We start from the raw sequence: 121,896 nt of genomic DNA, 5'->3' as shown, positions 1-121,896 counted from the left end.
GAACAGTCTTCAGAGAGGACAAATATAGAGATACAAAGAGATAGAAAACTTTCTTATAGAGAAGAACCCTGTTAATCTATTGCAGCCAAAAATCAAGAGTCCAGTAGCCCTATTCCAACTGGCAATTTTTAACAGAATAACAGAGTTGGAAGGGACCTTGGAGGTCTTCTAGTTCAACCCCCAGCTCAAGCAGGAAACCACATACCATTTCAATCAAGTGGTTGTCCAGTCTTTTCTTAAAAACCTCCAGTGTTGGAGCACCCAGAACTTTTGGAAGCAAGCTGTTCCACTGATTAATTGTTCTGTCAGGAAAGTTCTCCTTAGTTCTCTCCTTGATTAGTTTCCATCCATTGCTTCTTTTCCTGCCTTTTGGTGCTCTGGAAAATAAGTTGGCTCCCTCTTCTTTGTGGCAGCCCTTTAGATATTGGAACATTGTTATCAACTCATCCCCAGTCCTTTGTCAGAATAATAATTCGGGGTTCCAGCTTGAACCGGGACTGTGCAAGAATGAATAAAAATGAGGTCCAGACAGCTGTGAGGAAAGAAGAAATACTTATTTCTAAAAGCAAAAAGTTTGCTTTGCTGCAGAGAAATGGAGTACATCAGCAGATTTTTATAGGGAGAGCTTGTCCAGGGTGTGGAAGTATCTACATCAGACATGTCAAACACAAGGCCCGGGGGCCAGATCCGGCCCGCAAAGTGGTTTCATGTGGCCCGCGAAGCCATCCTGGAAACAGTGAGGGAATGGCCCCCACAGCCTTGGCCCTGGCCCAGAGACCCTCCTCCTGCCAGAGACCCTCAGATCTGTCTCACTCCTGCCCAGGCCCCCATAGGCACCCTTGATGCGAACGATGTAGAGCTGGCCACGCCCACCCAGTAGGCCATACACACTCTAGCCACGCCCACCCAGTAGGCCACACCCACCCAGGCCATACCCACCCAGCCCCTTGAGGGCAACCGCAATGCTGATGCGGCCCTCAATGAAATTGAGTTTGACACCCCTGTTCTATGGTGACACTTGAGGGGTGTGCTTATGTGTGTGTGTGAAAGAGAGAGAGAGAGAGAGAGAGACAGACAGAGAGAATGCAATTCCGCTGGGAGACCTAATTTAATTGACTGTTAATTATGAACAGCAGTCTGCAGGAGTATAACCAGTGCTTTTTTTGTAAAAGAAAAAGGTGCCGGAACTCACACATGTCATATAACCCGCCTTGCCTACCCTACAAGGTTCCATCCAAAAAAGGTGCCGGAACTCCGTTCTGAGCGTTCTATGAGAAAAAAAGCCCTGAGTATAACTCTTTTCATTCCCCACCATCCAGTCAGAGCTGAAGAAGCTTCTTGGATGAGAAGTGAAACATCTTCAAAGAAAACCAAAGTCCAGTTGCCTCATGAAAAAGCATCTTTGGGATAACACTGTGTTGCAGATGTTATTCTTTGATAGGTCTGGGTAAATTATTTTGGAGTTTGAGGAAGTTTGAGTAAAGGATTTCCCCCTATTTGCTATTTTTACTTGATTAATTTAGTTTCAGCATGACTGTCAATTATCTAGTGGAGACACTGATTCTCAGACCATTGTGGATTGTGATAATGTTTTAAGGGAAGATGGAAACAATATAAAGAATAACATACCATATATTTGGATATAAAATTTCTCACACCTTCTTTTCATTAGATTAGACATATCCAGTTCCTGCTACCATTATTCTTATGTTTTAGCCTCCAGTCCCCTAATCATTTTGTTGCCCTTTTCTGCGTTCTTCTCTGTACTCTTTATTAAAAGGCATTGACTTTCATGAGCATGCTAGCCATTCTGAGGAAATGACTTGGAGCTCATGAAAGCTATCTTTTAATAAAAGTTGTCAGTCTGATAGAGCTAATTAGTAAGCTGTGGAAGCTAAATAGTGTTATCCCATACTAATACAGGTAGTCCTCTACTTACAACCATTTATTTATTTATTTATTTATTTATTTATTTATTTATTTATTTATTTATTTATTTATTTATTTATTTATTTATTTATTTTAATCCCATTTATATCCCGCCCTTCTCCGAAGACTCAGGGCGGCTTACAGTCTAAGCACAAACCAATGTGCTTAGCAATAGCCTTCATTCTATGTATATGCCTGCTTATTAGGGCTTTCGCCCCCCCCCAAGTGGCATTATTACAAAGTCAGCTTATTGCCCCCAACAATCTGGGTCCTTTAGTGACTGAAATTATGACAGTGCTGGAAAAAGTAACTTACAACTGGATTTTGCAATTGCAATTGTTGCAGTGGTAGAAGGGCATGGAAAGTGCTGATCCGTGGAGGGCTGAGGATCAGACACCACTGAATAGGTGTAGCCTTAGTAAGACCACACCTGGAATACTGCATCCACTTTTGGTCATCACATTACAAAAAAGATGTTGAGACTTTGAAAAAAAGTGCAAAGAGCAGCTAAGATGATTTAAAGCCTGGCGACTAAAACAGATGGACAGTTGCAGGATTTGGATTTGGCTAGTCTAGAGAAAAGGAGTAGGGGGACATGATAGCAGTATTCCAGTATTTGAGCGTCTGCCACAGAGAAAAGGCGGGGGGGGGAGGGTGTCAACCTATTTCCAAAGCACCGGAGGGCAGGACAAGAAAAAATGGATGGAAACTAATCAAGGAGAGAATCAATTAAGGAGAAACTTCCTAAAAGTGAGGACAATTAACTAGTGAAACAGCTTGCCATCAGATGATGTAGGTGCTTCATCACTGGTGGTTTTTAAGAAGAGATTGGACAGTCACTTGTCTGAAATGATACAGGGTCTTCTGCTTGAGCAGGGGGTTGAGCTAGAAGACCTATTGCTTGATTGAATGGCTGATGATGCCTCCACTAACCGGGAAGAAGACGACAATTGGCAGAAATATACCGTGTTTCCCCTAAAGTAAGACCTACCCTGAAAATAAGCCGTAACTTGATTTTTGGGGGTGGGCCTAATATAAGCCCTACCCCAAAAATAAGCCCTAGTTTGGGGGTGAGGCGCATGCCTAAAAATCAAGCTGAGGTGGGTTGGAGCTTAACATTGCATCCAGGCCTCCCTCGCCAGCCCACTTCTTCTGCAGCCGAAGGAGCAGCTTCATTTTGCATCTGAGAAAGGAGCTCTGGCCTGCATTTTGCAGTCAGAGGCCTTTCCGGAAAGCCACTGCAGCCGAGAACCGAGCTATGGATTCAATCTGTAGCTCAATTCTTGGCTGCAAAGGCCTTCTGGAAAGGCCTCTGATGTCAAAATGCAGGCCCAAGCTCCATTCTCAGCTGCAGAATGAAGCTGCTCCTTCAGCCATAGAAGAAGTGGAGCGGCTGGATGGGGCTGTCGGTGCCTCCAATGTGAGAGGAAAAGACATTCCCCCCCCAAATAAGACATGGTGCCCCTTTTGGAGGCAAAAAAAAAAAGACTAGGTCTTATTCTGGGGGAAACACAGTAGCACAAGAGCAGGAACCATGTTCAAACATTAAACTGACCACAGAGTTGGTTTGGTCTAGTGCAGGGGTAGGCAACCTTGGCTCTTTGATGACTCGTGGACTTCAACTCCCAGGATTCCTGAGCCAGCCATGCTGAGGGGAAAGGGAGAGGTTTCCAAGCTGAGCCATGCTGGCTCAGGAATTCTGGGAGCTGAAGTCCACGAGTCATCAAAGAGCTGAGGTTGCCTACCCCGGGTCTAGTGGCTAAAGCACTTGGTTAGAAAGTTGGAGATTGTGAGTTTGAGTCCTGCCTTGGCCATGAAAGCCGGCTGGTTGACCTTGGGCCAATCACTCTCTCCAGTCCGACCCACCTCACAGGGCTGTTGTGGTGGGAAAAACAGGAGGAGGAAGTTGTTTTTGGATATATTTGTGGCCTTGAATTATTTGTAAAAATAATAAAGACAGGATATAAATACATATAAATAAATAAATAACCATATTGCTTGTCAATTGGAAAAATAGAAAGATGGAAAGAAAGCCATCATGGAGTATCCTGCAGAAAGGCATTTAGAAAAATTAATGCAGGTTATCAATGCTCCCAATCTTTATAAACTCCAGGCAGTTGACAGGTTTTATTATTTATTTATTGTGTATGCCGTCCATCTCTGTGTCCAGTGAGATTAAAATAGCAATAAGGAAAATATGATTAAAAATTGTATAACAAAAATTATTAACAAGGTGTATGGAATAATAAAAAAATGCAGATACACAAACATTTATAAAGTAAGCTCTGGTTTCACAGTCAGTCCCAAGACCTTTCCAGGAAACCAAGTTTTTATTAACTTCTGGACAGCCATACATCAGACTGGCTGGAAGCTGAAATGGTAAACCGGACAAGGCATGCAGTTGTGAGGTCCTACACAACTTGCAGTTCAAAATTCAGATTATTGGTCAACTTTCCTCAAAAACAGCCTTCTTAAATGTTTGCAAATTCCTTTCTGCCCAGAATCTTACACAAGAGGCTTTTTTGAGCAATCTGCAGGTCTAAAGTACAATAAAAGGGTTTCCTTTATGTCACAACCACTGCTGTTTAATTGGAAATGACTTGCTGAAAAGAAGACTAAAAGCCCTCTTTTTTACCTCAACTTGTTTATTAATTAACAACATCATTATTACAAATACAATACAATGGATGTAAAGCAACCTACATCTTACACGTGGATAACAATCTTTGGCACATGAAAAATAAATACACTAAGTTGATAGACGTGTGCATCATAACCAATAATCATAAGCTCAATGCATGTGTGTGCCCGACAGTGCCAGCTATTTCACTGATCAAGATTCAGTACATCTATGGACATATGTGCTCACTTGCTCTGTGGCTTGGTTCATAAACACCCTTTTTCTGGATTTGCAGAAAGAAAAACAATTGTAATGCTGTAATTACGATAAAATCAGTAAATGAGAACTAAACAGCAGTTAAACACATGCAAAAAGGATAAAACAATATATACAGTCATGTATTTGCACTCTCAATGGAAGTCATATATAATACACCAATTATAAAACCAAAACCTACCATTTTTCATTAACATGTATTGAACACAAACTAACCAAAGGAGCTAAACCAAAGAAAAATAACATCCCTCAAACAAAACACCAAATGGAAGTGAAAACTAAGCAGACTTTCAATGTAGGAAAAATACTATTATTAGGACTTTAACTAGCATGAATGATGATGCATGAATGCAAGTCTTACAACACACTTAACCTGACTACTGAATTAACCTGTTTTCTGGATTCTGACAATACATTTGAGCCATAAACTAGCTAAAAAAGACTCGTGTTCGTGGTATTTTGGGTGATCTGTAAGAGTGAAAGTTGTTGATTATCCAAGGAACAAATCACACAACAGTCACAACTGGCAGGGCAGCCACTATTATATAAACCACCAACAAATTCCATTTGGTTCTCTACACTGGTGATATTACCAAGGCTGGTAACAAAACATCTGCAGGAAAACAACCCACGCTTAGGGAAACCAAGAAAACTCAGCACAGCTTTACCACCTTGATTTAATGGATTATACAATAAGAGACTGAAAAAAGTGGATTTGTAAGAAGTCATCAGTGCTAAATTCTATGTGCAATTATAATTATATAATTATTGTATAATTGTAATAGCTACATGCTATTATTCTATGTTCTAAACACTTTTCTTCCCTTGTAAGTTTGGTCAAACAAGCAGAAAAAGATCATATTCTCTAAACACAAGAGCTGCAATGGGAACACTAGACATCGTTTGCATTAACTCTTCCAAAAACAGAGATCCTTTGTGAATAACTTGAGTCCTTTTCAGTGATGGTAGCAAAGGTGGAAAAATAAATTCCTCAGTTTGTTCCTCACTGGATTTTTCTTTTTGTGCTCTCGGAACAACGAATGAGAATCAAATCTTTACTGGGTCTTGGAGGAATTGCGGGCTTCGGTTCATCATTCTCATTTGTTTCCTCTATAAAATAAAATGGAGGGGAGAGGAAAACAGCCTTGAGATGATACAGCAAAACCTGTTACATCATTCCAAACTGACTTCCTGATTTGTGGTGGAGAAAAGCAAGACTTCCTTTCTTTCAGATCTGGCAGCTGTAATGGTGCAACCCTGAGGTCATTAAAGAATTAATATTCATAGGCTTAATTTGCCACAACATTAGATATGCCCATCATGTCAGGACAAATATTCCATGCAAATATTCCATGTGAAGACATTTGTATCAATAAAAAGTGAGGAAAGGACCTGCTTAGCCAGAATTAAATGTTTAAGTTAGTGTTTGTCAGTCTTGGCAACTTGAAGATGAGTGGACTTCAAATCCCAGAATACCCCAGCCGGTGATTTTTGCCCAATGCCCAGTGTCACTGTGTTTGAGTAGGGCATGTCATATTAAAGACATAATCAAGAAGAAATAATCAAAACTCAAGAGAAACCAAATTTACAAAGGCTTAGAGCAGTGTTTGTCAACTTTGTCAACTTGAAAATGGGTGGACTTTAAGTTCCAGAGTTCCCCAGCCAGCTATGCTGGCTGGTGAATTCTGGGAGTTGAAGTCCATCCATCTTCAAGATGACAAGGTTGAGAAACACTGGCTTAAGTGGTCAGAGAAGGTTGTTTTGTGCCTTGCTATCTTTTCATATTTCACCAAATTAGGGATTTTGGAAGAGCGTTTTTCTGCAGCTCCCCATACTTACCGATAGTGTTGGGTTTGCCCATTAATTTGTTCTTCAGCTTTTTGCTTTGCATGTATTTGACGCTGTTCCGCCTATACGTCTCCTGGCTGATCTGCCTGCGACTTTGCTTGTGGATGCTCTTGATATTGCTGATGCTAGACCTGCCCAGTCATCCGAAGGAAAGGAAAATCATCAGTGGAATTATAAGCACATGAATAACATAACGAGAATCTGCTAAGCCAGGTTTTCTCCAACTTGGCATATTCCTTGTGTATGGACTAAAATTCTCGTTGTTTCCAATCAGGGTGATTCCCATATATTTTCCTATAAAATCCCCATAGTTCCCTAGTTGTGATTTGATTTGGATCTTGCAATGAGCAAAATGTTGGATTCCATGACTTCTCCTTTCCATTTTTTTTTTTGATTATGGAATTTCATACAATCGGCTAATTTCCCAATTTTAAAAATCTCATCTTTTCTTTGTCCTGAAAAGTAATGAAGAAATCCACACTTATCTGAGCCCCTGATTCAGATATTAGACTTGGTAAGTGCTCGACAATGTCTACTAATGACCAAAGGCTAAAGCAAACTAAATCTTGATTTATATTTACATCTAGGGGCTCCAAATTGATTCTAAAGAAAACTGTTGATTTTATTCCCCACAACAACCCAAAATCACCCAGTGAGTTTCCAAGGCTGAGGATGGACTTGAAGTTTGGTTTCACCAGTCTTAATCCAACACTTCAAAACAAAGCAACATCCAGGGAGCCCAACTCTACCTTCGAGGTGGTGCTGTTTTATTCCTCAGCTGGTTGTTCTCAGTCATGTTTTCCTCTCCTGCTTTCTGCAGATACATTGAAGGATAGTAGCCTGTGCTCTCTTCCTTCCTAAGGTTTAAGAAGACCATTTTATCGACACAGTAAAATAAACAAGCAGAGATAGTTTGAACCATGGTTGCACTCCATAGCAAGATCCTGCTAAAAAAGTGTTCCAATATCTCAGGGTCTGCCACAGAGAAGAGGGAGTCAAGCTATTCTCCAAAGCACCTGAAAGCAGGACAAGAAGCAATGGATGGAAACTAGTCAAGGAGAGAAGCAACCTAGAACTAAGGAGAAACTTCCTGACAGTTAGAACAACTAACCAGTGGAACAACCTATCTCCAGAAGTGGTGAATGCTCCACCACTGGAAGTTTTTAAGAAGAGACTGGACAGCCATTTGTCTGAAATGGTATAGGGTTTCCTGCCTTAGCAAGGGGTTGGACTAGATGACCTCCAAGGTTCCTTCCAAATTATTATTATTAAGATGAAATCTACATAAATACTGATGATGTTACCTAGTTGGGTCGTAAAACGTCTGGAAGCAAAGAACCAAGCTCAGAGAGCACCAAGGACCTCACAGTTCAACCCTGAAGTACACATATTCTTTTCTATTGGTACACAATGCTGAACAGAATAAGACCATGTCACGCTCCAGGGCTATCTCCCACGCACTGATTTATTTAGCTCTCAACCTAATAACATATTGCAATACATAGATGCTCAGCAGATGGCTGCCAGCTGAAACTTCCTCTTTTTAACACCTGTCACTTCAGATTGTTGACGGCCTCTTTGGGGGTCTATCTGGGTATTCTGTGTTGACTGAGATTTGCCTTTTAAGCACCACACTGAAGGTGCAATAATATGTGGACATTGGACAATTGGAGTTCTGTCTCCATGTGTTGTCAATGGCATGGAAATCTACCACAGGATCAGCAATTGCCCTGCAAAATTTCTGTCAAGGTTTTTTCCCAGTTTACCTCAGAATTAGCCTAGAACTTCTGCCTGCAAGTTATGCCTGTGCCTCTGAATTATGACTAAAGATGAAAGACTATGCATGAGTTTCACCCTGAAGCACTCCAACCACATTCACAAATGACTTCACATATGGGAGAGAGAAAGAACTTGAAAAAAGAGAAACCAAACTGGAGATAATTGATTTTGGCAGATTCATCCGTGCAGACAAGGGCTTCTCAGATCTTAATATCATTAGGCTGGATTTAGGTCTATGGAGCATCTCAACCAGGTCATGGTTGTCCCAAAGGTGCTTTTTCCAAAAGGGAACTGGACTTTCTTGGGGGGGGGGGGGTTTCTTCAAAAATGTTTTGCTTTTCATCCAAGAAACTCCTTCAGTTCTTCAGAAGTGAAATATTTTCAAAGAAAAAAAAAGTCCAGTTGCCTTTTGGAAAAAGCACCTTTGGGACGATTAGGCTGGATTTGCACAACTTTAATTTGGGTAGTTCAAGGCCGATTTTAGACCGAAAACCAACCCCCAAAATTGCTCCAAAATTGAATAGAATGGGCTAGTTTCATAGCATCCTGTCAGACCACCACAGGATGGAGGCTCGGTTGTGAAGACATCTCAACAAACAGTAAGTGGGGCCACCTTTGCCCAACAGGAAAGCCGGCATTGATGAGTGCCATTCCCACATTCAGGTGCAGGAACCTTCAATGAGGTGTCCTCCAAGCTCGGCAACTAGATTCTCTAGTCAGAAATCTGAAATTTGTCCCAGTGCATTTGCAGGGGAACAATTTGTGAAAAGTTCAAGGACAGAACATCTCCATTGCTTCCTCTGAAAAGAGTCAGGGCTGAAGCCTTACCTGACTACCCACCAACCATCAAGCAGTTTATGGATAACTTCTATGGTTTCTCCTTCCTTCAGGGAAATCTCGTCTTCCTGAGCAGCTGTGTAACCTTTTCGGACAACATGGAGTTCACCTTGCAAGAAGAGAGTTTATTTGATTGATTGATCAAATTTATACGGCCGCCCATCTCACAAGAAGTGATTCTGAATTGAAACTGATATCAAGTGCCCAAAAACATTTAACTGCTTTCATTCATGTTTTAAATCTTGATTTCACTCAGCTACCCATTTTACAGATTGGACTGTGGAGGGTGAAAACAGCTTATGCATCCAAAGTGTGAAAGGCAAAAGAGGGACAAACTCAAGTTGGAGATGAAACAAATTCTGAGGGACAATAAACGCTTTAGACAAATTTAAATCATATTTTTATATTTCATTTAAATTAGCTTCAACCAGCAACCTCTTTTAAATGTCTTTTTATAATGATGAATATTTTATCAGTTAATGAGGCATTTTAATGGGAAAATAGGCTAAACAATAATACTGTATATGTTTTTAAAACACAGTAGATTCCCTTTAGTGAGCAGGAAGGAAGTCATTAATGGCAACTTTTATTTTACAAAAATGTATGATTTTATGTTAAGGAAACTGCAATATTTACAGTAAGTTACTGCTGATTAATAAGTCATGCAGCTGAAGTAGAATGAGACTTTGCAAAGCCATCCTAGTTTGCCTTTATATCAATTGATCATATTTATTTTAATTTTTACTCAATATTTATTAATAATTTGATATTTTCATTGCTTATTGATCACTGAAACACACATACTGTACTGCTTGTTTAGTGTGTATTGATCATTAATAAATATGGCAGTAAATTTTGCAGATATAGTACTCTATTATTTATTTATTTCACATACATTATGTTACGTTAGGTATAATATACATAAACTATGCTTTTAGAAGCATAGTTGATGGCATACCTCCCTTTTTCCCCTGTCACAACCACACCCTTGGGATGGAGACACTCCCCTTTGTCTAAACCAGGGGTAGGTAACCTTGGCTCTTTTATGACTCGTGGACTTCAACTCCCAGAATTCCTCAGCCAGGCACTCTGGCTGAAGAATTCTGGGAGTTGAAGTCCACGAGTCATAAAAGGGCCAAGTTTGAAGACCCCTGTTCTAGAGCTAAACTGGGGCCTTGCTCAGCATGGTCCTTAGACTGATGACAACCTCAAATCTAACAGTAAAGTTCATTCACCTGCATAGTTGGGCTCCTGTTCTTCAGCTTCATCTGGACTATCCATTGGTTCTAGGTAAGCAGCTGGTACCCAACCTCGTTTATTCTTTTGCTGACAAAACCACCATCCTGAAATGAATAACCATGATAGAAAAAGAAGGGGTTTTTTTACTGAGTAAAATCCCCAGTCCACCGCAAGATGGAAAAAAAAATACAACCCAGCTTCTTTCTTACCACTTTCACTCTTCTCCACCACATCTACCATGTCTCCCACTTTCATGCCCATCTCAGTGCTAGAGTTCTTCTCATAGTCAGCAATCACACGGTAGGTCTGTAGGATGATCGGGCTTGTGATGTCTACAAAAAAAAAGGAGACACCGATGAAATTAGAAGACCAGAGGACCCAACTGGAGCCAACATTTAACAGAACTGGGTTAGCCAAGAGCTATTAAAAGAGGACGGGGATGATCTTTGATTTGTGTCCACCTGAACAGATTCACCTCTTTCCTCTCCGTCTCTTTTTTTTCCTTGGCACGGTTATCTTTTCAAGTTGTAAACCTGAGAGCAGGGACAATCTTTTTGCAAGGAGAAATCTCAGTTTATGTATTTAGTTTATTCACTACATTATATGTTGCTTTGTAGCCACTTCAATTTAAAAAGGGATTCTAAGCAGCTAATAGGAGCAGCATACATACGGTATGAAGAGGTTATTTTCAGAAACAAAGAGATAATTTCCAGAGTTAGTAAAATAAGAGATTTCAAGTCTAGAAGCTGGACTTGAGCGCTGAAAGCTTTCATTTTTAAAAGTTTTTCCCAATGCCATTCTTCTTTAAATGCATGTTTCTAGTCCTCATGATAAACTATGAATTAAAGCTTCCTGAAAGTAATAATAAAAGCCTGCAGGAAGGGCAGTGAAGAGATAGGAAGAGCCCATTGGAACAGATCAAAGACCTATCTAATCCAGTATTCTGTTTTGCCTCACAGTGGGCACCCTGATGGCTGAGGGAACCCAGATTTAGTGCAGAAACATCCCAGCACCCCTTCATTCTCAATACAGATGCAACCAACTCAGGAACCAATGCAAAAGATGACAGAAATGGTTCCTTTTGACACTCCCATTGACTTACCTGTTGCAATCTTCTTTGAATCTTTTGGCATCAGGAATGCTTCTGGTTTCTTGGGGCTGCAGGGAGTAAGGACAAGACTTGTTACTATCTCAGGCCTCACCGATTAGCCACCAATGTAAATGAAATAGCCCTTAGCAAACCACTGGACTCTTTCCTTATTTCTAGGCTGGGCCTCTGATCCTGATGAAGGTGTAGTGAGATTGATCAAATTCTATGCTTTAGTCCAGGGAGTTTCAAACAGAGTCCCATAGAATTTTGAGGGGTTTTGAGAACTTGATGGGGTTTTGTGAGACATTAAGTGGGGGAACATTCATTTAAATGCATCCAAGGATGTTCATTGCAATGTTTTTTAAGATACAGTGGAAAGGCTGGGGCTGGTCAACTGACATACAAAAGCCCCATCCCTGTAGGGCAATGTTGTGGACTTCAACAAGCAGAATTCCCCAGCCAGCATTGAGCGTTGACTTCAGAACAGGCTGTTTATTGTTATTAATAAAAATAACTGAGTATCCCAGGGAAGTCTACCCATGTGGTGGCTAACAGCTGACATTGACTTTATGAGCATATAATCAAGAAAACAACTAAAGATTTGTACCAGGGGAAGCTCCCTGGCTGCTAAGCCATCATTCCATTTGCATTAAAAATCACATTGCAAGCAGTATGGTACGATCTGTCATAAACTTTCAATAAGATTCTTTCTCAAAGACTTGAAACCACAGTCAATGGCTGCAGCAGTAGCTCAAGAAAGGAAAAAGTGATAAGTTCTAAACAAAATGCAAAACTTAGAATTGCAGATGGGTAGTTCCACAAGAGGGACGCGGTGGCTCAGTGGGTTAGGACGCTGAGCTTGTCGATCAGAAGGTCGGCAGTTTGGCGGGTCGAATCCCGAGTGCCGCGTAACAGAGTGAGCGCCTGTTACTCGTCCCAGCTTCTGCCAACCTAGCAGTTCGAAAGCACGTAAAAATGCAAGTAGAAAAATAGGGACCACTCCGGTGGGAAGGTAACAGCGTTCCGTGCGCCTTTGGCGTCTAGTCATGCCGGCCACATGACCACAGAGAGGTCCTCGGACAAGCGCTGGCTCTTTGGCTTTGAAACAGAGATGAGCACCAGCCCCTAGAGTCGGAAACAACTAGCACGCATGTGCGGGGGAACCTTTACCTTTACCTTTAGTTCCACAACACTACTGTTTCCCCCTACTTGCCAGTCACTTTGCACCAAAGGGAAAGACAAGGAAAAACCTCCAAGCTCCCTAATTGCTGGCTAAGAAAAGGGGAAACAGCAGGACACTTGTGCATTTTGTTCTTTATCAACTGAGCATCCAACTGATAAAGTGCAAATTCCAAGTGGGCTGAAAGTTTCAATCTTTTGATTATATTTGGAGAGGAATTTGGAGGTGTGAAGGGGCGAAATACAGAGACATATTATAAGGCTTTCATTTTTCTCCTCAAGTCCCCCTGCCCCAAACACTTCCTGATTTCACTGTTTTGGATTGTGGCCCTCAACACCCCATGAGTGCTCATGGTGCAGCTTCTCAAAGTAATAAAAGTAGATTCACCTACAGGAGAAGGAATGAGGCAAGAGTGTCTTCATTTACAGAAATAATTTGCCAACAAGCTCTGCAGAGTTACACTCTTGCATCACGGACAAACAAAAAAATGTGGATGGATTTTTTTTGTTTCATTTTTGCAATTCCATCTTCACCACAGGATTTCCCAAAATAAATGTCCTCAGACTCTGAGATTGCAAAGCCCTGGACCATTTCATGTGGCACTTACCACCACTAAGGGTTAATTAGATGATACATAAAATAAAAACTCTTTGGGCAAGGCTATGTTCCAACTGTGTTTCTGCAATAAATAACTTTTAGGGAATTTCCTTCCTTGTTATCCTCCTTATCTCCTCTAGCAATTTTCCTATCTAAATCTGCAGAGGTTGCATTATGCAGAAAAACTATCTGGTAACACACAGGGTAAATGTGGATGCGATAATGTCAATGCCAGGCTCAAGATAAGAACAAACCCATTTCCTATTGCAGTTCTTCTAGTTTCCATTTAAATCTATACCTGTGGTCATACATTGTGTGGTTTTGTTTGATTTGGGTTTAGTGTATTGCATGAATTCAGTCATTTCATTTTGCATATATACAGTACATGCATCTGGGATTAAGCCACGATTGTGAGCCACTGTGAATGGTTTACCATATTTATCAAGCAACTATGCTTGATTTTATAAGCATTGGTTGCACAAAACATGGATGTCCCAATATGCATCTTCCAGAGCCTGGCCAATACTCACTGATTTGCAGTAGATGGGTTCAAATCATCTGGTCTGACTTTGAAGAAGTTTAAGATAAGCACACAACGGGAGATCTTGCGCGGAAGATTGATCAAGGCAGAGAAGTACTCGGACAGAGTATTTTGCCGGTTTTCAGTGGCGCGTTGGCTGTCAATCCACTTTGGGGCTAGACAGAGAAAGGAAGCAAACACATCTTATCTCAGATGAGTCTATTTACCCATCTGCTCCAGAACAGTCAACTCTAAACTGGTGTACTTCCCCAAAACCCAAGGCAGAGATTTTGCTCCACATTCTCACATCCTGGACATTTCTTTCTCTTCTGTGTGTTTTGAGCTTCCAGCAAGAGAAAAGGAAGGAAAGAAAATTAAAGGAAAGAGAATCAATTAAGCCCTGAGTCACCTTTCACAAATTGCCATAATCACATTCTACAATGCAGATTATGAGTTGAGTGAAATAGAAGACTTTTGAGGACATTGGTTAGACCTGCCCCAACTTGGTCCTTTAGTTAAGAAAGACCCTCAACTCCATTTGTAGTGAAATATATACTTTTACTAAAAGTCGATTACAGCATAGCAAAACCAGAACTGAAGTTCGCACACCAAATCTCTAACTTTAATTTTTCCCTACCTAGACTCTTCCCATTGCTGGTTCCCCTCATCGTCCAATCAATTTTGAAAGAGGTTCAACCATAGTTTCATTCCATACAGCATTAACTTTGTGAACTCTCAGGCTTCCTCCTTCTGTTATACATTCAGGATGGACAGTATTTAATATTTTATTGATATGTATATGTAGGATGGGACATGGTGGCTCAGTGGGTTAGGACGCTGAGCTTGTCGATCAAAAGGTCGGCAGTTTGGCGGGTCAAATCCCGAGTGCCGCGTAACAGAGTGAGCGCCTGTTACTCGTCCCAGCTTCTGCCAACCTAGCAGTTCGAAAGCACGTAAAAATGCAAGTAGAAAAATAGGGACCACTACGGTGGGAAGGTAACAGCGTTCCGTGCGCCTTTGGCCTCTAGTCATGCCGGCCACATGACCACGGAGACGTCCTCGGACAAGCGCTGGCTCTTCGGCTTTGAAACGGAGATGAGCACCGGCCCCTAGAGTCAGAAACGACTGGCACACATGTGTGGGGGAACCTTTACCTTTTTATATGTAGGATTGTGGATCTATACATATGTTGTTTATAGTATGTTTTAGGTGTGTGTCATGTATGTGTTTGGGAACGGGCAATTAAATTTTATTTTTGATGTGTGCCGTTGTGCTCACAGTAAAAAAAAAGACAACAAATCTTATCTTATCTTATCTTATCATCTTATCTTATCTTATCTTATCTTATCTTATCTTATCTTATCTTATCTTATCTTATCTTATCTTATCTTATCTACCTTGAGGACTTGTCTCTGAGAGGCAGGCTTCTTCCCATCAACTTCATCAGTTTCACTTTCCCCCAAGCATTCATCTGTTTCACTTTCCCCTTCCTGTCCAGCTCCCTCCCCCCCCCCCATAGTTCATGGCAGACTGACAGCTGGCGAATGGGGAGTTCAAGCGCATGATGGCAGCTCTGACAACATTCCTAAGTCTGAGTTCTCTGTGCAATAAATGCAGCTTGTTTGACTTGGACTTAGCCTTGTATATGAATTCCAGTTCTGGCTTTTATGAATGTTTATGATGTAAGAAGTTGTGTGAACCCAACCAAATGTGGTTAATCAACAAGCCACAGTTAAGTAATGGCTTAGAATGCTAGTTGGAAACAGGTCTCAATCAATGCGCTAAGGCAGCACTTCCCAACAGTCTGTTCCTGCCAAGAGAGGCAAAGAAAGCAGGAGAAATATGAAGGAGCTCTCATAACTGCTGTCCTTCTATAAGAGAATGGGCTCAACACAAGGCAGTTTCAAGGCTGCATGCTTGCAAGTATGGGCCCTATCTTCAGAAACCACCTGTCATCAGTACTGGCCATGTTTGGCTGCTTGTCAGTCATCAGCCTCTGGCCCATAATACAAGTTTTCCAAGTTAACCTCTACATATCATGTTAGGTTAGTGTGCAAAAACCCAGAACTTGCATACATATGTAGTAATTCGATCATTCCTTTCCCAAAATTAGTGTAAATCTGGGCACAACATGAAAATATCGAAACCTTCAGTTTAAGGAAGCTGGAAAACCTTGGGGAAAGATTTCTTTTGAACCTATCATGGTCTCAGTTCCACTTTAATAAAACTCCAGACATCTGGTGGTTGGAGGAAGAGTTGGCTTTTAAGATAGAATTTCAGTCAGTCTAGGTCTATAATCCAGTAATGACAACAATAATTTGTTCATTAAAATGTTAGCTTATGTGTAAGCAAGTGGGGGAATTTTCAGAGATCGGTCCTATTCAGCATGAAACCGTTTAACTTTTCCCATCCATTTACTGTTGTTATTTTCATGAAATGCTGCTAGTTCTTGTTTTTTAAAAAAAGCTTCAGGGCCTAAGAAAACTTAGGAAAGCCCAACCAGTGACACAAACCAGGCAATCTGATGCTTCCTCATGAATGCAACACCTGGTGTGCCTTCTGTAGCTTTATGAATTTCTCTCTGGTTACAATTACAGAAAATCAGTGTCATAATTTCTATTGTGAAGCAGGAATCAAACCAAAATAGCAATGTTCTAAAATAAGGTTAATATACTGATATATATACTGTATAAAACAACCCCCTCCCACAAGGTCGATGGAAAATTGAAGGAAACCACCCCAGCAAAGTGATGTGACCTCTCCCATTACAGATATTGTTCCAGTCTGGTGAATGTGGCCTCCCATTTTCTGTGCTGTCCAATAAACCTTGAGGAACCTCAAATTCTTGTGCATGTCTTTAAACATACAATGGGGCTTTGGGATTCTGCTAGCTAGCTGGACTGTTACAGCAACAACACAAGTACTGCCCAAATATCTTGATGGCATCTGGCATGTGTATGAAAGAATTTTGCCTGTGTTTGGTTTGCATATAGCTCCTCTTCTATATTGGGACCAATACTAATAGAAGGGAATATATGTAGCTCAGGGTTGAACTGTGGAATCCTTGGTGCTCACTGAACATGGCTGTTTTCTTGTAGACAGTGTCAAAGAAGACACAGTCATCCAGGCCAAAAAATATCTAAAAAGATTAAAAGTTAAAGTTGCCCTGATTTAACCTTTTTAGTTATTTTCTTGCAGACATTTTCATTACTGAATTAGGTAACAACTTCAGTGCTAGATTGGGGCAAGATTAGAAGAAACCTTAGGCCAAGAGGGGAACTAAGTTTGATGTGTTGCAAATCTCCTTCTTTGTTAGGTTTGATCTATAAAACCTGGCTTATATGGAAAACAAGCCACAGTCTGAGTTTTATATCGTATTACAAGAGCTGTGGAGTTTTATATCATTAGGAGATGTGGTGGCACAGTGGTTAGAATGCAGTATTGCAGACTAACTCTGCTCACTGCCAGCATTTCGATCATGACCGGCTCAGGGTTGACTCAACTTTCCATCCTTCTGAGGTCATTAAAATGAGGACCCAGCTTGTTGGAGGCAATATGCTATTTTTAAACTGCTCAGAGAGTGCTGTAAAGCACTATGAAGGGGTATATAAGTCTAAGTATTATTGCCATTGCTATATTGTAATTACATGTCTTTCTGGTTTGTTCAGCTAATTATAGAAATAGAAGAAGCTATGCAGTAGAAAAATGAACAATATGGACCAGTAGGTAGTTTTGTGTTATATAAACTTAGCTGATTTCATTTTATCCAGAAGCAGAGAACCTGTAGCCCTTAAGCTACAATTCCCAGCAACCCTCACCAGAAGCAATTCTGGTTGCAGCTAGAGGGCAACTTCACAATGGCCACAGGTTGCCTTTGCCCTAGGCCAGGGGTCGGCAACCTTAAACACTCAAAGAGCCACTTGGACCCGTTTCCCAGAGGAAAAAAACACTGGGAGCCGCAAAACGTGTGTGTGCACGCGCACACATGCGAGGGGGGAAGCTTGATTGAAGAGTTTAATTAAAAAGAAATAGAGGCTGCTGTGCATGAGTGGCTTCACACTGTTCTTGGACAAGCTGACACACATTCTTATTGGGCTGGCTCTCCTGCCCTGCTTATTGTCAGCTTCTTGGAGATCAGCGTGAGGCCACTCTCTTTTTTACACACACACACACACACACACACACACACACACACACACACACACGCAGAGAGAGAGAGAGAGAGAGAGAGAGAGAGAGAGAGAGAGAGAGAGAGAGAGAGAGAGAGAGAGAGGAAGCGCAAGTGCCTCTCTCTGTCTCTCTCTCTGCAAACGGCAGAGGACTGGGAGCCGCAGGAGAAGGCTGAAAGAGCCGCATGCGGCTCCAGAGCCATGGGTTCCCAACCTGTGCCCTAGGCAATCAGGAAGCCAGTTGAAATGGTCCATCCATAGATGCTTCATACGGGTGCCAAAAACAGTCAAGGGTGGGACAAGGAAAACATATTTGAAAACAGCAGGTGGAACTAACCCATGCCAACTTCAACTTTATGCAGTTTCATCACAACTAACTGCAGCTACAATTAGGTTAATTACCTGCCAAGTGTGGGATTATCCTGCTCTCTGTGTTGATTTCCCCAGATTCAATTGGAAACATTTCCTTCAAATCTTTCTAGCAAGAGAAAAGAACAAAAGATCAGTTTCAGAATCTAACTGAAAGTCTAGGTCAATTCACCATTAAGCATTATCTAATAGAACTGAAGAAAGTGGCTTTTTCTTCTCCATTGCTTTGATACCAGGAGTGGTTGGGGAAGGGAAGGAGTCCTGACTACTAAATTTCTACCAGCTGCATAGTTGTAGAAAATTTTCTGGAAATTTAGTTGGCAACTTCCTGTGGGTTACTGCCTAAAAGGCTAAGGGTGCTCATTTTTCATAATTTAGTCATAATCTATAGTGATCCAAGACTGCTTCTGTAAATGAAGAGTGCTAGATATCGGCTTCTGACTGGGAAATGCTTTCCTTGCCCCATTAGAAGTATAAAAACCAGTTAGTAAGTTAGCCCCAGAAAGTCCCCCCAGCTCATGCTTCAAAGCTAATGATCATAGTAACAGATGCTTGATGAGCATCATCCATTCCACCACCAAACATTCCTTTTTTTTTTAGAAAATTTTATTAAATATACATTTAAAAACAAAAGTGGATTAGTCCTTATTGCCTACTCTTTCCCTTGGGTGATCCACTGCCCACGGATTTAGAAACCAATATTCCTTGTTTTAAAAATATAAACAGCAACCCTTCATTCTACTGATATAGAAATTGTAGCTTGTAAATAACATGGTGCCTCAGTATTTATGCAGATAATATGCTTAAATCAGAACAAAACAGGGACAATGATTTGCCCAGGATAGATTCAGACCTTTTGGGGGGTAAATAGTGGTGTGGTCAGTTCTACAGTTAAGGAGCAGCAAGAAGGATTTAGAAGACTAACTAAGCTGTATATGACACATGGACTACATGGACCATCTTTGGAAGCATGCTGACCTCTAGAAGTGCAAGGAATGCTTTCTCCCTGCGAACCAACTACTTTCTATCCATGAGAGGGGATGAGGCTGGGTTCTCACAACCCAAAAAACTACTGCTGCCATGTTCACCAAATGTGCCCTGCCCATTGTATATCATAGAGATCAACAGAAATTATTTACTTGAAAAGCTCTGTAACAACAAAACTCACTGTAATTTAGAAAATAACTGTCTGCATATGCCTGGGGAATTCTTGTCCCTTTTCCCAAGGTCTAACATCTGGTTCTCTCAGAACATGGAGAAACTACACATAAACGTTCAGTTTAGTCTACATTAGTCTACATTGTGGGAAGTCTTACATCAAAATATATTTCATTCTTTATACATTCTTACTCTTCCCTCAGACATTATCAATGGACTGAGAATCAGTGTCTCCACTAGATAATTTATAGCCAAGCTGAAATTAAGTTAATCAAGTAAAAATAGCAAATAGGGGGAAATCTTTCTCAATCCCCCCCCAAATAAGTTACCCAGATCTAATCCACATATCAAAAGAGAAGGTCTATAAACACAAATACTAATTAAAACGGTCTCCCAGAGGATCTGCATGTTCGCAAAAATAAATATCATAGATGGCATGTACCTACACGCACACCCACATCCCTCAAGTGTCATCCTAGAATCATTACCTAGGACCGTGGTGGCGAACCTATGGCACGCATGCCACAGGTGGCACGCAGAGCCCTCTCTGTGGACACGCATGCCCTCGCCCCAGTCCTAGGCCTTCAGCTGGGTTTTATAAAACCTTTTCGCTTTAGGCCTTCGCTGCCGTGTGGGGGAAAAAAAGGTTCAATCAATCAATCAATTTCAACTTCTCGCGGGGAGAAAAAGATCTCGCAAAGTTGGAATTGATTGAACTTTTTAGTCCCACCCAGTCTGCCATTACCATCACAGCCACGCCCAGCCAATGGGCCATGCCCAGCCAATGGGCTACGCCCACCCAATGGGCCACACCCAGCCAATGGGCCATGCCCACTCGGCACCCAACGATACATAAGTGGGTTTTGAGTTGCAGTTTGGGCACTCGATCTCCAAAAGGTTCGCCACCACTAACCTATAAAACAATCTCGCTGTATACCATTTCTCTGTAGCTGCCCCCAAAGCAAATCTCTTTGCTCTTGGGAATAAATATTTCTCCTTTCTTCACAGCTGTCTGGATTTCATTTTTATTTATTCCTGCACAACCCTGGCTCAAGTTGGACCCCCAAATTATTCTTCTGACAGCATTTTGTGCCAACTCTGCCTGACAGCCCTGGATTGATCTTCCTTTCCTAGGAAAGGGAACCAGAAACAGGGCTATCGTAGGAAAAGAAAGGGAGTTGAAACATACAGAATTAAAAAGGCTCTCTTTCTTGAACTCCTGAGTCAAAGAAAGTACCTTCCTAATGCTTTCAGACAAGCACGTACACACTCAGAAACTAAAAAAAAACCCTGTGCTGCACAAAGAAAAATAGTATTAACCAATTGCTTCTTTGTGGGTTTCCTCCACTTTCACAACATGGGAAAGCTTCATGATTTCATAATCCAGAAAGTATAAAAATGCCAACCAGCTGCATTTAAAAAACAAAACAAAAACACAAGACCAATCTTGATGTGGGAACTATCCACAGGAGAAACAGTCCCTTGACTGCCAGAAGTTGCTCTCAGTTGAGCTTACCAGCAAATGTCTAGGTTAAGCTTAAAAGCTTCCTTATTCATTTCTACTTTGGGAAGCCAAATATGATGGAACTAAATTGAGGTGGCCTTGAGGATTCTGCCAGAGTTTATGCTCACTTCTCACCATTCAGTCCTCAGATTTTTCCCCCACATGGCTCTAGGTATAATGGCTGGTCACACAGTCAGCCAGATGTTTAGACTGGATTTGGCATTTTTGTCCACCTATCAAATACTTCCAAAGAAAATGAGATACATAATGTTGTTTAATAATAAATAATACTTATGTATGGGGAAATCTACAATTAGATTCACAGTTTAAAACTGGTGGAAACTTAATTTGAGTCATTATTATTTTCACAACCTTCCCCCAAATCTAATCTAATAATAAAACATTCAGATCCAATCCATACTTACATGGAACTCATAGATCTCCGTGAACTTCCGATACACAACTTTTTCTGTCAGATCTTGCCATTTCACCAGAAACATATAAACCTGAATAAAGCACAGCATTTAAAATCAACAATGATTTCCAACTATTTTCTTTTTCATTTTCTTTGCCTTACTGATCATTCATTCATGTTCCGGAATATGAAAATATTGTTTTATATTCTAGGTGTATACTGTCTTACTTAAAGAACAGGTAACTTCTTTAAGACAATACATTGTAATTGAGTTCTGGCTTGATTTCAGCAAACCTTTGTCATGGCATTCTGATTAGAAAGCTAGTTATCTGTGGGTTTGACTAGGGGGAGGACTATAAAGTACACACTGGCTCTACAATCATGCTCAAAACAGCACAGGATAGAAAATTGCCCTCCACACAGTGGTGGGATTCAGCCAGTTCGCACCACTTCAGCAGAACCAGTAGCTAATTTTTTATTGCCCAGGCTCAGAATGGACTTCCGGAAGCGGCAATCCACACAGAGAACTGGTTGTTCACATATTTGAATCCCACCACTGCCTCCACAGTATCAAAGGTTTTCCTACTTCTTGGGAAAAATCACCTGGATTTGACCAGCTCTTATGATATGGATAACATTGAACCGAATTCTGCAGTTACCCTCTATAAATGAGGCAAAACACCATCACTGAATTGTGACCCAGCGCATAGTGACAGAGTGTCAAAACTTGGTCTATAATGGAGATTTTGCTGATTTCCTGGCTGCGATAAATGAAGTAAAAAAATATATTTGTAACTTAGATATATGTTTGTAATCTTAAGATTTCATATGTTATATTCTATGTTTTGTATTTTACTCTTGTATTTCTTTTCACTGAAATATGATGTGAATGTGCCATATGGTAAATAAATTATACTCAAAGGGGCACATCAATAGTTCCTCATCAGACCAGAGTGGGGTTTGAATATTGACAACTGAATAGTGAGCGGGATCACAAAGTTTAGTCCTAGACCTCGTTCTCTTAATTTTTAATTAATAATTTGAGAACAGGTTGGAGGTAATTCTTTTATCCCATTTGCAGAAGATGTTTGCAGTTTGCAGACAATCTTATTTGGATGGGCCAACTAAAATATTTATTTAGCTGCCCATCTTATGTCAAACTCTGAGAGGCTCCCAATCAACAATTAAAATAATATCAATAATAAAAACAGTACCCCATTAAATCCATTAAAACCATAATTATTAAAAACCTGGCACCAAAGTTAAACTTCCACCATACAGTCCCTCATTACATCCTCTCATCTATCTCATTCTAACCTAGGGCTGGGGGGGCGAAGCTAAGTCTCGGTGCTTTTTGGAAGGCTAGGAGGGTAGAAGACAGAAATAAAATGCAACGGTATCTTGGTAAGTTTGAGAAGTGGGCTGGAAATAACAGCATATATTCAGCATTAATCCTCAACCTCAGTTCTCTTGTCCACATTTGAAAGAAGAATCCAAGAAGCTCATTGGTACAAAGAGCAACATGGATTCTCAAAAAGACTGAACTCTCAATCTGAGGATGATATGGCAGCATTTTTTAAAACTCATTTTTCATCTTCCCAATGTGCAAGGCACTCTTTCTGATACCTAGAGTGCTAGCATCTCTCTCCCCACCAATTAATGGCCTTCAATGACAAGAAGGCAGATGTTGAATGTTTAGGGAATAGAGCACTTGGCAATGGAACTGAAAAGTATGGGTTTCTTTGTGGGATGTAGGATTTGTAGGATTCAGCTGGAGGCCATCTGATTTCCCAATCTGGAAGTTGGACTTGGTATCCTATCCAGCTGTGCACAGAACTCCCTTTAACTTTCCACACTGAGTGATCCATTTTCTCATTTTGTGCATTACATTGAAATGCAAGCTAACCAAGAGAGATAAGTTAACATACGTTAAGCCACCAAGGCATCTACTTAAAGTTAAAAACTAACCAAATTCAGTGCAACTGCTGGGTCTACAGCTGGCCAAATTAAGTCTGATTTAAGTCTGTTTTTCTCAGAATCTTTGAAAAATTCATTCCTTTCACTATGTCCTATTCTGCTCCCCTGAACTCTCATTGTCGCAAAGACCTGCATTATAGGGGAAGATGAGATGGCAGTATTGTCTGTGCTGATGTTTAGACTCCTAGTTCTCTCCCTTCTGTAACTGCCAAAGCTGGGGATTAAATCAGGGACCTTTTAATAGTGGTATGCATGCTTAATCTCCAAATGGAGTCAGTTCCCCAGGACATTTTAAATAAGTTCAATCGCTTTTCTCAGCTATTAAAGAAGTCCATCAGTTTGTTCTACTCCCAGCCTCTCCAGAAGTCAGATTCAGCTTCTTAAATCAGGCTGTCAGTCTCCAAGTACTTACATAATGCTGGCTGGGGAAAAATCGCTTCTCAAATCCCAGCAACTCGATATGCCTGATGTAGATGATTGATTCACCCATCTCTGCTGCTGGGAACTGGCAGGTCCTTTGTATTCGTGGTAGGAATGGCCCGCCTTGCGCTTTTCTGGTGAGCTCTTGTGCCGCTCTGACTTCAGCTTTTATATACCACAAAAGGGGAAGTCCGATTTTCCCGCATTGCTGGCCCAGGATTTTGTTTTCGATTTCCTTCCTTCTCTGTGTTTTCATTCGCTTTTTTTGCTGGGCGTTGATTTCAGTTCGGTTGCACCTTTGGGGATCTAGGCCTCATCTCAGTCGTACAAACTGGTTTGGACTGCAAAACCTTTCATGTCTCAGCATCAGACTCTCGCAGGATCACTTACTCCAGTCAGTGTCAGCCTGACCAGTAAGATCTGCCAGGAGAAACAGCTACAAACCTCACACTTTGTGGAGGTTCAGGTGCTGAGGTGAAGAGGTACAACGTTTCTACCCCAACATGGAACACCTGCACTATAGAGATTAGATCAGCTCCCGTTTTGCTGATTTTGCAGATGTTTTGAAAGACCGGGCCAATTCAGAGAAACTTTCTGCGCTCCAGTGTCATCTTTTTAAAAAAAAGTCTTGTATTTTTATTGTACTGGGCGTATTTAAATGGTATTGTCTTTTCCTACATAACCTGTTAATAGTTGTTTTGCAGGAGCACAGAGATATGTCAAATAAATAAACAGAACACCTGACTCTACCTAGTGTTCAAATCTGGAAGATGCTGAGTGTGATATCATAGCTCCGCCTCTTTTGTATTTGTGTCAACATTCCATGCACCTGCAAAAGGGGCGGGGCTTCAGTCCCAGTGACACATCCGACATCTTCCTGATTTTGCTATCTCCCTGATGAGGCCCATGTGTTAGTACATAAGGGAAGTGATAATATATTAATAGCAGTCATAATATTTTGAAAAAGCACAAAAACAAAACGATGCCTCACTGTCATGTGTGATTCCTGGACTTCCCAATCCTAGCTTAAGCCTTCATATGAGCACTGCCAGAAGAAGGAGCAAGTGCAGCACGTAGCATATATAGTAGCCATTATGGCTTTTTTGACCACATCCTGCGGATCTTCTCACAATGTTCTGATTATTTGGTTATGTGCCATCAATGTTATTTTCAACTTGCACTACTGGAAGGGGAATATGGTTTAGGGAATGCTGTCTTGGATTAAATAGACTTGCAGTAGGTATCTCTCAGTGAGCTGCAGAAAATTTATGTCCTTGGCTTTGGGGCTGATTGACAGATTGATTTGCAATAGCTGCCCATTTCACATAAGGGATCCTCGGCAGCAATTAACCTATGACCCTAACTAGGGGTATCCAACTTTGGCAACTTTAAGACTTGTGGACTTCAACTCCCAGAATTCCCCAGCCAGCCATGCAAGTCTTAAAAGTTGCCGAGATTGGACTTCCCTGTCCTAAACCCGTTTTTGCAGCCTTTTGCTTTAGATAGGATGCATTTGATTTTTTGATTATTTTGTTGTTTTCAATTGGATGTTAACTACCCAGAGTTGCACTACCCACTGTCCAGTGGACAGCGATACAAAATGAATGGATGGCTGGATAAATGTCAGCCCTTGAAGATAGAACACATCAGGAAACAGACATCGGAACTCTTTATTTTATTCTTATACAGTAGAATACAACCACAGAATTTTGGAAGCATGACAGTGATTTTCTTCCTCTAGTAAAGAGTGACCATCTTTTAAAGGAAGTTAAGGTGGAGTCAGTTTAAGCTTCTTCCTAACATCCTCTTCTGTTGCCAGCTTGCTTTGTTGTCTATAATAAGTGAAATGCAACCTCTAGCAATTGCACTGCCAACTATGGGCAATATTTGCTTAGGCTTTCCACATCCAAAAGGTAAGAATATTAAAAAACATTTAATCTCCCCAACATTCCCTTCTAAGGAAAACCCAGCCTGATGACTCAGGAACATCATTACATCACTGGATTGTCCTTTGTTGCTCTAAAAGAAAATGCCACCCTAATTGCTAAAAAATTCACCGCTAGTTTTATATTTTGGTGGACCCTTGCCACGGGTTTCGATCATTGTGATGACTGAGGAGGGCTTTTTAAAAATTCTCAGCTTTGGGTTGATGATTTATTGTGTCCAACTGAGAGTGTTAGAGATCAGTGTTCTTTGTTTAAGAATCCTAAGAGGAGGATCAATAAAAGCAATTTCAGGTTGGGATATTAGCCGTAATTACCCTAGTCTGGTTTCTTGTACAAATAGGACATTACAAGCTGCTTATACAGGAGGTTCTCATTTAGTGACCACAACTAGGACCAACAACTCAGTTATTAAGCTAAACAGTCATTAAGTGAAACTGCAACAGCATTTATGAACTTACTTCAACTTTCTTTTGTGCTTTGCAGATCTGTTAAGGTCCCAGATTGCTTTTTCAATACTGTTGTGTCACTAAATGAGGACTTTCTGTTCTAACACACCACCCACGTTCTGATTTATTAAGATGTAACCAGTAGTTTATAATGTAAACTCTTGTATTAACTTGTCGCAAGAGGGGGAAAAATAAAAAGGAAGGTGTGTTACAAGTTGGAGCAGTTCCATGAATCATGGCTTTCTGATTAGATTTACTTAGGGTGAAATAAAGCTGAGCCTGAGCAGCCTTCAATTAAAATGGCCAATGTAGAAAAATGCTAGGAGTTACAAGTTCAGGATTTGAAAAGCTGCAGATTTTCATGGCTGGATAAAGGGAAAGATGCTAAATTTAATGTACGGTAAGTTTCAATATAAAACTAATTTTGCTCCTCTGTGATTTTTCCTGTTCACAGAACCAGTGAAACAAACCTGAAAGATGCTTGCCACATTGAACAAAACCAGAATTCTTGGCTTGTTGAGAAGGAGTTTACGTAAGTCCGCTGTAACAAAGAAAGATCATGGATGGCCAGAATCCTAAACCAGGAATGGCAACAGCAGAACTTCCAAGTGATTTGGATGACATCATCAACCATTTAGCCACCAGGTTTGTTAGTGAAGGAAGGTGACAGATGCAGCACTGCAGAGAAATGTTGTTTCTCCACTCCTCCATGCTAAAACCAGCCTTGAAAAAAAAGATATCACACAGCGGCTGCCTGCTCCCCATATAGCTTTTACAGAGCAATTTTGCTTATAGGCCTTTAAAAGCCTAGACCAGTGGTAGGCAACCTTGCCTCTTTTGTGTGTTGGCTCAGGAATTCTGGGAGTTGAAGTCCATGAGTCATAAAAGAGCCGAGGTTGCCTACCCCTAGCCTAGACTGATGGTTCTCAACCTTTTCTTCCACATGGACACCCTTTAAATACCTTTTGTGGCCACAGGTCATGGCTGCGGACCCCCGAGACTTAAGTCAAAATTTAAATTATAACATTTCTTCAAACCTTCATGGATGTCCTGTGATGACATTGCAGCCCCCACCCCCCACCCCGCCCAGGGGCCCTTAGAGACCATAGGTTGAGAACTACTGGTCTAGAGTGTTAGTAACCTGTTATAGTACATAATTTAATTCATCACTCATACCTTGTGTTTTTAAAATAATTCACTGCTCTGGTGTTATACTTTGATACATATTTTATACGTTGCTTCTGTGAATTTTATGTTATGCTGCATTTTGCTATGCTATACAAAATCCAATAATAATAATAATAATAATAATAATAATAATAATAATAATAATAATAATAATAATAATAATAATAATAATAATAATAATAAAGTTGGAAGGGACCTTGGAGGTCATCTAGTCCAACCCCCTGCTCAGGCAGGAAACCTTATACCATTTCAGGCTTCCTCCATTACCAAAACCATTTATCAGAAACACTGTACAGTATAGGTAGATTCTAGAGAAAACATTTTAAGTCAATTTCTCTGTGGTGATTGATTAGGTAATGGGTTTGTGAGTCATTACCCAAGAAAAATGACTTTTGCCCATTTGGGGGTAATTTACCCAGGTTTTAGGAAGCCCTGTGTAAAATGCTGACCTCATTCTACTTTCTAGTACAGCATCAAACTCTGCATGAGTTTTAAGATCCATTTCACAGCATAAGCCTGTATATTAAGATCACATGAAGTGTTAGTACTACTTTACACTGCCCTGGTGAGACCAGACTTGGGATACTGCATCAAGTTTTGTATCACCCTGATACAAAAAAGATGTGGAGATTCTAGAAAAAGTGCAGAGAATGATTAGGGGACTGGAGGTTAAAACATATGAAGAACGGTTGCAGGAACTGAGAATGTCTGGTCTAAAGAAGAGAAGGTCTAAGGGTGACTTGATAGCAGTGTTCGAATATTTGAAGGGCTTTCACAGAGAAGAGAGGGTTGACCTCTTTCCCAAAGCACCTGAAGGCAAGGCAAGAAGTAACAGATGGAAGATTAACATAGAGATCCAATTTATGATTAAAGAGAAATTCCCTATCAGTGAGAACAATTTATCAGTGGAAGGACTTTCCTCCAGAAGTTGTGGGTGCTCCAACACTGGAGATCTTTAAGAAGAAATTGGACAACCATTTGTTTGAAACGGTGTAGGATTTTCTACTTGAGCAAAGGGTTGGACTAGAAGACTTACAAGGTCTCTTCCAACTCTGTTATACTAGCAGTGTTACACTTCTGCTTGTCTACTTTTCTTGTATTTGGGTTCTACACATCCCCAAATAGACAAGCCGGTGGACAGGATTCCACAAAACGTCAGATGCCTACGTGCCTGCAGAAGTTCTCCTTTTGATGACCTAGGTGTGGTTAGTGTAATAGGATGAATAAATTATTGCACCACAACCGAGAAACTATTGTTACATAGGGTTATGCATACGACAAGGCCGGGCTACTTGCTCTGAATCAAGCTTCTATGGAAATGGTTGCGTAAAGCAGCCTTCCATCAGGTGATGAGACTGATCTGTGTTACACACAAGCAAGAATTCAAGAGATGATGGCTGCAGTGTCCTCCTTATTGGTCTGCATGTTACCAACTCAAACTGCTGTCACTATCCCACACTTATATTTATGACTCGTATTTATGACAATTGCAGTGTCCAGGGGACATGTGATCCCCTTTTGTGACCTTCTGACAAGCAGTCAACGGGGTAGCTGGATTCACTTAACAACTGCATTGATTCACTTAACAGCTGTGGCAAGGAAGTTCATAAAATGGGGCAAATTTTACTTTAAAAATGTCTCAGGGGTCAATTGTGGTCATAAGTCGAGGACTACCTGCATATGAGAACAGCTGTACTGTATGGGATTCTCATAGGATCAGACAGCAAGAAAATCAGTTCAAAAATAGCTTTCTCTCTTTCTCACTCTTGCTTCTGAATAGCCTTCATGTCTTTTTGAAATCCTCCATTGTGATTCCCACCAACGCCTGGCTTTAAAAGTGAAACCGAGCAAAGGAAAAACTTTTTAGCCAGGCCTTCTTGGTATAATTCTGGAAAGGGGCTGCTAACAAAACTTTAAAAACGTTATCTTCTTGTGCTTCATATTTTTTTATTAGACACACAAGAAAAAAATAAAAAGCTCTGTCCGACCACAAAGGATATACATACAAAACATTTTTAGAAACAATGTGACTTGCCAAATACATGTGGGAGGAAATTCTAGGTTTAATTAACACACAGCCTCTCAGTAGGCCCGGTGTGAGAGCAGAAAGAGATAAAAGATCTATTTTGGCTCAACTAAAGAGGAAGAAGTCAAAATGAAATGCTCGAGGCAAGAAAATGCTTGCTAGCCTGGGCAATAAGAAAAGCAGCCATGTTGCTTTACATTTTAGCTACAGATAGTCCTTGATTTAGTCATTGTTTAGTGACCATTCAGTTACAACAGCACTGAACAAAGTGACTTATGACCGTTCCTTGCACTTATGACCACTGAGGCATCCCCATAATCATCTGATCAAAATTGGGGTGCTTGGCAACTGGCATGTATTTACAATAATTGCAGCATCCCAGGATCCTGGGATCGCCATTTCAAACCTTCCCAGCCAACTTCTGACAAGCAGTCAGTGGGGGAAACCAGATCTGCTTAATGTCTGAATAATCTGCTTAACAACTGCAGGGATTCGGTTAACTGTAACAAAGAGGTTATAAAATCAGGCACTACTCACTTAATTGCCTTGCTTAGCAATGGAAATTCTGGCCCCAGTTGTGGTTGTTAAGTCAAGGACTACCTACGTATATAATAAATGCTCCAATTGCAAGGAATAAACTGAAAACAGCATTGCGCTATACAGCATCACCCATAAGGACTAGGAACCGAGTGGTCTGCGTTGTGGCCCCATGACACTTCTTCATGGTAGAAGTTTCAAAAGTCTTTGAAGATCTGACTGTTTGCCTCTGCGTTGTGGTAGGGTGGGTGTTAAGCCCATCAGGTGCATTTTTTGTTGTTGTTATATTGTATGTTTTTTTTTCTGAACATGCATGGTTCTTTTTTCCATGTTAATGTGGATTTTTCCTTAATTTTTAAAATGGAAGCTGCCTAGGATGAGCTGGAGTCAGACAGCCTCTAAATTTAATTAAGTCACACTGCTACAGGTGAAACTTGAAAAATTAGAATATCGTGCAAAAGTTCATTTATTTCAGTAATGCAACTTAAAAGGGGAAACTAATATATGAGATACTCATTACATGCAAAGTAAGATAGTTCAAGCCGTGATTTGTCATAATTGTGATGATTATGGCGTACAGCTCATGAAAACCCCAAATCCACAATCTCAGAAAATTAGAATATTGCACAATCAATAAAACAAGGAGTGTACATAGAACAATATCGGACCTCTGAAAAGTATAAGCATGCATATGTACTCAGTACTTGGTTTGGGCCCCTTTTGCAGCAATTACTGCCTCAATGCGGCGTGGCATGGAAGCTATCAGCCTGTGGCACTGCTGAGGTGTTAAGGAAGACCAGGATGCTTCAATAGCGGCCTTCAGCTCTTCTGCATTGTTCGGTCTCATGTCTCTCATCTTTCTCTTGGGGTTCTCTATGGGGTTCAGGTCAGGCGAGTTTGCTGGCCAATCAAGCACAGTAATCCCACAGTCATTGAACCAGGTTTTGGTGCTTTTGGCAGTGTGGGCAGGTGCCAAGTCCTGCTGGAAAATGAAGTCAGCATCCCCATAAAGCTCGTCTGCGGAAGGAAGCATGAAGTGCTCCAAAATCTCCTGGTAGATGGCTGCGTTGACCCTGGACTTAATGAAGCACAGTGGACCAACCCCAGCAGATGACATGGCTCCCCAAATCAACACAGACTGTGGAAACTTCACACTGGACTTCAAGCATCTTGCAGTGTGCGCCTCTCCATTCTTCCTCCAGACTCTGGGTCTTTGGTTTCCAAATGAGATGCAAAAGTTTCTTTCATCAGAAAAGAGGACTTTGGACCACTGAGCAACAGACCAGGTCTGTTTTTCTTTAGCCCAGGTAAGACGCTTCCGACGTTGTTTGTTGTTCAGGAGCGGCCTGACAAGAGGAATACGACATTTGAAGCCCATGTCCAGGATCCATCTGCGTGTGGTGGCTCTTGATGCACTGACTGCAGCCTCAGTCCACTCCTTGTGAAAGTCCCCAACACTTTTGAATGGCCTTTTCCTGACAATCCTCTCCAGGCTGCGGTCATCCCTGCTGCTTGTGCACCTTTTTCTTCCACACTTTTCCCTTCCACATAACTTTCTATTAATGTGCTTTCGGCACTTTGGGAACATCCAACTTCTTTTGCAATTACCTTTTGAGGCTTTCCCTCCTTATGGAGGGTGTCAATGATGGTTTTCTGCACAACTGTCAGGTGAGCAGTCTTCCCCATGATTGTGATTCCTACTGAACCAGACTGAGAGACCATTTAAAGGCTCAGGAACCCTTTGCAGGCGTTACTGCTTAATTAGCTGATTAGGGTGGGACACTTTGAGCCTAGAATATTGCACCTTGTCACAATATTCTAGTTTACTGAGATTGTGGATTTGGGGTTTTCATGAGCTGTAAGCCATAATCATCACAATTATGACAAATCACAGCTTGAACTATCTTGCTTTGCATGTAATGAGTCTATCTCATATATTAGTTTCCCCTTTTAAGTTGCGTTACTGAAATAAATGAACTTTTGCACAATATTCTAATTTTTCGAGTTTCACCTGTATATCAAAGTTCATTCATTACAACATGCTGATCCAGGTGAGAGTGTTTGGGTAAGAATAAAAGGAGAGAAACAAAAAACAGTATTTGCTATGGGACTGTTTAATAGAACACCTGGAAGTGTGGAGGACATGGATGAGGAATGAGACACACTTCCTGGGTCCTAATAAATGACACTGTTTAATCAAAAGAACACAGAGTGCACCAACCCTGTTGAATTAAACCAGCCAAGCTGATTGAGCTAGACCAGGGGTCTTCAAACCTGGCCCTTTCATGACTTGTGGATTTCAACTCCCAGAATTCCTCAGCCAGTGTGCCTGGCTAAGGAATTTTGGGATTTTAAGTCCACAAGTCATAAAAGGGCCAGGTTTGAAGACCCCTGAGCTAGACAAACAGGTCCCATGTCATATAGGGCTTTATAAATCATAACCAGCACCTTGAATTGCTCCTAGAAGCAAACTGTCAATCAGTGTAGCTGGTGAAGCAAGGGTAAAATATAGAGGCATGTCCTCATCACCCACACTGCTTCATGCTGGACCAGTTGACGTTTGTGCGTATCTGAGCCCCGGTGGCACAGTAGTTAAAATGCAGCATTACAGGCAAACTCTGCCCACTGCCAGGAGTTCAATCCTGACCAGCTCAAGGTTGACTCAGGCTTCCATCCTCCCAAGGTTGGTAAAATGAGGACCCAGACTGTTGAGGGCAATATGCTGACATTGTATGCTGCTCTGAGAGTGCTGTAAAGTACTGTTGGAGGGGTATATAAGTCTAAGTGTTATTGCTATCTGTGATGGCCTCAGGGCCAGGCTTCAAGATGCAGGTGAATCAATCTCATTGGGTACTTGCATCCATTGATTCAACAGCCACTGAATCCAGTACGATACCTTTTCAAGCTCCTCTTCAGCCAGCACTGATTCTTCTTTAGCCAACACAAGTGCCAAGAAATGGGGCAAAGTTCCCTATCCTGAAAATTCTGCAGCCCAGCAAAGTTAAGTGTCTCATGAGCAAGCAGCAAGATGCCAATTCTACAAGCAAGCCCAGTGTCTCCTTACTGGCAGTAGCTGAGAAGGGAAAGCCTCCCCTGGGTGAATCTGTGGGATGGAGGGCAGGACAAGTCACAACCACTGGCCTTACTATCCCCGTAAGCAGCCCTACCTCAAGCTTGATATGGATCCCACCCTCATAATCTTTATATGTTCAAATGAAACTGCAGCTCAGGAAACCATTTTTATTTATTTATTAAAAACATATGAGTTGAGAGATATATCATAGGAAAAAATTATTTCAAATATACAGATACTATTATCCAATTAGCCATTAAGGAGAAAGAGAAATTAAAATTGGACAAATTTCAACTCCCTCCCTCCTAGTTTAAATTAACCTGAACTATGGTGGACATCCTTCTTCAAGGAAAAAAAGGCAAAATGTATCTACGGGCTATTCACCTAGGAGGCAGATTTATTTGCTAATCCCTGCTGATTTTTATTAGCAAAAACAAAAAACTAACAATTGTTCGGCCTTTTTTCTCAATTAGGGCTGGGACTGAAGATCTCTCTGTTTTGTAACAATTCCCAAGACCTTTGACCCAAGTAGAGATAGGAAGGAAGGAAGGAAGGAAGGAAGGAAGGAAGGAAGGAAGGAAGGAAGGAAGGGTGGGTTGGGTTATGATAGGATGTCCCAAAGGTACTTTTCAAAAGGCTTTTGGACTTCGTTTTTTCTTTGAAAATGTTTCATTTCTCATCCAAAAAGCTTCTTCAGATGACAAGCAAAACTTTTTCAAAAACCACCAGTTGCCTTTTGAAAAGCATCTCTGGGACAACCATGACCTGGATGATCATTGAGAATCTCCACAGACATTAGAATAGGACAGACAGAAGGTACTTCTCTTATACAATTATATTACACAGGCCAGAGTCATCCCAACAAACTCTTCACAAGCCTTGATGTTTTTGCTTTTGATTGGAGATCGAGGAGAAAAAAAACAAAATGGCAGAGATTCAAGTTAAATAAACTGCTACTAGAAGCCCTGTGGAAAATAATGGCTATTTTTGCATACTGTACATATTTCTTTCAGTTTTAACTTGGTTTTGTTAGGTATCTCCAGCCCTCCAGACATGGACTCCAACACCCATCAGCCCCCGCCAGCAAAGCCAATGGGCAGAGAGGATGTCATCCAAAACATACAGAGGACATTAGGTGGGGGAAGATTGCTCTAAAGATTCAGGAGGACTATAAGTCAAAGCAAGTGACCCAAGGACAAAAGGAGCACAACTTAAAAAGACAGTAAGAGGGACTCTGCCAAGTTAAGTGATCTACACACGGTAGTTACAGGACCAATATAAATGGAAGTCAGATCATAGAGTCTGCATTCAACGCAACAGTCGGGGGTCCATCTCCCACCTAGAAAAGTATCTGAATACCACCCACCACTCTGCTTCGGTTATGACTGTCCTTCACCCTAATGCAAGTCAGGTCTACCACGTTGGATCTGGCTCTTGCTTTATTTGAGCGTGTTCTTCAGTCTGTAATGAATCTGTGGAGACAAAGAGTATTTGGCTGCTTTTAGACAATACTAAGCACACTGAAGAGCAAGAGACATGGAGATGTTATATTCTGTTTCTCCAAAGGGCTGTAAGCTTCCCTGATGCTAATACTGTTATTTTGCTAAACTCCGAAAGAGTAGCTTAAAATAAAGGAAAAAAGCAGCAAATGGGACATGATTCACAAAACACACTGAACCTAAGACAGATTACAATTTAAGAATGGGATACCAGCCAACCCATATATTAATATTTGTTCATTGATTCATAATTAGAAAAGCTAGCAAGATTCTTTACAAAGAATATAAAACGGATTTAACTTTATTTTTAGCTTCATGGACATGACATACTTATCCAAATAGCAAGTGCTTTCTTCTCATTAGATCACAGATCCTTACCTTCCTCCACAGATACTTGTACTATTTGGTCCGTTTCAACTGGCTCTAGAAGAAAATACACACAGATATTTGTATTAATTCTATATTGGTAGCAACTTTTATCAACAGGCCTTGTCAATGACTGTAGCCTTCGAATGACTGTTTCTACTCTACACAGAAGTCTCTAAAGCCTCTTTTATAAGACAAGACTCAAGAGCATCTAAAACTACGTCATTCTATTTCTACCACAATACTGCAGTGGAGGGTTTTGTTATCTACTCCCAACATAATAATAATAATCACATGAAACTTGAAATGTAATGAGCACAAGCTTCCTTAGAAATCATGCTGATAATTATTAAGCCATGAATTTAATTGTAATGTTTACCTTGTACCACTGGCTCAGGAGCTGGCACGGTGACTGCTGGGACTTCTGCTTCTGTTTTTTCGGTAATTTCTAGAACAAACAGGATAAAAATTAAATTTTTATCAAGCAACGCCCCTGAGAAATACCTGAGGGTTATTCGTAAAGATGCAGCATTATTTAGTTTTAGTGTGCAAACTGTTAAAATATTTTGGCAGTTAGATAGGAAAAACACAGAACAATGATGCTGTCTGTATAAAAAATTGAGTTTATAAAAATCACTTCCCTTTTCTGCCATAACATTTTTGAATACATCTGGACCACCTAAAATTTAGAAGCCAATTTGGAAAGGATTAGAGATTTCACTAAAATAAAATAATATGTAGGGTTGCACTGTAGATAATGATGCAGCCAAGCCAAAATGAAAAGCAAGTAGAATTGTTGAGAAATTTATCCTTCAGCATATTGCTGACCTGCTATGTGACGTATTGTGTTGTATCCAGGCAATGATGGATTATTTTTAAAATGGATAAAACAGCAGAAAAGACCTCTAAACTGACCATAGAAATGACAGAAATGCATAGCTGTTTGTACATTGCCCAGAGTCACTTTTAGTGAGACGGGTTAATGCAATTAATAAAATGGTTATAAAGATTTATTTTGTTAATGAATTACTTACGGTTGTTCATTACAAGTCCGGGGAATGGTCTGTTGGAAAACAATGCAATACTTCAATACGCAGAAATAATTTATTTAATTCAAACTTCCACTGATGACTTCCAGGAAAGATTTTAAGTGTCTGATTTTTAGAACCAATATAAGCCCTCTTAAGCTTCAAAAACCGTGTGATTTTCTTCTTCTATGTTACTTTAATGCAGGCTTCCTCAACCTGATGCCCTCCAAATATGTCTGACTGTAACTTATACCCAGCCACCAATCAGCGTGTGGGAATAGTGGTTAGTGTGTTGGACTAGGAATGTGGAGACCCAGGTTCATATCTCTGCTCCGACATAAAATACCCTGGGTGACTTTTAGCCTAACATACCTTACAAGGTTGTTGCAAGTATAAAATTGAAGGGGGATAATGTAGACGGCCTTGAGCTCCTGGAGGAAAGGCGGGATATAAATGCAACAAATAGTTCAATTAATGGAATCTAGAAGCTTCAACTGTGCTGTACCAATTCTATAATTCCTAAACCATTCAGCAAGTCCAATAAGAAATATTCAACGTAAAAAATACACAACTGTAGTTTTGTATTTTCACACCGTTCAAACTAATAAATATATTTCCTGCTTTATTGAATTCTGTTTAATTCTTCCACTTTTAGCATATTTCTTTCAATACCTAATACTTTACCCATATTTACCCTTTTTTTTGTTTAAACTATACTTGAATGCCTGATCGCAAGCATTCCAAAATTCTATTTCTGTCTCTACCCAGGACAAATCTCAAGGAACAAAATACTTATCTCTGCTACTGAAAATATCTCCTCAAATCAGTTGTCCTTTGTCTTAAATGGGGATGAGAGAAGAAGCTGTCACCCAAATTCTTACTATATTCTCTTCAAGATGGGTTATAAAAAGCCTGATAACTATAAAACATTTTAACCATTATACCAAAGAGTTGAACTTCCAATTCTGTACTACTTAAAGTAGTAAGAAATTACAGGCAGTTCTCAACCTATGACCACAATTGGGACTGGAATTTCCATTGCTAAGCAATTTTCAGTTGTGCCCAATTTTATGACCCTTTTTGCACCGGTCACGAGCTAAACACTGTAGTTGTTAAATGAATCATATGGTCATTAAGAGAATCTGGTTCCCCCCTCCCCCCATTGACTTTGCTTATCAGAAGCCTTCTGGGAAGGGTTAAAAATGGCGATGACGTGACCCTGGGACATTGCAATTGTCCTAAATACGTGCCAAGCAGTAGTTGTAGGTCACTTTTTTCAGTGCCATTATAACCTCAAATGTTCACTCAATGAATGGTTGTAAGTTGAGGACTACCTGTAATGCCTAAGAATGTGAACTCCCAGAGAAGAGAGTCCTACAGGTCAGAGGCAGAAACAGAATGTTCCATCTCCAGGTCAAGCCTCAATATAGAGAACTTTCCCGCCTGAACTTTCAACACTGCTTAGATCTGTTTGACCATGGGCCAATTGCCAATGCAGTCACCACATCCTCTTTTAAGAGTGCGGTAGAAGCCTGTGGTACCAAATGCAATCAAGGCTAGAAGAAGACAAGATGGGCTCTCTTAACATCCTGCCTGGCACTGAAGAGAGGGCTGGCTTTTCCCAGCTCTGAGGGTGCTGTGGGTCCAAACCCAACACCCAGATCTGCAACAGTTTCTTTCAACATACAACTAAATTATGTCGGTTACACTAAGTACTGTACTGCTGAAAGTCACGTACCTAATGACAGTAAATTTAATAAACTCTGCGGAATCCAGAATCTTCCTCATGGAACTGATTTCAAGATAGCTGGGAGCTTTAAAAGACACACCAGGGGGCATTCCATCCACCACCACACAGCCAGGGTTGACAGTGATTTTTCGGTATGGGACTTTCACAGGGTATCCCATACCAATGGCTTCCCCTACAGAAGAGAAAAGGGAGCTTAACAAAGATGGCAAGTAAACGAATCTGGCTTCAGAGGTACAGGGGGTCCTCAACTCATGACCAACAATTGAGCCCAGAATTTATGCTGCTAAGTGAGAAATTTGTTAAGTGAGTCTTGCCCCATTTTACAACTTGCCTTGCCACGTTTGTTAAATGAATCACTGCAGTTGTTAAATTTAGTAACATGGGTTATTGAGTGGATCTGGCTTCCCCATTGATTTTGCTTGTCGGGTTGCAAAAGATGGTCACATGATCCTGGTACACTGCAACTGTCATAAGTATGAACCAGTTGTCAAGCATCCAAATGAAAATCATGTGATCATGTGGACGCTGCAACGGTCATAAGTGTGAAAAATGGTCATAAGTCGTTTTTTTTAGTGCCATTTTAACTTGAAACGGTCACTAAATATATTGTTGTAAGTGGAGGACTACTTGTACTTCTTGAAATACTTGTACATATTCCTTGGGAACAAGATGATAAAAATGCACGAAGAGTAAACAACGTATTTGGAATATAACTGCATAGTAGTTATGAGAAAGAACAATATTGTGAGAAAAAACTTCAAATGACTATTTTTACATAACAAGGAACCTAATATTCCTTTAATTACATACTTTGTTCATTCAAGGTAGTAATAGTGTGGCTTTTTTTTTTTAAAAAAAAAACCCCTCACATGACCTATTAATAATTTTTTTAAAAAAATTAAATCCTGATCAGATCATCACGCACACATTGTTTCTATCGTAACAGTCAAAGAGATGTTTTTATGTTTTCGTACTTCAGGATCAGGAAATGAAAGCAAGAACTTCTGTCTATTTGCTTCTCAGCAATTATTATTTTTGTTCAGAGGAACAGTTGCTTTTAAAAATGTACTTATCACAGCTCATATTAGGAAAGATCAGAATCTTTTAAATTATGTACACTTCGTGTCAAACGACACTCTAGCTTAATTATACATTGTACTTCGAAGGATTTTCTTCTCCTGTGCCAAATAGGACTGTCGGATGGAAGTCCTGTTCCATTTGGAATGGCCAATGGCTGCAAGGGAAATGTCTCCCCAGCTTTGGCATATCCTCCCAAAAGTGCTTTTTGCCTGGTCTATTCCTTTTTATTCCCCAAAGCTTTAATCTTCATTTTTTCTTTGCACTGTGATAATATTTCTGCTGGAGATTGGTGGCTGTGTTCTTTGATTGCTGTTCTGTACAAGTTGGGTTAGGGTTTCTTTTCAGAGCTAAGAAAACTTAGCTACAGTCTTAAAAATTACTTTGATACTGGTGCTTCAGCTCTACTTCTGTTTTCCAAAGGGTTAAAAGTTGTTGTTGTTTAGTTGCGAAGTCGTGTCCGACCCATCGCGACCCCATGGACAACGTTCCTCCAGGCCTTCCTGTCCTCTACCATCTTCTGGAGTCCATTTAAGCTCACGCCTACTGCTTCAGTGACTCCATCCAGCCACCTCATTCTCTGTCGTCCCCTTCTTCTCTTGGTTAAAAGTAACCAAGCTAATAATAAAGCAAATTGGGACGGGGAAATCATTGCAAAAGAGAGCAAGAACCCTGAGCTGCCACAGTAGCAGCAGGTGCTTCCTGGTGGGTAGCTCTGGCTCTGTAGGTGGGATTCAACGTGGGGGTGAGACAGCAGCAAGTGCAGTTGAAATGTGTGGGCAGTGAACTAGAAGGCAGCTGGCGGTGAGCATCAGTTTTGTGGAGGAAAGGGAGGAGTGTTTAAAAACTAAATGTTAGAATTTCTCACGTAGCAGCTTAGAAGAAAATCATGCTACCACTGCATAGTTCCTCATAAGATGCAAGCAAGCAATCCTGAATGCCTCACTCTAGCCAACATTTCATCTGTGGTTTCATTGCCACCCTCCATTTTATCCGTGGGTTCAAGCACAGACCCGTCTGCCATTTTGTGCAGTGATTTTGATAAGAAATACACCTGATCCCACCACATAAATCCGCCTAGCTGTCCCTAAAACCGATTGCTTTTGTAAGTAGGAGAGGCTGGCTAAAGGAAACTATTCTTTGCCACAGAGCATATGTTTTTCCGTTCATGTGGACATAGATCCACAGCTGCTTAAAACAAAACACAGGAATTAAGGGCTTGTTTGTTTATACATTTCCCCACTTCGAAAACGGAGAAAGATTGTGTTGCTGTTTCAGCTGCCCTGAGTAGCACAACAATGGATTCAAAGGCTGAGAAGGCTAGAAGGCAATTATTTTGACTTTTCTGTAGAGGAAATGCACAAACCAAATTTTCGACTGAAGAGATCGTTCACTTGCTCTCTCAGCTGCCGGGCCTTCTCTACTTTGGAGGTTCTCTCATCGTCATCTGCAAAATGTAAAGATGCAATCGCTGTATTTGTATGGGTTTTTCTTTAATGACTTTTAAAGATTTAAGACAACATAATGATCAGTCCAAGGGGAACTATTTGAGATTGCTCTATTTTCTGGTAGTGGATGATGCTTTAATCCTGGCCTAGGTGATTTGCTCTTTGGGGCTTGAAGAAATGGAGAGAAGGAAGACCAGAAACACAGAATGTATTCTCTTCACTGCTAAATTGGCAGATATCCTACTGTTTTGCACTGGAAATCAGAGCAAACTGGGTAAGCTTAAGCCTGAGGTGTCCTTATAACGAACAAAACTGCCCTCAATAGGAAAAGCAAAAAAAACATCTCAATCCTAATTTCCAACCAGTGCCTGACATCGTACATATACCAATACCCAAAACAAAAACAAAACAAAAGCGAAAATCATTTGTCCCATGTCTCTCCTTCTCCTAAAGTTTGCTTACAGACAGAACGTTCCAATGGGCATTGAACTGGGCATCTAAGCAGAAGCAATTATTACTCTCACCGTTCCCTGCACCATTTTTTCATCTTTTGCACCCTGCAAAAGACAAATAAAATAAAATAAAAAATAGAAGCACACCACTCTTAATTCGCCACACCAGGCCTTTCTTTTCACCTTTTCCACCCGGCCACGCCCAAAGCAGAAGTGGCTCACCGTCTTTGCTGTCACTTTTTCGGATCCAGCTTCTGCCGTGAATGTTCCCTGTGCAAGGCAGCTTTCTAACCCCGCACATGTAGGGAACGTTTGCTGGGAGAACGTGGGTTCAAAAAAGGAGTCAGCAAAGGTAGTGTAAACCTTTGTAACCTAGCACAGGCTTCAGTCACATAGAGGAAATATTTGTGGAAGAAGGTGGGTCTGAAAAGGAAACAGCAATGGTGGTGAACCTCTTCTGCTTTTGGCTGCAGCTGGGTGCAAAATGGAAAAGATTAGTGTGGGGAATGGGAAGAGAAGACAGATGAGTGGAGGAATGCTTGCTACGGCGGGCTCAGGAGTGAACAAATGCTTCCTTCTTGCCTGCTGGTGGGGGACTGGGGCTGGGTTAAGACAACTGAGTGAATGAATCCTCGCCGGCACTTGCTGGGGAATGGCAAGTGCGTTTCAGGGACTGCTTGCCCAACTGCAAGTCAGGATGCAAGAAAATGGGGGGGGGGGAGTAGGCAGCTGGGGAGTTGGGGCTGTTGTGATTCAGGGTCAGCCTGTGGGTTCGGCAGTTGGGTCGGACGACTCAGAGGAGGAGGGGGGTGTTGAAGAGCTTGCTGATGAGAGCCCTCAGCCAGGGCCCCTCCCACCTGGTCACAACGGAGACCCAGCTGTGTGAGCCTGACAGCGTGGATGATGACCCACAGCTGGCCCTGTTCAAGGACGCCCGACGCAGGAGGCAGTCAATCAGGAGTAAACAGAGGAAGGCAATGGGGCACCTCGGAAGGAGGCAGACAGAAGCCATGCCCTGAACTGTATAAAAGGGGAATGCGTGGGAGGGCTGGTTTGCTGAAGGCAACCGCTTGAATAGTTCCTGTTTCATGGTTCGTGTCTTGTTTTGCTCCGTTTTATGTTAATAAATTTGGCAGGCTTAGTTCCAGCCTCTTGCCGTTTGTAAAGGGGTTGTCCCTGCCTTTTCTGCAGGGCCGGTAGCAGGCTGGTACAGAACAGGGGCATCAAATTTTAATCACATGACCATGGGGCACTGCAATGGCTGTAACTTCAGCCATGTGTTGTAAGTCTGTTTTTTTTAGTACTAGGTAAACTGTTGCTAGCAGCTGATTCTACTGAGTGACCACTGGTTAGCCCAAAGCACATATGAGCCTATTTTACATCCAAAGGAAAATAAATGTTCTAAATACCATTCATTGCCCTTACCTCTTTTTAAAAAGGTGATGGTGCTTTTGAGCTTGAACAAAAAATGTAAACTGAATTTTACAAAGTGTTGCTCAACAGCTTGTAAAACCTCAGAATGAAAGAAAGCGGGCAGGGTACCTGGTATTGTCACTTGGATGATGTTCAGGTCTTCTACTCCAGCAGCTGTGTTCACCACTGGGTCAGGCACATTTACAGCATTTATCACAGTATTACATAAGCTGGTTCTTCCTTGGAAAAGATGTAGAGGCAAAACATTAGCTCAAAACCTTTCAAATAAACCCCATTCTCGTTTTTAATAAAGAAAATGCACAGTGAAAATTTAAAGAAGAAACCAGCGAGAGAGACCGATTATGCAAGAATTAGACTGCATTAGATTAAAGCTGACAGCTGTAACTCGAACCAGATCAAAACTTGCTTCCTACTACAAAAGGGCAAAAGTGCTGCAAAGATCTGCAGCTTTTGAATTTTAAAAGCACTAAAAAGGAAATACAGACCAGCACACAGAATGGCAGCTAGAGAACTGGATAAATAAATTAATGAAGCAAAATGTCAGTAAACCACAGCTGGTGTTGTAGCTATTTTCTTGTAGCTGCAGATCCACTTTGAATCAAGAATCCGACTGAAATGCTACTGGTTGGCTCAGATGTGCAGTGCCCACTGCCAGTTTTTGTGCTCGTCTACTGAAATCTGGTTTTGTACGGACAGAACACCATGATACATAGGAAATGGAGATATTACTTAATGAATGTATTCTTTTTATTGTGGGAGCTCAGTATCCAATATGGAGGCCACTCACATGATATAGAAGTAGTCCTCATTTAATAACCATTCATTCAGTGACCATTCGAAGTTACAGCAGTGCTGAATAAATGATAGTTATGTCCCAAAGTCACACAATCAAAATTCAGGTGCTTGGCAGCCCACCTGCATTTACAAATCCAGTGACACTCCTCCTATCTTTGCCCTTTTGGTTGCCTTTGCACTGTGCCATCTCCATGGTCCTGGGCTCTGCTGGACCTGCCACCTCCCAGATGACCTTTGCCATCCTCTCCCTACCGCCGCTAATGAGGCACGCCCAGCCTGGCTTTTCAAGAGGCAACTGCTGGCCACGCCAAGCCATGTGTCCAAATCATGTGCAGCTTCCCAAAGCTTCATGAGAAAGGTACATGCGATTCAGACAACACGGGGCCTTGGGAAGAAGGCCGCATACAGGCAGCAGCTACCTTGGCAGAGATGGAGAGACAGTGGATGGGGGAGTTGGATGCAGTCCCTTACCTTACTGAGAGTCACGGTTGGGAGAGACCAAACTGGGAAAGACTTAGATTGGGGTGATTCCTTGCCTAACAATTGGTAGGATTTGGTTAATGATGACAACAGGGACTGCAGGGACTGTTCTTACTAAGTGATGCATTCACGTGACATCACGCTTTGACTAATCACTTAGCAACAGAAATTCTGGTCCCAATTATCACTGTAACCTGAGCCCTACCTGAGACTGAAAACAGATTGGCCCAAAGTCTCAAGCAAATTCTGTGGTCAGATAGGGACTCTTCCAAAAACCACAGATTTATTTGTGTCACTCTTTAAAAACATCCAATTCCTGAGAAGAAACAACATAGCTGTGAACTTATGGTGCAAGAGAATTACCGCCAAAGCAGAAGAAGTGAAACTCACTTTGAGGACTTGGAATAGCAGTAGCATTTTCTTTAATTGCTGCCTCAAACATTTCAGGCCTGCCGAGAAACACATTTAAGATTTGGCATAAATAAATAAAGAAGCAAAATCAACAAGCAAGGATAAAGAAATTAGCTCAATGCAAGCGTCACAAGGGTAGAATATTAAATGTGATTACAGGGTCGCAAGAATAATTATTGCCTCAACACATTAATTCCTGTTTCCTTTTCAAACCCTGTCCCAGTCACAGAGGCTCAGAGATGCCAGGTAACCCTTCAGCCAAAGATTAAAGCAAAGGGAACACTTCAGTTGCTCTATGGCAGGGGTAGGCAACCTTGGCTCTTTTATGACTCATGGACTTCAACTCCCAGAATTCCTGAGCCAGCTGGCTCAGGAATTCTGGGAGTTGAAGTCCATGAGTCATATAAGAGCCAAGGTTGCCTATCCTTGTTCTATGGGCATCCTAAACAGAGAATTTCACTGTAATCTCAGGCAAATGCTATACACAGAGGCCCTTTTTGTGGACTTTCAAAAACAGAAATTGAATTCCTACAGCAAGAAGTAACTAAAAAGGAAAAAACCTCCCCAAAGGGGGGGGGGGCTAAAAATAAAGATGGATTAGACAAAAATTTCCATGTCATCTAATTTGAAGCCCATCAACAGTGTTGGAACTCCCCCAACTAAAGCCCTACAGACAACTGTATTATGGAATGGAATCCAACACATTTGGAACCATTAGGATGTGGAAGAGTGCACAATGCCAATATTTTATTTCATTTTAATGAAACTCAGTTTTCCCTGGAGCCACACCATTTCTGAATTCATAAAATTATGAAAATTGCATGATTCCATAAAGAAGGGAGAAATGGGGGGTGGGGACTGCCTACTTTCCTTTGCATTAAAGAAGCACAAGCTGCTTTTGATTTTTGAATGGATTTAAGAGCATCCATTAGAATACTATAGCGATACCATGTTGAATTCATTTCTCCAATTCAATAGACTTTGAGGATCTCTCAGCTTATATAGATCCAAACCCTCCCAGTTAAAAGCCGCTTTCCTGGTTCTCATTTAATGCTATCACCCCAGAATGAAAGTGTGGATTACCCGTTCAATGCCTGGTTTTGTTTCATCCTCATTCTTCTGGGCAACTACAGAAGGGCTGGATAAATGTTACATGGAAAAACAGTGAGCAGGTGTTCAGTCTAGCTGGGTTCAGAAATGCGATGTGGTTTCACTAAATATGGCCTAAATTCTAATGAACTCAATACTATTTTGTTAAGAGTCGGGCAAGACATTCAAGGGAAAATATGAGACTGGAGTGAGGGTGGCCACCCTATGATTCCCAGATGACTCATAGCTTAATTTTTAAAATCCTTCTATTAAATTTTTTCAGATATTGGTCAAGAGAATTTGGCACCTCCCCCAAAATCCTAATGGGTGAAAAGAAGGAAGAAGAGGAGGAGGAGGAGAATTAAGGGGATTTATTTTATTGGATTTTGAGGCCATCGAACTCTCAAAAGGCTCTGGGTGGCTTACAGAAATTCAAAAGAATACCTAATTTAAAAGGACCATGATTGCCTAGACAAAACCACCTAAATAATATCCAGGAAAACAATTGGCAGGGGCTCCTCAAACATCCTCTACCCCAGGCCTGGAAACAAAATCTCAATGAAGTTTCAGAATATCCAATTGGCTGCAAGAATGGCCAGAGGGTGGTTCTAGTCACCATCAGCATCCAACAGACTACAATATCAGTAATGTGATTCTCAATCCTCCCTTTTTACAACCGTGTAACCCCTTAATTCAGGGTAGAGTCGGGGCAACTGGTTGGAGCTGAGCATTTACTGGCGCCCTTCTTAACACCACATGGAGTTTGCAGCAGATGTTTCTTCTTTGTGGGTCTGCCGCTACCTGAGACTGAACTCTCCACCTTCAGAGTGGGAGGCGACCATGCCACTCAGTCAGTTTAGTATATTGCTGCTTATATTTAGTATGTATTAACTGGAGAAAAAAATCATTAATGATATTCTATTTGGCACCTTACATTTAAATAATTCATTTATAGAGAAATCAAAGCAATTAAAGTCTCTTTATTTTACTAGTTTACTCAGGAGGTTCGTACCTGAAGCTTGTTTGGAAAGCTATAAATAAAATAGAATTTATTCAAACTACCATGTATCTTCAGATGATCTAATGTCATAAAGAGACAGCCACACTTTAAGAGGAATTTTGTCATATTCTATCATTTAGTTTCCTCATATCTGTGTAGCCTGGATAGCGATAAAGCTCTTTTCCAATGTTTCAAAAGGTAAGTCTGCCAATTATTTCTAATAAAAAACAAGGAAGTAAATGTTCACCTACTTATCCTTTCTTCTTTTGAGGAGTATAATTTAATGCTATTTGGTTATTTGGACACTTCTGCTCTCTTAGGAAGGTCCAGGTTTCAACCCTTTATATATTAAAACACAACTGTTTAAGGAATCCTGTAATTGACTACTCGGAATCCCAGCTTTATTTAAGTTTTATAGAAAGGCCACTCACGTGGTACGCATACATCTGGCTTACTTTTTAATGATAAATTTTATCTTAGCTTTGTTTCGGAGGATTTTTTCCAATCTTGGAATGCCAAAAGTGGATGGGCGACGGAATGGCACTCCCTCAGGAAGGCCTTCAACATAAAAATCTTCAGGATAAGATTCAAACAGCGCAAAAGGAACTTTAACAGGTTCTGTCAGTCCAAGAGCTTCCCCTAGAATAAAGTGATATGTGTGAGTGATTTGTTTTTCATTTAATAGGTTTTCGACGTCTGTTTGGTAGGTTTGAGCCACAATGGGTGAATCAAAGAATGTTTCATGAAGCAATTTCAGAACTCTTTCAGCTAACAGCAGAATAATAATGCTTGAATTAAAGATATGATTCATCCATCACAAATATTTCTATTCCAATATCAAAGTACTGTGTTTCCCCAAGAATAAGGGTCTTATATTAATTTTTGCTCCAAAAGACCCATTAGGGCTTATTTTCAGGTGATGTCTCATTGTAGAGGAGGCGACTAGTGCGCGGGGACCAATGGTGTTCGGCAGCAACTGCAGACTGCCGGCCCCTTGGCCAGCGCACTTTGGGGCTGTGCAGCCCGCACAGCGCAGATGAGTCCAAGCGTTGCAACCACCAGGCTGAACATCCAAGCAGCCAGGTAGTAACCTGCTCACCCCATCCCGTGTGTCTTTGCTTGCCCGTGTCTGCGATGGGGCAGGTGGCCGCACTGCGGGCCGTATCGTGTGCCTCCCCCCCATATGCCTCTGTTTGTTTCTGGTGCTGCAACGAGGCAAGGCAGGTAGTGGGGCAGGGGTGGAGCCACATCACAAGGCGAGGCAGGTGGTGCCACACCATGGCCCCTGCATGCTCGGCCTCTGCCATCCAATCTTGTCCTCCAGCTCCGCTGCATATGTGGGGTGAGCGTCCTTCCCACCGCCCCACCCAGGATGGCCCCGGAGAATGAGAAGGGTGGGTAGCTCCCGTCCCCAAGAGGCAGCCGGGACTCCCCTTCCCATTTCATCCTGCCCAAGCCCAGCCCAGGAACTGCCCCACATGCGCTGCACCCTCGACACCTCGGAGCTCTGCAGCCAGGCTACCCCCACCCTGCCATCTTCCTTACCTCACCTCGTCTTGCAGCGGGCAGCACCAGCACCAGCAGCCCTGTCCAGCAGGAGCCCTGCCACCCTTCAGCCCCACCCCCCAACCCAAGAAGCCCAGCCTCAGCAAGGAGAGTGAGCCCAGCACCCCTGAGATACCATACAACAATCTACATTTATTCAGATATAGACATGTCACCTTCTTCTGGAACATCGTCATAACTCTCCAAACCCCGAATTCTGCTCTGAATTTCTTGCGACTCCATTTCCTGTAGAACCATTGGCCCCAATCTCTCAGATCCAGCAACTGAGCTCTCCTTAAATGAGCACTTCTTGTTCATGTGGCCTGCTGGCAGTGCATTGGTAACACAGCTGTCAGTGATTTTATCCTATGAATTCTTCACCCAAGCGACAACCTCAAGCAGGCTAGGTTTCACAAAGTTTCCATGCTGATTTCCCTCCATTCTATTTTCAATGTAGTCACTGATTTCCATGTGCAAATGGTCCTTGAATGGCCTGTTTACTGCAATATCAAGAGTCTGGAGATAGGCAGCCATTCCTGTGGGAATCATTATCTGATCTATTCTTCTTTCTGCAAGGAAGTTCTTCATGTCTTTAGCATGGTGAGTGCTGGCTGAATCGCAAACTAGCAGACCTCTTTGGCCACCTCGCAAAACAAATGGCAGCATTAAATCGACCCACTTCCTTATAACTGCTTGTGTGCACCAGGCCTTTTCGGTTTCAAGAACATAAATGCCTGAAACACGTTCAAGCTTATCTTTCTTGCCCTTAATGATGATTAGAGGTGGGGCTTTCTTTCCATCCAGAGGAATTGCTAAAATACAGGTAACACGTGCACTTTCGTAACCAGTGCAGGGAATGTAGATTGATGAGGCACCCCTCTGATCAACTGTCACTTGAGATCCTTGGCCCATAAACATTGCAGTTTCATCCATAGTAATCATGTTGGAATGTTGGTATTTAGAAAAGTCGATGCCATCAACAAAGGACTTGAATGCAAGTGCACATAAGTTCAGTATCTTCCAGCTTGAACAGTGCTGTCGATCTTAGAGACAGTTCATATCGCTGAAGGAAGCCATCCAGCCAGTGTTGTGATGCTTTGAAATCTGGGGATATTTCAAACTGTGGTGCCATTGCTTGAATATCAGCCCTGCGTACAACCAAAGCCTTTGCTCTCCGGTCAGCAATCCATTCACAGATGTCTTCCAGTTCAGGAAATAATGGTTGCTGACCTGATCCACACTTGCGCTTCTTAGCATTTCCCTCGTCCACCTGTTGACTAAGGTTATCGTACGCTGCTCGTCATTTTTGGACCAGAGATCCAACTTCTCTTTGCAAAAAGCTGTAAGATTCTTCCCGCAAGAATCCTCCATGGTTCCTTTCTTGAACTTGATGGAATAGCTGTTTCTTTTTGCACTCATCTTGTCTAGGGGTCAAAATGTTATTCCCTCTAAATCTACCATTAAATCAGGGGTGGCCTGGCTGTGAGGTCCCGAGGTGCGCAGGTGTGGGCCCGTGGGGCAGCTCTGGGGCTGGGATCGGGCAGGGCGGACAGGGGAGTCCCAGCTGCCTCTTGGATGGGTGCTTCCCACCCTTCCTTTTCGCCGGGGCCATCGCAGGTGGGGTGGTGGGTAGGAGGCTCATCCCGCATGTGTGGCAGAGCTGGAGAACAACATTGGGCAGCAGGGGCTGAGGCGCATGGTGCCACCCCACCCCTCAGTGTGGCACCACCTCCCCGGCCTGGTAGTGTGATACCACCTGTTCTTTTGCCTGCGGCACTAATAACATGCACAGGCACGGGGGGAGGCATATGATCATCGCGGCTGTGGGCAAGCAAAGACAAATTAATTTAATTTAATTTATTAATATTTCTATACCGCCCTTCTCCCGAAGGACTCAGGGCAGTGTACAGGGCAAGAATAAAACACAGAAATTTACAAAAACTAAAAGATAATTAAATGCATGCCCGATTAAAATACAATTGATACATAGTAAAAAGCCCCGATAAAAATAATAAAAAACCCCACCAATCCCCCCTCAGGCCAGGCCGGCTTGCTCGAACAAGTATGTTTTCAGATCGCGGCGAAAGGAGCGCAGATCGGGCGCCGTCCGGAGCTCAACCGGTAACTGGTTCCATAGCTCCGGGGTGCCCACAGAGAAGGATCTCCCCCTGGGGGCCACCAGTCGGCACTCTCTGACCGGTGGCACCCTGAGGAGGCCCTCTCTGTGGGAACGCACAGGGCGCAGGGAGCTTGATGCCGGCAGCAGATGTTCCCTGAGGTACTCCGGCCCCATGCCATGGAGGGCTTTAAACACCATTACTAGCACCTTGAATCTCACCCGGAAGACAACTGGCAACCAATGCAGCTCACGGAGCAGAGGTGTAACATGGGAGTATCGGGAGACTCCCAACACAACTCTCGCGGCTGCATTCTGTACCAGTTGGAGCCTCCGGGTGGTCCTCAAGGGAAGCCCCATGTAGAGAGCGTTGCAGTAGTCTAGACGAGAGGTCACGAGCGCGTGAGTGACCGTGCATAAATCATCCCGGCTTAGATAGGGCCGCAACTGGCGCACCAGGCGAACCTGGGCGAAAGCCCCCCTAGTCACAGCCACCATGTGATCTTCCAAGGTGAGCCGCGAATCTAGGAGGACTCCCAAGTTGCGAGCCCTATCTACGGGGGGTAATAATTCACCCCCCATAGAAAGAGATGGAATATCCGAATAAACCCGGGATGAAGGTATGCAAAGCCACTCGGTCTTGTCGGGGTTGAGTTGAAGTCTGTTCCTCCCCATCCAGACCCGAACCGCCTCCAGGCAACGGGACATCACGTTGAGGGCATCACTGGGGTGGTTTGGGGTAGAAAGAAAAAGCTGGGTATCATCAGCGTACTGATGATACCCAACTCCAAAGCCACGAATGATCTCACCCAGCAGTTTCATATAGATGTTGAACAGGAGAGGCGAGAGGACCGACCCCTGAGGAACTCCACAAACGAGAGACCTCGCGGTCGACCTCTGCCCTCCTGTCAACACCGACTGCGAGCGTCCCTGGAGATAGGAGGAGAACCACTGTAAAACCGTGCCTCCCACTCCCAATCCCCTGAGACGCCGCAGCAGGATACCATGGTCGATGGTATCGAAAGCCGCTGAGAGGTCTAATAGGACTAGAACAGAGGAATGACCCCTGTCCCGAGCCCTCCAGAGATCATTCACCAGCGCGACCAATGCCGTCTCCGTGCTGTGCCCGGGCCTGAAACCCGATTGGTACGGGTCTAGATAATCCGCTTCATCCAGGACCAAAGGGAGCTGATGCGCCACCACACTCTCAACAACCTTCGCAAGAAAGCGAAGGTTGGAGACCGGACGAAAGTTGTTCAATACAGCTGGGTCCAAGGCAGGCTTCTTGAGGAGGGGCCTCACCACCGCCTCTTTCAAGACAGCAGGGAAGCTACCCTCACTCAAAGAAGCTGATATAACTGCCTGGAACCAGCTGCGTGTCCTCTCCCGGGCTGCATAAACCAGCCAGGAAGGGCACGGGTCCAATAAACATGTGGTGGAGCTCAGTCTCCCCATAATCCTGTCCAGGATATTGCAACGGACATACCAAATACGTCTGTCTGGCTGATGATCTTAACTGAGGCTTATTTTTGAGATAGGGCTTATATTACAAGCATCCTGAAAAAATCATGCTAGGGCTTATTTTCTGGTTGGGTCTTATTTTCGGAGAAACACGGTAGGCACACTGCACAGAAGATAGGCAAAATATATTTACTTTTTTAAACTGCAGCTATCATTTTGAAATAAGACAATTTGTAGCAATAGGCATTTTTGGAATTGTTTTTTTTTAATTTCAGAAGATTGGTTGTGTTACCCTATTATTAAAGAATCAATCTTCTGAATGGATTATACTGCATGGACCCTTATATCACACTAAATTTAGGAAGTTTTAAAGTGCTGCATCACAAACTGTTGTAGTGTTTCTGCATCATGTTGCAGCATATAGGCTCCATTTCAGGACTGAGCCATTTAAGTATAATGTTTTGGTCTTTTCCCCCTTTCCTTTTTTTCCTGTTCATTTTTGTTTTTTCCTTCTATTTATTCTATTCCTTCTATTTAACAGGGACGCGGTGGCTCAGTGGGTTAGGACGCTGAGCTTGTTGATCAGAAGGTCGGCAGTTTGGCGGGTCGAATCCCGAGTGCCGCGTAACAGTGAGCGCCTGTTACTCGTCCCAGCTTCTGCCAACCTAGCAGTTCGAAAGCACGTAAAAATGCAAGTAGAAAAATAGGGACCACTACGGTGGGAAGGTAACAGCGTTCCGTGCGCCTTTGGCATCTAGTCATGACGGCCACATGACCATGGAGACGTTCTCGGACAAGCGCTGGCTCTTTGGCTTTGAAACGGAGATGAGCACCGGCCCCTAGAGTCGGAAACGACTAGCATGCATGTGCGGGGGAACCTTTACCTTTACCTTATCTATTTATTTAAGTAAATAAAATATTTAAAAAGTAATGTTTTAAGTAGTAATGTTTTCAGTAGTAAATATAAGTTGAAAGGCATGATTTGCAGAGTATTATCTAATGAGAGTTCTTATCTGCAATGTGAAGTGACATAGCCAAATATACAGATTTGATTCTTTGAGAATCAGGCTGCAGAAATATGATTGTATTAACCATTGTGTGGTTAGACTAGATCGAATAAGAGACAGAGCATTCTTAGCAATAGAGAACTCCCTCCACAGGGAATATTTGGGGCTTGTTCAATTTTATTTTCTACATCATTAAGTCCATTTTATTTAGGAAAACATTTCAGAAAATGGGAATTCAATTACATACCTAGTTGATGCTTTACTGAATTTAGTTATTTTCCCAATAAAATTTTCTGAAGTGTTAAGCATATTATATTTAATAAGATTAAAAAACACTTACCACATTTTTCATTAAAAAGATTTTCAACTTTCTGTTTCAAATCAGTAATCTTGGCATTCCAGGCCTCTGTCAAAATATAATGGAAATTATTTTATTCAATCCTACTATATTCTTGTTTCCCTGATTACTCAGTTGGATTTCTTCAAAACCAGTTTCTGATAGATTCCAGAACACATAATATGCAATAATATCACACTGCTTATTAGTATGTTCCCTCACTGATTTAATGTTTTGGCTACAGACCTTAAAATGTCAAGTTTTTTTACTACCAAGAAACTACCAACATCTAAGTTACTGAGCTACAAAGTAGAATTGATAGCTGAAGATATGTAGAATGTATTAATGCACAACCTAGCAGACATGTAAATACCCCATTTTCTAATTAACAATTCTAATAAATTAAGAAGCTTAATTTAACATAAAAGAAAATTTTCCCATGAACTTACCAAAAGAAAACTCTCTTCCTCTTGGCTTGAACCCTGTATTGGATCCATTGGTTTGAGGATTAGTTCTAACATCTGATGTTGATACCCTATTTGCAGGACCTACAATATATTGAAACGTAACAGATACACTGCATTTTAGAACTAGCTTTAAGTTTCAATTTCACAGTGCATATCCTGAATGTGCAGTCAAAATTTCCAGTTTTTCTAAAAACCTAGTCTGCATAGCACACCTGAGTGCGTAAAAGACATATCACATGAGGCAGTTTAGTCTAAACCACAGGTCTGCAACCCGCGGCTCCGGAGCCGCATGCGGCTCTTTCAGCCGTCTCCTGCGGCTCCCAGTCTTCTGCCATGTGCAGTCCAAAAAAAAAAAGTGGGACTAAAAAAGTTCAACCAATCAGTTCAAATATGCAGAGTAGGTGCATATCTCACCTTAGCTCCACTCTTCAGTCAAACCCTGTTCTGCGCATGTGCACATGCGCACACATTTTTTGTGGCTCCCAGTTTATCCTTTTGTGAGGGAACCGGTTCCGAGTGGCTCTTTCACTGTTTCAGGTTGCTGACCCGTGGTCTAAACTATTCTCACAGTAGTTGCAACTGAATAATAAGGCATATATTTAAAAAGCAGAAATAATTGCTTTTAAGGCTGCAATGCCCCATCAACTGCTTTATTCATGCAAGGTGGCTGATTCAACGATGGGAAAAGAAAAGCAGTGATATTCAGAATGTTTAATGAGAAGTTTCAAATTCTCCAAGATCATCACAGAACCTGGCTCCAATAATGACTTTTTTCAAAGTTGCAACAAAATAGCCAGGCCATTTTAAGTTGTGTTCTGATAAAAATTTCCTACATAATCCTAAACAGTTCTCTCTACAGGGAAATAATTGGGGAATTCCATACCTTCATCTACAGTAACTTCAATCTCTGGAACTTTAGAGTTGCTTAAAGGACTTGGTGTAGAGTTTGAGCTGCTGGGACTCTGAGATCCTACAGAGATGTTTATTATTTGTATGCATTAGAAATCATTTGTTTTTGCATGGTTTAGGCAACTGTATATGGAAAGTGTTTATCATTAATAAAATATAAATATGTTACATTTTTGTCAGCAGATTTAATAAGTGGAGAAACATTCCTCTTTTTGCACAGTATAAAACTAAATGGCTTTCTGTCCTTTCTAATAAAGAGTTCAACATTAAGGTGCATTTTATGATGACCTAGGTCCTACAGAAAGGGCACATAGGGAGGTATAGCAGTGAGATGAATGGAAACAGAGCACTATTCAAGGGTTTCTTGAATAAAATAAGGTCTTTTAAGTCTACTGGAAAAATAAAGAACTAACCTGTTTTTCATTTCTATAATAAAATCCCAGAAATAATGTAACACCAAACCAATGATATTTTGCCACTTAATGTTGATGAAACAAAACGTTCTTTCCTAACTAAGCTAAAACTCCCATTTTCTATAGCACCTAAAACCTGATAAACTTTTGTATTCAGGTTGTTTTCTTGATCACAGAAAAAACATGCTTATTCCAATGATCTTTCTGCTAGCTAGAACAAGAGAAAGAGACTCACACTTTGAAAAACATTTCTTCCATGGAGCATCCCTCAATTGATGCATCTCAATTAACCAGCATCCTAAATCACAGAAAGAAGTAATACTAATCTAAAACAGGGGGGTCCTGATGCTCTCCAATCTTGGTTGTTTTCTTGCAAATGTTTCATTACCAAACTAGATTACATCATCAATGCTAATCCAAAATCTGAAGTTAAATAGCAAACTATGTAGGAAAGAGAATACAAATGATTCAACAGCTACCACAAATTTCAGCAGAACTGCTTTCAAAAGTATGATGTATGGTGCAATATGTTAAGACAATGAAAGCCTCTTTTCTTTGCATTTATTTTTCAAATGCGTATATCCTGTTTCAACACCAGGTTTTTCCATTTTATTACAGCTTCTTAATCACTTACCTGAAATATTCACTTTACAAGCCAATTCTGGAGGCAAGTATGAGGTAACAAGCTCTGGCCTACAAATCAGACAGTTTATTTTTATTAAAGCATTTTCACAATCACTCAAGTTATATAAGTTACCCGTCTATGGGGTTACTGTAGGAATTATATTATGTTCGGGGAGATTTTGCAGGGAAAATGGACCCTAGAATGAAGTGATCGCTTTTGTTAGGATTAAGAAGCAATTAGTCAACACTTTGTAAACATCACCTACTTGGCAGTCCGGTGGGGGAGGAGAGGAGAACCAGGCCATGTGAGCAGCAGGCCAGCAAGTACTTGCATGTGCGTGCACACCAGCCCACCACTCATGGGACCTGGTTCCAAATCAGCCATGACCTGACAGTGGGCCGCGGCCCAGGTTTTGGAGACCCATGAACTACTGTGCCCATTTTTAAATAGCAGAAATTTACAGTGCCACAGCAAACCATATTTATAAAGTTGCAAGAAAAAGTATGTGAACCCTTTGGGATTACATGGAGTTTTGCATGAATTGGCCATAAAATGCGCTCTAAACGTCATGTAAGTCACAACAATAGAAAAACACAGTGCTTAAAATAATACTACACAAACATTAGCTTTTGTCATGTTTTAATTGAACATAAGATGGAAACATTCACAGTGCAGGGTGGAAAAAGTATGTGAACCCCTAGCCTAATGACTTCTCCAAGAGCTAATTGGAGCCAGGAGTGAGCCAACCTTGACTCCAATCAGTGTGATGATATTGGATGTGTTGCTGACAGCTGTCCTGACCTTTAAAAAAACACACCTGTTTTGGGTTTACTGGTCTCAAGAAGCACTGTCTGATGTGAACCATGCCTCGCAGAAAAGAGCTCTCAGAAGACCTACGATCAAGACTTGTTGACTTGCATGAAGCTGGAAAGGGTTACAAAAGTATCTCCAAAAGCCTTGATGTTCATGTGTCCACGGTAAGACAGACTGTCTACAAATGGAGAAAGTTTAGCACTGTTGCTACTATCCCTAGGCGTGGTCGTCCTGTAAAAATGACTGCAAGAGCACAGCGCATAATGCTTAATGAGGTAAAGAAGAATCCTAGAGTGTCAGCTAAAGTCCTACAGAAATCTCTGGCACACGCTAACATTTTTGTTGACACATCTACAATAAGGAAAACATTAAACAAGAATGGAGGACATGGGAGGACACCACGGAGGAAGCCATTGCTGTCCAAAAAAAATATTGCAGCACGTTTGAAGTTTGCAAAAGAGCACCTGGATGTTCCACAGCACTACTGGCAAAATATACTGTGGACAGATGAAACCAAAATTGAGTTGTTTGGGAAAAACACACAACACTATGTGTGGAGAAAAAAAGGCACAGCACACCAACATCAAAACCTCATCCCCACTGTAAAACATGGCAGAGGGAGCATCATGGTTTGGGGCTGCTTTGTTGCCTCAGGGCCTGGACGGATTGTTGTCATTGATGGGAAAATGAATTCCAGAGTTTATCAGGACATTTTGCAGGAAAGCGTACTACCATCTGTCCGCCAACTGAAGCTCCGCAGAGGATAGGTGATGCGACAGGACAATGACCCAAAGCATACAAGTAATTCAACAAAACAATGGCTTCAACAGAACAGAATACGCCTTCTGGAGTGGCCCAGTCAGAGTCCTGACCTCAACCCAATTGAAATACTGTGGCATGACCTTAAGAGAGCGATTCACACCAGACATCCCAAGAATATTGCTACACTGAAACAGTTTTGTGAAGAGGAGTGGTCCAAAATTACTCCAGATGGTAGTGCAGGTCTGATCTGCAACTACAGGAAATGTTTGGTTGAGGCCAAAGGAGGGTCAACCAGTTATTAAGTCCAAAGGTTCACATACTTTTTCCACCCTGCACTGTGAATATTTCCACCTTATGTTCAATTAAAACATGACAACAGCTAATGTTTGTGTAGTATTATTTTAAGCAGACTGTGTTTTTCTATTGTTGTGACTTACATGACGTTTAGAGCGCATTTTATGGCCAATTCATGCAAAACTCCACATAATCCCAAAGGGTTCACATACTTCTTCTTGCAACTGTATATTATTTTGAGCTCAGAATACAAAAGGGAAGCCAAATAATTGAGAATTTTTCTAATTCTACTTGGTGAAAATAGAACCTAACAATTGATAATCTTGATCCCATTACGATTGTATGATGTCCTTCAATCCTATTTACACTTTTGAAATGAATAATTGATAATAATCAAAAATGCTCTGGGCATCTGTTGTGCTAATGGGAAAGCTTTCTATTGACTATCTGTACCTCATTCAAAATGTAAGTTTCAGTGTCCCCAAGTGTCTTAGCGCCCCAAGGATTCAGCAAACCATTTAAAAATCATATTAACTATCTCTATGAATATATGGGCTGAGGCCACAATTAAATGGATGTCTTGTTGAATTAAGAAACCTACCAGAGAGAGGACAATAAAAATGAAATCCAACAAATGCTACAAAATAATAAACTCATTAAAAAGTAGCTATCCACGTACTTCTTTACAATGAATTTAATTTTTCCACTGCCCCGCACAATTCTTTCCAGGCGTGGGATTCCAAACCATGTTGGGCTTCGAAAGGGGATCCCTTCGGGCAAACCTTCTACATATAGATATTCAGGGTTTGACTCAAAGACAGGATAAGGAACTTTCACTGCTTCATTGAGACCCAGAGCTTGTCCTGCAAAGGAGGAGGCAAGAACTTGATCTGGATCAAACTCCTGTCATAGAAATGGCATTCAAAGATAACATTCACTCACCACAGGAACAGATATTTACTCAATCTTTCTAAGGCTACTTAACAGTAATTCAGGTTTTGTTTTATTATTGCATTGGTGATACCAAGTATACAAAATCTTGAAAACACTAAACTTTCCTTTCGTCAAATGAAAGGGCTTTTAAAAAAAACTTTGCTGAATAAAAAAGAAATTGTGTACAGTCATCCTTTTAAAACAGGAATGACAATTCCAATCTTTTCAGAACGCCTTACACAGACATTAATCCAATATAAATTTCATTTTAGCATGGCAAGACAACTCAATTCTGATTCTCCTTCTCTGCTGCATGACTAATTTTTTGCCACTGCCTCAGAGAGAGTAAGAATGGTATAAAGAGATAAGTTCTCCAAGTGGATTTCAGCACTTATACCACTTGATTTGTATCTCCCTGAAGAAATACAATTATTTGCTGTCATTTCCCATTTTTTTCACGTGAAAATTAGATCAGCTATTCAAAAGCCTACCGGGATTAATGATCTGTATCCAAAAAAAGATCAAAGCAAGACATCAGAAATGCTCTCGAGAATAATAATAAATAAATAATCCATTAACATTCTCTCGCATGTTCTAGAAATCTTGGCTTGTGCAGTATCACTCACATACTTTCCAAACACAAGCAAAGCAATTAATCAGAACACCACGATTTACAGTTTATTGTGTCCATGGTCACGAAACATCGGTACTACCTAGCAAACAAACCATGTTTCACCTACCAAATTTCATATTAAATATCTCTTCTACTTGCTTCCTCAATTTTGTGATTCTGACATTCCAATCTTCTTTGACTGGAATAAAAAAATATGAAAAATATAGATTGCACATTTAGTAATAAGATACAATGATATTTAATAGATGTACATTCTATTTCCAAAAAAGCTTAGTTACAAAAAAAGTATCCGTCAGATAATGTCATTTACTGTTTATTAGATTTTACTCACAAATATTTATTTTCTCCTCTATAATTATCTTGGGCCAGGCAATCATTCAAATTGGATTTGGAGTACTATGATTTATAGTCAATTTTTAGATGATGGCTTTCTTGCAAATAATAACAATAATAATAATGAGGAGGAGGAGGTTGTTTGAAAATTCAGGCTGTCTAAGTTATGATTAGACCCAATCATTCCTTGGTATGCCATCTGATTAATTCTATATATGCAGCAACATATCGAGATTGATTTAACTTTATCAGGATGGGACCAATATTTGGAGTTAAAATATTCAGATGTGCTTAGATCTTATCTTCTGCTGCAACAACAGAGACAATTTTAAAAAACATATAAACCCTATTTATTTTACTCATCAAGACTACACAAAAATGTTTTATAATCTTACAATGTTACAATTCATAGACTGGTTTTCAAGAGACTATTTACTTGCCAACTTCAAAATACATATTTTCCACCTTAAACGAGTGAATAATCTAACTTTATTTATACAATAAGAGTACTGAATAATGAAACTTACCATCTGTAAGTTTATGACTGCAAGATTTTAAACTGGATTAAACTTATTTAGACAAAACATTTTAATAGTTCCTATTGCTAACTGAATCAACTGTTCCATTAAAAAAATTAAATTGTAGTTACTAAAAATTAAAGCTACTCCTCTAATTATGGATGATATTCTATCCAAAATAATGAATAGTATGTCTTCGAATCTGTATCAGACCGTCCGCGCCTTTTTAACTTGAAGAGTAAAATGAGAGCAACTGTAATTTCAGCCCATTAGGGGTTACTAACTGAGTTTATTCCATGTTTCCTTTTTCTTCCCACCACGATAAACGTGCCAGATAGATTCAGAAACCAGTGTTAGTAACATACTTCCAATTACCGGAATAAGGAGCCAAAGGTGAACCAGCTATGTAGACAAGGAGACTTTATAAGTCAAAGTAACCCCAAGTGGAACTATGGTGCTGGAGAAGACTCCTGCAAGTCCCTTGGACCGCAAGGCGATCAAACCGGTCAGTCCTAGAGGAGATCAACCCTGACTGTTCTTTAGAAGGTCAGATCCTGAAGCTAAAACTCAAATACTTTGGCCACCTAATGAGAAGGAAGGACTCACTGGAGAAGAGCCTAATGCTGAGAAAGATTGAGGGCAAGAGAAGAAGGGGACGACAGAGAATGAGGTGGCTGGGGTCATTGAAGCAGTAGGCGTGAGCTTAAATGGACTCCAGCAGACGGTAGAGGACAGGAAGGCCTGGAGGAACTTTGTCCATGGGGTTGCGATGGGTCAGACACGACCGCAGCTAACAACAACAACAACAACCCCAGGTGGCATGACCAATGAGGAGGAATACTGGGATCTGTAACATTCGGAAGATTGCTTATTTCTATATGGTAAGCATTATCAAGCCCTTGTCTTTCAAATCACACGGTAGGTAAGTAAAGACAGAGGAGACTATCAGAAAAAAGAAAAAAAGCTACGTATCTTAGAAAAAAAAATGAAGTTCCATACTCTATCTATAGATGAAAATGGGAAGAGAAAAAAGAAAGGCACCTCTACCTGAAGTGAGGAAACATTTTGCTATCATATGAAGAAACATTTGTCTTACCTGGCATGTTTGTTCTTGGTTGAGTAACCTCTGTGGAAGTGATTGTGAGTAGTTCTGGCCTAGAATATAAAAAATACAGAGACTGATTCTATGGTACTTATCCTTCAAATGTTTAGGGTCTCTTTTCTGAATTACATATTCTGAAAATTATTTTGAAACAACTCTATTAGGTTGTAGCAAAATGCAAAATAGGACAGATTCGACTCAATAATTTTAAATGCATTTAAAACATATAAACCCTATTTGTTTTACTCATCATTAAGACTACACAAAAAAATGTTTTATAATCTGACAATGTTACAATCCATTGACTGGTTTTCAACTGGGGTCCCCAACTTTCACACTCACACAAGGGATGCACGTGCATTCATCAGAAGGTCAACATGACAAGGGGGTTCCCTTCTAGCTCTGAAATATGCTGACATTTTTATCTTGTTAGACAAAACCTACATACCATTTCATTTTCTAAAAACATCTCTGAGATGTACACAAGGCCTATATAAGCTTGACTGGAATAAAGGTAAATTCTGATGCTTTGCAGTCTTGCTTTAAGTTAAAAGAATCTGAAGAAAGACCTACCTGAAATATGGAACAGATCATTTAAAGCGCTCAACTGGGAACTTGCACAAATTAAATTAAAAAAGGAAAAGAAAGCCATTTTCAAAGAGAACATTAGGAATCGCTTTGAAGTACTAACCATAACTGATAGAGAACCAGAGGAATTGTGGAATGAACTTAAAAATGTTCAAGGATGAATGTGAAAAGATGCTGCCAAATATGAAGAAACAGAAGAAAGCAAACTGGATATGCTTTCCAAACTGTGTACGGTCACTCATGCGCTCGTGACCTCTCGTCTGGACTACTGCAACGCTCTCTACATGGGGCTTCCCTTGAAGACCACTCGGAGGCTCCAGCTGGTGCAGAATGCAGCCGCGAGAGTTGTCTTGGGAGTTTCCCGGTACTCCCATGTTACACCTTTGCTCCGCGAGCTGCATTGGCTACCAGTTGTCTTCCGGGTGAGGTTCAAGTTTTTGGTAATGGGTTTCAAGGCCCTACATGGCATGGGTCCGGAGTACCTCGGGGATCACCTGCTGCCGGCGTCAACCTCCCTCCGCCCTGTGCGCTCCCACAGAGAGGGCCTCCTCAGGGTGCCACCGGTTAGAGAATGTCGGCTGGTGGCCCCCAGGGGGAGGGCCTTCTCTGTGGGCGCCCCGGCTTTATGGAATCAGCTGCCAGTTGAGCTCCGGATGGCACCTGACCTTCGCTCCTTCCGGCGCGGTCTGAAGACCTACCTATTTGAACAAGCCGGCCTGGCCTGATGGGGGATGTGCTGGGGTTTTTATTGGGGATTTTTATATTATTCTACTGTTTTTAGCTCGGGCTCTTATTTAATTCTTTTTTAAATTTTTGTATTCTGTATTTTTATATGTGCCCTGTTCACCGCCCTGAGTCCTTTGGGAGAAGGGCGGTATACAAATATAATAAATAAATAAATAAATAAATAAATAAATAAATAAATAAACAAACAAACAAACAAACAAACAAACAAACAACTTGGTACAGAAGCCATGAAGGCCTTGGAAAAGATACTCAAATGCTGTGATGCATCTGTAACTATAAAAGATCAGAACAGGTCAAGAAATGCTATTGCCTGAAATACTCTGTACCAGCAAAAGTTGGACTTTGAAGAATCCTGAGAATATTCTGGACAGCCAAGAAAACAAAACAAAAACTGGATCATCAAATCAGCCAGTCCAGAATTCTTACTTGAAGCACAAATAGCCAGATTTAAAATTTCCTAGTTTTTACATGTATGTGTGTGAATATATATTTTGGAAACATTATTTAAACAGCATGACACAGAAAAAAAAAGAAAATCCTTGAGCATGGTATGATTCATTGTAATTTTAACACACACAAGCCTACCAGAAACAAATACCATACAATTATTTTATTCCCTTAGTATATATTATATTGGTTAAAATTGGACTGTTTTTATCTTGTAAATGTAACAAGAACATACTGAAATGCACAGGTAATTGGGGTCTTACTTTTTTATTACAAACTTTATCCTATTCCCCACTTGAAGAATTTTCTCCAGCCGAGGGATTCCATACCAAGAGGGACTCCGAAATGGAATATTCTCTGGCAAACCTTCCACATAAAGATCAGTGGGATGTGCTTCAAATTTCTGGTAAGGTACAGCCTTTGGTTCGTTGCTTCCCAAAGCCTCAGCTATTAAAAAACAGCAACACAGACCACTCAGCTTCCGTGCGAGAACAAGACATAAACTACAAATATCCTGATTTATAAAACAGCAACTCAGAAATAGGTTAAACTTATACAGTGCTACCTCTGTACTTATCCTTAACTGGTTCCGAGAGGAAAGGCGAGTATTAAAAAGGATGAGTACCAAACAATGTGACTTACCATGTGACCCTTTTTTCCTGCCATGATTGATTTCCTATCTGTCCCTATCTGTCAGTGAACTTCCCATCATGACTGACTTTCTCTCTGTTTTCTGCATTTGTCACCTGCTTTCTTTTGCAGTGACCTTCCTAGCATGGCCTATTTCTGGGGTGCAGGCCATGCCCACCCCAGCTCCGCAAAGGCAAAAAACGTCACAATACGTCACGTGATGCAATCAAGGTTGACACCCCCGGCCTATTTCCTGTTCACTCTCTGCAGCTGTCCCCCACTCTCAATGTTGCACTTTGACAATGAAGGTTCATTCATTCACTTCCTTTTGCAGTGCCTCAAGTACCAATGAGTGAGTGCATCAAGTACCAAATTTGATGAGTTTTGAAGCAGCCAAGCACCGAGATATCACTGTGCTTGTTAATTTTTTTAACACTCTTTCTCTCATAAAAATCATTTTTCCTTTTATCTTTAGATCATTATTGAGAGCAAATTCTCATTGTAAAATAATACATTTATTATTTTTAATAATTAAGTAATCAATAATTATAATTAGATTTAGAGATCACCTGATTCCAAGACTCTGGATGTTTTATAATATACAAAATCAAGTAGATGGAGAAGCTGTCCACTCTTTCAAAAATAATTATAAGAAACTAGTTCCCCAGTACAGAAAGAAGAGTCATGCCCAAACTGGTAGACTTTTTTTAGGTACTGTAATGGGATTGGGAAGGAAATCCTGCTCACACACAGAGAGATACACCAGGAACTGCTACCAAGTGTACTTACCAAATTTTCTGCAGAATAACTGATCTACCATTTTCCTTAGTTTTGTAATTCTGGCGTACCATTCTTCTTTCACTATAATCAGTGGTGAAAACAAGGATTTTACTAAAATAGTTAATATTCCAAGGGCAATTCTTTATTTTCTCAGAAAACACCATTTCACTTTGCCATCCATTCCATCTTGAAGGATGAACCATTTTAGCAGACGAAAAGGCCAGAGGAAAGACGCTTTTGCTAAGTGCATTTATAAGCAATAGCTATCAAGGACAGTGAAACTATAATAAGGGACAATAAAACAAGTAAGGACAGATATCACAGCTTCTCTAAGCACTAGACCAATAAAGGCAAAAATGTGTATCCAAGGATATGGTAGCTACCTCTGGTCCCAATGACCGACTCATATTGGATCCTGCACTAGACAGATAGCCATGTGACAAGGACCAAAAAAAGAGTGATCAGGGCAAAAGGATATACCAGAAAATGGACATCTGACTTCAGAATAGCTATAAAAGCCTATGTTGTGGCTCCGACCCCCGAGCCTGTCCTACCCGAGGAAGAGGACTCTGAGGATGATGGGGAGGAGGAACTGGCAAGGCCTCCCTCTCCGGGACCCTCCCCTCTGGCAAGGCCTCCTTCTCCGGGGCCCTCCTCTCTGGCAAGGCCTCCATCTCCATCTGAAGGCCGACAGGAGCAGCCTGGGAGTAGCCAGGTTGGGAGCCAGGCTGGGATGGAGCTCGAGCAGCTGCAGCAGATACAGTCTAACGAAGATGACTCATGGCTAGACCCCCGAGAAAGACGCAGGGTCAAGCGTCTACAGCAGCGTAGGAAGAGTAGGAGGGCCAGGGATTAGCTGAGTCATTGAGCCACACCCCACTAGGTACAAAAGGGGGTGTGGCTGCTCTCAGAACTTTGTGACGAACAATAGTTTAAACAACTTCTGGTCACATCTTCGGAACTCTGCTTCTTGTTTGAAACCCTGGTCTGAATTCTTGGCAACACTTCTGTACATCTGCTTCTGAACTGTTTGTTTGGACGTTATCTCATTCCAGCAAATGCTTGAGGTAACGAGCCTATTTTGCTGCCAAGGCCTTATCTGAAGGCAATTAACTACAGCCTGTAGAATTAACTCTTGCTAGTCGTGCCTGCTTGTCTGTTTGTTTGTACTCTGAAGGGGGGAACAGAACAGCCTAAATATCTAGTTCGGCAGGAAATAAGCCCATTGAAATTTCAGCTCTTCTAATATTTACAGCATATGGGTAGCACAGGTATCCACAATATATATATATATATGGAGAGATGGTGTCAACATGCATCTGTATGTATGCATGAGAAAAAAAGAGAGAATGAATGCATACACTGCAAACTTGGCATTTACAACCTCTTGGCCTATGTATAAAGGATGGAGCACATGTCATGGTATTATGACACAAGTCATCATTTTTGCAGCACTGTGGTTAGGGAAGGGATGCCCATGACTGGTAGAAACAAGGTCTTAAAACTTATTCAAAACACTGAGGCAGGTAATCTAGTTTTTTTTAATTGGTAAAATTTTACTGATTCTGAAGAAGAATCAGAAGTCACTAGCTCCAAACGTTAGGAATAAAACAAACACCAAAGTAAGTGTCAGTGGACTTCACTAGGAGATGAATTCCAAGCTCAGGTTCTTACAACCTTGGATACCTTGTCAATGATCCACATCAAATGTGGCCACACTTGGAGTACACACTTACCCCCTGTAACTGGTTTGTCTAACGGTAAATCTTCTCGTGTTGAATTTAGTAGCTCATGCCTGCAAACATTCAAACAAAATATGTATTTCAGCAATTAACATTCCACTCTGATTATCAATTTTAGCCCGTAGCAAACATTGTATGCTATCTCCTCATTGCCACAAATAGAGAAATTAAACAAGAACATATTTTACAATGTGAGAAGGCCAAATTATAGCAGAGATTTATAAACTTAAATTAAGAACACCTTCATTCAACAGGAAAACACACTACGCAGGAATGTGATAAGCCAGGTTTGGCTTGAGAAGATGGTACACTGGACTTACCATAAAAGTTAATTTTCTAAGCAGAGAGAGGGTATCGGGTAGTGGGCATCTTCTCCCACACATCTTGGAGGCAGGGCTTAGATTTCTTCTAATCCTACTTTCCAGTGGGAAAGGATAAGCTATTTCCCAGTTTCAGAATAAGCCAGAAAAAGATGCAAAGATAAAATACTTGAGAAAACTAGAAATAAAGAGGCAGATATGGGGGGAGGGGGGGGGAACGGATGTTGAAACTTTTCTGCCATAATTATTAGTGAGTTGGAGGCCTTGGCTCTGCTCCAAACTACAGACTTTCACAGTAAATCCAAGGACTGTTTGCCCAGAAAGGCAGAGCATCCCAATAGAACAGTGGTTTTCATAGTGTGGTCTGCAGACACCTGGAGGGCTCTCCAAGGCACTTTCAGGAGATTCCCAAACTATTTCCACAATAACACTGAGACATTATTTTCCTTTTTCATTTTTGCTCTCATGAATCTACTGCTGATGCCTCGATGCAAATTAGTGCCACCAAACTAAACTAGAAGTCACTGTAAGAGCCACAGTGGCCCAGTGGTCAGAATGCAGTATTGCACGCTAATTCTACTGACTTGTCAGCTCAAGGTTGACTTAGCCTTCCATCCTTCTGAGGTCAGTAAAATGAGGACCCAGATTGTTGGGGACAATATGCTGACTCAGTAAACTGCTTAGAGAGGGCTGTAAAGCATTAAAAAGGTAAAGGTAAAGGTTCCCCTGCACACGCGTGCTAGTCGTTTCCGACTCTAGGGGACAGTTCTCATCTCCGTTTCAAAGCCGAAGAGCCAGCACTTGTCCGAGGACGTCTCCGTGGTCATGTGGCCGGCATGACTAGACGCCAAAGGCGCACGGAACGCTGTTACCTTCCCACCGTAGTGGTCCCTATTTTCCTACTTGCATTTTTACGTGCTTTCGAACTGCTAGGTTGGCAGAAGCTGGGACGAGTAACAGGCACTCACTGTTACGCGGCACTTGGGATTCAACCTGCCAAACTGCCGACCTTCTGATCGACAAGCTCAGCGTCCTAACCCACTGAGCCACCGCATCCCTTTGTAAAGCATTATGATGCGGTATATAAGTCTAAATGCCATTGCTATTTCAATTGCTGTTCTTCACTGCCACACACTAAAAAAAAGGGTTAACTTCAAAAATGCCCTTAATGAAGCAATGAAAATTATTAATTTTATTAAAACCCAATCCTTGAGTTTTGACATCTTTTTAATGCTCTATGTGATGAAATTGAAAGTATACATAAAGCACTACTGCTACATAGAGAAGTATACTGTTTGCTCAAGGAAAAACATGTATGTGATTGAATCGCAAGCTAAACTGCTTTTTTTCATGGAACATTATTATTTGAAAGAATGACTGGCAAACTGCAGTTACTTGGACTTGAGCATTTGGCAGGTATTTTCTCGAAATGTCAATCTTTCGGCCACAGTTGCTTCCTAATGGACAAACCGACTGTCATGCCTCTAGCTGAAAATTGTGCATTAACTAGGCATGGCAGTCTGAGTTTTCTAAGCTTAGGAACATGAGCAGTTAATTGCTAGATCCAGAGAACAGACGCCCAGGCAGAGACATTAGTGGTAAGGCAGTCTGTGTCGCCTTATCAGAACTGCACTATATTATCTCTAGCCTGACAGCTAGGCGCTTGGGGTATTTTCACCATTTTTATTCACTGCGACCCCAAGACTCGTGCCACCAGAAAGGCATCCAGTAAAGGAATGGACTTGAAAACTTAATAGCAAGGCAGGAGTGCCCCTTACTACCCCCCCCCAGAGACCTTCCATTTAGGTTTGAAGAGTTTGTTAAATATCTCAGGAAATGGAACGCACAATGGGGATGCAAGTCACCAGGAACACCTCTGCTATCAGAAGATCTACAGGAACAGAAGGCTCTGTTTTCTATGGGCAAGAGTCCTGAATACTCGTAGAAATTTTGCTTTCAAAAAATCCTGGTGGACTCACAGAGACTGGCTTTAAGTTCTCTATCTTATCTAGGGACAATTCTTCCTCCTCTTCTCTATGTGACTGGTCCTAAGGAATAACCTGAGTCAGATGCCAAAAAAAGGTAGGCTAAAAGGCCCCTCCCCCCGCGCCACTCTCTCTTTGGTGCTTGCCCTTTCTAATGAGAATCTGGTGAGAACACATCTGATGAAGAGAAGGACCCAGGGATAAGCAATGCTTTTCCCCATCTCCCTCTTCCCTGTGGACAAGAGTTCCCATCTTCTTCCTCCTTCCCGGGGTGGGTGATGGAAGGGCAGATTCATTCCAATGAAATCATGCCTGGTTGGAAATCTCGATTCCATGAACTGGAATCTCAGTTGTAATGTAAGGTGAATGGAACCTGCAGAGGGGAATGGTACCTGGCAGAGCCATTGAAAATGGTCCAGTAATGGAGAAGAAGGGGCTTGGGTTGTTGAGTATCCAGGACTCCATCTTCCATCCCGTGTAGTGTCTGGGCCAGTGATGGCGAACCTTTTAGAGTCTGACTGCCCAAACTGCAACCCAAAACCCACTTATTTATCTTCGGGTGCCGGGTGGGCATGGCCCATTGGCTGGGTGTGGCCAATTTGGCGGGCGTGGCTGCAGTGGTAACTGCAGACCGGGTGGGACTAAAAAGTTCAATCAATTCCAACTTTGCAAGAGCTCTTTCCCCACCCCCCACCCCGTGAGAAGTTGAAATTGATTGATTGAACCTGGTTTTTTTGTGTGTGCACACAGCGGCAGAGGCCTAAAGTGAAAAGGTTTAATAAAACCCAGCTGAAGGCCTAGGACTGGGGCAATGGCGTGCGTGCCCACAGAGAGGGCTCTGCGTGCCACCTGTGGCACGCGTGCCATAGGTTCGCCACCACGGGTCTGGGCCAACGAACTCCAAAGAGAAGCCATGACAATCCCACTGGCAGTTTTAAGCAATACGTGGCTTGGTAACTGCAACACTGGTGATGTTTCCCTGAAGGGAATTTGACAAGTGAGGTGAAGGACAATCCCTCCTTTGGCTGCACTCACCAGAGAAATTCTCTACTGTCCATGGATAGGAATTCCCATCTGTGAGTTGTTAGTCATGAGAGCCAATTAGGTTTTTTAACAAAGGAAAATAAAGGGGAAAGTAAAGGGAAAAAGGGGGAAAAAAAGAAATGATTATCTATAACAGTGTATCTCAACCTCAACAACTTTTAAAATATGTGGATTTCAACTCCCAAACTTCCCCAGCCAGCATAGGTCCATTTATCTTAAAATTGCTGAGGTTTAGAAACGTTGATCTATGTTAAGATGTGGAAGGCAAGGCTAGAACTAGGGAAGGGAACTAACTATTCCCCTCCCATAGGAAGAAGGATTAAGAGGAAACTAGGCCCTGCCCGTAGGATGAGTGGGAGAAGATACTATCGGGTGCCCTGGCTCCACCGCTGCAAAACGGTCAAAGGGCTTCCTCACTAGCAAACAAAGATGCAAATGGTTTTAGGAATCCTTGAATAAACTCAGCACAATTTGATATAACAGTGACATAGCAAAAACCATCAACAAATCAAACACATAGTCACGGTATCTCAAAACTTAAAATACTCCAGCATCACCAGCAGATAAGAGCTACAGTTGAGCCAAAATCACATGCGCACAGCTCCATTTAGCTCCTCCTTTCTCTGAATATTTACTATTCAGAGTAGTTGTGTTAAGAATCAGGTTAAATGTGCTTGTGCTTATGCTCATCTTGTTCACAGGACCTCCTCCGTCATTCAGGTCCCGCTCTTAATTTCCAAATTGCACGCTCAGTTTTCCCCTGGCTATCTATCTGTGCCTCTGTTCAGGATCAAACATAATTTTCCTAGGTTTCCTAAAAGCAAATTTCGTTTTTCTGTCTGCCTTTCATTTTAAAGGTAAAGATTTGCAAAATGATCTGTGCCTAAACTGTTCAAAGCATGAAACAGCTATTTTTGGATGACTTATGCCTCAAGTAAAACATACGTTTCATATGTGGATGACTTATGCCTCAAGTAAAACTTATGTTTTGGTTTGTGTGCAAATTAGTTTCTAATCAGAAGAGGGCATGGGAGGGAGAAGTGGGGAACATATGGACATTAGGATTAGTGATTGAAGAAAGGGAAGAAATGGCTGAAGCATGCCAGCCCCTCTCTCCCCTCAGCAGCAGCTCTCAGCATGGCTTATCCCATCAGCCTACCTATGCCCTGACCTTCCCAGTGCCTTCTATTCCTTCTTTCCCTCCCTTCAATCATTTCCAATGGCTAATGCGGAATTTCCCACAGACTGCTCTCCTCAATTTTCTCAACATCTTTCCTTCTCTCCTGTGCAGATACAGGGGAATGTTGGCATGAATAGTGACTGCATTCCAGAGTATGAGATGGTGTTGTGGAGAGGGTTTGGGTGATGTTGCCACAAGTCACCAGTGAAGGAGGGGAAAGTACTGAAAAGATTGAGAATCAGGCCAGCTTTGCACTGATGCATACATGGGGACAGCAAAAGAGATGTAGAAAAGGGAAGACTTTAGGACACAGGTAGGCAACCTTGGCTCTTTTATGACTCGTGGACTTCAACTCCCAGAATTCCTGTGCCGGCATGGCTCAGCTTGGAAACCTCTCCCTTTCCCCTCAGCATGGCTGGCTCAGGAATTCTGGGAGTTGAAGTCCGTGAGTCATAAAAGAGCCAAGGTTGCCTACCCCTGCTCTAGGATGAAGGAGGAGCAGGCTTGAGGGATATGACATGTTGGTAGTTGCTGAGGGAAAAAAAGGGAAAGAGGGAGGAATACATAGGCAACTTCCTCTATTGCCCTATCCAATTATGTTTTATCCAAAATTCAGAGGAGTGAAAATGTTCTGGGTATGAGGTTTGTCAAATTGTGGCTTAACTAAAGTGGTTTTCTAGAACTTGTAGACAGTAGTGGTTTGTTCCAAGATTGAAACAGAACTCTTTTTTTTCCATTTTGCATACCTCCTTATTTACAGACAATCTTTTCAGTGTGTGAGTGACTCGATTCTAGTTCTTGCAGAAGGGGAAGAGAGATGGAGGACATCACCAATGCTCAGCAATTCTTTTGGGGAAAAAGAAAAGGCTGATGTATTTGTCCACAAAATTAAATCCAACTTACTTACTTCTTAATCACAAATCGGATACGTTCCTTTGCCAGTAAAATCCGTTCAAGACGTGGGATCCCATAAGTGGAGGGTCTACGAAAAGGAATTCCTTCTGGTAATCCTTCCACATACAGATCTTCAACATGAGATTGGAAGAGTGGATACGGGATAGATACAGGCCCTTTTGCATTAATAGCTTCAGCTTTAATGTAAACAAGGAAAAATTATATTACAGTTTAAATAAAGAATGCCAAACTATGTGTTCCCAAAGGATACTGAATGTAATCAAAGTAGCAATATGTTTCAATGGAGCCTATTTTAAATAAAAGGAGGGATCCCCCAAGGTTCTAAATCTGAAGCAGATGCCAAACAGCATCAATTACCAATAGTAATTTTCATTAACAAAATATTAGCAGCCTATTTTGAGCTCTAGCACAAACAACACTCAAACTATGATCCAGAATTAACTAATTTTATTTTTTTTATAATCTGTTTAATGTTGTAATCTTTCGGTGCAAGTCCTCTACAGATAAAGTAATGATCATAAATCTGGATTGCTAATGCAGCTACTCCATCAAGCTATAAATGGTGCAGACCCAGATCAATGCATGTTTTATTTTCTGATTCATTTTACAGATGGTCAGAAATATCACTAGTTCACACAGATACCAAACCTCAACTATAAATCTATGCCATGTCCATGTTAACCCAGAAGTTGAGTTTACTTGCTATTCACAAATATGTTCTGTAGGCCTGCAGTTGGGTGATCACACCTACAAAAGGATGTTTTCATCTAGAGTCAGGATGTAAAAATGTAATAGGACCATCTTACGTCTCCCTCTTTCTGTATTCTCATCATTTCTCAGGGGGAGAGGAGGTGGGAGCAAATAACCCATTGAACAGAGCAACACCTGCATTTGGCAGGAAGTAAAAAGAGAGAAGAAAGAAGGTGTTTCAGTTCTTATTCTTAAGGTGACTCAAAATAAGAGAGCTTTTTCTCCCAATCTTCTGCGTAGGCAAAGGAAGACACTGTACTATAGTTCACTCCAGAATCCTCAATATCTAATGGATTCTGCCAATGCATTAGAGATTGGACTAATCCAAAAATTATCAAGGGAGAATTGTAGATTCAAAATTAATAGGACAGGTAATTTGTGATTTCAGGGTCCTGTAAAATTTCTATAATCTTTGAATTGTGCAGTGGCTTACCACCGGTGGCAAACTGGCTTTTAATGTCTTTAGCCTGGCAATTGTTTTCTTTACCAAAAAAAGAAATCAGCCTCATACTATGATCTCAGCTACCCCCAAAGTAAAATAATAACGGAATAGCAAAATGTTGCAAATATTTGCTGGTCTTAAATACTGGAAGGTCTTTTAGGATTTGAGGAATGTGGCACATCTGGTCCATTGTACTACAGTACAACAGTATCTGTGCCAGGAAATGCTGCTGAACAACAGCATACAATAAGTGAATTGGAGGAATAGGTTAGGAGTACATAAATCTACCAAAAGGAAAAGACTTCTATACAGTCAATACAGTCACATGGTGTAACAAGATGGTGGGTTTGTTGTCACTGTGAGTTGTGTATGTGTGGGAGGGGCACAAAGGGAGGCTCAGCCAATCTCACTGTACACGTTGTACTTTGATAATAAAGGTTCATTCAAAAACATCCTATTTTCATACATTTTTCACATTCCCTTCCTTTGCCTCTAAACTCTATTTTTTTAAATGTTAGGCAGCTATAGTCATAGGACAATACAAAAACTGCACATGAGTATCTTCAAAACATCAGATACACTTGGCTCTGAGTGGAAACTCATCAGGGATTTTCTATTTTGTTAATTTATTGTTTTGTTAATTTTTTCCTGCTTTGTTTTTACTTTAAGGTGGTGTTTGTTTTGTGCTGTTGGCAGTACTGAAAGACTGGAGCTGGCATTCTGCCTAGAGATGTCAGCTGGAGCTCACTGTGGTGATAGTGTAATTCTCCAAAACATTTAGGAGTGGCAGCTTGACAAGACTGCTCCTAAATTACATCTTTCTGACAGAAGATCTTGGGTTCATCAAGGGGCTTCAGGAGATAATGTGTAGAAATTACACTTGGAACACCAATAAACTAAAAGTGAACTTGACTTGAGCACAAAATCTCATGCTTAAACCTACAATGTGGTAATGAGGGCCATAGCACTCCACATGTCTGTCCTTATTTCTTCAACAGATAATCATTCAGTGGCTCTATATAAGGTTATTCACTTAAATTTGCCAGAATCTTATGTCTCTTCCTAGGTGGGATGTGGAGGCAATTGTTATCTTGGATTTATTCCAGCTAGTAGATTTGGATGAAGTGGAAAGGAGCTTGGGACCCAGCCTGGTTCTTTTGGGAAGTTAGCATGTATTTGTTTGTAACCAGTTTCAGAAAGCTGGCAGAACCTCTGTGACACAAAGGGTTGTCTCACTGTATTTAAGAAGGCATGGCACATCCCATTCCAAGAAGCCTTCCCTGGATCCAGAAACCTTGGATAATTATTATTTGGATATTTATTATCCAGTTTCCAAGAAAAAAGGACTCTGGCTCCAGCAGCAAAATACTGTAGATAAAAGCCCTTTTGCATTTTTGTTTAGCCTTAATCTGATTATTGGCAGATTTTTTTTAACCTGTACAGTTACAACTAAAGAACATAAGGGGAAAAAATTAAAAAGTGTGAAAAATAAAAAAAAATGTAACAGGGAAATAAAATTATGAAGGGAATTGACCCGCGGTAGAGTATGAAAACTATTTGAGAGGCCTAAACTGGGCAAAGTGGGAAACAGAATTCAAGGAGGAGATTAAAAGAGTTCCATCATTAATACTAGCTTTGCTTGTCACAAAATTCCTGCCTTCCAGGCAGTATAGGAGATTTAACTCGTATATAGATGCCTTTTTCAAACCGAACAGGAAAATTAATTCTCACAAAATATGCAATATTAATGTTCTTTTTATTTTGTGCAGGTCCCACCCAGGCTACAGCTTTTCCTGGCAGTGTATTTAAACTCCATGCAGAGGATTTGCATTCTTAGGAAGCCCAGTCTAAAAAAAAATACCTTGCAGAACTTCCAACAGCAGGCCCTTCAGTCAATACTAAAACCTATTGCAATCTCTCTTAAGTCTGCAGAACCAAACCGTTATAATCACCCTTTGGCACTGGCAGCTCTTGGACAATGGCAGGACAAAACACCAAAAGACTCTACGGCATAAAGAAGCTAAACTTTTTTAAAAAAAGTTATTAGAAGTATTCAAACATAACTGGACAACTGGGGAGCGGGGGAGGAAGACACATACCGTATTTTCTTTCAAATAACTTTTCAACTTGCTTTCTCAAGTCTGTAATTCGGGCATTCCATTTCTCTGAAAGGAAAAAACAACGTTAGCCCTGTAGACCAAACATGTCAAACACAAGGCCTGGGGGAAAGATCCAGCCCGCAAAATGGTTTCATGCGGCCCGCGAAGCCATCCTGGAAACAGTGAGGGAACGCCCCCCACTGCCTTGGCCCTGGCCCAGAGACCCTCCTTCTGCCAGAGACCCTCAGATCTGTCCCACTCCTGCCCAGGCCCCCATAGGCACCCTTGATGCGAACGATGTAGAGCTGGCCATGCCCACCCAGCAGGCCATACGCACTTTAGCCACGCCCACCCAATAGGCCACGCCCACCCAGGCCACACCCAACTGGCCCCCTGAGGGCAACCGCAATGCTGACGCGGCCCTCAATGAAATTGAGTTTGACACCCCTGCTGTAGAGGATATACCAAGCCTTCTAATTTATTTCATTCTAAGTATTAATTCTATCTAGTTGCTAATGTGTGAATATAGAAATAAAGCCTAACAATCTCTCTCTCTCTCTCTCTCTCTCTCTCATCTATCTCCCAGAGAAACAATCACGTTTTTTTAAAAACAAACATTATTTCTCTTTTACCAAGTGAGTCAATAGCTTATTTCCATCAAAATTAAGGAGACCTTCTAAAAGAAGGAAATATTTACATACAAAACTTATATTTTTGAATGATAGGCACAAATAAAACTCTGACTTGATTTATAATCAATCCATCTTCATGTCAGGATGAAGGCTATGCCCAATTATATAACAAACATGAAACAAGTCCAAGATCACTTAACTTAACTCCACACTACCAGCCACATTAACGTCTCCTATAAAAGGCTAGCTGACTGGTTTGTTCATGACGTCAAATTACTACCTCCTTGTTCTCCTTCTATCATACTTCCAATGATATTCAAATTCCACCAAGCCTGATGAAGAGCTTGATTACATCTGTCATGGCATCTACTCTCATACGAACATTCTGAATCTTCAAAATATATATATCTAGGCAATATATTAAGTTCTACAAAATATACTTTTTTCTCCATGGCCAGTATGACTGTCTTGGATTTTATGTGTCAGAAAACTTCAAAGTATTTCAGTCATTCTTGTAGGATTTCATTTCTCTTCATTTCTTCTTTGACTCATCAAGAGTTCTTTTCAAAGCTTGAACAATATTTTTTTTTGTAAATCCAATAAGGAAAGAATTATCCAGGTCACTTTTTTGGTTTCTCATTGGTATTTCCTTTTTACATTTTAAAGTCTCAGCCAGTTTCTTTTCTAAGTCCAGTCAAACATCTTTTTCTAATTCATTCTCATCACCGGTCTGATACTGTGGCTACTATTTTTGGATTCCATTCTTCAAGTCTCCTTCAGTGTTTTTCTGTCTTAAGTTTTTGCAGCCTGTACAGGTAGTCCTCGACATACAACCATTCAGTCAGCGAGTATTCCAAGTTGCAACTGTTACAAACAGTCTTTGGAATTCACATTTATGAATAGTGGCTTAGTGCCCCACAATCACATGATCACCATTTGCAATCTTTCCTGCCAGGGCAACAAAGATGATTAGGGGACTGGAGGCTAAAACATATAAGGAACGGCTGCTGGAATTGGGTATGTCTAGTTTAATGAAAAGAAGGGCGAGGGGGGGACATGATAGCAGTGTTCAAAAATATCTCAGGGGCTACCACAAAGAAGAGGGAGTCAAGCTATTCTCCAAAGCACCTGAAAGCAGGACAAGAAGCAAGGGATGGAAACTAGTCAAGGAGAGAAGCAACCTAGAACTAAGGAGAAACTTCCTGACAGTTAGAACAATTAACCAGTGGAACAACCTTCCCCCAGAAGCTGTGAATGCTCCAACACTGGAAGTTTTTAAGAAGAGACTGGACAGCCATTTGTCTGAAATGGTACAGGGTTTCCTGCCTGAGCAGGGGGTTGGACTAGATGACTTAGATGTGCTTAGCAATAACAACAGTTATTATTATAGTTTTCCCAGAAAGACAATGGGGAAGCCAGCAGAGAGGTCACACGTTGCTGGTGTAAGACTCCCCCACCTGTGAACACTCCCCCAGCTCCTCTGGGCTTATGTCTGTCACTTGTGCACCCCTGCACACTATCCCTGACCAGTGCACTCACTACCCCCAGAAACTCTCCCCAGGCCTCACAGAGCCTCTCACACCCTACCCAACCTGTGCCAACTCATACCTACCTACTCCTTCACAATACATGGTTCTCTCACACATACTTTGCCCAACCCTCCATCGCACATCTTCCCTGCACTGCACCTTGGATGCATCCTCCCTGACAATCATACTAGCTTCCACTGCATGGGCACCATCTCTTGCATTGGCTCTGCTTTCATGAAGCCTTCTTCAGTTCACCTTACCTCCCCCAGAACTCTGGAATTCCCGTTTTTCTAAGTATATTCCACAGTTTGATAAGGATCTTCGTATAAATAATGCACACACTGAATTCTTTTTACTATTCTCTGGCTTTATGAATAATCCAGTATGTATCGGCAACATCTCCTTTTCCTGTCTTTTCCAAATCCATACTGAATATTTGGTACCATTTTTTCTATATATAATTTCTAAAGCAATTATATGCAATAATTATAGATATATTCTGTGACTTGCTAGGGAAGGTCTGACCTTGCTCTCTTTTTCCTCTCCCTCCTTAACTCTGGCTTTACCTCACAGCTTTGGTTTATCATTTTCTTCTCTTGTGCAATTTGTGCAACAATCCCTTTGCCACTGTCACTAAGTCATATTTCTCCTCTACCATCTTCCTATATCACTGTTGCACAACACAGGTACCTGCTTGCTTTAGCTGGAGAATTGTGATGACATTTATGCCTTGTGTGACTCTCCTTATACAGGTAATCCTTGACTTACAACAGTTTGTTTAGTGACTGTTCAAAGTTACCACGGCACTGAAAAAAATGACTTATGCTCATTTTTCACAGTGACCTTTCCCCGCGGACACATGAACAAAATTCAGATGCTTGGCAACTGACTCTTATTTATGACCGTTGTTGTGTCCCAAGATTATGTGATCAACTTTTGCGACCTTCTGACAAGCAAAGTCAATGGAGAAGCCAGTTTCACTTAACTGGATTATTAACGTATCAACTGCAGCAATTCACTTAACAACCGAGGCAAGGTAGATCGTAAAATGGGGCAAAACTCTTAACAAATGTCTCATTTAACAACATAATTTTTTTGTGGTCAATTGTGGTCCTAAATCAAGGACTACCTGTATTATATAGTTATCTCTTTGGGGTAGACCAGATCAGGAACCACATTCCACAGGAAAAGCAGAACTATATTGCAAATCTAATTGTGCTTCTCCTTTCCTCTTACACCCCAATGAGGCAAAAAGGAATAAAGCATAGTCTCCTCTTAATACTATCTTCCTTCTCAGAGCTTAATAAATATGTCTGTATTTTGTTGTTTAAATATCATTTTCTGATTATTTGCTTCAATACCACTTCCTGGATTTCTACATATATGCTCTTGGCATATACTCCTACCTTTATTTGCTCACCCCTCCCAGGGATATCATCCTGCCACAATGATGTAACACAACAGGTCTTGTGAGGGACATTCCTTAGTTAACCTTGTTTAAACTTTCTCAGTGGATAGGTCCAAACTAGAACTGCTTCACAAATGAAAGATTTATAATAATTTCATCTAAAACTTACCAAAATTGAACTCTCTAGCTTTTCTTCTCCCAACATTGGAAGCATCATTAACTGGTTCTATGCTCTTTGTCTTCTTATGTGGCGGTAAGTAGTCATCATCATCTTCAGAGAGACAAACATATGCATCACAGCTGTTACTTGACATTATCTCACTGTCTTTAAAAATCATAATTTGAACTATTCCAATATAAGGATTCGCTTATCAATTCTTTGCTTGCCAATTCTAGGATTTAATTTTTCCACTTGAATCTCAAATTATGTCATTAGGATTAGAATTTGCACTCTGGCTTTTCCCATCTTACTGTCAACAAGGTCTTATCCTACCCCATTTGGTTTGGAGTTCCAAACAAATATAAAAGATACCACATGAAATTAAATCTTGGAAATGAAAATATCATAAAATTAGAGGATATAAACTTCTCTCAGAATAACACCAAATAAATATATTGGTAGATGGTGGGACAAGAGATAATTGGATTGTAATCCCAGCAATAAATGAATAAACACTGAAATGTACAAGAGTAGATGTGCAAAATTTCACTAGCAATCTAATAAGCGTGAATAAGCTTGCATTTTAAACAGAGAGAAATCAATAACGTCTGCCAAAACATTTAAAAGGAAAAACTTATTTATGATAAGAAGCATGTTAAACTATATATTCAAGGATGCAATTATCAACCTAAAGGTTATGAGGCAAGAGAAAAGATGTCTGATACAAACATACACATGCATTAACAGGAATACCCCTTGTAGTTTTGTTCCACCTTTCTCCCCCCACATAACCCTCATTAGCCCTCCAGTTCAATCCAACAGCTGCTCAAAGTAAAATAAACACATGCTCACTCCAGTGTGAGTCGGTTGTTAGCAAATAAAGACTAGAGATATACTAGCATTCATGAACACCTTTTGAAAAATTAATGGACTGACTTTTGCCATTACTGGAAATGAAACAAACACAAACAGAAAAAAATGCATTGTTTACTATGTTTTCAGATGCTATTTCTACAATGTCATACTCTTCAAATTTATGACTTGGAGTAAATAAAATAACAGTGTATCAGTAAAAGGAGAGACTCATTCTTATTACGTTTATTTACAAAATCTGACACTACATTACAGAACATGATGCTTTTGTTTTTCATGCAAGAAAAGCTATCAATATTGTACTCTTCACATGCAGAAATATCTCTTATTTTTGTATTTCTCATCCCGAGATATCCAAATAACTGGGCACGATCCAGTCATACATCATCTAAACAGTCTTATCAGAATTCAACCAACCTTGTTACTAAATTCACAGTTCTTAGCACAGTAGTTATAGGGGAACTGCAAAATCTGCATTCCCTTTCAGTTCTCAACTTTTTTCATCTCACTTTTCTTTCTTTTATGAGATTCATGTAGTTTTTAAAATAGCAATTTATCACAGGCAACAGGTGGGTGGAGAGAAAGTAAGTGCAGGAAAAAATAGAATTGAGAAGACTTTGCTCTGAGATACATTACCAGACCTTAGACATTAGGCAGTCAACTTCACAAGGTATTCTCTACTTCCCAAATCTACCATTTGAAATTCTCAAATGAACACTTTTCTTTCATCTGCCTCAAATCTTACAAAACTTCAGCAAGACCAAAATGATGTGGGACACTTCAGGCAAACAGGTCTTTTGGTTTTACTAGATCACAAATGAATGGATCTTTCTCACAATACTCTGGAGAACTTCCATAGCTTTAATCATTGCCCAATGAAACGTCCTCAGTTGAAACAGCACCTGCTTAAACTGCTTCCTTCTGATAAGCAGCAATGTCAGATTGAGTATCCCCCTCCCCCATTTTTTTTGAACTTTTGACATCAACTGCTCTAGAAAACATGGATGATTCAAATTCAGCATTTACAAAAGACTAGCTTGCCAAACACAATTTATCTTATGGAATGGGAAGGATTTGGGGCGGGAAGGATAGAAGTGATGTACACAATGCCACATGACTGAGATTCTTCTGAAACAAGTGAGCAAAATAAAATTAGTTGAGAAAATGGCCAACCTTCAATGGTCACTTCCACTTCAGGATCCTCACTTGTTTCAGAAGTGGCATGCTGAGAAGAATCTGAAAAAAGCAGAACAAAAAACCAAATCTGAACGGCGCAGACACACTGTTAAGACTGATTTTACTCGACAGGGGCAAGTCAACATATATCTTGTACACTATGAATAAAGCAGACCCATAACATATAAGCCAAAATAGTTTATCACAAGATTTAAAGTCTATGAAATGATAATAGAAAAGTGTGGATGTTTAAGTAGTAAGGTTATCTAGAGTAGTCTTTTTTTTCTAGATTCATTTGAATCTTTGTTGTCAAAACATTTTCAAAATGAACACAGGAAATTCACAAATTCTCACACAAGACAATTACAATGATGCAAACAAATGAGAATGATTACAGTAATATTTCTAAAAATGTATGTTAACACAACTGTTGTCTAAAGATTAGAATTGTAACTGCAAATAGTATTTTCTTCAGTTCAAGTGTACTCTATACCTGTCCAAGCCTACTGAGTGATTCACCTTTTTCTCCCATCAATTATCTACACTAACATTTTATATAATGGAAATATTATGAAGTATTGATATAACCTAGTATGTCCACATGAGACATCATTCTGAAAAGACACCATTCTCATTTTCTTTCCTATTCCCAGTGCTAAAGTCAGAAAACGTATCAAATCCAAATGAATAGCTCTTTCTAACAGTCAAAAGGCTCAGAAAAGGGGCTTATAACAAGGATAATGGACTCTCCTACTTTCATCATTATATTGCTTTCTTTCCAGTCAGCTCTTCAAGGCAGCCTATATTAGTAAGGTAGAATTCCAGCATTTCTTGACCTAGTCTGCTTCAAAGAGCTGATGTTTCCAAACTACAATCGGCTCTATCCATACACAGGACCAGTTTAGTTGAAAAAAATGGCCAACCTTCAATGGTCACTTCTACTTCAGGATCCTCACTTGTTTCAGAAGTGGCATGCTTGAACCAGTTTTTCAAGAGTTATATTTTCACCATTATCACGTGTTCACCGTTTGCTACCTTCCCAGGCAGTTTACAACAAGCAAAGTTAATGGGGAAAGTCAGATTTGCTTAATAACCATGAAATCTGCTTAAACGTCACAGTAAAAAAATCATAAAATCGGACACGACTCAGTTAATGACCATCTCGCTTAGCAACATAAGTTCCAGTCCCAATTGTGATCTTTAAGTTGAGGACTACCTGCATATCACATGTTAAAGTGCCCATCTTTATTAGAAAATGTAAGTTCCAATAAATATGAAAAAGGGTAGATTTGTCTCCTAGTGCAGAGGTCTCCAACCTTTTGGACACCAGAGACTGGTTACGGGGAAAGAGGTTTTTCTACGGACCGGAGGGAGTGTGGTTTTCTGTGCTGCCTGCATCCTGTGGATGGGGCTTTCCCTGTTTGTGCGGCCCAGTTGCTGGCATGCCGCGGCCCAGTACTGGTAACTGAAATAAGGGGAAAATTGATTCAAAAACATGTTTAACCAAGCTCCCTGTCCTTTGGCAGAAATGAAAAAATATCAAAATTGTAATGCAAAAATGCACTTTAGGAAGTTAGATTATTCTCCAAAAGAGATTTCTAACAGTATAACTTAATATTCTTATGTTGTCTTCAGGGTCAGTTAGAAATATGCATATAGAAATGTAATAATTGAGCTAATGAAAATCTGGGAGAGCAAAGCAGGTATATAGTCTGGTAAATTCCAGGCATGTACGAATAAGGTACTGGAAATATGTTTTCAATTAATAACTCACTCAGATTATCAATTTAATATAATATCTAGTATTGGTTCATGTGAGTAGGAAGACTAGTTAGTAAAGAGTTCATGGAATTGTCAAGGCCGTATTAAGAGGTTGACTTTTTTCAACGTCCTAGCGAATCAAACCTTTTAAGGTTGTACTTTCCTTATTACATGTCTCCTTCTGAAGTTAAGACTTCACATTCTTGCCTACCAGCAACACGTCAAGAAACATGTTGTGCAGGATTTCCACTTTGAAAATGTCACCATATCAATATACAGTATATTTGGATACAATAGTGAACTAGTTTACACATAGGGATAAAGCATAATGTGGAGTCCTCCTCTATATAGCCACACAAACTAGTCAGTTTTTCCAATTTTAAACTCAAAAACTTAAGAGCTGTGGTGGCGCGGTGGTTATAATGCAGTATAGCAGGCTAACTCTGCTGACTGACAGCAGCTCAATCCTCACTGGCTCAAGGTTGACTCAGCCTTCCATCCTTCCAAGGTCAGTAAAATGAGGACCCAGATTGTTGGGGGCAATAGGCTGACACTGTAAACCACTTACGTAGAAAGGGCTGTATAAAGCACTGTGAAGTGGTATATAAGTACTATTGCTATTAGGCATGTTGAACCAAGGTTGAAATTCATATCTTTCAAATAAACCATAGTAAAGATTAATCAGTATGGACAACAGACCCATCTCTGTTTAATGAAGAACAAAAACAAACTCCTGAATTCCTCTTTAATCTAAATCAGAGAAAGAAGGGAGAGCAAGTGATTCATTTTTTTAAATGAAGTATGATCCAAACAGATTCAAAATTTTACACTGACAGGTAAGTGATCTACACAGCATGAAAGGTTACCAACAAAAGACATAGAAAAGATTCTATGTCAAAACAATATGCCATTTTACACTGTACAGAATTGAGGATCCTTTAATAGCCTATACATATCCCCAAAGACTTTCTAAAAAGTTTCTACCATGTTTTCCCGAAAGTAAGGCCTACCCCAAAAATAAGCCCTAGCTTGATTTTTTTGGGGGGTGGGGGGGACCTAATGTAAGTCCTACCCCAAAAATAAGCCCTAGTTTTGGGGCAAGGCACACACCTAAAAATCAAGTGGGGGTGTGGAGCTGCCCTACATCCACTTACCTTGCAGCCAGGCCCTCACCGGCCCACTTCTTCTGTGGCGTCTTCTGCAGCCAGGCCTGCATTTCTCAGTCGCAGGCCTTACCGGAAGGTCATTGCAGCCGAGAATCGAGCTATGGATTAAATCCATAGCTCAGTACTTGGCTGCAGAGGCCTTCTGGAAATGCAGGCCAGAATGCAACTGCAAAATGAAGCTGCTCCTTCGGCCGCAGAAGAAGTGAACCGGATGGGCAGGCAGGGCTGTTGGTACCGAGGTGAATATAAAAGACATCCCCGAAAATAAGACCTGGTGCCTCTTTTGGAAGCAAAAAAATAAAATAAAATAAGACCTGGTCTTATTTTCAGGGAAACACGGTATTAAGCTACTTCAACTACTAACTTAAATCTACTGTTTTTAATACAAACGTTGATGTTAGCCTTTTACACCTTCCGAGTTTTCCTTTTCAGATCCTAATCAAACAATCAGTTTTTCAGATTCACTCCATTAAAATAAGCAACAGAACCCTAAAGGAACAGAATGTTTTAATGTATTTAAAATAAATACATTAATAGATATAAATCCTGGCTTATTCAGTAACATTACCTTGGGATCAGCCCAAAACAGTATTACTTTCAGATTCTACTTTACAATGCATGAAAAAAGCTCAGGAACCAGGGTGATAGGACAATTTAATATGGTCTTAAAATTTGAACAGGGAATTAAATCAAATGACATGCTGTTGCTAAATTAATGCTTCATAAAACTGTTCACTAGTATGTTGATTCAAAAAATATTCCATAATAGAAATGTCCTATGAGCTACAATTTGTAGCCCACGAATTCAGCTTTTATTAAACAAGTTAAGAATCCTTAATATTATGGAGAGTTAATATATGCTTTGGCAAGCACCAGTCACATTCTCAGTAGCAAAAGCAGCACTCCCTTTTCAGAGGCAAGGTCTTTACATTTGAAAGAGAAAATCTGTTCAATAAAATTCCTATTAGCAAGCATCATACAACTAAATAACTTTTTACACTTCTCTTCCCATCCCATTGCACCAAATCTTGCACGGCTAGTTCCAAATATTGAAATAATTGAATTAGACAGTAAGACAGGCCTAATCATAAAATTTAATTATAATTTTAAATTAATTACAAACATATATCTAACTTTTCATTACCATCTTTTTAAAAATTACATATGCTGCCTTCATACTTTCAAGATCTTCTGTTATGTAGCAGCACTATTGCCCACTCAGTAGGAGAAAGATAAAAGAAAATCCACCAATTGATGGAGAAGACAAATTGGATGGAGGAAACAAACTATCAACTCTTTCCAAATAGCTTATATAGTTTACTGGAAGGGAGAAAGGAGTATTTCTCAATAGTTTTTCACAATAAACATGCAGGATCACAATGCAAGGGGAGAAAAATAAATACACAACCATGTGGAATATGAAAAAAGAATGCAAGACACAGACACAATGGATATGTTTGCAGTGTGCTCTTTTAATTTTTGAAATACCTTACCAGTGTTTATTTTTTAAAATTTACATATTTCTAACCTTCTACTGGCAATTCCACATCTGTTCCTTCACTGCAATCGGAACCCTGGTTGCTCCCTTTAGACAAATATAAACATACCATCATAAAAAAGTGGAGGATGCTAATCAACACTTGAAATTTCAGAACTAGTATCTTAAACAGGCTGAGTACAGGTTTTATGGCACACCGGCACCCAGCCTCCAGCAGGATCACTGCAAATAGAATTCTATGGGAATAGATTTCAATCCAAAACAAAAATCCGAAAGTACAGTATTTAGGTCATCAATAATTTGGAAGAGGTCTCTTCACATAATCCAGGTAGTATAGATTTTAAAAGAATTGGGGAATAGATGAAAGCATGTAGCTGGGAAAATCCACACATTTTCCCGTTATATTCAATAGATTTCCTTTGTATTACTGAATTGCTAACCCTAATTTGCCAATATGAAGGGTTAGAAAATATGAAAAACATAGAAGTGTGCAAAAAAAGTAATTTAAAAAGGCCTCTTGGTGGGAAGATAAAGTAGGGTCTCTTATTTCCCAGATGGAAAAAGGAAGAATACAGCAGCTCTAAGCAGAAACAAAGTTTCTGAATGAAACCAAAATAGAAAAGTAATGAGGAGAAATCCCTGGTCAATATAATTCAGGCCATGGATCTGAAACCAAATTTAGATGAACAGTGGTCCTGGCAAGCAGGATACTGTGGCATAATGTTGTGAGAAATAGTACCATGATAATGAACAAGTGAATTGCTATACCTGTGTAAGACTTTGCCAGGGCGATTTTCTCATCAATCGCCGAAGTTTCTGAAGGACCTGCTTTGTAAATAAAGACAGCCATAAAAAAAAATCACTAAGATTTTTCCATTTCCATTATGACAGCATGCTGAGCTGAATCAAACAATTATAGAACAAAGAATTGTTATACCAGGCGAGAGGTGTTGAACAATATTTAAAACGCTATTAATGGTTAGCATGAACGTTCCAAATGTATCTACAGCCTCCTTCCTCTAAAATGTCATTTATATAAAACACAGATCAACCCATGTGTTTTGTGATGCACTTTCAAGTTGCACTGAATAAGCAGTTTAACATGAGAAGTCATGAGTTTTGTATAATCCAGAAGGCTACACAATTTCCTTTAAACAATTCATAGATAGATGAGCCACTTTCAGTATGGATTACTGCAGCACTCTGTAAATAGGGCTCCCTGGAATACAGATGGCAGCTTCGTTCAGTCCACAATGCAGCAGTGCACCTAGTTTCACCCATGTAACTCCACTCCAATGCAAGCTGCATTGGTTTCCAGTAGGCTTCCAGATGTCATTCAAGATGTTGGTTATCGACTGTTAAAAAGCTCCATAAAGCAGAGATTATTTTGTGGAATTGCCTGTCGCCAGTAACTTCGACTCACCCCACCAGATCTTATAGGGTAGGCATGCTCAGGTCACCTCAATGAAACAATGCAACCCTGTTGGATCCAGGAAATATGCCTTCCTTATCATGGTGCCCACTCTAAAGAACAGCCTTCCTCCTGAGATCTGGATGGCTCTGACTCTGTTGGCCCTCCAGAAGGCTATGAAAACCTGGTGATTCTCTTAGACATTAGGGCTGAGTTGTTGGCAGAAGCTGAAACACATTTGGGATTGTCAGTTTTTTGTAAGATATTTCAGTTCTTATATCTATTATGTTTGCTATTAATGATATTTTTCATTCTGGTTTATATTGTTACTGCCCAGAATTATTTGTCTCAGGTGAGTGACCACATACATTTTCTAAATAGGTGAGAAGATTATGGTGGGCATCTAAAGGAAGTATTTGTATTCAGCATTTTTTACATGACACAGAAACACAGTTAGAAGAATTACAGCAGTGTGAATAATTCCAAGATTCATTTACCGCTGGATCCTAGAACGACAGCAAATCATGTTGAACTTCATACCATATCAGCACCATTAAGACAAGCAATAATTTAAAGCTGCCTATTCACTCAACAAACTAATCTTTGCACGTAATTTCTGGTAGTCAAGCAATAGGCATAATTACAATCCATCAACTATCATAGGATCAGCACAAGCTGTAGTTTTGAAAGTTTACTTTAAACCCATGGTTTCCAATTCAGTTTTAACAAGCCCATAATTTGTCATTTCAGATAACACTAAACTATAGGTAGGTTTCCTGTTGACCTGTTACCTTAAATAGAGCCACAATGTTTCTAAAACCCTTTTCTGTCCATCCTTTAAAAACTTCATTTGATACTGAAAGCATAGAAGCATGAGTATATTTTGCAAATCTAGCAAATCATTTCTATTTAAATGCCAAATTGTTTCCAAATGCAGCAAGAAAGAAAGATGATAACAACTTCCTCAGCCAGCATCACAATGCAAGGCTTATACAATTATTTTCTTGGGAACAATTATTATTCAGCTTTTTTTTCTTCTGTATTTAAGAGTGGACTTTTAACCAACTATCAATCTCATGACAAATTCCATCAACAGAGAAAACTAATACTGTCATAAAATATAAAGGCAGGAACACTCCCCAGTGTCATCAATACAGTAATCAAGATGGGGTACATTCTTCTGACTACGCTATTGGGACATTTATTATTGATTCGTATGCTTGTATATTGTCAACGCTGCTAACGTCGGATATTCTTGCTTTGACAAAAGAGGAAGAAGCAGCTATTTTATATTTCTACTTGTGTATCTCTTTTAGAGTTAAAGTTAGATGAAGATGGGAAGGGGAAGGAAGAATATGCATGGGGGGGTTAGACATAATAACACAGCAGCAGAGCATTTTCAAGGTTGTATGTAATAAGAGGCCATAAGAACTGGCGGGTTAAGCTAAGGAGGGAAAACTTACCTTTCAAACTAAATGGTGAATGTGATTTATGACGGCTAACTAAAGGAGGTAACTATGCTTTAATATTATTGTGCTCAAGGGAAGGGAATCCAGATTTCGGCTTTAAAAGTATTGCCGATATTATATTGCTCTAATACAAGAATTTTAAGGTAAACAATGCCTCAGAGTTCTTTGAAGAGTTTGTCAGTGGGAAGCTTGACATATATACTGTCCATTTATCCAAGGTGACCTCTTAAAACCAAATTCAAGGCATTTTAGGAACAGTAATGAATTTTCAATCAGGTATGTCTTGCCCGCGAAAGGCTTCTTTAAGCCCTTTTTCAAATAAATAGGTGGAAGTTATTCTCCATTGTTGTTTTGTAAAAAAAACTATCATGAAATTTTGGGAATTTAATGTGACAATTTGTTGAAGTCTCATCAGATTCACACCATAAGAATCCATTGACTAAATGGAGTCATACGTTCATTTTGCCAATGCAGCAATTCACTTGCATAAACAAATATAATGAAATGAGACCTATTCCTTCAGAATACAGTTGGTTAAAAAGATAGTGTGTAAAGGCAGAAATATATACATACTTCAGTAAGATCTGTGTTAAGACAAATTTCCATTAGACAAATATACATTAAAATTGTAATTATTTTATATTTTCTTTTTGCTTTGCCATATTCTTTCACTTTTGTTAAAACTTTAACTTTTAAGTCCTTTCTCTTTGACAATGTACAGTATCACCATCACTACTATTTTTGCTCAATAAAAGTAATAAAATATAATTTATTTTATGAAATAAAATATAATAGTCAAAAGAAAGACTACACAAAGGAAACACACCTCTATATATAGAGTATAACACTTGCCCTTGAAAAAAGGTTATGACTGAATTTCACTAGTGCTTCGGTTATAACTGAAGGCTTCAAGGGGATACTGTACGGAGTAATGTGTTATTTTACCCTACAGACATTAAAGAAGGCATCTGTAAGCAAAGCAGGTTTTTAAAGTTCTGTTGTTTCTTGGCTGCTTAAACAAAGCCCGATATGGTTCTGTAAAGAAAATCCATGCTTGAACACTTCCATCCTATAACATATCTGTTGTCAGTTCATACACACTATTTTCAGCATTCTGATGCAAACCGACCTTGCTGTGATATTTTGCAATGCCAGCACTAGGCGACGGGTCACAATTTGACAGTTGTCCAGTTAGCATTCGCCATCCTCAATGTTTTTCTCCTGGCAGAGCATCTTGCACAGAATAGGTCTTTTTTTTTAAAGGGGGGGGGCAGTACAAACCAATAAAACTCTTATCTGGATCAGGGGAAGGGAAGAATGGGAAAGGAGAAATACCCTGACAAAAGATACTGAAGGTGACTAGCTTTTCATTAAAATTGCCTCCTGGAAGATAAATGTAAATTACGGAAGGAAGAAATGAAACTACATTTTTTTTATAATATAAAACCCGTATCTTTCATTGTAAGGTTTAGTGTGAGATAAATAGGGCTCTAAGGTGGTCTCCCACCCGAGTACCCATCAGACTGAGATCTGCTTATCTTATTAAAGGTTATTCAATTCTGTGCCTTTATTTTAAGCCCTAGCCCCAGGAAACTACGTTATTCTGGGATCATTCGACAATTACTTATTAAATTTATATGCTGCCCATGTCTCTGATAGGGCAACTCAAATGATGCTATCCTTTGAAATGGTTTTCAGAATAATTTGTAATTACTGCAAAATCCCCATTACAAATTCACACACTCGATTAATCCTTAATTGTATGCCAAAATAGACGTCAACTAATCCATGCTAACCCCATGTATATACAGCTTGCAATCAGGATGCTACTTCCAAATGGATATTCCAAGGAGAAAGGAGGAAAAAAACAATTTAAATACACTTAAGGTTACTAAATAATTTCTGGGGTTGTCTTTTTTATTTTGTATTACATATCATCCCTGTAATTTTTTAAGCAAAGTACTTATTCCAGCAGGATAGATAAAGGTGAAGGTGCTCCAGGTCCTCTGCTGTCTAGCTGGACCTCAGAAGTGTCTTCTTGGTAGCAACTCCTACACATCGGAACATTCTTTCTCCTGAACTTTGATAGGCTACTATCCATCTAGCCTTCCAGAAAGCCTTCAAAAGCTGGCTCTTATGTCAAGCATTGGGGTAGAACCTGATAACGTTATTATTGATATATGTGTGTGGTGTTGTTTGGGGAGGAGCTGGCAGTTTTTATGGTGTTTTTATGACTTTTCTGCTTGTAAGCAGACCAGTTATGATCAATAACATGAGTGGCCCTGTTTTTAAATAAATAAAGCACACAAGCCCACATAATTTTTGATAGCTATCATTAATAAGAATCAATAAAGTGTTGAGATATACAAAACTTTCATATGGAATTAGCGCACATAGACTATCCTGCTGTTCTTCCCTCCAAAACCACACAATTGTAATACTTGGTATTTGGTAGCAAGTTTGATTATCAACGGGATAGCTATTATACTTAAGTGATGTAATTTATTTAAAACACCCACAAACACCTCTCAAGTTTTAAGAAATGGGGGGGAGCCACAGAAAATGGTGCACAGGGAGCAAATGAAGCACACAATTGAGCAGGAACCATGCAAGGCTCACCTAAACCAAAAGTAAGTTCTGCTTCAAATACTCTATGATTATACTAGAGCCCAAACCCTATGTTGTTTTCCAACTACGTTGTCCTTCATTCAGTTTTTCTACCCACATAATTTACCACTTAAGATTTCAGATTGTATAAAAAAAGATTAACATTAACTGTTACCTGGAATATTAAACTGATAATATTCAGGGTCTTCTGATTCTTCTTTAACTGTTACCATCTCGAGTCCTGAAATAGAAACAATAAATATTCCATTTACATGGGTAATTAGGAATCTAAATCAATGCTCACCCTCTGCTGTTTCATATGCATCAAGAAAATCAACAGTCTGAGTTAACTGCAATTAACATGTTAAATCCTAAGTGTATGCAACAAATGGACACTCAACAATGTCAATGTTATAAAATAACTGATTATGTGCCATGAGGTCAATGCTGACTCTTAGCAACCACATAGATATTCTCCTTGAACTGTCCCTAACCTGATCTTCAGGCTTTCCAACAGTGCACTAATCCCCATTATAATTCCATTCATCTACCTTCCCAGAAAAGTGTATGTTTTTTCTTCTTGACAATTGTCAGATCAAACCCCATGCAGCCTATCACTCCATTTCTAAAATCAACCAAAAACAAAATATGTACATATTTATTTCAATCCAAGTAAGAAGCATGGATAGAAACAAATCTGTAAAATACCCATTTGAAATGTGCCAACACATGCTGCAGATAAACCAGATATATCTAAGGATGGGTTAATACAAATCACTAGTTATGAGTATCAAAAATTATACAAACCAATGAAAGCTCAAGATTTTCCTAAATTGAACCACTGAACCACAGCCAGTACTACATTTCTTACATATTGCAATGGGTAAGAACTGCTAGTCACTGTATTAAATATTATTAAAACATTTTTGTTCTTCACTAAGTTTTCCTATTACTACATGTCTTACAAATGAACTATTACCATTTAAATAATGTTTGTTGGTCTGTAGTGCAGTACGTAAAAGACTCCAAGATTTGAAAAGGAAGATATTTTTCTATTTCTTATTTTTACAGTCAAATATTTTATTTTTACTTAAGCTTTTTTTTTTAAAAAATTACAACAAAATAAAGATCCCAAAAGCATGTACTATTTCTGAAAAGATCATGTGTGTCCAGTCAACCCATGACTAGAAAAGAAATATTTGCCGGGGGGGGGGGGTGTGTGGTGGTGGTGGTTTTTTTAAAAAAATCACATTTGCAAATCAGTATTTTAGCAATGGCCATAATTTTTATGGATGCTCTTACCTTAAATGACAGTGGCAATGAAATTGAGGGAACACCTGCTGCCGGCATCGACTTCCCTCCGCCCTGTGCGTTCCCACAGAGAGGGCCTCCTCAGGGTGCCACCGGTCAGAGAATGTCGACTGGTGGCCCCCAGGGGGAGATCCTTCTCTGTGGGCGCCCCGGAGCTATGGAATCAGCTCCCGGTTGAGCTCCGGACGGCGCCCGACCTTCGCTCCTTTCGCCGCGAGCTAAAAACATACTTTTTTGAACAAGCTGGCCTGGCCTGATGGGGGGATCGGGGGCTATTTATTAGGTTTTAAATATCTATTTTAGTATGTGGGCATTTATTTAATTTAGTTTTAACTTTTGTAATTTGTATTTTTATTCTTGCCCTGTTCACCGCCCTGAGTCCTGCGGGAGAAGGGCGGTATAGAAATATTATTAAAATAAAAAAAATAAATAAAATGCAGGACCTGAAGAGGCCTCAATTTCCCATGTGTAAATATTTCTTATAATTATTATGAAAGGTGAGGACCAAACCTTGTATTAAAGTAAATTCCTAGCAAAGAGGCATTTTCAAGATCCATTAGTTACAATATAAGTCATGCAGCCTGACTAGGCCAAGAAGCCCATTACTAGCAGTTTGGAAATGATTAAAAAAATTAATGGCTGCTTCATCTTAAAAATGCATATATTTTTGAGAAACTCAAATAAAACATGTATATTAGGAAAATGCACCTGATAATTTGAAGGAAATATTGAGGGGGGAAAAGCTTCACAGCACTTCGACAACACAGATATTTGAACTTCTGCTCTTATGAACACAGATTGATGTCAATTCACACACTGCGGTGAACAATATCCTTTTAAGTACAAGAAATTAGCATTTTCAAAAGAAACAGAAATGCGTACCAGAATCTTCACTGGGCTCAGTCTTCACCTGAATGGAAGGGCAACTAGACAAACAGAGAATAGGTAATTCTCAGTGAGTATAATATATAATATGAATTTATTTTGTCATTGATTCAACTAAATGAGCTCTCACTAGGCTAACTGGTTCTCCAGGATGCTAAGAGAAATGTTCCTTCCAGACTTCCTATGTTTAGAAGGCTTTGAAAGGGCCTTAAAATAGTTATAGCAAACTTTTAGACAATTGCATCTGATGTGCAACTCAATCCCAAGTCCTCATTAGATTATTAGCATAAGCCACTTGTACGTATTCTGGCATTAAATTCAAATTAATTTTAAACCCTAAAATTAAAATATAAGTGTTAGGTTTGTTATGATAATCTTACAAATCTATCATCAACAGACTTGTAAATTACAGCTGAAAGACAGAAGATAAACACATATTGTCACCGTATGCTTTGCCACTGGAAAAAAGTACTGTTGTACTGTTTATAGAGAACCTGTAGGGGGGGAAAAACACACACACCCCAAAAAACACCAAAATGATTTATACCTTACACCTGGAGATGTCATCATGTGTGGTGAGTCTGAAAGACGGCCTGAAAAAAATGAATATAGAATATATATGGGAATGTAAAATAATACAGCTGATGAAGGAAAACTCATATTTTTCCTCTGTTATATAACTGTATAGATAGAACTATAGCATTGATAGCCCTTGATTGTGTTAAAAAATTATCTGGGCTATCCACTTTTATCCTTTCTGTAAATTCATTCAGAACTCAATCAGGAGAATTTTATACTCTCCCCCCCCACCAAATTCCAATGATGAAGACTGTGTCATGGCAATGTTATTCAAGGCTCTATACCTTCCAAATTATCATCTACTGACAATCCTGATAGCATACATTCTTTCAATATGAATAAACAACTGCAAAATCTAAGAAAGAGATGTGTTGCAATGTGTATAAAAATCACCTTTTAAAAAAACTATGTCATTTTCAGGGTCCAGCAGCTACTTCAGAAGCGATACAGCAAGCACATACATATAGGAATAGGAATATTCTTTATTGGCCAAGTGTGACTGGGCACACAAGCAATTTGTCTTCGTGCATATATACAAATGCATATACGTCTATATATGCAGATAGCATTGGGAATAACTTGTGAAACAGACAGGCTAACTTTGCAAATGACACAACTTCTTTAATTACCTGAAAAGAGGTGCTTTGTTAAATGCTTATGCACAAAGTCCTTCTCCCCCTCCACCCAGGCTTTCCACAGCCATACAGTTTAATGTCTGCAGTATCTGAGACAATATATAGCTTCTCAACAATAGGATTGCTTTACTATAAGAGAGTAGCAAAAATAAATTCATGCATGAGATGTTGGGGGGAGGGGGGTAGCCAAGAAAATTATTCTGGACTCACAAAAGGTTAAAAAAATAGAACTTTCAATATTGTACACTACTTTTCAGGCATCAGGTTATGTTGAAAAAAACTACAGTAATATAATTAGTACTAGAAAGAAAATGAAAATTTATTTTTTTACTTAGATCAAGTTAAAACTCACCTAAATGTTTCTTTGGCTCAAGGAAAGGCCTATATTAAAGAAAGAACAAATTCTATTATCCTACAAGATCCATTTATAAACATTATAATAGTATTAGGGAGTTCAAATCTTCAATATTTTCTCCCTATTTCCTACAACCACCTATAATATTACAAGGTTCATTTTGGACTGCAGAAGGAAGATGAAGGAATGATGGAAATAGTATCATAAATAAATATGTCTGATTCACAGCTGAATGGTATAATTTCTCTCTGTTTTGGAAAGGAAATTTCTACTACCAATTTCTACTATAATACTATTACAAATTAATTTAAAGCTTTGCGGTTCTAATTTAAATGAAACCATTGTTCTTTACTAAAATGTTCCTCTTTTCCAATGCCAGGATCACTGATTTCTTGGAAGTTTCTAACTGCTATTGAATTGCCTGAAGAGAAAAAAATATGTAGTCATAATGATCTGTCCTCCTCACATAAGGATCCAATCTGTTCCCATATTTGGTCTTTTGAACTAGAAAGAATATGTTCTTCCTGGGAAGGGTTGCTCTCCAGGAATCTGTATAGGTTTACAAGGAAATCTATTTCCACATGGCAACTGCTGTCCTGCTAGAAAGTTAAATCGCTTACTAACCCATATTTAGACTTTATTATGCAAAGTGATTTAAGGACATTTTGCTGCAAGCTCCAAGTATCTCGGGAAATAGAAAACAAAATTAAGTTTGCACCTTTTGATGACAAATGAGATCCCAGTTTTGTTCTCCAAAATCCACTTCAGTGTTGTGGCATCATAGCTGGAGGGATGCTTGAAAGCAAGTCCTTCTGGAAGCCCATGTACTACCACAGCAGACGGATCCCTCTGAATTTTATCATACGGCACAGGAACTACTGTTGATTTACCTAAAGCTTTACCTAGATAGGAGAAAATGGGGTAAGATTTTTGTTTGTAAAACAACAAAACAATGGCAAACGTGTCCTTTTCTTTAATGCATGAACTTTTTTTGAAATAGAAAAAAAGGTAAAGGTAAAGGTTCCCCCGCACATGCGTGCTAGTCGTTTCCAACTCTAGGGGCCGGTGCTCATCTCCGTTTCAAAGCCGAAGAGCCAGCGCTTGTCCGAGGACGTCTCCGTGGTCATGTGGCCGGCATGACTAGAGGCCAAAGGCACACGGAACGCTGTTACCTTCCCACCGTAGCGGTCCCTATTTTTCTACTTGCATTTTTACGTGCTTTCGAACTGCTAGGTTGGCAGAAGCTGGGACGAGTAATAGAAATCAGCCATTAATTTCATGTAGATGAAATAGTTTTAACTACTCACTAGTCCTTAGGTCTCCAGTGCAGTTCTCTTGATCTGGCACTGTGAATATAACTAATTATCCTCACAGACTTGTTTTCTTTTCTTTTTTTAAAATGTTTTTTAAATTTTAAAAATAAGAAGCTGGTTTACTTCAAAGGAAAGCCCCACCCTCTAGCATCATCTCTATTTATTATGATAGGCCTTCTCTGTGGCATCTCCCATATTATTAAACTCTCCCCTCAAAGGTACATTTACCCTCTATGTGGTTAATAGTCCATAAGCATTCCAAGGCTTTATTATTTTAGTGAGCTTTGGCCCCTAGTTATCCTTTGTGAAAGCATTTATCCTCTATATTTGATTTTTTTTGGGGTGGGGGGAATAGTTATAAATTTGTAATTTTGGAATAAGGCAGATAAATATTGTGTCAGTCAGTCAATAATTAATTAATTTCCAAAAATAGTTTGGAGCTTTAAAGAGGCCTCCATAGGCTTTCTTCTGGGGAAAAAGCTAACAGTAAAAAAAAGGATTAATAGAGCAGCAGGGGTTTTTAGGAGGGAGTACCAGTTGAATCTGTGCATAGACAGATTGTAAGCACATTTTCTCTGGAGAAACTCAGCATATCTGCATATATTACCTACATGTATGGTTCTAACCAAGGTTAGTGTGTAAGGATTTGGGGGGTTTCTGCTCTCTCCTCAAATTGCATCTTCGTGTTTTTGTGAGCGGGTGGGAGATTTTGAATGGAACAATCAAATTCAGTGTTTTTCATCACATCAAATTTGCTCGTTTTGTTTTCATGCAGTTATCCTGCTGAAATCAAGGCAGAGACCGAAGGTTTTTTTACCTAAGTTTATTTCCAACATTCTGCTGATTTGGAAAGAATAAAATAAAAAGCATGCTCAGGAACTAATTCATTATGGAATTAGTTATAATGAGGTTAACTTTATGTACAATGTGTACTTTATTTATATAGGAATTTATAAAATGCTTTTACTGTATAGTTCTTAAAGGACTAAAGCAGGCTACGTATACACCTGGTTAGTTAATTCCAATCCCATAAAAACGGACAGCAACTCACATTCATCACTTAATTAGAATTTAAATCACGCCTTCTATCTTGATGGTTTAACTGCCTTCCACAAATGAAAATCAACTGCATTTAAATCTAGAATTAGAAACATCACAGTTCTGCTCTGAAATTTGCATTTAAAATTAAATATATACCGTAGCAAATACAGAAATAATCCTCCACGGACTTCCTGAGAGCTTCCATTTCTACAATATCCACAGTCATCTTGTTATCAAGAGATGATGATTTTGTCTTCTGCAATTCTATAGCTTTTGCCTCTTCATTAATACCTAGGAAGAAATTGTGAAATCTGACACTGTCCATAAACCTACTAATTTAAATCACAAGTCTATCCATATATTAAGACCTTTCTCAGACACCCATTCTCGAGTTCGCATCATCTTGCCACAATAATAGCAATAGCACTTCTGCTCCACAGTGCTTCACAGCCCTCTCTAGGTGGTTTACAGAGTTAGCATATTGCCCCCAAAACAATCTGGGTCTTCATTTTATCGACCTCGGAAATATGGAAAGCTGAGTCAATCTTGAGCCGGTCAGAATCAAACTCCTGGCAGTGGGAAAGCAGAGTTAGCCTGCAATATTGCATTCTAACCACTGTGCCACCATGGCTCTATAAAAATAAATGACATAAAATAATTTTTTCTCACACAACCAGCATTGTTGAATTAGGTGTCTAGGAATACAGTTGTTTGGGGAAAATGCATTATTTGGACATGCTTACTTGCATTATGGGTTTGATGAACTTCTGTAAATTAATACTATACAGTATATGTAATATATGACTAATTTTTAATATATAATTTTCAGAAGTTTTGGAGGGGTTCATTGAGAAAAGATATCAATATTCTGTTTCTGAAGATCCATTAACTGGACATTTTTCCAATGTCCTTAATCATCCATAATGTAAGCATGTCAATTGTTTCCTACATTCCTCACTCATTCCGTTCTGGCTACAGTCCTCTGAAGACTCAGCACCATAGTTTGCAATTACAATAAGACATATTATAATGCACTACTTTCTGTTGGGGGGGGAAAGTATAATGCTACCGAGTACATAGTCCGTTTCCTTCTGCTACAGAAAATGAGCACAGAATTTACACGAATGTTCTCAAAATAGCCCATCTATCTATTTACAGTATTACTAGACATAAAAGGAATGTTACATGAGCAAAAATATTTATGTGCAGATCCTAATCAATTGCACGAGTAAGTTAAGAAGTCTGTGAACAATACACTTCTGATTCAGACTTACAGTACTTCACAAAATCCTTCTGAAAATCTTTTCTTGTATTGACAAAGGCTCTTCCTCTCTCAGTTCCCACCACAAATACATCTGTTTCATACACAGCAATGCAGGCAACTTCTGCCTTAGACTTGGCAAGCTCTTTGCACTATAGAAATAAAAGGTTGCCATTTAGAACTGTAACAGCAGGACCTAAAGTTTAATATGAAAATGTATTATACTCTTTTAATATTTTTTCTCTCTCTGGCACTGCTTTATTTTTTAAAACCACAGCTACAGCCTATTCTGCAAACACGAAACCTTTTCTCAGAAAAAAAACTTTCACAAACTGAGAGTTATACAAACAACATGAAAGTGTTCTGGGAATAAAAGAATATGATTGTTCACAGTATTGCTGTAGGTACTAAATCAGATTTACACAGTATTCCTCTTTATTCACTTTTATTGGTTTCTTAACATCAATAATATAGTAAAAGGTAGAACCATAATTAATATTTATTTACCATATTTATATGCCCACCCATCTCAGAAAAAATGTGACCCTGGGCAGCATATAACAGTGAAATTTATAAAAACAGCCTATTTTACTGAATAATGTTATAGGCATTAATAATGGCAGATCTTAAACTGAAATTTGAAAATTAAATTTAGCCACTTCCAATGGTATTAGAAATTCAAGTCAGCGAGATGTCACACTACTGATCTTACATGATCTCATGGTTCTTTTAGGCTTCTGTTCTCTGCAACAGAGAACCAAACCAAAGCCGGGGGACGCTTCGATCTGCCTCCGGAAGCTGGATCGGGGCTCCAGAGGCCTGGAAAAGGCCTCTACCACCCAGATCTATGGCGGCAGAGCGATTTCGCGCCCCACCCTGCAGCCGATCCGTGCTCCAGAGGCCTGGAAAAGACCTCCGGAGCCCAGATCTATGGCCACGGAGCGATTTTACGCCCCCCCAACGGCCCGATCTGGGCACTGGAGGCCTTTCCCAAGCCTCCGGAACCCAGATCGGGCCACTGGGGGCCACCAAATCGCTCCATGGGCATGGATCCGGGCTCCAGAGGCCTTTTCCAGGCTGTGGACGCATCCCCTGGCCTCAAATTGAAGAGAGAGACCTTTTCCAGGTGAGGCCTGCGCAGCAGGAAGGGAGGGGGAAGCATGAGATATCTTAGTAGATCAGGGACCTAGTGATGGAACAGGTCCCCAAGGCCTTCCCCACCCTGAGATACCTCATGTTTACTTAACGAGCAGTGTGTATTTTAACGAGGAAAAGAGTGATCTCGCTAAAGGAACGAGATTCACTCTACAAGTTTTCTATTTACAAGTAGAATGGGCAGGCTCCATTACACTCATAACTCAAGGACTACCGGTACAATTCCTAAGGGCTTTCGCTTAATCAGTGGTGCAGACTGGTAATCTACAAACCAAATGAAGGAGCCTAATCACTTGCCGCATTTCTAGCAAAGACACATGCAACACAATGGGAAGCACTCTGGAAGATTCAAAGTCCTTTTCAAACATTAGACTGATTATATGAGGGTCCTGATAAGGATTGATTATTCATATTCACATGCCTATGTAGCAGAAACAATATGACGTTAAGTAAAGGCAACAAGTAAACCTCCCAAATCTTATATTTTCACTGCCAAGTTTGAGAGATTATGAAAGCACACTAGTAAAAGCATGTAAGAAGTGACTATCATTTAAGATGTCAAGAAGGATGAGAAGGGAAATATTTTTCTTTTGTTTCTTGTAGCCAAACATTTTTGTTTTTCAAACCACATCCAGTTGGAATGAAAAAGGTTCTATACAGGAAAAGTCAAATACAGTTGGTTTCTGTACTGAGTCAAATAAGTAACTCTGCTTCCTATTTCTCCCTCCACTATACTGATGCAATGTTAGGAAACTGTCAAATATTCCTAGTCTTTTTTGCAAATGAACTGATTAAACAGAAACAGATGAACATACATAATAGTCCCTGGAGATATAAGCCCTGTGGTAGAAGTCACAGTATAGCAGGTTCATATTGTATCTTACCATTGATTCAAGGGCTGACATGAGAAAGGTAACCACCATTCTGCTTTCAGATGAGTCCTCATCATGGCTGGATGCTGCTGCCATTGCTGCTTCAGCCATTTTTGCTACAAACAAAAAAGAAAAAAACTGTGCTACGAGTCAAAATCATACCTGACATAGAAATTATTTATCCTCCTGTAAGACAAAGAAAATCACACAGAGAAAAAAAAATCTGTGAGAATCACATTACAGAAGATGATTTGGGAGAGGAGCTATGGTTTATTAATGCAAATCTTAAGTCACCCAATAAATTTACTGGAGCAGGGACAATTACCAGTTGAGCCACTTGTTTTCCAAATCATTCCCCATTTTTCTGAGTGGATATTTGGAACAAAGGATTAAAGGTAAAGGTAAAGGTTCCCCCGCACATGCGTGCTAGTCGTTTCTGACTCTAGGGGCCGGTGCTCATCTCCGTTTCAAAGGCAAAGAGCCATCGCTTGTCCGAGGACGTCTCCGTGGTCATGTGGCCGGCATGACTAGATGCCAAAGGCGCACGGAACGCTGTTACCTTCCCACCGTAGTGGTCCCTATTTTTCTACTTGCATTTTTACGTGCTTTCGAACTGCTAGGTTGGCAGAAGTATAAGATGGGCAATTCCATGCCTACCAATTACGGTACAAAGGAAAGGTGATGAAAAATTAACGTTTTTCCCCCCTACTTTATTCTCTTTGCTGTTCTCCCATCTTCTTATTCTTCTAAGACCATGGATCTTTCTGAAAGAAAGCCTGGCTGAAAGCAACCACTGAAAAGTCAAAGTGATTTTGTGTTAAGAAAAACTCCACTAAGAAATTAGATTTGTTAGAAATTCATGTTACACTCATTCCTTAACTTAGCAATCAAGGTTCATTATGAGTATTAGGTCTTTAGAGTGAAATGGCAGCTAAGTGAATATCATGATAGCCTAGGCATGACCGTAACTGAGCTCACAACTTTACTTCAGCATTCCATGTTCATTTTTTTCATCCTTAATGAAGCAGTTCTAATCAATTTTTGCCCTAAAAATACACTGAAATAATTACCTTTCAGACTTTGCATGTCATTGTGATAATTTAAAAGTTATAGTTGATTTAATACTCTATGGATTATTTTTAACAAGCAGCCTAAATAAAAAACAAAAAGGTTAAATGAAAACTCAAGTGTTGAAAAGTTGGTTTATTATGGAAGTACAAAATTAGGCGTAACTACGGTATTTACAATTACAGTACCAGCAAACATCAAATTACCTATAAATTTTTTGAAAGTTTCATCTTTTTCTTTGTTCTTGGAAAAAAAAGATATATTGGTATGGTGCCTGATAGCTGAGGATTGGCCGGGTCTTCTATTCCTGTGGATAGGGAAGGTGATCGGAAGGAAAGTTGAGGAAGGAGTAACTTCGTTGGCCTTTTTTTCCTTATATATGTCATGGTAACTCTTAGAAATTTCATGCATTTCCAGATATACTTTTCCAAAACATTCTAAATTTGGATCCATGCTTTCCAATTCTGATAAAGTTTTGTTGATGTCTGAGAAAATACCATTCAATCTTGGATTCCTCTTCTTCTTCCACAACCCTTTGTGCTTCCAATTCTTCCTTCAGTTCAACTAAACCTTCATTTGAAAGCTCTCCCTCAGTGTTGGCTACTATTTTTTTCACATCTTCAGTATCAGGCACTAAATCAAAGAATTTTATGAAAGTCAACATTTTATTTTCATTTGGGCCCAATCTTTCAAAATTATTTACAAGAAATGTTTTGAAACATTATATCCAAATACTTTAAATGCATTTCACATTTAACATCCTGCCATGCTACTTTTGACATTTCTCTTACGATGGAAGGATAGCGTAGCCTTTCCAAAACTCATGCAGTGTTATTCTACCATCTTCCATTGCGGCTATGGCTTTGGCAAACAGTGAGTGTGTGTGTGTGTGTGTGTGTGTGTGTGTGTGTGTGTGAGAGAGAGAGAGAGAGAGAGAGAGAGAGAGAGAGAGAGAGAGAGAGAGAGAGAGAGAGAGAGAGAGAGAAATGCCTGGAATATCAGGATGGCTCCAATTCACAGGTTGTAGGAGAGGGATTATGTTTTTTGGTAGATAAAACTACAGGTAGTCCCCGACTTATGACCACAATTGAGCCCAAAATTTCTGTTGTTAAGTAAGATATTTGTTAAGTGAGTTTTGCCCCATTTTACAACTTTTCTTGCCACCATTAAGTGAATCACTGCAGTTGATCAGTTAGTAATTTGGATGTTAAGTGAAACTGGCTTCCCCACTTTGTCAGGTCGCAAAAGATAATCACATGACCCTGGGACACAGCAACAGTTATAAATAGGAGTCAGTTGCCAAGCATGTGAATCTTGATCACGTTCATGGAGATGCTTCAGAGGTCATAACTGTGAAAAACAATCGTAAGCCACATTTTTCAGTGCTGTTGTAACTTTGAATGGTCACTAAGTGAACTGTTGTAAGTCGAGGACTACCTATATATCTGAGTGGAGATCATCAAGATTTGGGGGATGCCCAGGTGCACTATCAAGGAACAGAATTTCAAAGAGAATTTTCTTTTGCAAGCAATATTCTTTTATTTGTTCTATGAAGCAATTTATAAACTAATCCTTGAAAAGGAGACGCATCAACTACTTTCCAACTAGATCGATAGGCAGCAACAATGGGAGTTATATGATTTCTTGGTCAGAAATACTTCAGCTTGAATCTGGTGACATTTCTGCCTAACAAAAAGGCTAATCTATCCCTAATTGCTTTACATCTGGACATTGCTTTGGCCTCTTTGCGTATATAGGTCTGCTCTGCCATTTTCTTCCAGTATACTTCAGTTTCACGCATATGGAACATCTGTCCAGGAAAATAGTTCCCTTCTGCTATGTTATCATCCAGATCATCCAGAAAATATTTGGCAGCTTCTTCATCAGTGCTTGTAGCTTCATCTCTTCTGCGTGACTTGTGGTGTGGTAATTAAATCTTCACTGAAACCACATAAACCAACCATGGCTGGCAATGAATGTTTAGGTGTGCCTTAGCCTGAATGATAAGATGGCTAATCAGCATCCTTTTTGTATCTGATCTTTGATTCAAAGTATAATGAGTTTTTCAGTTTGCGAATGAGGCCTTTTCACTCTTTTATTGTAACTTCTTTCATTCCTAGTAAACCTTTTATCATCTCTCTGATCCTTTTCTTATCTTTCAATAGTGGGATAGTAGAATGGGTCAGTTTTCTTCTCATGCTGTAGTATTCACCTTCTTCCTGGCATCATAAGCTTTGATGATCTTCATCTTAAAATTGAAACTGATGGCTTTCCTTTGCTTCCTGCTATTTTTTTCAGTTGACCTGAGTTTCTTTCTCTTTAAAGGCATCTTGGTACAGAATATAAATGTGCGTAAATAAATAAATAAGCAAGTCAAACACAAAGTATCTTCACTACTTTTCTTTTAACAGGTCATCAAAACCAAAATCATAATGTTCACACTATGATTTAGTATCCTTGCTATATAGTTACACTGACTAAGTGTAGATACAAAACACAACCAACCTATTCATGATATGATTTACACTGTGGTGTTGTGTTTTTTTTGAAGATTCTGATTACTGTACTGCCCTACTCCAGTAAAGACAAATCTTGGTTGTTAAGTCAAGGATACACCTTTGTGATGGCATCAACACAGTCAATCTTTTTCTGTAGAATGCTCCCACAGTGGATATTATTCAGTTTTTTTCAAAATGTTATCTAGCACTACTAAACCAATTCCCCATTCTTCCCTCCCTTGATGAGAGCCAATGTGGTAATAGGGGTTAAGGTGCTGGACTAAGATTGGGGAGACCTATGTTCAAGTCATAAAAATTCATTGGCTAATTTTGGAGAGTCACTCTCTCAGATCAGACAATTGCTGCTCTGGGGATAAAATGAAAGATCTCCATATAAATCACCCTGAAGTCTTGGAGAAAAGTAAGTATATGATTTTAGTAAGTACAGATAGTCCTTGATTTATAACTGGTCATTTAGCAACTTTTCAAAGTTCCAACTAACGACCTGGATTCAATGTTCTGACAGCCAGCACTCAGAGTCACCTAATCCTATTTTGGCCACTCAGAAACCATCCCGCATGTATGGCCGTTGGTGGCATCCCATGGTCACATAATCGCATTTTTATGACTTTTATTTTTACCAAAAATTGGCATTTACTTCAGATTTCCAACAAAAACTGTCCTTTGTGGACAATAGATTCATTTAATGACCATAGCTTTGCATAACAAACATGGTGATTCACTTAACAGCTGGCAGAAAAAAGTCATAAAATCAGATCAGTCACATGATGGCCTGTTTAATGACTGGCATGACTTAACACTGTAATTTAGACTCAATTACAAGGACTACCTGTTAACAAAATTAGGGTCTGCACAATACTTTGGATAATAATTCAAAATATTTCAGAATATGAAGCAGGACAAATATAACACCTGTGATTCATTAATGTACCCATGTGAATTGCAGATAAATACTGCATTCCCATTGTTATATTCTGAATCATTCTTCAGATTAAATCCAAAGTCTTTGTTACCATGCTCAAAGCAGTAACATTGACAGTACAATCTATTTCTTTCTATAAAATTGTAAGATTCATAATCATGAAAGTTTTTAAGGCAGTATCAATGAAAAAAGCAGATTTGCCATCTTCCATCAACAAATACACATCAATATATATTGATACCCCCGTACATATACCATTTTGAGAAATACTCATTTTCAAGTTAATAAAAGTCCAGTTTGTATGTTCATTATAAGAATTCTGCACAAATGGAACCTGAAATTAAAAAAATGTGTATCTGAAAAGTGGTATTTTATACACAAGGCAAGTTGGAAAAGTATTGTTCTGGGAGATTAATGATCTTTCTAGATTGGGAAAAGGGATTAGACTTTGGTCCCTCAAAGTGATCAACATCAATTCCCAAAGGTTGATGGAACAACCCAAGGTTCAATATTATTGCTAGCATATTTGCTTAAGTAGCATTTATGAAATTATTTTCATATAATACAGGTAATCCTCCACTTGCAACCACAATTTGGACTGGAATTTCAGTCATTAAGCAATGTAGTCAGTAAGCAAGTCATAACTAGACCCAATTTTACTACCATTTCTATCAGTTGTTAAATGAATCTGGCTTTCCCAACTGACTTTGTCATATGCCAGCTAGGGAAATCACAAATTCCAATCACATGACCACAAAATTCTGCAAGACGCTAAAAGCAAGCCAGTTTCCAAGTACTCCAAATGTGCTCATATGTCTGCAGGGATGGTGTGAGGGTCGTAACTTCAAGGATGGATTCTAAGTCACTTTTTCCACAGTTGTCTTAATTTCAAACCATTAAACAGACAGTCATAAGTCAAGGACTACCTTTAAGTATTTGGAGTCAATAAACAAGCTGAATAATGGTGAACTGAAAGTTTGGGGACCACTGGGTTAGGCAATGTAATTCTTATTGTGAAGTGTTATGAGTGCTAGACCATATAAATAGCCTAATAGTATATTGCTGCAAAAATCACCATCCTGTCATCCTGCTAATAAAAATGTTTGAAAACAATATCCTTCCCTATTTTATTGCATTTTACTTCTTAATATTATGCATCGTTACTCAGATATCCCACTTAATTATCTTTACTAACAAAAACCCATGGCTAGGACCGCAGCCTCTAAATATAATGAGATTTGTTTCTAAATAAATATGCTTACAATTGCTCTTTTAATCCTAAGCATCTCTAACATTACAAAGTGAAGTCTTTCCAATTGGAACAATTACAAATACAATGAAATATATGCATATATAATTCTACTTCCCACTTTTGTGTTTTGATTTTAAATAATTGTACATACTATATTTGAAGGCTTCAATATCTACAAAGGATGTTTCAAAAATAAGCAACATATATTTGGAGGAAAAAGACTTACTAAATAGTTCAGACGACATCAATACATCAATATGAGGTAGTTTATTGTTTCAATGAGAATTACACAGCTCCATATTAAAGTTCTTATGGTACTTCACTTAAAAGTAGACTGGCTATTTTAGAAGAGTAGGAATGGAAGCCAAAATGTGTGATGCCTTGAGCTCCCAGAGGAAAGATGTGATATAAATGTAATCTAACAGTAAATCTTGCTAATTCACAACACTATATACTAGGTGCAATAATTGTAGCCTAGCCTCTATCTAAAATACTCAAGTAAAAGAAAATCTTTCCCAACCACTCAACTGAATAAGGTAAAATGTGCCTCTCTAAGAAAAACTCTGAAAGGGAATTGGAAGAGAATCTCACGTAAGGACTTAGCAACTAATGCCCTTAGGACCTTGAAACTTCAGCCATTTTCTGCCAAGCGTGGCCTGAAAATTAACATTAATAAGGCTGGAAATCTAACTTGCTCTACCACATTTCTATAGGGAAGGACCTCTGTGAAGAGTAATCCATTTAATCTCAATAGCCTCTAAACATGTTTAAAGAACAATGCTAAAAATACATTTTAAATGTATTTTCTTTAAAAAAAGAACAGGCATTTAAATGTTTAATAGAGTCTGCAGATTGTTAGAGTGACATACTAAAATATCTGTTAAAGCTATTTCAGGCGACAAATTTTCATGTACCTTTTAAACATTCCTTTATTAAAATGCATATGCAAATACAACAAATAAAAACCTTACGTAACAAACATACTAAAGTACGGCTAATATTTAGATTGCAGATGATACCACTCTAATGGCAGAAAGTGAAGAAGAACTAAAGAGCCTCTTGTTGCGGGTGAAGGAGAGTGCAAAAGTTGGGATGAAACTTAACATTAAGAAAACCAAGATCATTGGCATCCGGCCCTCTCAATTCCTGGCAAATAGATGGGGAAGAAATGGAGGTAGTGACAGATTTTATTTTCCTGGGCTCCAAGATCACCGCAGATGGGGACTGTAGCCAAGAAATTAAAAGACGCTTGCTCCTGGGGAGGAAAGCAATGGCAAATCTAGACAGCACACTAAAACGCAGAGGCATCACCGTGCCTTTCCAGTCTTTCCAGTTGCAATGTATGGCTGTGAAAGTTGGACCATAAGAAAGGCTGAGCGCCAAAGAATTGAGGCCTTTGAACTGTGGTGCTGGAGAAGACTCCTGCGAGTCCCTTGGACTGCAAGGCGATCAAACCGGTCAGTCCTAGAGAAGATCAACCCTGACTGCTCTTTAGAAGGCCAGATCCTGAAGTTGAAACTCAAATACTTTGGCCACCTAATGAGAAGGAAGGACTCACTGGAGAAGAGCCTAATGCTGGGAAAGGTTGAGGGCAAGAGAAGAAGGGGACAACAGAGAATGAGGTGGCTGGATGGAGTCACTGAAGCAGTAGGCGTGAGCTTAAATGGACTCCAGAAGATGGAGGACAGGAAGGCCTGGAGGAACATTGTCCATGGGGTCGCGATGGGTCGGACATGACTTCGCAGCTAACAACAACATCACAAGTATTTAGATTAGATAGAGATCTGGGCAGCTCTCACCCCATGGTATTTTAGGAGGCCTTAAAGATCTGGCTATTGTACCAGTGCCTCAGGGTAGGGTGGATGGAACCTCTTTGTTAGATGTGTTTATCACGTGCTACATGTTTGGATATTAGTCTGGATTGCTGAGTTATTTTTATTAGTGTCTATTTATTTTGTTCTAGTTGTTATTTTTATATTGTGAGCCACCCAAGGTTGTCTTGGATTTGGCCAGCAAGGAAATTGAATTAAATGCATAAAATAGAACACATGGATACGCCTTGCCAAGACTATGATAGATGTCTTATCTTTCACCCTAAGTAAAACAACATTCAGTTGAAAAGTATGCAACGTACCTTGGTGAAGAGAAACATATTTTGCATACCTAGTTCAAGAATTTTGTGCATCTTCGCATGTGTGTGTGTGTCCTTGAATCAGTCTTTTGACTGCTGGAGACTGCCTGGACTCTTCACTGCAGTTTTCTTGGCAAGGTTTTTCAGAAGTGGTTTGTCACTGCCTCCTTCCTAGGGCTACAAGAATGAATCGCCCAAGGTCACCCAACTAGCTTTGTGCCTAAGGCAGGACTAAAACTCACAGTCTTAGCCTAATACCTTAAGCACTATACTAAACTGGCTTTCAGCCCAAGGAATTAGGGCAAACCAATATTTAAACAGAGCTTGTGGAATGAATACAATTCTCAGGTTTAAAGGAAAAAGATGAAAGACCAGATCTCCAGAAAATAAAAAGTGCTATTTCAGAATCCTGAGTGTAAACAGCAAACCTCAAAACTTATCTGATCTTCTAATAGCAAAATCTATGCTCCAGCCAGAACAGAAAATGATTTGGAAGGCCCCTTCTCCATTTGGATTTAGAGCACTGAAGCATTTAAATAACATGTATTAAAGTATCAAGGGCTACATCAAAGCATTACAAAAAGAAAAAATGAGGGGGGAAAACCCATTTAGTCAAGTGCATTCTTCAGAAGACAGGGTTTTTTTCTTTAAAAAACCCTGCTCTAACAAAGACTATATGTGTTCCCTAACATCACAAAAATAAGTGTTTATTCAAAGCATACTGCTTTCATTGATGTCAGGTGGGTGGAAGGAATCATGAGAAAATTCAAAGGTTATCTTCAATCAGACAGAGGAAAAGGAGAAAAAAGAAAGAGAAGAACCAGGGATCATAACAAAAACAAATTAGTACTGCTCATCCCTTGTACTTCTGGAAAGGTAAAAGAGGAAGGTCAGCTGTGTTTAAAGTTAAGTCATTTCCCATTAACAGCACTAATTTGGAGACACACCAGCAGTAATACTCCTTTATCTGCAAAACTGAGGTTTGGAGAAAAATGGCAGGGAAAAGGGGGGAAGTGTGATTAGCTCTAAATTTTCAGCATGAAAAGATCAAGATCATATATAAGCAAGAAGCAACAATTGGACTTCTGAAGGGAAATGCAAAATGGTGACAGTGGAAAACGAAAGTTACCATGGAAGTAGGGATGAAAATTTAGGCAACAAGATTTATATAAACTGGCATAGATTGTGGTGGGGTAGCAAAGGTTTCATTCAGAGGCTTTTCCTAAATAAAGCAATAAAGAAAAAACGATATACCATGATTCACTGAAACATTTGAGGACTGGAGGTATATTGGGTGGGTGGAAAGGCCCATTCTGATATTTGATAATTTCCATAGCCAAGAAAAAAGAAAGGTTCCACTCAAACACCATAAAAAGGAAAGAGAAACAAAAAAGTACATGAATCTTCCAAATTGGAAGTAGATTAAGGGCAACTACAAACCTATTTAGAGAATTGGGAATAATATATGTGGAAAATGGAACTTATTTCTGTATGATTATTTATAGTCTGTAATCTATATAATCAGGCAGTGTCTATGGAACTTCGCTTATATTTATTTACATTACCATTTTTGCCAATACACGTTTTTAAAAATTACATAGAATTGACTTCTAGGAAGTGAGAAAAAGAGAATCATATTACTTATCTCTTTGCATCCTACATATTGGGAAAACCTTTCCATCATAAGATAAACAATGTAAAGACAGTAGAAAAAAAGAGAATTATGGACAACTTAGAGGGGATATAAATTATTCCTATTTAATTAGTTTTCTGCTTTCAGAACTAAACTACTGAAGAAGCTTATGGTAGCCCACATTTATGATTCGTTCATATCCAAAATTGGTAGCTTTTGTTTAAATACACTAAAAACTCTTACATTTAAAAAACAAGATGATTATGAAAAACTGAATGGGCCACCTCTACTTTCAATAAAGGAAAACAATATAGGAAAGCAGCTTTTATTTGGCCACTGTAAAATAAGTGGGTGAAGAAAAGACACAAATACAACGGGAAATAAATGTTAATTTGTTCTTTTCTTCCTGTCTTGGGAACAAAAATATACGTGTAAGACATTTATATTCAAATGTTCTCTTTTCAGTCATGGTCTCATTTTGAGACCGTTAAAAAAAGTTTTAAAAAGAAAATACTAAAGGACCACTAAACAACCATTCATGGTAAATGGTAGCAATACTTCCCCGTTTCACCTAAAATGAAAATGTTTCCTTTGGCCCTTTCTCAAAATAGGTATTCAACTTCCCTCTGGAAAGTTGGCTGAAGAAGCGTTCTCTGGACAAGGGAGCATGAGTTTGAAGAAATATTAAAAATGTCTCCCCTTCTTCTCCTGTCCCTATGGCAAAAAGGCCAAGGCTTCAATGCTGCTGCTGATAGTAAAAACAGCATAAATACTAACAGATAGCCCCTCAGCCAAATTGGCCACAAAAATTCTCCTACAATATGAAAAGTGGATATGGAAATAAAAGGAATGAGGAAAAAGTAAGTACATTCTCCTCCATTTCACATCAATTTTTTTTACCCAACTGCCCAAGAGCAGATACATCTCTTTTCCCATATAGAAAGAATTCAGTCTAGCGGTCAAGGCATCAGGCTGAAACCAGGATACTGTGAGTTCTAGTCCCACCTTAGCCATGAAAGCCAGCTGCAAAACTTTGGGCCAGGCACCCTCTCTCAGCCCAACTCACTTCATAGGAAGAAGGAAAGGGTACTGTATATGTTTTCTGCCTTGAGTTATTTCTAGACATAATAGAGTGGGATATAAATAAATAAAAAATAACTAAGGAAGTTTACCCTTTATTAACAGGAACTTAGGTATGTGAAAGAAACACTGATTTTTTCCCCTAATTTTTCCAGCACCTGTTTTTCAAGGGCAGAGGCGATCCTTTGTAGATTTTCCAGAGGGAACCTCAATAGTTATAATAGTCCTAATTTTGCTTGCTTCCAATAAGGCAGCTACACTTTGATGCGAATGCAATATTATTAATTACAATCACTAGGCCATTGGGGGAGCTCCTCTGTCAATTTTTCTGACGGTTTTGATTACCTTAACTCCTTTCCAAAGGGATAGCTTCTGAATAATTTATATTAACAAATTATTAGCACTAATACAAATAATTTATCTTTACTTCTATCCCCAACTTTTCAGAAACAAAACCTTATTGCTACTGTTTGAAATCCTTGCATGCTTTTATTACCATTTTCCCAGGAAGGACAAGCAGTTGAAACTTTTATGCTTAATGTTTTCAAAACATTCCCCCTCCTGAACAACAGGCAGCATTAGTGGGAGAAAAGTCAAATTTTATTTATTTAATTTACCTAACAGCATGGATCCCACTCTTTAGACAGAAAGATTCATTGAGTAGCTAACAGGATTAAAATGCATATAATAACAATACAAAAATCCATCATCCTGTTTTTACAAAGTCCGTAACAGAGAACGAAAACAGTATAAAAAACCATTATACGTTCAATAACAGTACTATCCCAGACTTTGAAAATTAAATCTGCTCAATTGAAAATACAGATAGTAAGAAGTACAAGGGGAAACACCGTCCGTAATATTTTTTTTGATGAGAATACATTCAAAAGCGGTTAAATGAAAATGGGAGAAGAGCGACGGCCAACAAAACACCTACGGTCACCGCGGTGGGGAGTCATGAAAATCCTTAAGATTTTAAAATAAGAAAATTCGGCATGAAAAGCAACAAGGACGATATTCGTTTCCCAGGAAGGGTTTTTGGTTTGTTTGTGGTGTTTTTTTGGGGGGGAGGGGGAAAGAGAGACAGAAGATTTAAAAAAAAAGTGGAGCAAACCTTTCCCCACTGAAATGGACACAAGTAATAATAATAATAATAATTAATAAATAATAATAATAATAATAATAATAATAATAATAATAATAATAATAATAATAATTAATAATAATAAAGTTGGAAGGGTGGGAAGGAAAACGAGAGGGTAAGAATGGTAGCGATAACTCCGATGAAAGTATAGCGATCATTAGGCAGAAATGAATTAAAGTGAATTGCCCGCCCCCCCCCCGCCTCAGTCCCTGTGGAAAAGGGAGGGAGCCCATTGTGAGGCGAAAGGGCCAATTAAGTTCCTCGCATGCGCCCCCCCCGTCAACAGCGCGAGGGAGGGGCCCTCTCGCCGCCCCCCCCCTTTCACGCGCCTGTGGAAAACTGTCTGAGGAAGTTCCCCTTCTCCTCGCCCCCCCATGTGGGGGAGGAGGGGGAGCGTGAGGAGGAGAAAGAAACCGCTCGTTCCCCGAGGCCCCCTCCTCGCCCCCCCCGGACTCTTCCCCTCCCCCACTCACTCTTCGCTCCGGAGTCGCGGGGGAGGGGGAGGAGGAGGAGGGGGGGAGTAGCCCGTCCCCGTCCCTCCGCGCTTCCACCCTCACGAAAACAATGCGGGCCGCTCGGCTGCGGCTCCGGGGCTGGCCGACTCGGCTCTCCCGCGCTCGGCTTGCTTCTTCGCCTCCTCGCTCCCCGCTCAAGTCTCGGGCGGCACGCGGGCCTCGGCTCAACGGCTTACCCTGAACCCAGAACCGAGCAGAAGGTGGGGGGGGGAGGAGGAGGAGGCTGAATAGGGCGAGGGTGGGCTTTTTTCCTCTCTCTCCTCCAATTCGCCTCTGCGCATGCGTCTTCTCCGCGGGTCTACTTCGGGCAACGTAGTTCTGCACGAGCCCCTCCGAGCGGCAGGCAGGGAGAGGGAGGACTACCACTCCCAGAAAGCCTCGCGCGCGGGCCGTGCTTGGAAAGGCTACGCTGGCCTCTTTTTCTTCAGGACCGGAGAGTCAATGAGGAGTGGGAGGGTGGAAAAACATGGCTGTGCTTAGCTTGAAGCGGCTGGGGGTGGGGGGAGAACAGACAACCGTGGTCGGGGAAAGACTACTTGCAGCCCGGGCAGCTGAGTGGACCTGCTAAGGCCTTTGCAGCTCCTTCTCACGGGAAGAGCGCCCAGCAGGCAGAAAGGCGCGGGTGCAAAAGAAAGGAGCGGGGATGGGGCTGCAGCCCTCACCTGGGGCGTTTGTGTATGTTTTAAAAACCTTTGCGGGATGGACAACAAATGAACAGAACACACACACACACTTTGCACACCTTGTTTGTGAGGTGAAGGCCCTGGCTTACAGAGATACACACGTGTCCCGCCCGCTTCTCGCTGCACAATGAGAGAATCTTGCTGCAGAGGCCGGAGATTCGGCGAGGGAGAGGAAGGCCTCAGAAGGGAGGTCCTTTCACGTCCTCCATTGATTCACTTTCTTCAGGATCACCTTTTCTCGTCGCTGATTAGGGTTGCTCTTAATGAAAACGACAAGGGCCGCAACAGTAGTAGTTTGCCCCATCTCTGGCTATCGTCGAGTTACTGAAGAATGAAAATAAATCCAAGCATATTTTTTTTAAAAAAAAGCCACTGCCCAAGTACAGTATTTTTCTCAAGGTCATTGGGACTGGAAGCAATTTAGACCCACTATTTAGTTTTTTGTAATGATCATTTGCCTTACACTTTGAGGAGTCACCCATGTTAGGACTGCAGCTTTGCTATGCTTTTTTTAATCTGATTTATCCGATTTCTGGATATAATTTAGATAAATGCATAATATTTCATGTTCTATTTAAAACAAGGTAGAGAAATGCATGTCGATTTTGAAACATGATAGTGGACTGCATGCTGATACAGTGCTTCGTATTAAAAATAGTGTTAACATAATGAAGTAATTGTGTCAAGTGTGACTCCACACTAATACTGTAGTAGTGTGATAGCATTGATTTCAATGTACAATTATTACGCATGTGTTTCTTTAATTTATTATAATTTATAATAAAACTTGTACCCTTACACTTAATATTTAGTAATACTTTTGTTAACAATAAAACCAACCATCCTGATTTAACCAAATCTTCAGTACAAATCTGTTGACAGAATTTCTGTTAATTTCATGGGGGCTGACCTAAGCATGGCAATCTGGACCCAACCTCGTAAAAATTAAAGTATATTCAGACTGGTAAATCAGAACTGTTACTGAGACCCTTCATTCTATCTGGTTTATCATGCTTGCCATATTTTGTCTTTTATTTATTTTACTGTTAGTTATTTTTATGCTGCCTTTATTATTTTTATAAATAACTCAAGGCTGCAAAAAATATATGTACTATTTCCTCCTATTTTCCCTACTACAAGCCTGTGAGGTAGTTTGAGCTAAAAGAGGGTCACTGGCACAAAGTCACACAGCCAGCTTTATTTATTTGATGGCTATTTGTTGCCCAGACATTTTGAAAGTCAGGCACTATACTAGTTTAATACATTATTATTACTATTATGGTTGGTCACAATCAGATGTTTAGACTGGATTTAGCATTTTTATCCACCTACCCAATCCTTCCCAAGGATCTGAGATAGGCAGATGTTGTTTGGTGATGTTAACTGTACAGAGTCCTAGGATGTAAATTGTTCAAAGTAAAGCTGCCTTTTGCAATTGACTGATGGTGATCAAGTGGTGCTCCAGATGTTTTGGGATTGCACCCAAGGCATCTATTACTATTGGTACTATCTTTGCTTTCTTTTGCCACAATTGTTCTATTTGCTGGTCTTTGTATTTTGTTATCTTCTCCAATTCTTTCTCTTTTATTCTGCTGTCTCCAGTGCAGCTCACTGAACAGTGGTGTTACATGTGGGGCCTCCAGAACTGTCTGTGCCGCAGCATTCTGAACCAATTATAACTTCCAAATACTCTTCAAGAATAGTCCCTTGTAGAGCGTGTTGCAATAATCCAAGTGGGAGATGACCAGGATGAGAGTGACTGAGCACATGGCCTCGTGATCCAGAAAAGGATGCAATTGGCGCACTGCATGAAGTTGTGAAAAGTCTCCTAACCAAAACTGCCAAATTAGTTTCAGAAATAAGAATGACAAGCAAGAAATCGTTGTTTTTTTACTTATAAAACAGCTGTATCCTTTGAACATCCTACTGTGGTTATAGTCATGGTTATGGACTCTTAAGGTTGTGGTATATTATTTTTTGGAAATGATATTTTGATCCTTTTTTCACTAGCTAAATTAGTGCTTTGGAGCAATCCAGATCTCAGAATTAATTTTAAAAAACTACCCACTGTTAACAATATCTACTGATATCCCAGGTGGACCATACAGTCTCAGCCACCATCTTTTCATTTTTTTTGACATTCACACACCCCACAAGTCCCTGGACACAGCTCAGTTTCCTTTTTGGCAAAGCTACTGTATCTGCTGCTCTCCTACGGTCCCCTGGGTCCTAGAATGCGCAGAACTGATCGAGTACAGGAGACATGGATTTTTGTTTTGATCTGCATCATGGCTTGCCCTGGAGCAAACTTTAGCACTTCTAATACGTTCAGCTACTTGCACCCTCTGTATTAACCACAGTCAATAAATTAAACTCTACGGACATCTTTTTTTGTAATGGAATTACTTGGCTTGCTGCAAAGGTTGGAATCTATTGACATATCAATGTGAACTTAGCAAACATTTACTGTTGACAGCAAGGCCTGGTAAATCTGTTGTCCTCCTGTGGTTTTGGATAGTGCTATATTGCATATCCCGGATTTAGACTCTTGCCTGATAGGTTTGTCATGTAGCTTCATTGTAAATCAGTGTTTCCTTTTGCCATATTAAGATGATGGAGTGCAAGTCCACACATCTTAAAATGGCAAAGATTGGGAAACACTGATTTACAATGCAGCTAATTATAAAATGGTGTTTGGCTCTTCTCCACACAACAGCTGATTGCTTTAAAGCTCTTGTTTAGTCAAAACACTTCAAAATTCTTGAAGTTCTGTGACAGAATTATATACAGGTAATCCCGAGTTCAAAGTTACGTGATGAGCACCCCCTAGTGCTTACGAGTAAGTCCCGAAGTTACGAATATTGCAGCACCACAGCAGTTGTTTGCCCTTACAAGCGACTGCAGTGGTTCTGTAACATTCACCCTGGTTATTCCCCCCCACCCCACCCTGGGCCTCCCTAGGCACCAGGCCTTCAGTACTCACCCTGTGAAGATTGAGATCCTTTGCTTTCTTGGCTGCTCCAGGCTTCTGCGTTTGCAGAGAATGGAGGCCTAAAGTAATGCAAGATCACGTGAGATCAGTAGGGCGAGATCTCAAACTACTGATCTCGCGTGATCTCATGGTACATTAGGCCTCTGGTCTCTGCAACAGAGAATAGAACCGAAGCTGAGGGATGCTTCCATGTGCCTCTGGAGGCTGGATCGGGGTTCCGGAGGCCTTTTCCAGGCCTCTGCCACCCGGATCTGAGGCTGGGGAATGCTTCTGTGCCCCCCCGTGGCCCAATCTGGGCTCTGGAGGTGTGTTCCAGGCTGCTGCGGCCCGGAACAGAGGCTGGGGATGCTTCCACGCCCCACCACAGCCCGATCCTGGCTCTGGAGGCATTTTCAAGGCTGCCGCCGCCTGAACCTAAGGCTGGGAAACACTTCCAGCCCCCCCCCCGGCCCCTGTGGCCTGATCTGGGCTCCGGAGGCCTTTTCCAGGCTTGATCGGACCATAGGGGGGCTGCAGAAACGTTTGCCAGCCTCAGATCTGGGTGTCAGTGGCCTGGAAAAGGCCTCTGGAGCCTGGCTCGGACTGCAGAGGGTCGCGGAAGCATTATCTGACCTCAAATCCAGGTGGCAGCAGGAACCGCGGCAGAGAGGAGACGGATCTTTTCCAGGAGAGTCCTGCACGGCAGGAAGAGAGGGGGAAGCATGCAGTATCTTAATGCAGGGCTTTTCAACCAGTGGTACGCGTACCACTGGTGGTACGCAAGCACGTGGCTGGTGGTACACGGCGTTGCCTTCCTCCCCCCTCACCTCCCCCCACCTCCCCCCTGCTCCTTCCTAGCTTACTTGCTGCCAGAAAACATGCTGCTGCAGGAACCTACCAGGACACGCAAAGAGCGCAGGCGCAGAGTGAGGCCCCGCCCTCCCCTGGGACTCATTGTGCAGCAACTATATTGTCCTTCCCCCAGAAACAAGCGCGAGCCTGAAGGGGACAGAGCCATCCACTCCCTCGGCAGGTAGGTGTTATCGTCCACTCACGTCCATCTTCTTTTCCTCCCCCCCGCAAGCTTGCGATACCCCTCACAGCCCTCACATTGCCTCCCTCCCGGGGCTCGAGAGATTTCCCCCTCTCCTCTTCCCGATGTGCAATGCAAAGGGGAAAGCAAAGTGGCCAGATGGTGTGCGCCCTCCCCGAGGATTCATCCTGTGGCAGCAGGTGGGAATCGAGGCCCACGTTTGTTTTCCTGGTGCGCGCCAGGGCAGGTGAAGCCATCAGAATGTGGGTGTGGAGGGAAAAACGCGCCCGACTCCCTCCCCCCCACTGTTGGCAACTCCGTACAGCTGGCCCTGACCTCCACTGACTCGAGCCCATTGGCAGAGGTCAGGGCCAGCCGTATAGAATCGCCAGCTGATCCGTATGGCTAGCCCTGACCTCTGCAAGTGGAAAGTGAGGGAGATTACTGTACTACTACTACAGTAGAGGAGTTAAGACAAGAAAACATAAGTTACTCTTGGTTTCAATATACCCAATTGAAAGCTAGGTGGAAGTCAGATCAAAAGGTTGGCATCACAACTACAGATCAAAATTTAGTAAAGCAAATTAGAGATTCAAATTGTGCACATATAAAGAGGTTATATAATGCTTGAATTGGATTCGGAAACGGAACTGGTTAAAGACTGCATGATAAAGTGGGCACAAAATATTCAGGAACCAATTTCGCTGGACACCTGGGAGATAATTTGGGTCAGAAATGTTAAATTTACCCAGGCTCAAAATTTAAGAGAAAATTTTTATAAAATGTTTTATAGATGGCATCTGGATCCCAAGAAGCTGTCCAATATGTATCCTAATGTACAGTCTAAATGCTGGAGGTGTGGTAGTTTAGAAGCTACCTATTTTCACATGTGGTGGACTTGTAGAAATATAAAAGCTTTTTGGATTAAAATTTGGTGGAACATTCAAAAGATTTTTAAGAGAAAGATAAAGTTCTCCCCGCAATTGTTTTTATTGGGCATTGTTGTAGATTGTGATGTTAAAGAAACTAACTTGATGTTGAACATGATAACGGCAGCACGGTTACTGGTGGGACAATATTGGAAGAAGGATAGTTTGCCCACTATAGAAGAATGGGTGTTTAAAGTTTCGAATCTTGCAGAAATGTCTAAGATTTCTGCTTATCTGAAGGATCATTCACAGGAAAGATATATTTCAGTTTGGAGGAGATGGATAAATTATATTGAAAACAAATATGGGACCAAAAAGTACCATTTAGCTTATGAGTAGATTTTAGTGGGATATTGTTATTGGTACGTTGTTTGTAGTTATGTTAAAAGAGAGTTAAAGCGCATTATGAATTTGGTTAATTGTATATTATGCATAATTTTTATTTAGAATATGATTATTGTAACTATAATCCTGTATTTAGCTCTGGGAAGTGGGGGGGGGAAGTGGGTGGGTTTGGGGTGGGAGGGATTTGGGGATATATTGTAAAATTTTGTTTCTGTAAAACTCTTTAATAAAAAAAAAAAAGAAAGTGAGGGAGATTGCCAGGAGCATGAATCGGCACATGCTGAGAAACGCCGATCTCGCGCTCCTGCAATCTCCCTTGCTCGGTTTCAGCTTGCCTTGCTGCAAGAGAAAGCAAGCTGAAAAGGAGCGAGGGAGATTGCCAGGAAGGTGAATCGGCCGATCTCGCGCTGCTGCAATTTCCCTTGCTCGGTTTCAGCTTGCCTTGCTGCAAGAGAAAGAAAGCTGAAACGGAGCGAGGGAGATTGCCAGGTGCTGCTGCAATCTCCCTTGCTCGGTTTCAGCTTGCTTTCTCTTGCAGCAAGGCAAGCTGAAACCGAGCGAAGGAGATTGCAGCAGCGCGAGATCGGAGATTCCTGGCAATCTCCCTCGCTCAGTTTCAGCTTGCTTTTTGCAAGAGAAAGCCGGGCCACAGGGCCACCTCCGCGGGTGCTGCTCTAGCACGGAGAGGGAGAGGCCGGTCCCCATTCGGCCTGCCAGCCCCGGGAGAGCTCCGGGAGAGCGGCTCGCCAGCTGCCGAATCCTGTCTTTCAAGCAGGAGCGGCCTTCCCTGCTTGCTCTTAGTTGGCACCGGGAGCAGCCACCGCCACCCGCCCCACTTTTCGCAAGCCCTGCTATGCCGCCACTGCAGGTTTCCAGCAGCAGGAGGCTCCGGGACGAGGGCCTGGGGGTGAAGGAGTTGGGGCTGCTCCGGCGGGCCACTTCTGTGGCAGTGGGGCATGCTGGTGCCCTGCGCTGCGCTCCACTGCAGGGGCTGCCCTGGGAAAGGTGGAAGCACAGCTGTAGTCTGGGACGGTCAACTGCTCTGAGCCCTGTCTGGCCGGCTTTGTGCCTCCATCCCCCAAGAGCAGCTGGTTGTGAGTTGCTAGTGTGCGCTTCCCTGAGTGTGCCTCAGCCCCGGATCTCCCCCCACCCGGGACTACGGCCGCGTCTGCAGAAGGCGAGTGGGGCAAAGGGTGCTTTGGTGCATCTTCCATCCCTCTCGTGTGAAGGGTGCCTTCCTGCCCCGTGGTCCACAGCAGCATTGTTGGTGTGCGTGGATTGACTGAGCGAATACGAGGTATTTCTGTTGCTGGAATAAAGCTTATTAAATGAGCTAGCAACCTCCAAGTATCATTGATAGATCTTCCCCAACTTTCCTCCGGTGCTTCATAAAGAGTTAAGTGGGCATCAGGTTTCTTGGTAAAAATGGATTTGGAAGGAAGGAAGGAAGGAAAGAAATGACAATGGGAGGGAGGAAAGGACAAAGAGGGAGGGAAGGAAGGAAGGAAGGAAAGGACAATGGGTGAGGGAGGGAGAAAGAGAAAGAAAGAGAGAAAGAAAAAGGGAGAGAGAGAAATAGAGAAGGAGAGAGAGGAGAAAGGGAGGGAGAGAGAGAAAGGAAGAGAGAAGGAGAAAGATAGGGAGAGAGAAATAAAGAGGGAGAGAAGGGGAGAGAGAAGGAGAAAGAAAGGGAGGGAAATGGAGGGAGAGAGAGAAAGAGGGAAAGAGAGGGAGAGAAAGAAAGGGAGAGAGAGACAAGGAGAAAGAAAGGGAGGGAAATGGAGAGAGAGAGGGAGAAAGAGAGAGAGAGAGAAAGGGAGAGGGAGAGAAAGGGAGAGAGAGGAGAAAGAAAGAGGGAGGGGGAGAGAGGGAGAGAGAGAAATTAAATTAGTAACATGATTGTTAAGTGAATCTGGTTTCCCCACTAACTTTGCTTGTCACAAGGTTGCAAAAGGCGATCACATGACCCTGGAACAATGTGATCATCATAAATATGAATCGATTGCCAAGCATCTGAATGTAAATCACATGACCCTGGGGATGCTGCAACGGTCATAAGTGTGAAAAATGGTCATAAGTTACTTTTTTTTAGTGCTGTCATAACTTTGAACAGTCACTAAGTGAATTGTTGTAAGTCGAGGACTACCTGTACTTTATCATTTTTTTCCCTTTTTTTTTTGGTCAAGTTTTTGACACCTTGCTGGGTGACTGGTGATACTCGGACATTGCCTTGTCCTAAAAGTGGTACAATGGATGAAAAGGTTGAAAAGCCCTGTCTTAATGGGTCGGGGAGGCCCTGGGGGCCTGTTCCATCACTAGGCCCTCCATGGCTTTCCCCACCCTGAGATAACTCATGTTTGCTTAACGAGACACGTGCGTTTTAACAAGCAAAGGATCTCGTTCGAGGTCCAAGGTTCATTCTACGAGTTTTCAAGTTACGAGTGGAAAGGGCAGGCTCCATTACACTTGTGACTTGAGGACTACCTGTATACGTACAGTAATAAAATTGTGAACCGAGATTTAATTTTCAGAATTGTTCATAAGGTTGAGAGTTAAACGAAACTGTTAGTGGCTTCTTTCGGGAATGCAGTCTTCCTGCTTTGCTTAGCCCAGGGGTGTCCAAACTTGGCAATTTTAAAGACTTGTGGACTTCAACTTCCAGAATTCAACAGCTGGCGTGCCTGGCTGGGGAATGTTGGCGGTTGAAGTTCACAGGTCTTAAAGTTGCCACGGTTGAACACCCTAGGCTTAGACTGAGAAAGCCTTGCAGAAAATAATGAAGATTGTCTGCTGTTCTGTGTGACCTTTGTATTCCTGATGGTCTGCAATGTTCACTCATTCAACAACCATATGAAGTTACGATGGTGGTGAAAAAATGGTCTTGTAACCAGTCCTTGAACTTTTGATCATTGCAAAGCCCTCCCCCCTCCCCAGACATATGATAAAAATTCAGACTAATCCTCCTCCTGCAGACTCTCATAGCTGGCTTTCATCGTCGTTCCCAGCCACACATGGAAAGCCCCCCATGGCTCCGGGGCTTCTTGCTGCACAACAGCCCTGGGGTTGTCTGCATCCCTGCAAGCTCTCCTTCACCCAGCAGCAGCCACCCCCAGCCCTGCCACACCTTGCCATCCAATGCACATCTTCACAGCCTCCCTCAGGCCGGCTACACTCACACCCTGCCTTGCCAGTCTCTCGTGTACCCTCTCTCACCTGACAGCAGCCACGTACCTGCCTGCTAGCCTGTCTGCAAGCCACCTGGGACTTGGAACTTCCTGCCAGCTTCCACTAACTTTGCTTGTGAGAAGCCGTTAACAAGTTGTGAAGAAGTCCTCACTTATTGACATCAATGGAACTGCTGTGATTGTGGTTGTAAAAACGATGCAGTGACATGTTTCGCTTTATAAGTTCAGCATTTAGTGAAGGACATTCCAGTCCCAATTATGGTCATGAACTGAGGACTACCTGTACCTGTTAAATTTGGGTTTGCTTCGATGGGCCACACCACTTCGCTTTAAAGAAATGAAACAGAATTTACAAATAAGATAAACGGACCGCCTTCATACAACTTGCTCAACTCCATTTTCTGGGTTCCCACAATACGTTCAGCTGTACCTGAATAGGGCTGGGTCGATAGCGAGTTTAAACAAATACAGCCTAACACACTGCAAGGTGTTTCCTAATCACTGCAGAGCTCTGCTAATCCATAATAACAGTAGACACCCCCGAAGGAAAGTAAAAACCCTAGATTGGAAAGTAAAAAATACATTTTGGAAGAAGGCAATGGCAATCTGTTCTGAACTATTGCCAAGAAAACTTAAATGTCCCAGAAGATAAATTCAATAATGTTTGTTGCCTCTAAGCAAGATGGGTGCCATGCAAGTTTAATAAATAAAATAAAATCTTGTTGTCTAACCACACTGAGAGCCAATGACTTGTTGCTATAATGTTGACTACACAGAATTCTATTAATAGATTCAGATTTGCCAAAATCATTTGATATTACCATGGTTAGGGACGGGACAAAGGCCCAGGGACAGTGGCAAGAGTTTAAGATAGAGAACAAGAACAAGGTGAAGGAGAAGAGAGGTTGTTGGTCATGAGGTGAAAGTTTGGCAATTCTAGGATAACACTGAAGGCTACCTGAACTTCTGGCAAGTTGTGAGTTGGGCACATACAGGGTAGATGAATGTTTCTGAACGTTGGCAACTTTCAGATGTGTGGACTTCAACTGCCAAAATTCCCCAGCCAGTCCGTGCATCTGAAAGTTGCCAAAGTTGACAAACTCGGAGCTGAATTAGGGGAGACAGCCCCCCTTGCCTACATAGCTGACCCCCAGTCCCGTTTCCCAATTGGTATCGTTTTTCAGGGATATAAAAACAAGAGAGATTATGCCTCCAATATGCTGGATGCACCTATTTATTATTTTTTAAAAAATCTTTCAAAATCCAAAGAAGACCCTACATTTTCAAGCACACCTCATTGCCTTGCTTCCTTCGTATATGCCAGGGGTAGGCAACCTTGGCTCTTTTATGACTCGTGGACTTCAACTCCCAGAATTCCTGAGCCAGCATGTCTCAGCTTGGAAACCTCTCCCTTTCCCCTCAGCATGGCTGGCTCAGGAATTCTGGGAGTTGAAGTCCACGAGTCAGGTTGCCTACCCC

The 121,896-nt window shown here is 40.6% G+C and overlaps 3 protein-coding genes across 10 annotated transcripts in view; all 3 read right to left on the bottom strand.

Annotated features, from left to right (window-relative positions):
• Window positions 1–4,078: 4,078 nt before the first annotated feature.
• Window positions 4,079–24,158, bottom strand: NCF1 (neutrophil cytosolic factor 1). 2 transcript variants are annotated; one of them, XM_081330704.1, is made up of 11 exons: window positions 23,920–24,158; window positions 21,541–21,621; window positions 18,487–18,562; window positions 13,926–14,091; window positions 11,631–11,686; window positions 10,738–10,860; window positions 10,525–10,632; window positions 9,281–9,398; window positions 7,423–7,530; window positions 6,665–6,804; window positions 4,079–5,935 (listed from the first exon to the last, which is right to left on the bottom strand). In XM_081330704.1, the coding sequence occupies exons 1-11, from the start codon at window positions 23,995–23,997 to the stop codon at window positions 5,829–5,831; spliced, it is 1,161 nt and encodes a 386-aa protein (XP_081186830.1). In that variant the 5' UTR covers window positions 23,998–24,158; the 3' UTR covers window positions 4,079–5,828. The 2 variants fall into 2 exon arrangements, with proteins under 2 accessions (XP_081186830.1, XP_081186831.1); XM_081330705.1 differs by lacking the exon at window positions 23,920–24,158 and having other exon boundaries at window positions 18,487–18,558; window positions 21,541–21,604.
• Window positions 24,159–33,303: 9,145 nt separating this feature from the next.
• On the bottom strand, window positions 33,304–111,555 carry GTF2I (general transcription factor IIi). 5 transcript variants are annotated; one of them, XM_081324904.1, is made up of 32 exons: window positions 111,230–111,555; window positions 99,020–99,123; window positions 96,994–97,132; window positions 95,876–96,010; window positions 94,084–94,267; window positions 93,363–93,391; window positions 92,344–92,389; window positions 91,794–91,837; window positions 89,776–89,841; window positions 79,686–79,748; window positions 77,649–77,750; window positions 73,911–73,976; window positions 70,612–70,795; window positions 65,170–65,228; window positions 63,443–63,514; window positions 62,287–62,470; window positions 60,236–60,294; window positions 58,395–58,466; window positions 57,401–57,584; window positions 54,862–54,920; window positions 53,789–53,875; window positions 52,888–52,986; window positions 52,442–52,507; window positions 46,428–46,611; window positions 43,863–43,921; window positions 42,306–42,416; window positions 40,230–40,310; window positions 37,775–37,958; window positions 36,043–36,071; window positions 35,388–35,456; window positions 35,021–35,065; window positions 33,304–34,615 (listed from the first exon to the last, which is right to left on the bottom strand). In XM_081324904.1, exons 2-32 carry the CDS (start codon window positions 99,116–99,118, stop codon window positions 34,557–34,559), a joined length of 2,919 nt encoding a protein of 972 aa, XP_081181030.1. In that variant the 5' UTR covers window positions 99,119–99,123; window positions 111,230–111,555; the 3' UTR covers window positions 33,304–34,556. The 5 variants fall into 5 exon arrangements, 3 of the variants coding, with proteins under 3 accessions (XP_081181030.1, XP_081181031.1, XP_081181032.1); XM_081324905.1 differs by having other exon boundaries at window positions 111,448–111,466; XR_014026071.1 differs by lacking the exon at window positions 33,304–34,615 and adding an exon at window positions 36,409–36,467 and having other exon boundaries at window positions 35,025–35,065.
• Window positions 111,556–121,635: 10,080 nt separating this feature from the next.
• GTF2IRD1 (GTF2I repeat domain containing 1) overlaps window positions 121,636–121,896 on the bottom strand; it is a 167,714-nt gene continuing 167,453 nt past the window's right edge. For all 3 annotated transcript variants that reach the window (XM_081324876.1, XM_081324877.1, XM_081324878.1), the window contains one exon: window positions 121,636–121,896. This exon is cut by the window's right edge and continues 460 nt beyond it. The gene's annotated coding sequence lies outside the window, so the exon portion shown is untranslated.

Source organism: Vipera berus, assembly GCF_964194415.1.
Source record: "Vipera berus genome assembly, chromosome: 1".
In the NCBI taxonomy this organism is placed as follows: Eukaryota; Metazoa; Chordata; class Lepidosauria; order Squamata; family Viperidae; genus Vipera; species Vipera berus.
This window is presented reverse-complemented; position numbering and strand designations above follow the sequence as displayed.

Coding starts and splice junctions, on each gene's coding strand:
- GTF2I (XM_081324904.1), bottom strand. CDS start 99,118: ATGGCTGAAGCAGCAATGGCAGCAGCATCCAGCCATGATGAGGACTCA. Junction 52,508..52,887: donor AGGAAGAGAGTTTTCTTTTG/GTAAGTTCATGG, acceptor ATATTTTGACAG/AGGCCTGGAATGCCAAGATT. Junction 42,417..43,862: donor TGCTATTCCAAGTCCTCAAA/GTGAGTTTCACT, acceptor ATCTTTTCCAAG/GAAGAACCAGCTTATGTAAT.
- NCF1 (XM_081330704.1), bottom strand. CDS start 23,997: ATGGGTGAATCAATCATCTACATCAGGCATATCGAGTTGCTGGGATTT. Junction 14,092..18,486: donor GATAATCCCACACTTGGCAG/GTAATTAACCTA, acceptor TTCTCTGTCTAG/CCCCAAAGTGGATTGACAGC. Junction 6,805..7,422: donor AAAACAGCACCACCTCGAAG/GTAGAGTTGGGC, acceptor ATGACTGGGCAG/GTCTAGCATCAGCAATATCA.